General features: G+C 40.7%; 1 protein-coding gene and 2 long non-coding RNA genes across 15 annotated transcripts; 2 read left to right on the top strand and 1 right to left on the bottom strand.

Annotated features, from left to right (window-relative positions):
* Positions 1-43,005: 43,005 nt before the first annotated feature.
* EPB41L2 (erythrocyte membrane protein band 4.1 like 2) lies at positions 43,006-121,149 on the bottom strand. Of its 13 annotated transcripts, XM_053381908.1 has the most exons (23): positions 121,013-121,118; positions 101,922-102,004; positions 98,789-99,240; positions 96,609-96,812; positions 84,283-84,387; positions 81,824-81,866; positions 79,089-79,164; positions 78,085-78,303; positions 75,127-75,214; positions 73,038-73,190; positions 71,826-71,923; positions 67,820-67,992; positions 66,944-67,113; positions 60,907-60,969; positions 58,545-58,691; positions 54,688-54,855; positions 53,222-53,275; positions 52,472-53,020; positions 50,420-50,542; positions 49,940-50,032; positions 49,134-49,214; positions 46,051-46,156; positions 43,006-44,183 (listed from the first exon to the last, which is right to left on the bottom strand). In XM_053381908.1, the coding sequence occupies exons 3-22, from the start codon at positions 99,224-99,226 to the stop codon at positions 46,052-46,054; spliced, it is 3,150 nt and encodes a 1,049-aa protein (XP_053237883.1). In that variant the 5' UTR covers positions 99,227-99,240; positions 101,922-102,004; positions 121,013-121,118; the 3' UTR covers positions 43,006-44,183; position 46,051. The 13 variants fall into 13 exon arrangements, with proteins under 13 accessions (XP_053237883.1, XP_053237882.1, XP_053237884.1 ...); XM_053381907.1 differs by lacking the exon at positions 101,922-102,004 and having other exon boundaries at positions 121,013-121,112; XM_053381909.1 differs by lacking the exons at positions 60,907-60,969; positions 101,922-102,004; positions 121,013-121,118 and adding an exon at positions 61,170-61,202.
* On the top strand, positions 47,686-52,474 carry LOC128410535 (uncharacterized). The gene is made up of 3 exons (XR_008329534.1): positions 47,686-47,858; positions 49,063-49,258; positions 52,363-52,474. It is a non-coding gene; the product is annotated as an uncharacterized LOC128410535 (long non-coding RNA).
* Positions 121,150-123,897: 2,748 nt separating the features above from the next.
* LOC128411628 (uncharacterized) lies at positions 123,898-126,373 on the top strand. Its single transcript, XR_008329856.1, has 3 exons — positions 123,898-124,084; positions 125,156-125,247; positions 126,285-126,373. It is a non-coding gene; the product is annotated as an uncharacterized LOC128411628 (long non-coding RNA).
* The last annotated feature ends 12,174 nt before the right edge of the window (positions 126,374-138,547 follow it).

Raw genomic sequence — 138,547 nt, forward strand, 5'->3', positions numbered from 1 at the left:
CCCCTTCTATTTGCCAGGAGGTGATAGATTCAAAGCAAAGACAGCAATCCGAAGCACAATTTCTAAGGCTCAAATCCCATTGAGTGTAGCAACACTTAAAGGTAAAGGGTAAAGGGACCCCTTTACCCTTTACCTTTAAGTGTTGCTACACTCAATGGGATTTGAGCCTTAGAAATTGTGCTTCGGATTGCTGTCTTTGCTTTGAATCTATCCTCCCTGTTCCTCATTCATTCTCTCCCCCCTCTTCTCTGGGGCTCATAAAAACATATTTACACACTGGAAAATTTATTATGGAGACATGCCTTCCACCCCCCTCTAGCTATTACACAAACTGACTCCAGTGTATCTTTATAGCTGCACCATGTTTTGACATTTTCAGAGCTTTCTCTGCCATTCTGCATATTATCTGATTCTCCAGGTTACTGCCTGTCAAGTGTGATGGACGGCATAATTAAAATCCAAAGGCAGATATAAACTGACAAGACTTTCCTGCCGATATCTATTCTATCATTTATATTAAATCTGTATCTTGCAGCGTCATATGCAACAAGGAACCTTTTGCTTCAAATGTAGTACAAGGCAAAACTCTACAAAAAGGCTGATGCAAAGGAATTGCTTCGTGACAGAAGCCTGTCACTTGCTCCTGCTTTTACACCATCTTAATCAGCTTGTCTGTCATGACAGGCTACGGATGTTGCAATAAAGTGGGGGTTGTGACTTTCTGCTGTTCAGACATTGGCTGGAAAAGTTATGCTGCGGCCCTGATCTAGAAATGTTTGCAGCAGTAAACTATGTGCACATATTTCACACACCTGCCAGACAAACAGTTATTGTGGTCAGTTTTTTTTAATGAAACCAGTTCACCAGGGGTGGAAGGAGATATAGATTGTGTCTCCTTACTCCCCAAAGCCATTGATCAGTGCATAGGTATTTTGGAGGGAGGCACAAGGGGTATTTGTCCACCCTAGAGAGGGCTGGTGCTATCATTAGGCCAACAAGGCAGCAGCTGCCTAGGGCGCAGACATATAAAAATATGTATATATGTATGTATGAATCCCAACTCACATAGCAATATACACAGTGTTACCTTAGCACTGCTGCTAAATGAAAACCAATGCTGCACTGTGGGATGAGAAAGGAAGGAGCATGTGGTTAGCTAGAAATATGTATCTTATTAAAAATTGGCTCATGCCTTTTGCCTGCCACATTGCAATACTTGTGGAATTGATAAAATGAGCATCCATCTCATCAGAATGCATGCTATTCCAGACACGCAGGCAGTGCTCCTTTGGTCCTGTCAGTTTAAGCTAGAATAAAATAACAATAATAAAATAACAGTAATAATAGCAATTTATTATTTATACCCCACCCATCTGGCTGGGTTTCCCCAGCCACTCTGGGCGACTTCCAACAAAATATTAAAAATACAATAAAACATCAGACACTCCCTGTTTAGGGAAGCTTTTAATGTTTGATAGACTATTGTAATTATTTCCCTAAGCAGGGCTGCCTTCGGATGTCTTCTAAAAGTCAGATAGTTGTTTATTTTCTTGACATCTGATGGGAGGGCATTGCACAGGGTAGTAGCAGCATTGCTGCAACCCACCTGGTGTGATCTTGTGACGCAGCTGTGGGTCCATATCCACTGGGTGAAGACCTATGCATTAGCCTCCTGAAATCCACAAGCTCAAATATGCCTAGCTCAGGGCTGCATAGTTCAGTTATTACACAGTATATAATATCTCTTATTAAAGGAAAAGGTCTAGACCTATTCTTTAATTCATGGAAATATTAATGAAATTATTTTTCAGTCAAAACTAATCAATATCTCAAACATCCAGTGTCACAGGAGAGAGCTGTTTTCTCCCCCTTATGAAATTGTAACTCGTGTATCTAATGAATGCATTTCAAACTAGGAAAGGAAAGAGGTACTTCATAATTACATGAATGCTAAATTACACTTCTAGGAAAAATAATAATTCACTATTCAGAACTGGAACCATAAGCAAGGCATTATCATGGATGGCATAATTATTGTACCAGTCCTATGATCCTTCAACATTATTAAATTCAAAAAGTGAAAGAAAGCCTAGACATTAGCAAATGCCACAAAATATGCATGATTAACTAGATACAAAGAATAAGATGTCTCTGTTTTAATTAACAAGAGGTGATTAAGTGAAAGATGCGTCATAAGAGACATTTGTTATTTACAGAATGGGAGAAACTGGTGTAAAGAAGGTTTATCAACAGGTAGCAACTCTCAGTTGATGGAATGGCTCAGCAACGTGTTTTTAGGAAATGCACTGGTAACTATCTGGGGTTTCTTATTAAATAACCAGACCACATTTTCCCCATCAGACAACTTAGCTCAGGGGTAGGGAATTTTGCCTGGTCAGAGGGTCATCTTAATCTCCTTAACCCAGGCAGGCCAAATTTGACAAGTGGGCATGTCAATCACCTGATGCCTTAGTGATATCAGATGATGCTGTGCTTTAAAGCCTCCAGATCTGGAGGCTTAAAGAGCCTCATGGGGATGCTTGGGAAAGGACTTTCAAACAAGCCTGTGCTCCTTTTTGAAACTCTGGTTTATGGAAGTTCAAAGAGCTGCACTAAGAAGGCAAAGTGGTTTCCTTTGAATTTAACTCTGCTCTCCCCACCTTGACCAAAGAATGCTCCCACTGCCCACCAGCTGACAGGCGGGTCAGCATGCACCTTGCTCCAGCAAAGGAACAATCTGGACCTCTTGATGGTTCCTCAAATGGCCTTGAGGGCCAAATGGGCAGGTCTGGCAGGTCATGTTTGGCAGGTCATGATCTGGTCAACATGATCTGGCAGGTCATGTTTGGTCATCAGGCCAGAGGCTTTGCATCCCTGATCTAGTCTAGCACTTTGGTCCACCTGATCCTATACTCTGGGTGGACTCCAACTAAGAGTAGATTCATTGAAATTAATGGACCTATGTCCATTAATTTCACTGGATCTACTCGGAGTACAACTAACTGGATACAGGCCTGGGTTTCCAACTCCATTTCCCAATAGGGTGACCACTTACACATTGATGATGTATATCCTTTTTTGGCAAACAGAAGACACTGGTTTGCATAAAGTTTGCATAGGCTGATTTCTATTTATAGATGCACATATGGAAAAATTACTATAACTTAATCAGAGATACAGTACAATAGAGGGGAACAGTGTGATCAGTTGACTTGTGTATTTGCTGAGCCTGGTGTCAAGGTACCATCACTGGGCAACTTCAGGGCTCCTGATTTCCCTTCCTAGGGGTGTGCATCTTCCAGACTCTGTCTTTCAAACAGAAGACACCTTCAAGTAAAGGACTCTCCTCTATAATGCATGGCGATGCTAGCACCCAGAAGTCACAAAGTATGAAGATGACAGCCAACTCCAGTTTTCCTACTACACAGTTTCTGTTACTTGAAAGTATATGGTTTTTCTGCATGCATTTTTCCATGTGTTCACCCTATGGTGCTAGCATAACTTCTAAGACTTGCAACCATGTGGTTGCATCTGATCTTATGGTTCTTTCTTAGCACCCTTACCAGGAAGGACAGTGCAGATTTTGTGTGAAAGGTCCTAGGCAGCTGTGCTTGTCCATATGGTTTGGGGCCTCTAAAAGTTATACTACCTTTCCTTGAGCCCATAGAAAATGGTCTCTTCCTATAGGGCTAAGGTAATAGTTGAAGGATCTCCTATCACATTTAACACAACTAATGCAATATGCTTGTTTTCTTTTATTCCAGAAGATAAAACAGGGTAAAAAGTGGGGGAAATGGATGAGGAAATTCACTTACAGTGTTTATAATGTTGTTATTCTGTTAATGGGGAGTGAGGGAATAAATAACATGGATAAGCATTAAAAGAAAGGCATTAGGTAACATCAGACTTACAGAACATTTTTGCAGTCCCATGCAGGCATAACAAAGCTAGAGGTTCAGTGCTTTGTGGGTGTCAAATCTGTCCCCCTTTCAAAAACATGCGTGTTCCAGTTTAAATCAGTGTCCCTTGGCAGTACTTTGTAGTTTAAAGAAAGACAGTTGGGAGATCCCTCTTGGCTCTCCTGCCACAATTAATAGCTCAGCTCCAAGCATTAGAGTAACAAGGGAGAGGAAACCTAAAACCTTTTAGCGCTATTCCTTACATTGTGAATAAATCGCACTTGCCATCCCACTGCCCTACAAAGCGACCCACATTTTCGCAAGTAATGATATACCACACACCTCCATCAAACTAGGCTGTTCTGATTTATTCCAGCTGACTCTCAGTTTCTACATTAAAACTGTGGGTTGGTTTTGTTTTGTTTGTTATATTTTGGATTTAACTTCAGTCTCAAAGGATTTGCCACAAAGGATTTCTAGTCTTACACCAGTTTTGATTTGCACAGTCTGTGAATTATTTCGCATTTCTCCTCTCTGATATATCACTAGATAATTATGAAAGTAAAAAGGAAATTATGCCAAGAATGACAGGTGTTTTCAAATACAAAATGAAGCATTTATTATAAAGCTTTTTCAGGCTATGCTATTCAGTTACCCATGTTTCTGATTTTAGTGTGATGAACTTCTGGTGTTTACATGGGTAACAGCAGTGGAGACCACATACCACATCTATGTAACTTTTCAGGGATTTATTAGAATGTATGTAGCTTAAGAACAGTAACATTATTTCAGGTTTTCCTTCTATGCTCACTGCAAAAAAGGGAGGGGGGCTGAAATCCGAGAAGTAGTGAGTTCTGATCCTATGCAGACCTGGGGGAAAAGTCTGTGTCTCAACATAGTTCAGTCTCAGATTATTGACCTCCACTGCATTCAGGCACTTGTTCAGGGCAGTAATGATCTTTCCTGATTCAGATGTAACAACAGAGAAATACAGCTTGATGTCATCAACATACTGCTGATAGTGCATGGCAGATCTTCAAATGGCTTCTCCCAAAATCTTCATGTAGATTTGGAATAGCAGTGGAGACAAAATTTTAGGGGCCACAGGTGAGAGCTGAGTGCAGGCTGGGGACCAAAGGTGGACAAATTACCCCAGAGGTACTGCTTCTCCTCTAACACCAGATGGGGTTCATCAACCTGAGAAGGTAGCCTATCTAGGAGACGTGCTAATGCACTCCATTTCTCAGGACAGATGTCTCACCACTCATAATAGCTCTGTTGAACAGCTACTTGAAGATGCAACACAAGCCACAAAGTAAACCTTCTTCATCACCATGCAGTAGATGTGACTGTGCACTCTAAACACATGTCTGGTTGGCTTCACATTAAGTCTTATGGCAGTTGTATTTTAGCCACCATCTAACCTGTTTCATAGCTCCATTCCTGGAGAACCAGGAAGCACTCTGTGCTTCACAGTGTCAGAGAGGATACTTAGGAGCTATCATGCCAATGTGATTGTAGTTTCATAGTGAGACTGTATTTATTTGGCAGATTCCTTTCTCATACCATCTCCAAAGTAAAATCTAGATAAGTTCGTCTGTGACTTGAATTTTGGATCAAGTACTTTATGCAACAAATCTCAGACCAGAAACAAATCATTCTAAGGCAACTGAGGCTGCAGTCCTATACATATCTTCCTGGGAGTAAGCCCCACAGAACCCAATGCGGCTCACTTCCAATGAACCATGGGTATGATTCACTCTTAATCACTAATATTTCTCCAGCTCAGAAAAGTATTGTTGCAGTTTTCCAGTACCAAATGTCAAGGTGCTTAATCTAGGTAAAAATAAAAGAGCTTTTCAAAAGGCAGCAGATTTATATTAATGTTGATTTAGTGACATTTCTAGTTCAGAATTTCATTACTCCTCTTTCATCTCTAGTTTTAAAATTGCCTTTCCAACTTTTTGGCGAGACACAATGTACATTCCAATCTCTGAAAAAATAACATCTTTCAGATAAAATACTTCACTCTAAATGTACATTTTACTTCCAAGCATTATCCATTCTAGACATTGCATTTGAAAGATATCAGTATGATTGCTTTCTGCATAATATAAATTCAGCCTATCCTTCTTAAAACAGGAAAATACTAAATCTAGGAACCAATGATAAATCAACCATCACTCTATTCCAGGGATGGGGAAGAAATCTGATTCCGTTCAGTATTTAAAGCCAAATCTTATCAAATTCGCACTTTCTGAAACAATACAAGAACTGAAACACAGCCATCCTTTGAAATTCACACTTATTTGAATTTGTGATTCCCAACCCAACAATGCTTACAACTGCATAAAAATGCATAAAAACGAATGTATTACGGATCATACAGAAATGCATTCTATTAGGAGGAGAAATTGCTTGCAAAAATGTGAACGTTGCATTCAAAAATGTATTTGTTAGGAGAAATTTGCACTAAAAGGTTAAATAATTTTCATGAGGACTTTAAAAAATTATAAATTCACAAATTGCTGCAGGAATGTCGAGAACTGAATTTAAGACTGGGAAAACAAGAAAGTGACAGAATTGAGATTGGCAGTTCCTTCTATCCTCCTCAGGTACATACCTTAGTTGCAAACTAAGATACACTGCAGGAGCACTGCCTGTGGCTCTACTAATGGCAAAAGCAGCAGAAATATGAAGTATTCTAGAACAAAAATAAGGAGTCTAGCTAAGACAGAATCAGGCCATTCCTCTAGACCTGCCTCTACCACACTGTGCTTCTGCCTGCTTCCTGGTAAGGTGAAAACGTCCATCAGAGTAGGAATAAGCCCACACTATGCTTGGCTCCTGAAATGCTTACAAAACATGGCTGGCCACATAGGAGTGCCCCTCCAGTGAAGGTGAATAGCAGAGAAAGGTTCCCAGCATTCTACAACTAATCATTCTGCAGCTTATAAAAATAGCACCTGTTGAGCTAATAATTTGAAATTTGGCATATGAGAGCTACCTGCTGAGGTCTACAAATGTGCACATGTAAAAATTTTATATATTTTTTATCATGAGTTGAATAGCTGCCTTTGGGGGGGGGACTGAAGAACATAACACTTGCCACGGCAATGCAATTTGCATTAAGTGAATGTGTTCAAGAGGACTTTCAGAAGAGGAGGGCACACCTAAGACTTTTGTCAACAGACTTTCAAAGAAGACTTGACCAACACAGTTAAAATAAAATCCCTCAGTTTATGAAATAGCTGTATGAAATGCAAACAGATGATATTTATAGTATTTTCAGAGGAAAGAGGCTTGGATTCTTGAAAGAATAACAAATTAGGGTTTTTTTCCAAGGAAAATCTCCCCTCTGGCCCTGGGGGTGGGAGAAGTACCAATGGATAGCTGTCCTGACTGTCTGGAGCATTAGGGGAGAGTTTGTTTCATCATTACCTCTACTAGGCAAGTCTGGTGGCTGCTGATGTTTCTCAGTTCCCTCCATTTTCTGTGAACCAAAACCAATTCATTCTATGTGGCTCAAGTGTTTGAGACATGTGCCTTGTTAAAATTACCAAATTAAAATGCTCAGCAATTGGGAGATGCCTATCTCTTTCCATCAAAGTAATCCCTTTTAAGTGGAAGTGCAATTTGTGCAGAACATAAGGTCTCAAACTGTATATTAGTGAACCTCTCAGACTATTTTGACCTTAGGCATTTTCAGACCAGAAAAAAAAATATTCCAGGCAGTGCTCCTGTTATGGACCTTATTGTCTCCTCTTTTTAAAAAATGAGTCACAGAAACAGAGGTGAACACCTGGGAAATTAAATCCTTTCTAGAACCTTCACATCATGGTAGAAGTAGACAAAGCTCAAATGGCCCCAAAGTTACCCATTTCTAATGTCTGAAAGCAAGGGAATCTAAGATATCTAGCAACAGATGGGAATCAGTTCTTTTTTTCAAAAGATTTGATGAAATCATGTCTGGAGTGTTGACAAAGATATATAAAGAGAATCAAAATTATATAAAGAGAATTCAAAGTTAATTTTGGTACAGGAACACTCTTCTTTACGTTCCTTCCAATGTTTATCTTTGAAATTTTATTTTTTATTTTAGAATTTATATCTTGCCCATCACCATTATATGATGCCAGGACAGTTCACAATGTATGCATTACATAAAGACCAACTTATCACATTTAAATACATTTAACATTCCGATTTAAAAGCTAATGCGCATGCTCCTGTACCTGTCACCATCCTAATAAATTAAAGCTTATTTTCAAAAGCCTTGCAGAAAATAAGTGTTGTCAATGGGAAGTAAAACTTATCAGAAGTATTTCATGCGCTGTGTCAAGAGCTGCAGTGCTTTTGACCCGAGTGCTCCAATATTACAAAATCTCGTGTCTTTAGCCATTTTCTTTCCAATTCCCAGTCCTGAATAAATTAAAATGAGAAAGTAATAGCAGATAGGTCCTTGGGCAAGGAGAAAAGAAAACTGTTTGAGTATGCATGAGAGTAGCTGACATTTTAAAGACTACGTTGGTTGTGATGTGATTGCAACAGGTTCGGTTTCCAAGATTGTTATGTACTGAGTTGAATAGGATCCAAACTGCAGCAGTCTGATTGGTCCTAGAACAATAGGATCCAAAAGGCAGCAGTCTGATTGGTCCTAGAACAATAGGATTCAGAATGCAGCAGTCTGATTGGTCCTAGAACAATGCAGCAGTATGATTGGTTGGAAGGAACCACCCAATCATGCTCCAGATAGAAGTGAATCCACAACCTGATTGGCTTACAGTAGAATTCCGGAATTAGCCAGTCATGTGCAGCCCATTGTGTAAATAATGTATATAAAGCAGATGCTTTGAGGGGACTTTCATTCATTCCTCTTCACCACTACGAGCTGAATAAAGAGCATGAAATCACTTTGCGACTCTGAGTATATTTCAAAGATTAAGGTCAGCTGCGAGGCTCCAACTATCACTTGGAAGCTACTTAATGTATAATTTAGCACCCACCAGAATGCAAGCGGCATTCCTTCAGGAAGCTGCAAGAAGCCACTTATTCTCTTCCAAGTCTAGGGAAACACATTTTCCTGAAGAATGTCTAGTGGAATGGGGAGATATGATGCAGTTTCATGTCTGAAGGTCAGGAGTTTCAGACAGGTGCTCTGCCAGCAGCCTCCACCCACTGCCTCCTTCACTTGCCTGAAAGATAAAACTATGTTTGACAACACTGAAACTGTAATGGATACAAAGCACCATCTCCCACACCAGTTCCTTAGCAACCCCAACTGCCAGCTTCAAAGATCTGCAAGCCTAGTACTTGATAGCAGTAGTTGTTTTCTATCTAATGGGAGACACTAGTATGATCTAATGCAGTCCCTCAGACGCTGTACAGATTTATCCCTAGCAACTTTGTGGAGGTGCAAATTTGCGATCTCATCCGCCTACCTGCGCACCAGCATATTCAAGTACGGTGAATTAACTGTTCACCGTCCCTTCAGTATGCTGGCAGACTTTCACCCCTTGGACTAGAATAAATTATATAGCAGCAAGCCTGTGTTAAGAGAGCCCCTGCCAGTAAGTTGTATATAACCCCTCTTTAATAAATCTCTGCAGAGCCTGAATGAGTAATCCAAGTTCAACTGGCAATACTATGAAGGCTTCAGCTACATTGCCCTGAAAATTTAGGATAGCTGACTTTTTAGTTACAAGTCTCTTGAGAAAGCCTCCTTTTAGAAATAAGGCTGTTCTTGTTCTATATTTGAGACAGGGGGATTCTCTCTACCAAGCTATCTCCAGTGTTGTAAGGAAGCAGCATGACTTTTCTTGCGGGTAAGCAAGTTGTGAAAGTGCATTTCTGTGCTTGAAGGGTTTTCAGAAAGGGAAATGATCCTGCTTTTTAATTAACATCTGCCTCCCTAGATAGTTGTGCTTTCTCCGTCAATGTCTTTTTAATGTGCCTTGGAGTTAGCATTTGTAAGATGCACGAAGCAATCACACATCTCTTTTGCTGAGCTAAAGGCTCAGTGTTGCTATAGGGCTTATTTGAGCTGTGAAATAACTGAAATTAATTATAGGGGAAGTAGTATCATTCTTGTTAACTTAAACCAATCAAATTTGAAGACAAATCTGGCAGATTTAATGAATGCATATAATGATGATGACCAGAAACGACTAGGAAAAGGGGGAGTGGGGAATAGCTAGTAGGTTATTGACCCAATGGTGTCTGCCTGACCCAAGCTTGACTTCACAAGCCTTGCAAAGACACACTGTATTAACTGCCAGTCTTGCCTCCTCCCTATGATTCAAGTGGGCTGGCAACCTTTTTATTTATGGTACACATGCATCTTTATCCATATATATCCATACAATATTTTTTCTTCGGTAAATGTGTGGGCCTGGGTGAATAGAAGCAAACCACAGTTGTCCATTCTAGAGTGCCTGTATTTAGAAATCCTCTACCTTCACACTCAAAAACACAAAAGGCTTCACAGGAACTTGCACACTTAGGGATGCTAATACACTGTGCATGCATGTCCCTGCTTCCATCTTCCAGCTTGTGCATCCAAGTAAATTCCTGAGCAGGGCTCTTGCTGAACCAGAATCTATTAGCTTCACAAGACATGGTAAAATGAAGGCGGTTTCTCTGTGCAAATCTCCAGTGATTTTGGTTTAACGATTGCTCAGTTAATCGTTTCATAGCTATAAACCATCTTGTGTTGAAATCAGTTCTCTGGTTTCTACAATCAAGCAGCAAGTCTCATTTCATGTGGCAAATGCTTGATAAAAAAGCAGCATGCTGTGGAAGCCATTCGTATCTCTAAGTGAGCAGATTATTATTTTTTAAGTGAATGTCAAGTGTTACAAAGGTTTCCAGTGGAAAATATTTTGACATGCAGGATGCCATGAAACATCTGTTTAAATAACTAGCTGCCTCTGTTTAAAGTGTGTCTGCTGTTTAACTGGTTCTGATTATTGTGCACAGTTTGGGTGAGGACCATAATATTTGGAGATGTGCCGTCCATTTTTATTTGTACTAAGGAGGGTTGCAGCTGTCTATTAATTGTTCTCACATTTCCTGGTGCATAAATTTCCAGCTTATTTTTCAAAACAAAATTAACTGTGGAAGAGGAACTGTGGCCTAGTTTGGGCTATAATTCAGTTCCAGTGATGTACATTGGACATGCCAAGATTTGAAACATGGTTGCCTTTAAACGTTTGGCTTTTTCAACCTGATGCTTATTGCTGATTGTAATTTAAAATGACAGCAGTTCAAAAACTGGTCCCCTTAACATTTTATGAAGCCAGACATACTGAGACAGCATCAGAAGCTCAAGGTTTCCCCCCGCCCCCCATCTAAGGAGCTCACATATCAAAATAATTATTTACTTTGCTGGACCTTTATTTTCTAATGACTAATGTTCAATATTCACCAATTAATACTTTCATAATACAATACTTTATCTGTGTTAGGTTCAAGGAGAGTCTGCTACCCAGCTGATGCTGCACATAAAGTTAATTCTCATTGTTCTCCATTCAAGTTCAGGAGCAGCTTATGGTACAATGTTATATACAACGGAGGAGAAACCATACTTTTGTGTTCACCCCTTGAAAAAATACTTATGTTGTTTCCTGCAGCAAGCCTTCTTTGTTGTACTCTGTTTTACTACAGATGAACCCAATGAAACTTTTTAACAGCTGTCACAAAGGACTAGTCACCTTGTGCAAATGCAATTTCAGCTGGACTTTTACTTGTCTTGCACACCTATATACCAACAATTCAACAGTTTCCATTTTCAAAGGAACGTAGATCTTATCTTACATTATTCATTAAGACATCCATAGTTCATCTTGTTTTTTAAAGTTTAAAAATGTATTTAAAAGTGTGTGTGTGTGTGTGTGTGTGTGTGTGTTGCACAAGACAACAGCAGCCCTGCTGTGAAACTCAGGGACAAGGGGCAGCTCTTGTCATATGACTGACCCAGGTGACCCCCATTCAAACATACACTCCCCCCAACTGCAGGACTGTTGTTGCTGTTGTTTTCCCCAAAACCTTGGCAGGGGACAGAAATGGGATTGAATGTGGCGAGGGCACCCACTGTTCTACAAATGCTACAGCCATCTCCAACCACAGATCTTCTTCTGAACTATAATGTATCTGGACTTGGGCATTTTTCCTCTTTGCAAGTTTTCCTTTGGATGTTGCAGTGGAAACACAAGTCACTCACAGACTGAGGGGAGATCCTTGAGCCACAACTTTCCAAGGAATACAGAAGCCCTGTGAAAAAACAGAAGGACTATAACAGGGTTTGTTGTGGAGGAGTTGTTGTTTATGCAGAGGCCTTTACAGAGTAATTTGCATAACATGTACAATTAAAAGAAATGTACACAAATGCAAAAGAAAGATTCAAGAGCCCACTGTCTGGGACTGTGATAAGATTACTATACATTATATACACTGCAAAAAACCCCAAAAGGTGGAATAAGAACTGCTGGAAAGAGAAAATGATGATAGTAGGAGCTTTCAGACTGTATATTTATTGAGAATTCATTCTAATACATCTGTATGGAGGTTATATGACATTCCCAGCTGTTGGGTTGCTACCCTGCACTTATCACTGAAGTTCCCCATCACTTTTCTTAGATAAACAAGGTGATAATTGCACTAGAAAGTGCAGGATGACAACCAAGTTTTGTGCAAATAAACAGACTGTCTGGAAGTGCCCAGAATTTACTGGAAAAGCATTGCACTGGTTTTAAATGTAAGCTATCTGTATTTTTATAGGCTGCTGCATTTTTTTAGCAAAAGCAGCAGATATGCGCAATATAGCTCAATTTCCGAGGAGACTTATATCCTTATGGGTTTCCTGAAAAGACAAATCAATGTATGTGAGCATTGAACAGATGGCATAGCAGATGCATAAGGGTTTGTCTTCCAGCCTTTGGCTGAATTGGGAACAATTAACAACAAAATATTCTTGGAGTTTCTTCATCCATTGAAGGACAGAATGATCAGAAAAAATACAATCCATTCGTCCTAGAAATTGTTTCCTTCACTGATGGGATGAGGGAGAAATATAGCTCACTCTGCATTTTAATGTGAACCTATTTCATTCACTTTTCCCAAAACAATATTTGAAACAAAACACGGTTATCTTTCCAAATTCAGATTTCTCCAAATTTTGCAGTGCAATTCTCCAAGCCCCCAAGAAGCATTCAGAATGTATATTTTAGCGGGAAGTGTTTGTAAGAATGCCAATATTGCCTATATTAGTGAAAATGCATGTCCGGGAAATTGCTTGAACAAATGTCTATATTAGTAGAAATGCAAACAAAAATGCTGATAAAATTTCAGGAAAATGTTTTTTTTTAAAAAAAAAAAAACCAGACTGGTGCAAAAATGCGACAAGAGTGAAAGTATGAGAAATGAGAAAAATGGAAATTGACAGATTCACCCTCTCTGTTTATCACTGTCAGTGTACCCAGTGAGCGAGTGAGTGTGTGCGTCTAATTTCCTTAATAAGACCCAGCATCCTAACAGACACTCTCTGAGGTTGAAACTGTCATTTTAAAATTGTGCAGGCAGTTAGCTGAAGCAGCTGAAAGTGGCAAGAATACAGCCATAAATAGGAAAATGTGCTATCAATCTTCATTCTCAGCGTTAGGAGGAAAATAAGCTAGGCTGAACTGATCAACACTGATTGTCTATACTACTTGTCTCAATGTAGTTTGTGTAACTCTTAGTGCCACCAAGTGGCAAACACAAACAACAGTAATTTAAATAATATTTTGAGTGCCAATGTTGAATAGATTGAAGAGGGAAAAGCAGGTCCCTCTTGGAGTGTAATGCTGTAAACCCCCTCAGATTGTATAATTGTGTAAATAAACCATATATCTTAAAGACACTGCAGTTTCCACTATCCCTCATTCCAAGCAAACCAAACCCTGAGCAAGTACCTGGAACCCCTGGAATCTCGTAGACTGGGAAGGGGTGCAAAAATATTATCAGAACACTTTCCCACATTACTTTGCCAATTTATGATTTAAGAAGATTGCCAGCTTAAGCTCTTTTAATAATCATTCCCTTCAGCCAAGGTTCCTGGGAACTGTAGTTTTAAGGACTATGGATCTGTAACGAAAATGGCCTTGGCCCAATATACCTGAAGAAGCATTTCCACCCCGGACACTGAGGTCCAGCTCCGAGGGTCTTCTGGAGGTTCCCTCCCAGCCAGAAGTGAGATTACAGGGAACCAGGCAGAGGTCCTTCTCGGTGGTGGCGCCTGCCCTGTGGAATGCCCTCCCATCAGATGTCAAGGAAAGAAACAACTACCTGACTTTTAGAAGACATCTGAAGGCAGCCCTGTTTAGGGAAGGTTTTAATGACTGGTGTGCTTTTATTTTATTGTGCTTTTAATTCTGTTGGGAGCCACCCAGAGTGGCTGGGGAAACCCAGCCATATGGACAGGGTATAAAAATTATTATTATTATTATTATTATTATTATTATTATTATTATTTTATTATTTTAACAGAAGTGCTCCTAAACTAGAATTCCCTGGATTCCTCCAGGACACCGTGACAATTAGACTGCAACCACATAGACACCCACATTTGGGGGGAAGAACTGTAGTACAGTGGCCTTTCATTCAGACATTCCCAGGTTCAATACAGTGGTACCTCTGGTTACAAACTAAATTCGTTCCAGAGGTCCGTTCTTAACCAGAAACCGTTCTTTACCTGAAGCACCACTTTAGCTAATGGGGCCTCCAGCTGCCGCCACACCACCGCCGTGCGATTCCTGTTCTCATCCTGAGGTAAAATTCTTAACCTGGGGTACTACTTCCGGGTTAGCGGAGTCTGTAACCCGAAGTGTTTGTAACCCGAGGTACCACTGTATCTGGTATCAGCAGGTAGGGCTAGGAATGGCCCCCATCTGAAACCCTGAGAGCTGTAGTATTGTCAGTATAGACAATACTGAGCTAGATGGACCCAACAGTCTGACTCAGGATAAGGCAGCTTCCTATGTACCTGTAAATCCCATGGAGTATGGTTGGACTTCTTGTTAGACTAAGATTAGTATAAGCTTGCAGTGTTAAAAACATGCATAAGACAATGTGGATGTGTAGTGAATATCAGAATTAGAGATGTGAATAAAAATTGGGGGGAAGGTGAATGGGGGGAATGTTCCTAAATTTTTCCATTTTCACACACACACACACACACACACACCCAATATAAATCTGGGTCTTCAGAATATCTAGTAAAATGAGTCTAAATCAGCCTTCTCCAACCCAGCACCCCCCAGTTGTTTTGGGCGAAAATGAATTTAATATAGCAAGGGGGAAAACAGCTATGGCTGAGAAAAGTTTGACTGTTTCCATGGAAACATATATAAGGTAACTAACACGCACACGTGTCACATCACAGTCTCTTCTGCAGTGTAACCACAAGACTGAAGAGAACGATGTTTTATAATTGTCAGAACTGGGAGCCTCTACCAGAAACTTTGTTGTTTATAAGGATTGATCATGCCGCTTTTGATTAAGTGTGGTGAAGTAGGAAGTGCTGCTTTGAAACAGAGCCTTTCTTCTTCTTGGATTCAAACAATAGAAGCCAAATCCTTGGGGAAATTGCGTTTTCCCTCTGCCTGGGAGCCTGATTATCTTGCAGTTTCTCCAAGGCCTTTCATATGCTGGTTGTTCAGGTTTGTCACGATGCCCACACATTATTTAGACACTGAATTTGCTGGTTGGAAGCGAGCACCTCAGCAGCAGGAAAACACTTAAAACCAGGATGAGGCTTCTTTTGACCCTTTTAGGGTTGCCACAAATCCGGAATTTCCCAGACATATATGGAGCACGGCAGTCGGCAGCAGTGTCCTGGCAGAAATCAGGAAAAAATGTCTGGGGAAATCCGGACATATGTCAGCTCATGTCGCAGTGTCATTGTTTTTCCTTTAAAAAAAAAAGTTCAAAAATGGCAATTATGTTTGTGATTTCGCCAAAAAACTCAACAACTTTTCTGTCCGGATTTTCACTGTTTGAAATACAACAACCTAAACTAAATGCAGATGTAGGACACACTGGTGCTTAACGTAATTTTGGTATATTTTTATAAAAAGCACTGAACATACAGCATCTCTCCCTCTGTTCTCCTGCTGTGTGCCCCATAAATGTGTTCTACGAGTTCCCCCAACCCTATGGAGCAGATTTGGAGAAGGTGTGGGGTGGGGAGGGGAGGAAAGCCCCATTGCGCAAGTGGAAATCCTTGCACCAACAGGACTTGTTACTGGAATACTGCACAATACCTGCTGAAGGGGGCCAAGGAGAGGTTTGGTTCTTTAGAGAGCCCAGCCACACCTTGGCGACTTATCTATAAGTCTAGTAAGTTGTGATTTATCGTGCTGCTTTTGATATAAAGGTAAAGGTAAAGGGACCCCTGACCATTAGGTCCAGTCATGGCCGACTCTGGGGTTGCGGCGCTCATCTCGCTTTATTGGCCGAGGGAGCTGGCGTACAGCTTCCGGGTCATATGGCCAGCATGACTAAGCTGCTACTGGCGAACCAGAGCAGCGCATGGAAACGCCATTTACCTTCCCACAGGAGCGATACCTATTTATCTACTTGCACTTTGACATGCTTTTGAACTGCTAGGTTGGCAGGAGCAGGGACCGAGCAATGGGAGCTCACCCAATCGTGGGGATTCAAACTGCCGACCTTCTGATCAGCAAGTCCTAGGCTCTGTGGTTTAACCCACAGCACCACCCACGTCCCTTGCTTTTGATATAGGCTCCTGTTTGTGATCAGCTTATTAGTTAAACAAAATGTTGCACATTCTAAATAATAATAATAATAATTAATAATAATTAATAATAATAATAATAATAATAATAGTAATAATAGTAATATTTTATTTATACCCCGCCCATCTGGCTGGGCCTCCCCAGCCACTCTGGGCGGCTTCCATAGAAACCAAAAATACAGTAAAATATCACACGTTAAAAACTTCCCTGAACAGGGCTGCCTTAAGATGTCTTCTAAATGTCAGGTAGTTGTTTATCGCTTTGACGTCTGCTGGAAGGGCGTTCCACAGGGCGGGCGTCACTACCAAAAAGGCCCTCTGCCTGGTTCCCTGTAGCTTTGCTTCTCGCAATGAGGGAACCGCCAGAAGGCCCTCGGCGCTGGACCTCAGCGTCCGGGCAGAACGATGGGGGTGGAGACGCTCCTTCAGGTATACTGGACCGAGGCCGTTTAGGGCTTTAAAGGTCAGCACCAACACTTTGAATTGTGCTCGGAAACATACTGGGAGCCAATGTAGGTCTTTCAAGACCGGTGTTATATGGTCTCGGCGGCCGCCCCCAGTCACTAGTCTAGCTGCTGCATTCTGGATTAGTTGTAGTTTCCGAGTCACCTTCAAAGGTAGCCCCACGTAGAGTGCATTGCAGTAGTCCAAGCGGGAGATAACCAGAGCATGCACCACTCTGGTGAGACAGTTCGCAGGCAGATAGGGTCTCAGCCTACGTACCAGATGGAGCTGGTAAACAGCTGCCCTGGACACAGATTTGACCTGTGCCTCCATGGACAGCTGTGAGTCCAAAATGACTCCCAGGCTGCGCACCTGGTCCTTCAGGGGCACAGTTACCCCATTCAGGACCAGGGAATCCTCCACACCTGCCCACCTCCTGTCCCCCAAAAACAGTACTTGTCAGGATTCAACCTCAATCTGTTAGCTGCCATCCATCCTCCAACCGCCTTCAGACACTCACACAGGACCTTCACCGCCTTCACTGGTTCTGATTTAAAAGAGAGGTAGAGCTGGGTATCATCCGCATACTGATGAACACCCAGCCCAAACCTCCTGATGATCTCTCCCAGCGGCTGCATGTAAATGTTGAAAAGCATGGGGGAGAGGACAGAACCCTGAGGCACCCCACAAGTGAGAGCCCAGGGGTCTGAGCACTCATCCCCCACCACCACTTTCTGAACACGGCCCAGGAGGAAGGAGCGGAACCACTGTATGACAGTGCCCTCAGCTCCCAGCCCCTCAAGATGGTCCAGAAGGATGTTATGGTTGATGGTATCAAATGCCGCTGAGAGATCCAGCAGAACTAGGAAACAGCTCTCACCTTTGTCCCTAGCCCGCCAGAGATCATCAACCAGTGCGACCAAGGCAGTTTCAGTCCTATGATGAGGCCTGAATCCCGACTGGAAGGAATCCAAATGGTCCGCTTCTTCCAGGCGTGCCTGGAGTTGTTCAGCAACCGCTCGCTCAGTCACCTTGCCCAAGAATGGAAGATTTGAGACTGGGCGCCATCGTGGCCGCATCTAAAGATGGTTTTTTAAGAAGTGGTTTAATAACCGCCTCTTTCAGCGGGTCTGGGAAGGCTCCCTCATGGAGGGAAGCATTCACCACCCCACAAAGCCCATCGCCCAGTCCTTCCCGGCTAGCTTTTATAAGCCAGGATGGGCAAGGATCCAGGAGACAGGTGGTTGGTTTCACTCGTCCAAGCAGCCTGTCCACATCCTCGGAGGTAACAGATTGGAAGAAAAGAAATAAAACATTTATTTTAGTGGTTTTGGGAAAAGACTAATGTTTATCTAGATGTTTCTGTTTAAACATTCTTTGCTGGAATGCTTTGGCTCCCAGAAATCTAATTTTGAACCTGTGGCTCTCCAGGTCTTGTTGGACTCCATTGCCCATCATCCTTGACTCTTGGCCATCCTGGCTGGTACTGATGGGCACTGAAGTGCTACAACATCTGGTGGGCCACAGGTTCCTCATGCCTGTTGCAAATGCATGGCCACGGAGGGTGGCAGTATGTGTTTATTTTGTAAGTTGGAGCTTTGCTTTCCTAATTGTATTCTTTTGAAAAACTCAACACTAACAAAGAAGAGGGCAAATGATGCTTGCAACTGCGCATTGGGAAAACACCACTGAGCAAATATTTAATTAGAGTACCCTATTGATTATTGTGATGGTACATTGTGCTCCCCTGTGCAAGCCACGTACATCTCAACTTTTCCTTATTACTGAAAGAAAAGGATAGGGGCATAGGGCTAATTCTCCAAAAATCCAAAGCTAGCCACAGCATCTGTCTGCAATGACTTCTGTTGTATTATCTCCCAGTAAATGACTAGTCTACTGAAGCTCATGGGGAAAGTGTTCTTAACAAGGAAGAGATAATTTGCAGAATCTGTGAGAATTATAAAAAAGCACAGTGGTACCTCAGGTTACAGATGCTTCTGGTTACAGACACTTTAGGTTACAGACTCCACTAACCCAGAAATAGTACCTCAGGTTAAGAACTTTGCTTCAGGATGAGAACAGAAATCGCGTGGTGGTGGCATGGCAGCAGTGGGAGGCCCCATTAGCTAAAGTGGTACCTCGGGTTAAGAACGGTTTCAGGTTAAGAATGGACCTCTGGAACGAATTACGGTAAGTTCTTAACCCGAGGTACCACTGTACTTTGCATAAATGCTGCTTTGCTTGGGGGGGGGGTGTCTTTGAGGGAGAGGAATTGAAGTAAAACTTGTTCAGATAATTTCTGGATGACCAGAAGGATTTACTAATCTCTCTTATTCCCATGTCTTTGTTAATTGGTCTGCTTGTGATGCAAGGGAGAACTATGTTAGCTCATTAGGAAAAATGAAGCCATTATTACAATAATGCAGTAGTCACCTCAACTCAAAATGCTTAGCTCCTATCAGGGTATTAACAAGTAGCATGTTCACAGTCTGTGAGCAACTCATCTGCTCTGATGTCTTAGTGGGGCTTGGAAGTTGGAGGTTCATCCTTCCTCTGGCTGCTATTGATTTAGTAGTCTGGTTCTTGTTATATGCCACCCCAATCTTCACAGCAGTATGAGATTCCAGGTCCTTACCCAAGGTTTGTGTTTCCTTTGCAAATGAGGCACAGTGAAAACTGTGGTATCTTTAGGATATATGGGTTATTTACAAACATACACAGCATATATGCACATTTATTACAGCAAAACTGTAATCCTAGACCTCTTCTACCACTGGCCCTTGTCTCTGCTAACTAATGCAGAGCTCAGAGAGGAAGGGTCCTACCCCTCTGCCATCTTTGCTAGTGGTGCATCGGCCTGCCTTTGTTCCAGCAGATACTCTGGTGTCTTTTGGATATATGGCTTAATTTACCAAATAAATTGTTCTCTCGCACAAAGCCACTTCCTTGGTTACCCCAACAACCCATATTTATGGGGCCATTAACTCACCAAAAAGCTGGCCTGGCTTTTCCAACAATTGAATCCTTGCTGTATCCAGGAATCAGAAGGGACTCAAGCACACCATTTAATGCCACTCCCAAACTCACAATACTACATTGTCTTAATCGTGCCTATCTGATGAAAATCTTAGTTCAGGAATAGCTAATGCGGCACCCTCCAGATACTGCTCTGGACTACAGTTCCCATCATTCCTGACTATTGGCCATGCTAGCTGACACTGGTGGGAATTGTACAACAACATCTGACTGGTACTACTTTGGCTACCCTTGGGCTACTTAAAAAGTCTGACCCCGGAGTTTTGGCTTTTGTCCAAATAGGTCCAAAGTCTGCCAGAAAGGTTTGCTTCTACTTGGCCATTACTTGAGAGAGACAGGAAGTGTTTTTGTGCACATCAGATCAAGTTGCTATTTTCAGAACATGAGGCAACAACAAAACAAGATTCCCCTTTCTTCACCTCCAGAGCACAACACAAGATTCATCTCTTCACTGGAGCACTACTGCTAATGGATTGGGGAGGTCATTCTGACACCTCTTAATAGAATTACTCTGGAAGAGCAAGGTTCTGGAAAGGGAGAGGAAGCTGTTTGCCTGGGCTCAGTAGCCACACACAAGGTCCTAGAGATTTTACCAAATGGGCTTCCTAAAACACCAAGGAAATACGATTCATAACTGCTGCCTTACATTATCCAGCATGTTGGAAACTAACATCTCAGGTCTAATGAACACAGGGATTTAAAACAGTGAGGATCAAAACTACCTGTGATGCTCAGCCTCATGAATGTTTCTCAAAGTTTTTTTTTGCCAACTGTTTTGTTTGTTTGTTTGCCCTGTGCAAGCTAGATGAAGTGCAGTCTGGATTAGAGGTTTGAGGCATGATAGGGAAAGAAGGTTCATTATCTCTTTCTTTCGAGCACATTTTTCTGATTAAAACTTTCCTTCTGAGCTGCTTTCTTGCCCCATGAGGGAAGAAGATGTAAATACATTTTCTTTTTTCCCCTTTAGGGGTCAGTTGGCAATCTCTCTGAGACCATGGCCATATTCATAAACCAGAGCTGTCACAGGCATCTCTCTCTCTCTCTCACTCTCACTCACACACACACCCCAAAGCACACATTTCAACCTAATATATTGGCTACAATAGAATGCTTATTTGAAATCTAATTTCTGGGCAGGGGGCATACAAAAGGGTCCCTGTGGGGCCAAGGAAGGTCTGTGCTGGTGCTTGCTTCTACGACAAAAAAGGCAGCTGGAGGAGGACTTGATTTTCAAATCAAATCCCACAGGAAAGGAGAAAACACCCTATATGTGAGCTTTTAGATTTTAGTTTCTTTGTGGGAACACAATCATGGGGGAAATGTTTTTTGTGACTGGATTCATATAATGATAGACCCTTCATATAGGAAAACATTTATCTGTGCAATGTTAAGTTCCAATCATCAGTTTCTGTGCTGTCCCTCACCTAACCCCTCATTTTAAAATAAGACCTCAGATCAAAGAACAGAGGGATTTGCCTTTTGGGTGTTCAGGTAGAACTCCCTGAAGGACCGACATGCTAATTTCTGTCCTTTTAGTAGAACAGATCTCTGCAAACCTCAGTTGATCGGCTTAAGCATTAAATAGCCTTCAGGAAATCAAAGGGAATATTTAGCATAAAGCTGCTGCCTTATCAAAACTTATTAACCACCTGAAATCCCTTTGTAAAGCTACCTTTAGCCCTTGTCTACTTAATTGTGTGTGAACAACCTTGCTTGATCCAAAGTATGTGCTAGGAAGTAAGATACGCTATAAGAACAAATCCCAACAGCCTCATTTAAAGAAGTTCTATTAAGTGATTTTTGAAAAGAAACTTGATGAAACACAGTTCTGTGGGTACTAGTCTAAACCTTGTTAAATCAAGAAATGCACATTGGGGGTTGTTGACTGATGATCCAGTTAGGTCTGTTAAGCCCACAAAGAAAGCAGCTTTTTTCCAATGAAATCAAAAGAGAGAGCCTCATAACACATTTCTGAATCTTAACCTAAGTTGTGTTTTCAAAAGCAGGGATACAAACTGCATCACATGAATAAAAAAACGCCTTTGCTACACCACTACAGACTTAAACATCGAGCACAAAGCATTTTCTACCTTCAGATCTACTACCCATCTCTTCACCTGGGTGCAAACAATAAAATATATTTTACTATATTCCCCCCATCTGTGTTCAGACATGCACTGGTTTAGATCCCTGCACACAGCTACTTATGGCTCTTCAAATGATGCCTGCCTCTGCCTCTGCAGTATCTGTTTAGCTCATCCATTTTGCCTCTTCCCTCAGGTGAGTGGGCTGCCAGCCTTAAGTTTATTCATTTAAGTCCCATTTGTACAATTATGTAAAAATAAAAATAAACAAAAACAATAGTTTAAAACAAGCAGCAGAAGAAGGTGCTATGTTAATAAAACATCGCCATGACCTTATGAATATGATTTCTATTTAAGAATGAAGTTAAGGAGGGAGGTTTAGAGGGAGAAGGAATCGACAAATGAATGTAAAAGTGTGTGTTTTACGCCAGTTTCACAGAGTGCCTCGGACCATCTAACTTACATTCTTATATGAGTAAGAATTAGTTTGGTGTCACCATAACAAATGGGGTGCCAAAGATCTAGGACTATTTATATATACACCAGATTGAAAAGCTGTTTACTCACAAGGCCTATTGCTATCTTCGTCTTTAACTTCCATCAGCATGCATGGTATGAAAGTGAGGAACAGAAAGTCCATGGAATATGACATTTGGAGGATGTGTTCTCCCTCCCCCCTCATGACAGGATTCTGTAAATGTGGTGCTCTTGAGTGAAACAGAGTGGTTGGAGGATGAGATGCCATCTATCTAAATGAATGAAGCCTTGACCTGAGAGGTCTCAGCACAATTCTTACCAGAAAGCCAGGCAGAACCCCAGTTTCATTTTACAGCAGCTGGCTGAGCCTTACAGCTCTTGATCAGATGAAAAATGGGGAACTGTGAAGATGCACCTAAGTTTTCTGGAAACAGAAACTGAATGAATATGAGAGGTGCTCACTCACGGCTACATACATATTTCATTGTCATCTCCTGATATTCATGGCTTTTTCTCTGAGCTTCCCCATGTCCAACTCTGCAGGGTAGAGCACATTATAACACAAAACAAATTGCCTGCAAAGCCGCCGACAATCACGTCCTGGAGGGTTTTCATTTTCTCCAATGTTTCCATTTCTCTAAAGAGTGATAGCCCTGAAATTTATCTAACGGATAAGTTGCAGCAGTCACAAGGCACAGAATCTACCAAGTCGATGCGAAGCTGGTATAAAAACCTGCAAGCCCACAGCTGCTTAGCTTCCAGCACAAAACCCTAGAACTGCAGCTGAACGCTGGTGCATAAGAAGAGCCCTTTGGATCAGGCCAATCTAGTCCAGCAACCCTGTTCTCACAGTGGCCAACCAAATCCCTATGAGAAGCCCCAAAGCACAAAAGCACTCTGCCCACCTGCAATTCCTTGCAACTGGTCTTCCGAGGCATTCTGCCTCAGGCTGTGGAGGGAGAACCTAGCCATCACAGCTAGTGGCTGTTGACAGCCTTATCTTCCATGGATTTGTCTAATCCTCTTCGAAAGCCTTCAGGTCTGGCTTTTCATGTAAACAGGATGTACAAATAAAACATTGCAGGAGTCTGCAGCAACAGCCACTATCGTCACAGGGACAGAGGTTCTCTCATTAGGGAACAACACCTCTCTACTGAGCACACTATTTCTCAGGGATGACACTAGACAAAGAGTAGATACAAAGGGCATCAATTTATCATGATGGGCAATGTTATGAATTTTATCACTGAAACGCTAAACTTCTGGCATGTGTGCTTTAAAAAGTTGGGGCTACAAATTGATAGTTTTGGGTGGTACTGCCATCAACCATTTGAGCTAGCCCAACAAGGAGGGAAGCTAATTCTATCAGTTCTGTCTATATCAGTCTATACTGGTACCAGGGATGTCCAACCGGTTGACTGCAATCAACAGGTCAATCCCCGGGTGATTGTAATAGATTGTGGTGGATCACTGACTCATTTCCCTCCACGGTGGAAAAAGAGCATCCGCGTGTGTGCCATCCTGACCTGGCGTGAGTCGGTCGTTGCTGAGCTGCTGGCACCCTGGTACACTGGTGTTTAGGAAGCCCTGCTGGCTTCACTTCATCAGGAGGCTTCTTGGATCCCCAACCGTGCCGGTCTACCCATGGTATCAGCCATCATTAGACTGTTCTTGGAGTCCATCCTTTGCTTCCCTGCAATGGCCCCAGTGGAGCTGATCACGTAGTGGGAGTCTCGTTGGGGACAAAGCCATGTCGTAGGTGAGAGCTGCAGAGCGTCTATTGGTTTGTGAGCGATTTATGGCAGCACCCCCAACAGCAGAAGAACTATGTTGCTCCCCCCTAAAATAAAAGCTCAACAGCTTCGGCCTGCCCCCCTAAAAAAGACTCAACAACTTTGGATCCCCCCCCAAAAAATGGGTAGATCACTGCCAGTTTTTTATTCCAGGAGTAGATCGCAGTCTCTTGGGAGTTGAACATCCCTGTGGTAGACAACAGACAACTCATTCCTTGGAACACCATTTTTAGACACTGGAAGAAGCGGGTGGGATGACTGGCTCCAGCATCTTCCCCATTAACTCCCATGATGACCATCGTTAGTTTTGTCGCCCAGATAAATATGATGTAGATTAGAATGTACTGTGCTAGATGGATCTACAAACTGAGAATTTCCTTCAGTACTATTTCAAGCAACATCCTGGTTCATTGTTATGAACATTCTGTGCAGCTAATGAGGTTCAGAGAAAAAAGTGGAGCATAAAATTATTTTGAAGCATGGGCTGGTTTTTAAATGGGGAGGAGGGGCAGGGAAGTAAGCCCCGAGTTCATCTGGTCAGCCATAGCAAACTCACTGAAGGTTGCTCAGAAATACACAATTTGAAAATGGCACATTAAGCAGTGAAATCTACCAGTGTATACCAGAAAGGCTAAAAGCTATCAAAAATAATAGATGCAGCATGTCTCAATGGGCTTGCTAACAGAAACTTATGTTTCTAATATCTCTGTTTTTTAATAGCATACTTCTCTATAATATGTGAGAAGCATCACAGGTTTTCCACAGGGAAAATGTAGAAAATGTGTGCCAATGATATAAACTTGAAGTGGAACAGAGCCACAATTATAATGAACAACAGAGGGTTGCAACCCCAAGGCCTGATACATATTTAATGTATGAATTTTAACTTCATAACTTTGTGATGTATTCTGATGCTGTCACAGATTACACTTACATAAAATGGTTACATAAAATAAACACACTTAACTATTTTGTTTGATAGAGGCTTCTTAAACACTGTACTTGCAAACGCTGTGGGCTGCTGGAGATGGACCATTCCTGATCTCCTATCTATGGAAGGTTATATGCTGCTCTCTCAACCTCCCCCTTTCCCTTTTATGTGCAAAATCCTCTCCAATGCCTTTCTGGAATTAAGCATGATGACAAAGCATCACATCAGCACCAAGATTAACACTAACCTTCGTCTACTTCAATCCAAAATTTGCATTCAGAATTTGAGGTGGACCGGCAAACCCTGGTATCTCGCCCTTCCTCTTTATGAGCTAACCATGGTACAGTATTGCTACAAGTCTGGTGGAGCGGGGAATAGACTGTATGCCGAGACCCTTCCAGCCCCGGGATCCAGCAAGTATTAAAATATAAGCTATGCTAGCTTCCTGATGAGGTGGCCACCTGGGTGATGGGCCATTAAGGGGAGCTAAAGAAAGGTGCTCTGTGCGAGATGGAGAATGGGAGAGGCCCCTCCCTCAACCTGCGGATAGTTAGAAGGACAACGCCAGCGTTGATAGTAGAAAGTTGCAGCGTTGTGGGCCAGAAGAAAAACAGCAAGCTGGAGAGAGAGTCGGAGCAATGTTTGATTTCTGTTTGAAATCCTAAATATACCACAGTCTCCATTGTTCCTCATTCCTAAAGGAAACACAAAGAGCCTGGAACCCCTGGAATTTTACACCATGCAACAATACTATCTCTGCAACTTTCATGGTTAACTCTAGAAAGAGAAGGGGTGGGCTTATTTGTTTGCATGAGAGGTGAGGAACCCATGAGTTTACATTACACTCCCAGTCTGTTAATGATGGATAGGAGTTTGTTTTTTAATGCTTCCAGAAATATATTTTATTTATTCATTTAATTGCTAACATTTATGTGCCACTGGCAGGGCTCTCGCAAGCAGCTTACAGTAATGAGAAAGTTTAAAGAATGTGCTATGTAGAAACTATAAAACCCTGACACATGCTGTGGTTTTGCAGAATGCTATTTTTGTATGAATAAAAAAAATAATAAGGGGGTGGGGATAAGACCTGAATTAAATGTTGGAGCACTCTATGCTTTGGTGATTATTTGCATTTCATTAAGGACAGCCATATGCCCTGCCGGAAGCCCCATATGTGAGGCAATAACTTTCTCAGCAGATGGCATTACAGAGACAAAATAAATATTATGAGGAGAAGCGTAATGACTACACAGCCAGTGAAAAATGGAGAGGAAAATAAATAGTGCGTGGCTCGTTTCCGCTTTGTTTTCAGCTGTGACATACTTCCGTAATGCCCACAAGCACTAGTTCAGTAGGATTAAGAAACTGATGTAGCCCTTTGTGGCCAAGATTCATTAGATGCCTGGGAAAATGTTTACCTGTTATATTTAAACACTATGTATTTTTGTGCAATATGACAAACACCCACACACCAACTTCTGTAGAGAGTTTTCAGGGGACGGTGGTCAGATCCTAACCATTATTTTGATCCTTGTTAGCAAGCAACACCTTTGTTTCCTGCATCCAACACAAAGGTGACAAAAACCAGGTATAATTTGCCCGCCCCATACAGTAAATTGACTCCAGTCACACTCAGCAGAGGTAAACCAGGTCATCTCCCCATATTGCTTGAGGACTCAGTAAGCTTGGGCTCCAAATTGGTGGGTTCTGGGAACTGGGGAACTGGGAAAAATGGAGCCACTGATAAACAAGAAGGAGAAGGATGCTCAGAGGAACTTCCTTGCTATTCAGAGGAGCTGAGGGCGGTGACATGATTGTGATTGCAGATAGAGTGCCAATGTCACAAGACTTACAGGTGACAGCTCATTTTCAGTCCTACGCTTTGGGCAGTGATGGCAGCAAAAATAACTTGCTTCTGTATCAACAATGCATCTGTGCAATGTCAAAGGCCTTTTTCCAGTTGTTGAAAGGTCTGGGTGGGGGCAATAGGTCAAACTCTTGGGGAACCTGCTGTGAGCAGTTTGCCTTACAATTGCTGGCTAATTCACTCGCATCTGTGCCAGCTTGGATGGAATAGTTATTATAGAGTCCAGCAATGTCATTTTTTCATACTTTTCAACTTGTGCAGCTTGAGGATGTGGATGAGCTACTTGGAACGTTAAAGAATTCACTGGGGGAGGAGTGGAATCTATGCCAAATACGCTGTAGTGGAAATATTTAATCTCCAAAATCTAAATAAATCATAAACCTTTGGAGCCCATCCTATGACTGAGTAATTTCAGGACTGCATTTCTTTTTAAAAAGAAACAGAAGTGAGAACACACAGATGCGACACAGGAGACCAATTGCCAGGAGATCTATTTTAGTTTCAGAATTAAAGATTTTATCAAAGTGGTCTCATAGATTAACGTGTGTGTGCGTGAGAGAGAGAGAGAGAGAGAGAGAGAGAGAGAGAGAGAGAGAGAGAGCTGGAATTGGGATGAGATTATGGCAAAACAAAGTCACTATTTCCAGATGCATCTCTAGACCCCATTTACTTGTGCCATCTTTTGATTGTGTCCTGTGGGTTGGTGGGGAATCTCACTGCTCCACTGTATTTTGTTAACACTTGATTTGTGTAACCCTGTCAAGCTTAGTGTGGCACCTCAAGTCCTTGGTGTGGCTGTAAAGTGTGGAAATGAGATACGTCTCTGAAGGCACAGTGGACACATGCCAGGGAGAAGGCATCCAATCAGAACTCCCTAGCAAATGTCCACAAGTGCTGGGGGGGGGAGGGCATGCCTCTTCTACACAATTATCCCCTTGGCTTCTGCGAAGTAGCTGCAATACAGCCTGCTGCTCTGGAATTCTTCCCAGATTGCTCCCTCATCCCCTAGTTGGAAGACCTGCGTTAAAGAAACTGAGCCATTTCGTTCAGGAAAAAAAGATCAGTGAAACAGCAAAAGCACAACAGTAAGGAGGAAGAAATTCCTCCTTAAGCTCTCATTAAGCCTCACCATATGCACAGTACAGCAAAGAGCTCTTTGGTGCTACTCGGAATAAAGAGAAAACAGCAGCAGCAGCAGCGAAAAGGAAGTTTCAAAGCCTTTCTCTGCACCAACTGCTTTCAGAATATATTAAGGATAACACAGTTGCACATTCAGTTACAATTACTAATTCTCTGAGTAAATAAGGAGAATAAAAATAGGATTGAACAATAAAAGTTCTGAAACTGTATTGATGAAAGAAATTGTACGGAAGAACTAGCTGTCTCCTGGCATGACAAGATTCTTGCAAACGGATTTCAACTCTCTGGGTGCCTCTTGGCCTCTCTCCACCCATCCTCCTCCTTCAGTTTCTGCCTCTGATTTTGGATTTCTCTCTGCCACAGTCTCTCCCTGCTCACTAAGCCCTGTTACCCCTTCAACTTCCGACACCACCTCATCCTAGTCTTCTCCCTCTTCTCCCTCTGGCCACTCATCGTTGTCCCACCACCAGTTCCCGGGCTCTGAGCCCTCTTCCCTTGGTGGTTCTCCAGCTGCTTCCTCCCACTATTCCTCTGCGTCCAGCCAGTTCATGACACCTGATTGATCTCAATGGACTGTATTGTTCAGTTTCCCTGAGCTGTCAGGCTGTTGCTCACGTCTGCTGAACCTCCATAGGACCTTCATGAGAGCAGGCAGCTCTGAACCCATCTACTTCCTCTCCTTGCTTCTCTTACCTTGTTCCCCTTGTCTCTTCTCAATATTTCTAGTTTTCTTCAGGCTACTCAGGAACCTTAAGGAAACATAAGCCTTGACAAAATCTCTCTCTTTGGGGGGGACCACTGAAATTCTTGATTGTACATCAGAATATTTGTATAATGGTGATGTACTGGATGAAGCCCAGTCAACTGCAGCCTGCACACACAGAAAGCCAGACTGTGGAAGCATCCATAGATTTGTGCTTCATCCTCTCCAGTAACTTGATGTACAGCTATGACCCCACGCCCCTGGGTCACATTAAGGTTCGAGAAATCTCTTTCCTCCTACCTTTCCTGGAACAGGTATTTATTAGCATTCCACCCCATTCTCCTGTCTTCTCCATCACCTCCATTTTAAACATCTGTATCTTTCTGCCTTCATGTGGCCCAGGCCCAAGTCATTTGCATTCGTTTGTGTCTAGGCCTTAATTGCAGCCCAGTCAATAACTGGCATCAGTCTGCACTCCTTATTTGACAGCAGGAAACTTTCCTCTACCTCTGCCTATGTCTGTGGTAGAACAGTTAAGCTGTTAGTTCAGGCAATGCAGGTCTGGGTAGCCTGTGTACAATTTTGCTGTAACCAACCTTTTTACTCTTCCCCAAACATTGCATCATAGCAGCTGAAACACCAAAACGCTTTTATTTCGTTTTGGCACTTGTAATAGACGTCTTTCTCTTGAAAACCAAATTGGTAGAATCATAGAATCATAGAGTTGGAAGAGACCACAAGGGCCATCGAGTCCAACCCCCTGCCAAGCAGGAAACACCATCAGAGCACTCCTGACATATGATTGTCAAGCCTCTGCTTAAAGACCTCCAAAGAAGGAGACTGCACCACACTTCTTGGCAGCAAATTCCACTGTCAAACAGCTCTTACTGTCAGGAAGTTCTTCCTAATGTTTAGGTAGAATCTTCTTTCTTGTAGTTTGGATCCATTGCTCCGTGTCCGCTTCTCTGGAGCAGCAGAAAACAACCTTTCTCCCTCCTCTATGTGACATCCTTTTATATATTTGAACATGGCTATCATATCACCCCTTAACCTCCTCTTCTCCAGGCTAAACATGCCCAGCTCCCTTAGCCATTCCTCATAAGGCATCGTTTCCAGGCCTTTGACCATTTTGGTTGCCCTCCTCTGGACACGTTCCAGTTTGTCAGTGTCCTTCTTGAACTCTGTGGTTTTTACTAATTCTCCCAGAGTAATTAAGGATATGGTTCAACCTTGCTTTTGGAGCATCGTGATTAAGGACACATGTAGACTTGGTAACAAAGGAGCCCTGACAGTTAAGTCCAGTTGCAGACGACTCTGGGGTTGCAGCGCTCATCTCGCTCGAGGTTGAGGGAGCCAGCGTTTGTCCACAGTCAGTTTTTCCGGGTCATGTGGCCAGCATGACTAAGCCACTTATGGCGCAATGAAACACCAAAACCAGAGCAGTGCACAGAAACGCTGTTTACCTTCCCACCGGAGCAGTACCTATTTATCTACTTGCACTTTTGGGGGGGGCATGCTTTGGAACTGCTAGGTTGGCAGGAGCTGGGACTGAGCAACGGGAGCTCACCCCATCATGGGGATTTGAACTGCCAACCTTCTGATCGGCAAGCCCAAGAGGCTCAGTGGCTTAGACCACAGCGCCACCCGCGTCGCTCTTTACGAACTGCCAAAACCACCTAATCCTTACTAAATGTGCTGGACACTCTGCACCACTTGGCCAGCTTGTGGTATGCATGCTACACCTAGGAATGACATAGTTCCAGGTTACACTTCATTGCAGCCAGGTCAGATGTATCCAAAAATGATGCCCCAAAAGTTCCAGTATTTACTTGTTAAATACTTTGCTCTCTGGAGTGTTTCATGCATTAGGGAAATGTTGATCCTCTGGCATGCTCGCAGGCCATCCATCCGCATTACCATGTGGGGAAATTATAAATGATAGGTTGCCTCTGAAAACCGTTCGAACTTGTTCTTAATGTGAGAAGAGAACTGGATGGAAAGGGGAGAAAGCTATCTCACCTTTTGACAAAACCGTTGCACAGCATCTTGAACTCCTCGTTAGGAAGAAGAGAAAGCGAAATCTACCTCTCAGGAGTGTTGCAACTGAATCGGCTCAGAAAGGGGTATGCTGAAAGGCTTAATTTAGAAATGTGCTTTGTAAAGCGAACAGAGGCTGCAAAGATCCATGATATGGCCATTATACATCACTTTGCTTTTGAAAGCACAAGCAAGGCCAGCAACATGTTGCCAAATGCAGCTTTCTTGTGAAATTGCAGCCTATTAGCGCTGATCCCCCAAGCAGAGCTTCCCTCTGATGTTCTGTTGCTAGCATCTCCAATGCGATGCGAATGTGTGCGTAGCGTCAGGGAGCAGGGGATCAGCAGGCTGCGCTCATACACAAGGCTCTCAAAAAGGAAATCCAGGAAGAACTCTAACAAAGAAAGAAGGTGAAAAACAAAAGACTGGTACATGCCCCTTAACATCCAAGCCTATGAATCATCACATCGCTACCAGTGATCAGTTCCTCAGACTATTTTCCTTAGTAAGAAATTCCAAATTTGCTGTGGAAATGTCACTTTTCATACAGTAAGGTGGCAATTCTCATCAAAATCACATTCTGGGCTTAGCTAGAGTAGTCTTCAACCTTTTCAGACATTCATTTGGGGACACACACACACACACTTAGTGCTGCTATTTTGGCAGTAGATGTCACAATGCTGCTACTTTGGAGGCAAGTATGCTTCTGAATACCAGTTGCTGGAAAAAAACAGGAAAATAGAGTGCTCTTGTGTTCGGGTCCTGCTTGTGGGTTTCCCATGGGCATCTGGTTGGCAACCATGAGAACAGGATATAGATCTGAATGGGCCATTGGCCTGATCCAGCAGGCTCTTCTTAATTTCTTCTATGATCTACCCTAGGTGAGGCTGCAAACTCTCAATATATCCTTAATAAATACTAGACTGTTGAAATGTCAAAACCCAGCATAGGCTGCATATACCTATAACTAGGGATGGACGAATATGTTAATTTTGGTTTCTCACAGTTCCTCATATTTCTCATGTCAGATCTCCACATTTTCACATCAATTTGCAAATTCTTTTTTAAAAAGTCCTCGTAAACAATTGTCCCAATATACACATTTTTGCAATGTAATGCTTTTTTGCATGCTATTTTCAATACTGTGTGCATTCTTATGCAAACTTTACATAGTATGTGGATTTTGCATACATTGTTTGGTTGCAGAACTATGCCGCATAATTCAGTGAAGCGCACTTTTCAAAGGATGAATGCATTTTGGTTCATACATGGTTTCAGGAAGTTTGAATTAAGTAGGTTCGCTTTTTCATGCAAAGTGAACTGAATTTTTCTCCCATTCTTACCCACAACACAAGAGCAAACCAGGAAAGTAGAAAGACACAACCTAGAAGAGCAGAGTGTTAAGCACTGATACCTGGGAAAGAGAAAGCATGAGCCAAACCTCCGAAAGAAGCTTTCATATGAGAGACAGAAAGAAGCACTAGAAGCCTCAAGTCCCGAAGAAAATGAGCAACAATAAAATCGGGATTCTCCATCGTCTGCCCACTGAAATGTTACAAGGTGGCTTGTTACCAGATTGATAAGCAAAGCAGGAAAATGGAAGTGATGCCTAAGGCTTTGGTAGACACCTGCTCTCACCATGTGTGTGTCAACAGAAGCCTATTGATATCAAAACAAGTCAAAGGGGTGGTTATTAAAAAAAAAATTAGGAGGGCATGAGTCATCCATAGTCAAACAACTTGGAAGCGCCTGAAGCTCCAGAGACTGTGAGGAAGAAGCAAAATGAGATGCCACAGCCGACCCACAGAGCACCATCAGGCTAGATTCCCTAAGCAGGGAGCTTTTGCCTCTAAGCAGTTTTCATTTTGATCCCTTCTTGCCTGATCTGTGGGCATTTGCTGTTCCATTCAGAAGCACCACATTGCACAGATCTATTCTGCTCCACCAGCACACCAGCCTTATTATAATGCATCTTGTTTCCAGGCTGCTTGCTAGCGTGTCCAGTTTTAATTAAATTTTGATTACATTTGCCTGACTATTTAAAGGCTTGCACACTGCATGCATCAGTCCATGCTTCATTTACAGTCTCCGCTCTCTCCAAACTCTGTTGGTTAATTTCTTTTTTTCCTTTTGCCCTGCTGACTTATAAGATGATGTTGGTGGGTCAGACCAGGGGAAGCTGCGGCCCTCCTGATGTTTCTGATGCATCAATCCAAGTCAGCATTGCTGGCCAATGATCAGTAATGATGGGAGCTATAATCCAACAATATCTAGGGTGCCACTGTTTCCCTATCTGTGGCTTGGAAGGTTGTGTGAATTCGACAAATCAGTGGCTTAACATTTGTATCCTACTTTTGTTGAATTTTGACTGAATCTCCAAAAAAACCCCAACATTTTGGAACCAACCCAGAGGTAAAACTTTCGTTTTTATAATATGTTTGGGAATTGCCTAAGGAATATGTCGAAGACATATTTGGGATGCAGTATTCCTCTGGCAGAATTACAGTTTCCACCCAGTGTAAGCTCAAAATCTGGACTGCAGATCACAAGAAGAAAAGCAGGCTGCAGTTGGGCATTCATTAATGCCAAGGTTACTGCGGAGGAGGAAGGTCCCCATAACGATGGTGGCATGGAACTCAAAGTGCATCTTTCCTGCCAGGTTAAGAACTGCGCTGAGCAGGCAGATGGCTGAACCTCATTATGATGCAGAATTGCAGCACAAAAGGGTGAAATAGTGGTAAATTAAATTAGCATTCACGAGGAATGAATGGCAGGCTATGATGAATGCCAAATGCCATTTTTATTTCATGCCACATTATACCTGGAAAGGATAAGTGCCAAAAAGCATTTTCCTCACTGAGACTAACAAGATGAGCCAAGTCTTGGACATATGCAAACAGTCGCCTCTCATTGCTTTGCAGACACAGAAAGGAGGATTTGAAAGTTACAGTTACATGAGCAAAGAGAAAATGTAGAGTGCCCCCCCTCAATTTGCACAATCCACACTTGGACACCCTATCCAGAAACTGCCCAAGACAGTTTTGGCACCTGAGGCAGAAAATCCAAATGCTAGCCTTTTTAGGAGGATAAAACAAAACAAAAAAAGTAACAGAATAACAGTCCCTGTAATGGGACTCAGAAAGCTGCCCCCCGAGATGGACCATGTCATCCTGCCTAACAATAAAGACAGTCTTGAGCAAAATCCTGTTTGCGTGGTACTCATAACCTCAAAAACTATTTGAGTTTGCTGCAGAGACACATTCTTGATGCATTCTACTTCCTTTCCCAGATGAAACAAAACTGTTTGCTCGCTAGCTGTCCAAGAAGTTCTATAAGGACAAACAACTATAAGGATGAAAGACTGCCCCAAAAGTGGAAGGGTCCACTTAGCAAGCTATAGAAGACTAATAAATAAATTAATAATAATAATAATACTTTCATTACTTATACCCTGCCCATCTGGCTGGGTTGCCCCGGCCACTCTGGGCAGCTTCCAACAAATATAAAAACATAATATAACATAAAACATTAAAAACTTCTCAATACAATAATAATAATTTTTGGAGTCCTATGTGGAAACAGCCTCCCATTGCACTCAGGCAAGGTTCTTCAGTGCCTCAGATACAAATAAGCTATCCAGCACACACTTTACTTCTGCTTAGACCTCCTGGAAAGCCACAGGTAAGTTTCAGAGTCTGAAAGGGTAAGGAAACCCACAGAATGCCATGAACTGGCAGGACAACAGAGGAAAGGGAAGAGGATTCTGGTGAGGGATGTAGCCGTGATTGGTACACATTGGGAGAAGCTGGAGACAGAGAAGGGGAGGTTGGGGACTTAGGAGGTACTCACAGGACATCAGAGAATGTTGCACAAGAAGCTAACTGTTCAGGGCAGCTAGGGAAGGGTGACACATCACCAGAAGCAGAGGTGTCTCCATGGACATGCCGGGCTCTGAGGTGTTGGAAACAGCAGGAAGAGCACTCCAGCAGAATAAGGCAGGCAAGGGAAAACAACCCAGCTCACTAGTGGACCAGGTGGAGATCATGAGGCTCATTAGGTCAGAGAAGAATTTTGTGGTCACTCAGCTGGATGAGGCTCAGGGCAGGGGAAGATCACATGCTTCCTCAAGTGGAGAGACACAGCTGCTCAGCTGGAGCAAACTCAGGTGCAGCAATCAAGACTGGGAAGGGTAAAATGGAAGCAAATCAGAAGCTCTGTGTCTGCTTAGCTTTTTCTGGTGATGGACCTCAGTTTGGTTGCCTTGGGATGACCACTGGACTGGGACTTTGAGACTGACCCCCAGGTGTTCCAGCTCTGGATCTTCTGCCAAGGCCGGAACCTGACCCTCAGAATTGACTTCAGACCTTGCTTGTTTTGGACCTGGACTGGTGTTTGACCATTTGGATAGTCTGACTACTCTCTAGTGTTGTCCTTGGGACTGTGGACTATCAGGACTTACTTCCAGGTACACCAGAAGGATGGTGTACTATACTTCATATCTCCTACAAAGGCTGCTGAAACTGATAAAAAGCAAACTCAGGTTTAGCATTAGCTATTTCCTTGGAGCATTTTTTTTTTTACTCTGGTGTTCTGTCAGGGGAAAAAAGACTCCCGGTAATGAGACACTGCTTATGGCTGAAAGGCATGACACCCAAGGAAAAGGAGCAGGGAGGGAAGAGGGGCGAAGCAAACTCAAGCACTACTTCTTAGTTACAGGGTTCTTAAAACCATCAGCTGGAATGAAAAGTGTTCCAAGAGGAGAGGAACCAACAGTTGCTGGTCTCTGAGCTGGGCCATTAGAGAGTCTCCTGTAGTCCCCCTTTCTCCCGCTAACCTCGGGTCCAGAGGCCAAATGCAGGCCTCCTAAGGCCACACCTCACCCCCCGGCACCTCTGCCCTGCTTCACATGCTTGAGCATCTTTGCCTGCTTGGAATGTGTCCTTGGAGTCTGATGGTTACGCTTGCTTGCCTGGAGGATAATGAGGTTATGTGTTTAAGAATTTGCTGTGCAAAGGTGAACTGTATATTCACCGTTCACCCATTTTTGCTCCTGGCCCCACCCACCAGGGGCATATGCCCCAGAAGGTTGCTCAGAAGGGAATGCAAACCTCAGGCTGAACCAGGTGTTGTTTTGTACGGCATCCACAGGTCAGAACATATAGCTCAGATCCTTTGGCAGTTCTGTTTCCTTCCATTCCCAATTCAAAGTGCTGATTTTGGCCTTTAAAGCCTGAAATTACCAAAGGCTAGTTTGCTTTAATGATTACCTACTGCCATATAAGTATGCCTGCTTTATTTACTATGTAATTTTAGAACTTGCCACTGACCCGTCTCACTGTGCTAATGTATTATTTGTTTGTAGTGTTAAATTGCTTGTTGGTACTGAATTATTTTTCTGGTGCTGCTGTGTGCATTTACTACTGTATGCTAAGATAACAAACTGGCAGCGGGGAAGCTCCCATATGGACACAACCCTAGATAACAACAACAGACAACACTTGTCCTAAAAGTTATCAAAGCCCTAAACACAGCATGCTTTCTTAATGATTCTTTGAAAGTGAAGGGCAGTCATTTTTAGTTTCGACCAATACGGAGTTGTTTATCGGATTTGGGGTGGATAAAATACTACACTATCCAAAAATAAAATCAATGTTATTGCCAAATCAGAAGGCCAAAGTAAACAGGAGAAATCTGTTTCATAGCACGGACTATCTGCACCAAGCAATGGAAGAATGTCAGATCATCTGTTATATGGCTGACTCAAACACACCAGCTTTTCACACTAATGGGGTGCTGTATTTTGTTGATGACCCACATTCCTTTCCTGCCAACTGGTATCACTCTCTTGTTTACTCAGTCTCAGTCTCAGGAAACCAATAATGGATTACCCCACACAGTTGTGGATTGAAATGTGAGGAGGTTTCATGCCTTACCCAAACTCCACTGCAAAATCTAAAATTATTCTGAGCCCTGCAAACACCATCATTTCTGCAAACACCCGCTTTTCTTATATCACACACATCTTAGAGAGGCCACTGAGGAAATGGTTGGATGCTCAGTTTTTCTTCATTTCATTTTTTTTTTAAGCCTGAAATTTCTGTTGGCGGAACAATGTACTCTGAACATGTGCAGAGGTACTCTCAGTGTACGATTGGTCCACTGGTCCATAGTTGAACCCTGGCTTTTGAGAGTGCTGAGCGCTGACTGAACATTATGCAGTACCAGATCTAAGGGTGGGGGGTGTTTCCCCTGTACAGGGCACCGAGCTAAATGGGGCTCATAATTATAATATTTATATGAGTGCCTGCTGAGAAGATTCATAAAAGCAACTGTATTAAAAGGAATTATTGTGAAAATAAGAATTTATGAGGGGAGGGAAGGGAATTTTGTCCTTGCTCAGGGAGCCATATTACCTAAGTCCACCCGTGCTTTATGTTCATGCAACTGAAATTCAGAGGGTTGCATCCAATGCTCTGTGTGTGTTCCGCTCCCCTGGCGCAATAGCACTTCTGTTTCCTCTTCTTCCCCTGCCCATCCCCTCATACTGCTCCAAAGGGTCCCTAATCCTCCAGAGCTGATTTTGGAAGCATTCACAGGGCTGGAAGGGGAGAAGCAGTTCTGTTGTGGGTGCAGAAGTCCATTGTGACAGCCAAGCTGCAGTGTTGGATACCACCCACAATATCCAAACTTTCTTATTAAAATCTCATAAAAAGGAAGGACAAATGCTTCCCCACAGTTTGTTAATCTTTCCTGTTCACTGTTAGTATTGTTCCTTGCACCCATGTTGCCATTTGATGACACTCATTTATTTTCTGGCCTTGTCTCCTCTGCCACCACCATTTTCATGATCCAACACTTTTGCTACATACTTCTGAGCATTGTTCACTCAGTCGAGGATGCAACAACAATGTTGTTGTTGTTTAGTCGTTTAGTTGTGTCCAACTCTTCGTGACCCCATGGAACAGAGCAGGCCAGGCACTCCTGTCTTCTACTGCCTCCCGCAGTTTGGTCAGACTCATGTTTGTAGCTTCGAGGACACTGTCCAACCATCTCGTCCTCTGTCGTCCCCTTCTCCTTGTGCCCTCCATCTTTCCCAACATCAGGGTCTTTTCCAGGGAGTCTTCTCTTCTCATGAGGTGGCCAAAGTATTGGAGTCTCAGCTTCAGGATCTGTCCTTCCAGTGAGCACTCAGGGCTGATTTCCTTAAGAATGGATAGGTTTGATCTTCTTGCAGTCCATGGGACTCTCAAGAGTCTCCTCCAGCACCATAATTCAAAAGCATCAATTCTTCGGCGATCAGCCTTCTTTATGGTCCAGCTCTCACTTCCATACATCACTACTGGGAAAACCATAGCTTTAACTATACGGACCGTTGTTGGCAAGGTGATGTCTCTGCTTTTTAAGATGCTGTCTAGGTTTGTCACTGCTTTTCTCCCAAGAAGCAGGTGTCTTTTAACCTCGTGGCTGCTGTCACCATCTGCAGTGATCATGGAGCCCAAGAAACAACAATAGAAGAAGCCAAATAGACTATTATCCACAGAGTACTTTACAGAGTAATTTAAGAAAGCAGGGTGCTGCTCACTCAGAAAGCGTAAGTTATACGTAGATCACTGTATATATATGTGCATATGTTTGTTCAGTCCTAGCCCTCTTTATTAATATTCCCTCTGCAGCTTCCAGTGCCACCTTCTGTGTTGTTCCAGGGCTTCCCCAACCTGCCAGAGATTTTTCTTTTTTGGGTGGGTGTGGGTTATTGCTTCTGTCTGCAGGTTTTCACAGCTGGATCAGAGCCATCTGCAGATGGAAGGAGCCCTTCTGTTAGCCGGAGGCAAAGTCTAGACAGAGTTGAGTGCGAGGGTAGGAAGAGACAAATGCAGCAGCAGCAGCAGAGAGAGGGATAACAAGATGAACATGAGTAAATACAGTGGTGTATCCTCAGGCTTCATTTAGGTTGCAGGTGAGGCTTGAGTATCACAGAAAGCAGGTTTTAAGAAATGCTTTGAATAAAGGAGGATTCAGGAGTGTTCAGGAAAGAGGATTTTGTGTATAGAGGAGTAGCTTGCCAGCAACATTCATACACATGAGAATTCAGGTCCAATGCATCAAATCTATCACTTCTAAGTCTTCTATACATTCATTTGTGTGATCAGGAAGGGCATTATTCCTGACATGGCCAGATTGTTTTGTATTCTACAGTTTGAGAATTGGCAAAGAATTGATCTCAGCTTAGTAAGCAGGAGCAGGATTGATGTGATGATTTTTAATAGTTGCTCAGTGGAGAAAATGCACATTACAAAATACAGACAGCAGCTTGCATCATTTCTCATTGGCAAAGAGCCTTCAAGAAGGAGACTAGAGGAATTTAGAGGATGGGACACAAGAGATTTCATCCTGTTGTTGCTGGACTCCAACTCCCTAAGCATTGGCTGGAGACCAGCACCAAACCTTAAACTCACATCCTTGATAATATTCTAGGGCTGCAAGATCCCCACACTTCTGGAACCATGGGAGAGACAGACATCAGTACTTTCCCCACTTTCCTGTGCATCATGCAAAGCAAATTTAACACAACGCAAGTGCGGAAGAATAAAACAGAAATGCCTGAAATGCTTTATATATCATCTCTTAGCCTCCTGGCATGCAGGTATTTCAAATAAAGAGTTGACTAGAAAAATGATAAAAGCCCCTCTTATTCTCAGTTTAGCTGCAGTCAAGGCCGTTATGTGCCATTTCAATCTGCCCTTCTAAACTTTGCAGCCGAGTTAGCTCTGCTAACGTGGTGGCCCTCACATTAGAAATCACAGGCTTGTGCAAACAAAGCAAAGTCCAGAAGGAAAAGAAGTTAATATGGGCCGAGCAAAGGCCATGCAGCAGGAGCAACAAAATACAGAGAACAAGGTACACAGCTACACAAAGCCTACTTGCGATGGGTCAGGCTGTGGTGTACACCCTGACAGCTTTTGTCAGGGAGCTGCCTGGATGGCTTCTCTTCATGGGAATTTTCCTGCCAGTGATTCTGCTCCTGCTCCTGCTCATTGCCTACCTGAGGGTTATGCTACGACAGGGTGAGTCAGCCACTACAGGGCTCTGAAAGGTGGGCAGGTAGGCAGAACTAATAACAAAGCAGAACGCTCTGAATTTAACCTATACAGTAATTAGAACTAGATGTTCCTTCGAAACAACACCTAATCTCCTGCTGAACTGTACGAAACTGATATTATCCTCAGTGCACTTCCCCAGGCAAAGGCCAGTAAATATATTTGATTTCCTACTGATAATGTATGGCGTAGATTGCCAGTATTGAAAGGGTACTGGTGGGTGGGATACAGCACTGCTTCAGAACCAGTCCCCCCCCCCCAAAAAAAACCCCAAATAGAGCTGAACAGATCTGAGCATCAAGCAGTAAGACAATGGCAAGTAATAGCTCTGTGTGCGTGAGTGTGTGTGTTTAAGCAAGGTAGAGGATTTCTATGTCTTGGGTCTCCCACTCAGCCTGGCTTGATTTTGTCCAGCTCTATTTCAAGTTTGGCAAACAATTTTATCGATGCATTTGAAATGAAATTGCTTTGGGAAAGTCCATAAAGCAGCACCAAAAGCTATCCGGCTCTTGCCCAATTTCACTGTTGCATTTAGATATGGTTATTTCTTTCTTTCTTGTACTTACATATTGCTCCTCAGGAGACCCCCACAAAGTGGTTCCCCGAAGGTTATGACAACAATAAGCATCCAGTTTTTTTAATTACAGAAGAATGTAAAAGGCAGCTTGCTTAGACAAACCTGTTACTCTTTCTTGTTCCCTCAGCGCAAGATGGTCCTTCAGAGGGCCTTGGGGGTGGCAGTTGGGGGAGGGCCATTCTGGGAGCTGTATGGTGACAGTTTCTCCTTAGAGCACAGTGATCAAGGTCTTTGTCCTAGGCAGTGAATCCTGTGAGTTTGCAAAGTTGGGATTTATTTATTTATATGCCCTGATTTCTTATCACTTGACGCTTGCTTAGATTGAATTTCATTTGCCGTTTTAGTATCTAGTCACCCAGCATGGAAAGATCTCTTACAAGAGCTCCTTACAATTCCCTTTTGTTTCTGCCATTCTGATAAATTGTGTGTCATCAGCAAGCTTGGTTACTTCACTGCTCACCCTTAACTCCAGGCCACTGATGAAGTTAAAAAGCAGCTTCTGTTGGTTCAAATGGCATCACTGCCGTTGGCTTACTGCAACACATTATACATAGGGTTGCCTCTGAAGACAGTTCAGAAACTTCAGCTGGTGTAGAATTTGGCAGCCTGGTTGCTCACCAGCCAAGACTGTTTGAGCCATGGGGGCTCAAACCTACCATGGGGGTAGGCAGGATTTGGGGGGGGGGCAGGACCAATGTGACTGGTCAGCTGGTTAAGTATTTCTATTGTTTTACTGGCCCCCCCCCCCCGGCTACATCCATGCATATAACACCAATCCTGGCCAAAGTGCACTGGCTGCCAATTAGTTTCCGGGCCCAATTCAAAGTGCTGGTGCTCAGGACCACAGTACCTCAAGAACTAGCGTATTAACTGACTGAGACCCCTGCGGTTATTATCTCAGGCCCTTCTTTGTGTGCCTCCTCCATGAGAACGCCAGAGGGCGGGGTATAAATAAATTTATAATAGTATGAATTTTATTTTTCATTTGTGTATAAAAAAAATGAACACAAGCATGAAGCTCTACTGCTGAGAGGAAAATTTTATCTTGCTGGTCGCCTTTCAGCAGCTGCTGCAAACTAACACAGTGTGCTTATCCTTTTCAGTGGACCAGGAGCTCTACATAATGCATAATCCCCCTGATGCTGCTGCCATTGAAGCCTATGCCAAATACTACAAACGGGGAAACGGTAAAAGGAAACCAAGATCATCCTAAGAAATTGGTAACTTCCAGATACATAGTTTAACATTGGCTATTTACTCCAGAAGTTTAATAGCTGTTTAATGTTATGCAAAAACTGGGGGTAGATGTGCGAGGGAAGTTGAAACAATTTGTTCTTTTAAAAAGGTATAAATGAATGGGCTTGTTATCTAAAAATTGGATTTTAACTTTATATTAGGAATCAAAATAATTAACAGCAGAAAATGTTTTCATGCAAAAATAATTGTGCACAAAATGGAAAACTGGACTTTTCTTCCATTTCTCTACCACTTAAAAAAAATCTCTCTGCAGTCACAAATGTTGGAAATACAGTGAAATGTTGTTCTTGTACAAGAGAGTATAATACTGCTTGTACCTGATGACATTATTTAGACCTAATGCATTTCTTAGGGCTTGTATAGGGTTTTGTGTTTGTTTTGGAAATTGCAGATTTGCAACACTTTCAACTAAAGCAAAGAGGTTTGGTAGGAACCTTGTACTCAAAATGAACTGAAATTTGCTGGTGAAAGACAGTTCCTCTTGCTACTGAGATTTCGTCTATGATGTGATTATGGCATTGCTGCATTGAAGAACACTTGTTAATGGCATTACAGTAGCAAGATTGTTCTACGATTCTCTGTTAGGGACGCTGTAGTAGTGGAGTTTCAGGGAGCAGTTGGGGAGTTGGGCAACTTGACCTCTAGGAGGACATTCAGTTAACAGCATGACTCTTCCCCACTGGGCTGGATAGGCAGGGGGAACAAAACCAGGGTGCCTCTTGCTATAGGAATGTTATTAGGTTACATAAAATCAAGTTTTGTTTTAAAGACATCCCACCCTCCTGAAATGCTTTCAACCATGTTGAGAAAGAGGCTCAAAACTGATTTATTTATTTTTTGAGGTGTCAAAATACAAATGTGCTGAAACATTTAGAGAATAAACAAACTTTATTTTTATAACAGTATTACAGAAAGCAAAATATCACTTAATACAACTTCAAGCTGCTATAAATTTAATATGGCATCTTAACTATACACAAGGTGAACAGTGAAGTATGTGGGAAAGAGACAGTTAGCAGGTTTTCATATAGACCTCCTCAGTGACTAGCAGCCTCACTCAGCAGTTGGTTCCCATACTACTTACAATGGGTCCTTGGCTGCCCCCCAGACCCTCAATGTCCTGAAAACCTGTACATCAGGCGAACTACTTAAAGACAACTGCTCAACAGACGTGTCAGTTATAACAGGTAGACAATGAGTTATGTAATGCAAGCATCCTGCACATGTATTCATATAATCAAAGTGTTTGACATTTAACATGTTAAGAGAAAAGCACTAAGGTTTTAAGCTGCCTGGATTATCTTTGCCAGAAGGGAAGAGAGCAAAGTCCTTCCTATCCTGTCTGGAATGTTGCAGACCAAAGTGTCCACGAAGAAATTGAACAATGGCACTGAAGTGCAGAGAAGTTACTAAAACAGTGCTCAGTCAGTAGAAACATCTTTATAACTATCTCTTCTATAGTATACCAGCACCAGTTCCCTTCAGAAAGTGGGAGATCCTCAGAACAGACTATAAGGAGTTTGTACAACATCCATACAAATCTTAATTTATTTTCCCCACCAGGTCATAGGAAAGCTTTGTGTTTTCTTTTAATACAAGATAATGTATTTCTTATATTATTTGATGTTTTACTTACCTGAATAATCTGAAAAAAGCTGTTATCCCATTAAGAGGCTTTATTTGGAAACATTTTGAAAAGATTTAGTGAAAGATTCTTTCCTTCCTGCACTTGCTAAAGTGAAAAGTGCTTACTAAATATTTTTGTTCACTTTCATGCAATCAAGAAATCAGTTATATAAAATGTCAGGGAAACGTGGAAAAAATAATAAATCTCTAAACCTCATAAAAAGCCAAGAATGTTAAGAAGTGGTTATAAAAATAAAAGACATATATGGTAAAGGACCAGAGAAGATAAGTTTTGGTGTCGGCAGTTTGTTCTGGAAATGTCTGGTCATTGTCACCAGGCTTGGTGAAGTCAGTGAAGTAGCGGTGGGGACACCGACTTGAATGATCAAAGTTCTTCGGTCACAAATCAGTCTTCAGAATTCTAAAGAAAGGCAAGCAGTTTAATGTCATTCTTTACATTTAGTCACAGATTTTGAATACTATTAAAAACACTCTCAACCATATTACAGCTTTCTTCAAGTAATGTTCCTTTTTCAAGTCAGTCACATGCTACATTTTTCTTATTTTAAGTGGCATCAGACCTCCCTCTTCAGAAGAGCAGTTTTCCTTCATTTTTCAAGGAGGTAGCTAAGGATCTCTCTCTCTCTCTCTCTCTCTCTCTCTCTCTCTCTCTCTCTCTCTCTCATAATGCAAATAGCTCGTAATGCATCACCATTAGCATTCAAAAGGCCTACAGTCTCAACCATGCCTTTCTGCTTTCCCTTTGTGCTCTTCTTCCGAACAAAACTCCAAACTGGAAGGTCCAAAACATTATACCCTAGATCTGATTCCAGACTGAATCACAAAAGATGCATTTATTTGTAGTAAAGAACATTCAAATAGGGGTTCCAGGTGCTTGGTAGCAGCAGCCAGGGCAGTCTTATAATGGCTGTGCTCTTTCCTTTCAGGTCGGGGACAGAGGGTGGCGCTAGGGAAGGAATTGTCGTCGCGGAACCCCTTGGGTCTGTGGAGTGCCACAGGGTACAATCCTCTCCCCGATGCTTTTTAATATCTCTCTGCGCCCGCTTGCCCAACTTGTTCAGAGCTTCGGGCTGGGCTGTCATCGATACGCTGACGACACCCAACTTTATCTGCTGATGGATGGCCATTCTGACTCAGCCCCAGACACACTGACCAGATGTTTGGATGCGGTGGCTGGATGGCTGCGTGGGAGCCAGTTGAAGTTAAATCCTTCGAAGACAGAGGTCCTCTGGTTGGGTTGGGACGACATGGGGTTGGAGCGCCAACTCCCATCCCTTGCAGGGGCGCAATTAGTACCAGCACCTTCAGTCAAGAGTCTGGGCGTAACCTTCGACGCCTCCCTCTCCATGGAGGCACAGGTCGCAGCTACAGCAAAAGTGGTATTTTTCCATCTCTGCCGTGCCAAGCAGTTGGTCCCTTACTTTTTCTGCTCTGATCTTGCCACTGTGAGCATGTGATATTACCTCCAGGCTCAATTATTGTAATTCACTTTATGCAGGCTGGCCCAGAAACTCCAGCGGGTGCAGAATGCCACGGCGAGGCTCCGTACTGGGTCCTCGCCATGGGATCCCATTCATCCAGTGCTACACCAGCTGTACTGGCTCCCAGTGGACTATAGGGCCAGGTTTAAGGTGCCGGTTTTAACCTTTAAAGCCATATACGGCCTAGGACCCTCGTACCTACAGGACCGCCTCTCCTGGTATGTCCTGTGGAGGACCTTACGGTCCACAAATAACACCTTGGCAGTCCCAGGCCTCAAGGAGGTTAGGCTGGCCTCGACCAGGGCAAGGGCCTTTTCGGCCCTGCCCCAGTCTGGTGGAACGCTCTGCCGCAAGGGACCAGGGCCCTGCGGGATTTGACATCTTTCTGCAGGGCCTGAAAGATGGAGCTGTTCCACCAGGTCTTTGGCCCAGATCCAGTCTGGGACCTTTTTTTCAAGACCTTGCATGTAAAGGGCCCCTCTAACCCTTCTCACTGGCTCATATGATCAGCACAAATAGCTGGGCCTGGTGAACACTTAATGTTCCCAACCCCATAGTTATAGTTTTAATTTGTGGGTTGCCATCTCATTTTATTCAGATTGTAATCTGATTTTAAGCTGTATTTCAACCGATTGTTTGATCTTATGTTTTAATGTATTATATATTTGATGTTAGCCGCCCTGAGCCCAGTCTTGGCCAGGGAGGGCGGGATATAAATAAAATTTATTATTATTATTAACCTGGGAGGATAATAGTTTTGTATCAGGTCTTGTCTCAGGCTCTTACCTTATTCTCCTCCTTCCGGAAGATCTGTTTCCTTATGCACCACAACTCGTGTTACAGACATGTCAGGATGCTGTTCTTTGGCTTCTTTAATGGCTTGTGCCAATGCCTACGTAAGTATTAAAAAGGACCCATTAAATAAAAATTATGAGGTAGTTTGGCCAGTAATGACTACACTTCCTGGACTGATTTTGTTCAGAAGTGACAACTGAACAGAGGAAGAATGCTGCTCCTCCATTACTGAGACAGCCAAATAAAAAGCCTAGAGAGGCTACTGGGTATTTTAAGTTATGAGTAGTAAACTACGTTTTGGTATCTTACATATTTATCTAAAGCATTTAGATCCTCCTTTTCTGGCAAACCTCACAAAGCAGTTTTTCACCAAAACATTAAGAAAGCACTAATAATAAAAACTCCAGAAAAGGTAAGAAACAGAAAAACTTTTTAAAGCACACCACATCTTTATATTGATCCACATAGTGAGCTATTTGGATCAATAAAATATCTAGACAGGAATGTTTTATTGCTGCAATGACATACAAACATTAGGACGTAAGAGGAGTCCGTCTAGATCAGACCAAAAGACCATCTATTTCAGTATCCTGTTCTCACAGTAGCTAATCAGATGTCTATGGGAAGCCCATAAGCAGGACATTAGCGCAACAACGTTCTCCACCACAACAACTGGAATACTGCTTCCAATACTAGAGGAGGTATTCAACACCCATCTCACTTAGCTATGTCTTAACTTCATTAGATTCATTAATTTCAATGTATCTGTTATGAGTAAAACTTAGCTGAATACAACCCTGGAGAAGGTTCATAATCATCATGGCTAGTAGCCACTGACAAGTCTTCTCTAACCCTCTTTCAAAGCCATCCAAGTTGGTGGCCATTACTACATCCTGTGGTACTGTGACAATTTAACAATGTGTCGTATGTATCACTTCCTTCTGTTTATCCCAAATCTTCCAACATTCAGCTTCATTAAATAACCCCAAGTTCTAGTATTATGAGAAAGGGACAGGAACTTATCTCTATTTATCTTTTCTGCCCTATACATAATTTTATCCCCCACTATCATGTTTTATTTTCAAACCCTTTCCTAATTCCCCTCAACATGGAATCTGACTTTTCTTCACAGCTGCCACACACTAGGTTGACATTTTCATCAAGTTGCCCACCACAACGCCAAGACCTCTTTCCTGGTGGGCTGCCACTGGTGCAGTCGCAATCAGAGTAAGCGTGGAATTAGGTTTTTGTGTGTGTGTGCAACACTTTACACATGCTTTTATTTTAGCCTTGTGTTGATGCAGTGACAGGAGGCTCATTTGTGGGCACAGGTCCTTTGATATTTGGCATATATCTTGCACACAATGTTGGAAGATACCAATTCAGGTAAGAAAACCAGCTGCAAGACACTGACCAGTATCAAACCTAATTGCCAAGAACAGTAGCTTATGTATTCACCGGTGACTGAGTACATAAGACCACAGCAACACTAATGTAGGGTGGAGAGGGTGAAATTTGCTGAGGGGAATCAGTGGGCAAAGAGGATGGTGCTTAATGTTTCCCTCATTCATCAATTCTGCTTTCAAATGCCCTAACTGGCTTTTAAAATCCCCTCCTTCCCACAGAAAACCAGCTGGACTCAGAAAAGAAACCCAAACCAAGCGAAAATGACCAAGGATGGAGAAAACAATCAGTGGGCACCAGGTTCCCCATCAAGTCTCCTTGACAACTGATTCTCACCCCCACCACTACCACAGTTGCTACAGCAATTGTAGGATTGGGAATATATGTTTCGCAAGGTAATGGATAGTTCTGCCAGGAGGCACCTGTCAGCTTCCTTCCACACCTTGTTGATGTGGGATGTGGAAAGTGTAAGCACTGGGCAATTAGCAACTTTTCCCTAAAGATCTTTTCAAAACACACTTCAGAGGTAAACAAAATGAGTGGTGATTTTGCCTTGACAGATGCACACTGGAAACTCAAGACATAAACCAAAATAAATAGCGATCAGTTTTTAAATATATAACCTTTAGGGCTTAACAATAAATGGCTAAGTATATACATACACTATTTTGCTTTCCCTATACTTTATTTAGTACTTGAGCATGGAAGAGTTATTCTTCAGAGTACAGAGAAATAAAATTGAAAACAAGATTGGATAGGCAAGAAAAAAACTGGTTTTAAGAAATAATGCTTTCAAGGTTCCTAGATACGGTTTCAGCTTTGACAAATACTTTATTTCTAAGCTGTATTGAACATCATTTAGATTATATAATGAAGAATGACATATCAGGGTTGTTCATATTGAATAATTCAGGGGTTCAAATATGAAAAATAAAAATATTTTATTCTTATCAAGTGTATTCTCCATTTTAAAGGGTTACTACAGATCCTATTTTTACTGAAATAATGCTGGAATTTACATCTGAATACGAGCACATGTTTTACATAAATTTAAAACTCAGACATTTACAAATCTGAACAAGATCTTGTGTTACAAACAGATGCATACAATCTATCTCTAAAAAGTTTACTTTAAGGCTTTATAATATTTATCCTAAGTGGAATATACTGAGATATGAATTTTATTAAAGCAATTCTGTTGTCTGACCTTTCCAGATTCCCCAGCTGTATGTTTTTTGTTTTTTATTTTAGCATGTGCTGGGACAGACATCCCTCATGCCTAATGCTAAACAGCTCTGTCATTTAATTTCAGGCTTCAAGGAGAGATTGAACTTGTCACAAGCCACTTGCTACAGGCACATCAAAATCTGAAATTAAATTTACTCAGAGTCCTTGGTACATTACAATTAAGAAATGAAAATTAAATCCCTGTTCTGTTAAATTGTGAACCTACCATCAATTAAGAATCAGTGCAGCACCACATAGTAAAAACGGCAGATTATAATTACAGTAATTCAGTGATGGTTAGCGATTTGCATCATGAGGTGGCTGAGTTTTAAAAATATTGTTCGTGTTCTTATAATAGAACATTTTTGACAGGGGAAAAACCTCAACTGCCTCATGAGGGGCAAAATATTGGAAAGCAGAATATGATGTGTTCTGTCTCTCACCTGGTCGTGGTCAAGGTCCGCATCGCCAGTGATAACAATCCGCTTTTCAATTCTGGTTTCTGACACACCACCTTTTACTGTCTAAAGATTTCAAGAACAAAAAATGTTTTACTTAATCCTCCAATGTAAGTAGCAGCTTGTAACTGAACACAGGAAAGGCAGAAAACCTTTTTCTAGTTATTCTAATGTTTACAGTTTAGTAACAATTCTTAAGATAAAAAAACACAGCACATTAAGGCCTTAAGACTTATTTCTATACTTTGATTATTCAAATGTGTAACAGAAAAACCACACCTGCAGCACAAAACTCAACGTTCTTCTTCACCATCTGGAAATTCCAGTACCACTCAATCAAATGTGGGTCACAATTTAAACTCATTAAAATACAAATATGATCAACAATACTAAAAGAATATATAAAAGCCCCACCAGCACAAAATAATCAGCAGCATAAATCCACTATGCACTGCAACCTAGAGTAGCATCGAAAGACAAGGGGGGAGAAGGTTGAACAGACAGTACTAAATGGTAACGGTGTCCATGCCTTCATTTAGGATAGTCATAACTGCTCTAAACATACTTAAAATAAGTCATCCTAGGTTAAATATAATGAAAGTTCAAGGTTCCAGAAAATAAGCGAGTCACAAAATCTTGAATTCTGAATGTTTCATTAGTACATGTATAATGTGCCCAGAAACTTGGAATAATTTAACATTTCACAGCCGATTTTGATTAAGAGCAGTCTACTTCTGTCCTGTTTTGTTAAAACAGGTGAGAACAGCAAACCTCACTGTTTTTCTTTTTACCTTTGTGATGTGTGTGGTTGTGGTTGTAGAAAGAGATTCTGAAGTGATCGTCTGTGCACTCAACAGCACACCAGCATCACCACTGCCATCAAACTGCATCATCAAAAAGAAAGAGCAATAGTCAATTTTGACAAAACTAGCAGCCTTCTTTTAAACAAAAGTTGCCTGTTTTAGAAATGAAGACGTCTAGATTATGTTTTTCATGCCACTCAAGTGCAGTAGACAATTCTGGAACACACAATGTACTAAATGTCATTTAACATGATTCAGTCATTATTAACCCCTTCTCAGGCAGGTGAGGTCAAGATGGCATCTCAATGATGTTCTCAGATAAAGAAGTCCATTGGTTCATTGTCCTAGTATAAGCAGTGCATGTGTACAGATATCATTTCCACAAGGAGATATGGCAACCTGTCCTCTCCCAACAAGCTTACAATATTGTATCCCAAAAAGGCATTCTAAATTATACAACACCTGTACCTGGGGAGATTCATATGTGATCGTTTTAGTTTCTGTCTGAACAATTGGTACTTCCTTGGTGGATATTTCAGTTCTCTGTGAAGCATCTGAAATGGTCACCATCTCAGTTTTAACCACTGGAGGCTAGTGTTTAGAAAGACACAGAAAAGTATGAATTTTGAAGTACATGGTATACAGCAGTCTATGAACTGGCTTCAGGCAACAAGATCCCAGATTCACTTTTTAAACATTCCTTAGAAGAACTTCTAAACCCAAGTCTGAAAATCATGAACACACAAGAAATGTTAAGTGTTCTGTCTACTAAATATAAGAAAGCACTTGAAAATCACCATAGTATATTTCCTATGCTAGATATGAATATAAATTTAAATCAGTAGTATATATAAAAATGGTTAATAAATTAACATACAATCAGATTGGTAAGATTTTAAGCTTTTAAAATATCAGGGTATACGAGAGATCTATACAGTGGTGAGCCCATGGCCAATCACAGCTTTCCATTGTTTGAACCCACAGCTTACATCTGATTTAAAAGCTGGCTTTTTTTAACTTCATGCACATAATATATACTCACTGTAGGTGAGTCACAAATGGCCACAGCATTTATGTGTTTCTGTCTTGTACACCATGTTAACAAGATATGTAACTACTTCAAACTTTATGGTTTGAGCAAGTACATCATAAAATTCTTCTGAAACAGCCCTTACGAACAGTTTGAATCATTATTTATTAAGCTTGTCAATATATGTTCAATTATCTCATTGGTATGACCTACCCTATAGAGCCAATAGATGTCACCCCCAAACCAACTCCATACACTACTTCCTGAGTGTCACAAACTTGCTACAACTCCTTATATGGCAATGTTTAATAAAATGCATAAATGCATTTTGAGACAGTTTAAAACTTGACAAATCCTGCCAATGGGGACAAGATTGACCTAGCCATGGCCCTGACCATCATTACAAATCTTCTGTTTCCATATTTAATAACCTTGGGGGTGGAAATGCCCTCAGCCACTCCAGTATAACTATGGTGCTCCACACACATTTCTCTAGCTGGATGAGGAATTGCACATGCAAGTGGCTCTGGGAATCCTCCAGTCCAGCTGCTAAGTGCACCATTCTGGTCTTTTTGAAACACACACACAACGACGACGACAGCAGCAGCAGCAGCAGCAGCAGCAGCACAGATCAGCTTTGGGGGGGATGGATGGATGGAGGCGGAATGGGTTTAGTCTTTCCCTCCTGAAATATCAGCTGATTAACACAGTTGCTGTGCTCCCAAGTTGCTGTTTGCCAGGACCACACACACACACACACACACACACACACACACGGATTGGAACCTTTAACCTGTGCTTCATTTACCATCTCTCAGGCTCTTCATTATGCTGCATGTTCTTAGAGAAAATAAATTTGATTTAGCATCTACTGAGTAAGTTCATGCCTCTCGAGGACTACAAGTGGCTAGCATAAAATAATAACTGTATCTGCAAAGGACTTTGGTTAAGAGTAGTAAATATGGTATGTGTGTCTCATGGTGATTTATAGAATGCACCAACTGTGCGTTCCTACAAATTCTGGCTATTTGTGTTTTAGTATTTAGATAGGAGGTTTCATAAAATAGGTAGGGTTTTTCCAATTAAAAAATACTTGGGTTTTAAGACTATTACATCAAATGCATAAAATGCGTTTTCATCTCATGCCCAAGAAAGGTAACATCACAATTCCAATTAAAACTTATTGAAGGATAATAAAAATCAAACTAGACAGGACAAGACTCAAACAAATTAACACATGCAAAACAAACAGAACATGAGAAAGTAAAAAGATGGCATAATCCCAGGTAAGTTCGCTCTTCTGGGTAACCAAACTAGTAAAAAATTCAGAAGCCTTAACCAAAGGCAGAATTTGACTGCACATCCATTTTCCACTTTCCAGATCTGAATCTTTATGAAAACCTGAAGAGGACAGAGAAGAAGAAAGGCAGAGATATTGAACCCTAGGACGATGTGCCTGATAAAGGATCCCTTACTCTTCTACCATTTACCTCGGAGCAACAAATTATTTGCTGTGAAACATCAATGTCACTATGCGATGCCTCTCCATTTACTTTGAGCTGCTCTTCCACCCTCTCTTCTTTCAGGGCTTGCTTATCCAGTTTTGCCGGGTGTCCCTCTCCGGGTGTCTTGGTGGATACTTCATTCGCCTGGACCAATGTTTCTGTCACTGGTATGTGCGTAACTGTTACTTGAACTGGACTGGCTTCTTGTGAAATTTCTGCACACACTGTTGCCTGTGCATTGTGTTCTCCCTCCTCTATGATAACTTCATTTTCTTCTATTTCTTCTTTTATGGCACCCTGAGTCATCCGTTGGTGTGGCTGATATTCTCCTACTTCATCTTCACTCTCACTACTGCTGCTACTCGATGACAGTGATGAAGAATCCTTCTTTGATAGGTGCTCCATCTTCTGAGTTTGCCCACCACCAGAGACAAGTTGTGTTTTGCCTCTGTTGGTATCGGCAGTGACTACTGTCTCTTCTATCCCAACCTCTGCCTGCTTCTTCTCCACTACGTTCAGAGTCTCATGCGAACTCTGCACAAAACAAATGGATGAGGAAAAACAAAAAGTAGAAAACATGAATAAATCAAATAGTGAACATAAAACTATGTGATGGGTGGTTCAGGTCACATGAAGAACAAAGATGACTGTAATGGTTAAATGAAAAAAGGAAGGAAGGAAGAATGAAGATTCTGAAATGTCAAAGCTCAATGGACTATGGCAAAATAGTAGAACCTTAATCGTCCTGCTGGCTCCAATGGAAGGCTCTTCTGTTTGGGGAGTAAATTTCTGTGAAACAAGAAGCAACCAGAAGACAAACATAAATACAAGTTTCAACATCTCTTGACACAAACGTCTGATTTTATCATTTCACAAACAGCACAGAGGGACTGATTGCACGCTCACACATGTACAGCACAATTTGTTAAATTAGCACAGATCAAGTGCACAGCAATAAGCACACTGAAAATATGCAATATTTTTTAGTCCAGAGTGCTGTAAAACTTTCTACTTATGAAAGCTCCAAAGTTGGCATTTGGTAAATCTGGATTCTTTAGGGGTTTTTATTTCACTTGATTTCTCTGAACAGGATACACCTCTATTTGAAACTTGCACTCTCTTGGCTTGGGACAGTTTAAACTCTGAAATAAATATTCTACTTTGGTAACTATCATCATCATCATCATTACATTTGTAAAACAATGTTATGAAGTGCCAAACAAGGCTAACATTAACTGGCCAGCTATGTTCATGTACATGCAGATTTTTCTAACAAACCTAATGTATATCAGCGAATATTGACACCCTTGAAAGGGCTGCTACAAGTTCTGCCAGATGTTCCTATTTCACAGATATTAAATATCTGAACTCACATACATTTCCTTGTTTTGACTCTTGATTAGCTGGGCACCTTCGAGGATATATGAAATTTGCCTGTTCATATGTAATATCTCAAATAGAGAAATATGTTTGGCATACAAGCATGTAAGGAACAGCATTTTAAAAGTCCATACTGTCATATGATCCTCAAGGAAACAGTACTGTGCCACTTGTTATGACCTAGAGTCAGGACAAACTGATGTATGTAGATCTTAAAAGCTAAGAGATGACACACATACACATACACACAGGGGACAGTACAAAAAGGTGAAAGGAAAAATGTAATAGTACCATTACTATAATAATTAATCCTATGACAGCAGCTGTGATTTAATTTTGGTTTCAAATTAAAGTTTAAGGCTAGATTCATCTATGGCTGCCAGATAATTTCAAATATAAATAGAACAGAAAAACAATATATAGTACTATTTATTTTGAAGATCTATGTCTACAAAACATTTAGAATGGGCAAGATAGCTTTTAGCTTGCGCTTGCCTTTCATTTTTTCATTCAAAATAATTTTACTTCTAACTTTTAAAAAAGCACAATGGTGCAATATGTATTTACATTCTAACTGTCTGTTCCCACTTCCTGCATGGAGTTGACACTTCTACATGCAAGTCACTTGTAAAACCAATTCATGCAGGCGTTTTGCATACACACCAGCCATTTCAAATAGCTTTATTTTAGGCTCTGCATTTTTCTCTATCCTAATTTCATCTTACAATCTTTTAATCACTGGGACACAATTTCATCTGACATGAAACCCCACTGTCTTCATATATAGTTTTATGGTGGAAAAAGTAAATGTGGAAAAGCACCTCAGGCAGCTGAGAGAAGGGCGAGGCAGAAAGCTTTTCAGAAGGTACATTATCTTTCACAACAGTGCCCTCTGCTGTCCACAAGGTAGCTGAAGTGAAGGCAGATTTCATGCTAGTGGAAAAACCCTCTTTACTAAATAAAATTGATGCTATCTCCTCTTCTAGGCTCTAGACAAGTTAGAAAATGGAAAGTAACGAATTAAACAGCAGAAGACAAAACAGCAGTGACCTACAAAATAAAGGAAAGCATCAGGCAAGAAAAGAAAAGGGACAGGAAAGGGAAAAAAGCACACAAGAAAATAAAAACACAAGAAAGAGTACATTCAAATGTGTTTCCCTACAAGGTACAGCTCCATCTATTTTCATAATATTCTTTTTTTAACCCATTATGGATAGGATTTGAAGATGATTAAGGGGTTTCCCTGGCTTCCCACCCCCCCCATACTGCAGATCATGGCATCTTCCTAAATCCATTCCTGTAGGGCAACAGACCCTCTCAAAATGTGTGTGATGAAGCAGGTGGGGTGGCTAGAGTAGGATAAGAAATTCGAGGATTTCAGCAGAGCTGCCTTGGATAATTGGAAGGGCTTTCTGGCTCACACAAGACATCTCTGGATCTAACCCATCCATCGAGAAAATTGTGCAACTCTGTTCTCACAATCTTGCTCCTTCCTGAAACGTCCATTATTAAGTTGAAACCTACATGTACCCTCATGTGCAAACCTATTATGTATTGTGGCCATTAAAACTAGCTTATATTTCAAACTTTTATTTTCAGGCTTTTGTGCAATCCATTTTTTTCTTAATTAATATTCCATTTTCCCTAGGACATTAATTATGAAAGGAAGGTTAGGCAAGATAGCACATTTAAAGCTGAACTATAAAATGTGTGCAATAAACCCAAATTATAACCCAAATGTGGTCTAAATGATTTTGCGAGCTTATTTGGAGGAATTGTTGATTGTCAAAGCACATGGCTGTGAAGGCAAACACTCATTTTATAATATAAATTTATGCTGGAGTAAAATTTGGCACACAGGAATGTTGAAAAGAGGGGAAGTGCCCTCCACTTTTCAGTATCAATTGCTGCCTATAAAGCTACTTTTGTAGAAAACTCCCACCCACCCCAATCTATGTAGAGTGTCATACAGTCCAAAAAAGTTGGAATTTAATACAGTCCAAAAGTCAGTAACAGTTGATCCCACAAGGCACCATGATTTTCTATTCTGGCTGTTAAAACCCAGCCTCTTCCAATGAGTAATATACACAATAGTTACTGATAATGGTTTGTATTTAAAGCAGTGCTAGTGAAGTTCTGCTGGTGTCATGGCACCTCTGTTTCCTTCCCTTGCATGCTCACAAAATCTTCTTTATAGGGTCTTTCTGCCCTCCAGAGCTGATTCTGAGTACACATGGGGGGCTGCAGGGGTGAGAATGGGAAAGTTCCATTCCACTAGTGCAAGTCTCGTGGATAGCGGCCAATATTTGCCCAGCCTAAATATTTTATTTGTCTCCTACTACTGTGCCCCTGCAACAGTGAAGAACTTAAGGAAACAATTTATTAGTACTACTATTATGTCAAAACATAGCACTATTCTTAAATAGGCTGCTAGCTCTAACATGTTCAGAATGAGTACAAAAAAATTGATGGGGAAAAGAAGGGGAAAAGCAAGACAGTGATGCATACTTAAACCTGTAGCATAGTCCTGAATCTGAAGGGAACTAAGACAACCTTTCAAGAAATGACTAATTTCACTGATAAAATTTAAACTCTCTACAACACAGGTATTATATAAATTGGCAAGGGCACTGCAACTATAATGACACTACTGTTATTCTCACTAATTTGAAGTGGATTATCAATTTCTTGCTCAGCTTGGCAAGTATTTTGCTTATACAGTACCAACTATTGGAAACTTAAAACTGTGGCGTATTTCTTATTCTATTAACTCGTTATTATATTGACAAGATGTCTTTGGACAAAGACATGCAACACATTAACAAATGTGAAACTGGCTCCCTATGCTGTGCTAGGGAACAGTGGTATGAAAACTTAACTGAAGGTAACGCCAAAGGAAGCACATCCCTCTTTGAGGCTGAATTTGGAGAAAAGTCAAGCTCTATTCAAAAAGCACAAATCTGCCACTGCACAGGGTATATGACAGATACACCTTGAACTGGCACCTGAGCTTATAATACTCGATATGCGTATCAGGCAGCATCATTTAAAGCCTCATTTCTTAATACACAAAAAAGAATACAGCCTTATCAACAGCTAAATACCCTTTGGAACAAGAGAAGGCTCTATTTAGGAGGATCCCATTCTTTGACATTACTGATCTGCAGAACAGTTTTAATTGATGTCAATATACATTCAGAGAAATATAGTTGAGTCTTCATTTTCAAATAGCTTGAGTGTGGCACATTCGCTAGCTAATCCATTTTGTATTTTACTTTATATTTTACTGATGTTGGCTATGCTGAGCACATTTGATGAAAAGGCAGAATACAAATTTAATAAACTGCAGAAGAGATAACAGCCACAGTAAACAGCGAACACAACAAGCAGAATGCTAAAAGAAACAAATACATCCACGCAGTGCTTTTTATGCTAGGACAACTGGCATAAAAACAGGCAGAGAATTCCTGTGTCACTGGCATAATCAACAATGCTTTCTACACAGACATCTGGTATACACTATCATGCAAGGAGTACTCTCTGAATTATCTCTCCCCAAGTACACAGGATGGGAAATGCTACAGGTTCAGCTCTTCAGTGGACCCATGTCTATCTACTGGGTATTATTTGTGCTAAACAGAGATTAAAAACCACACATATGGTTGGGTCATTAAATACTGAAAAGCCCAAAAGTTGTTTTATTTTTAAGGCAAAAGCATTTTATGATGGAGTCTAGTCATGTCAGTGAGTTACTCTGGAGACACTGATTTCAGAATCTGCCTCAATACAGATAATAAACCACAAATAAATGTTCTGAAGTAAATACCTGGCCTACTGGCTCATTCTGGATTTCTGTAATTATTTGTGTTGTTTGTATGGAAATGGTTCACAAAGCAACCTAAGAGGTAAACTTCAAAAGTGCTGAACAAAAAGTGCATTTCATTCCTGAAAGCATGCCATACATTGGCACATCTATGGCATTTGGTTTTCTTTTTTTTAAAGGACACACACATTGAAAACTGTAAATAGAAGACTGGAGCTTACTGATACTGGAATTTAAATCCTATTAGCATTCTCAATACTATATAAATACATTTGAATGTCATTTTAGCATTATACATTTTATGATAACGGCCAAGTTGAATTTTCTGAATCTGCTTTTTAGTTGCCTGACAGAGGTTCACTCAAAATGCATTAGGCATAACACCACTAAATTGGAGTGCATTCAAGAACAACTTTTTCTGTAGTACCTTTTTTGGAGGGAGGGTTGTGAATTGTTTTTCCCTTACCCCTTTTCCTCCTGTTGAAGTACTTCCGCCTCCAAATTACTGTAAATGGTGAGGCAATGAAACGACTTAGGGACTTGGAGTGAATATACTTGGAGCTGCACTGTAAACTGACATTCCACACTCTTTATCTAAAACTCTCAAATTATATTATTAATAACTACTTCATTCTTGCTTTATCAACCTAAAAAGTAATGTAGTTACTTTGAAATTTTTGCAAACAGAAAGCAACAGATGCACACAATGTTAATGTGTTAGCAGCAAACAAATATCACATTAGCAACAAAGAAACACCCCATATCTTCCTTGTTAATACTGAAACACAATGTATAGTTTAACTATTTTCTTAATTTTGTGGCTATGCATGCTGACAAGGGTCTTCAGTGACATACCCCTTGTGTCTGTAGAGACAGAGGTGTGATACGCCGCTTTTCCCATTCATTAGGGCGTGGCTCAGGAGTGGATTCCATAAAATTGCGCTTGAGTTCACTAATGCTAGCCTGATGCTTCAGTAATTCATCCTGGGTCTTATCCAGGTCCTAAGCAACGTGTAATGTAAAAAAGGTAGGACAACATGTGACAAACATAAACCATTTTTTAAAAACACACACCATGAAAAGTGCCTGGGATATCCAGATTGAGTAATTTACTTATTTAAAGTATTCTCTTTTCTTACTATGATATTATGTGCTTTTTCTTTTCTTAATCTTTACAGTATTATCAAATTGAGCTACAAGGCAGTTTCTGAGATGTAGAACACTTAGTCACAGAGCAAATGTTTATTTTTGTCACTATAAGGGCAAAATACCCATAATTATGACACACTCCCTAAAAGTGAAGACCAGGCCACCCAGTCTCTAGATGAAAAGCAGGGTTTGCCTTCACCCCAATAATATCCAGGATAAACACGGCATCTTTTGCCCACAAAAGTACATGGCACTATTGACTGTGAGAGGATGGGGATCAAGCATTCTATTAATGTAGACTTAGCTTTGAGAGCATAGTTTGCCCCCTCCCCGCCACCATGGACACCAGTGATTCTCATGTGAGAAGATGGTAGGTAAAGAATTGTGGCTTCAACTGTTTCTGTGTTGCAAAGTACAGCAACCATGAGCTTACCCACTCTGTAGGGAAAAGCAGTACAACACACAGGAAATGCTGCGTGACCAGAAATTATTTAGGCATCTTGCTTTATAATTTATTTAAACAAACATAGTGAAAGCTTGCACTTTCCAATTCTCCAGCTACAATTCTCTGAAGTTCCTTTGAGGCAGTATGTCATTCTTAAGACATGGGTGTGGGTCTCTCTCTCTCCCTCTCCCTCTCTCTCTCTCTGTGTGTGTCTGTGTGTGCTGGGGCTAGAATCCACGCTGCAACTAATTTTCAAACCACATCTGAAGGCACCATAAAATAATATGCCATTATGCCCAATGACATAATTCAATCATGCTGAAAGCTGGCTTTCAGATATAACCTTGTACTAGAGGGGCAATAAGATAGCATGCATATCAAGAAGAGGGAAGGAAGAAAAAGAGTGTCTGGAATATTGGGTTGGGAAGCAGGCTCTGGGATAGAAGAAACAGTGGCAGGGGGAGAGAGAGAAGTGACAAGGACAGCATGGAGGAAGGACATTTTTCCATAGTCTGTTGGGGGAGGAGGACAACTGGAGGTTTTTCGTGTTGGCATTTAATTAGCCAAAATATTGCCCTCCAGACTTCCATGTGTATGGCACTATGAGCTTTGAAGGTGTAAAAGCAGCAAAAACTTCCAAGGGGTACAACTAGTACCTTTAGTAACAATCTAAGTAACAAAAAAACAACAACCAATTGGTAGAGATTTATCACAGTTTGAGTCAATAGAGTATTTTCAAAAAGAATGTTGGGTTGAGACCAGGCACATTTCTTGGATTTGTTCAATGCAACGTTATGCAGTACACTTTACAGTGTTTTAGTAAAATTATACAAAGTATGTATTTAGTTATCGGAAGCTGCCAAAAAGCAACATAACATATTAGTAAGGTTACTGTAAATCTGAAGATTTTAATGTAATGTTTTTGCATGTATACAAATAATTGACATCATCTAAATCTAACAGTGCAAATAGCCCAATTTGGATGACAAAGCTTGCACTTCTGGATCCAGAGTTTTGTTACTTTGAATGACTATTTGGATGTAATAGATAAACAATATTTACTCAATATGGCTGCCAAAAGAATCTACCATTCATAATTTCATTCCAAAGGCAATATAGTGCCTCCTGGTATCACAACAAATAAAGCACGAATTACTTCACGGTGTAAGTATTATTTTACTATAGAATTAGATTCAGCTCTCTAGGATTCCAGGAAGAGAACAAAGAACTTCCTGGTTCTAATTTTACTGCATCATTTTTTAATAGCATTCATTGCCTCACATTTCCAGTTATGCATAGGAAAATGTAAACGGAAACATGCATTTGAATTCTAGATGGTGCATCCTCATCCATTTTGGCAAGTCTTTAAAAAACAGATTTCCTCCAAATATTAACATCTAAACAGGGCTATAAGTTCTACTTGCCATTCCAATATGTATTAACAGCTGCATACTTAAATTCATTCATTTACAGTGACTAAGATTGGTTTTCAACATGCATGTCCAAGTCAAACACCCCCATGCATTTCATGCACTGTGCCTAGAACAGCCTGCAAGTGACCTCCAATCTCATGCAGCCTGGCAGCCCATGAGGACAGAAAAGTACTCCTTAGATTATACAAACCTCCAACATTAAATTGCTATGTCTGACATAAATATTTTCCCCATCTATTCTCAAGGAAAAGGTCTGTAAAATTAAAGCACACACAAAAGAAGACACGGAAAAACAACAACCCATGATCATCAACACAACAAAAAAGTGTTTAAAAGTTCAATAAATGGGGCTTTTAAAATAAAACAGGGGTAGCCACTATGCAAACATAATCGACAGCAGCCTCAAGCACTGATAATAGCAGGCAACAACCAGGTGTAATTGAAAATATCCACCTCCTTGCGAATTTCCTCCTCTTCTATTTGTGCCTATGTAGAGGAACCACCCAGAGGTCAGCAAAAGAAAACACTCATTAGTGTAGACACTGAAGTAGCACATGGTCTTTTGTTTAGAAATACTACAAACAATGTGCTCTATTTACAAACCTTTATTGTTTTTGCCTCGGATGCTGCTCAAGTTATTAAACCACTGCAGTCTTCCACCTACAACACTGTAGAAATGGCTGAAGTAATTTTTGGTATAGGTGAAATGGAAAATGGAAGATTTGTCTGTCTCTCTACAACCATCGTGCTTGCTTATTTTTCTCCACAGTTTGAAATATTTTTTTAAAAATCTGAAGGTGAAGAGATCAGCTTGAATTCTGAACACTGAAGAAGAGTGATTGCAATACCAACACAGAATATATCTATAGTACGTTTACTGTTAAAAACTATACAGGGGAAATTACATTTGTATTGTTAAATGCTGAGAGATGGTTGAATGGTATTTGAATGGTTTGTTTTGTGCTTTTGGGGATTTCACATAAAAATATATATTGCAGACTTCAGGTATAACATTAAACCATCATTTTGGGCTCTGTGAATGAGCCAAATGCTTGTGCACTCCCTTCTCCTCCCCACGCACTCCAGTTTAATAACTTGCTCTTTAGTTCAAACTGAAGTTTGCTGTTACTTACAAACCACCAGGATTATAAATCACAGTTTGTAGCTGAATGCCAGTTCTTGTTTGGAGGGAAAGCACAAACCACAGTTCAGTGCTCTGGATGCAACAGAAAATTATGGTTTGCACTAAAGAGGAAGTAACAAACCAAAGTGAAACATGAGATGAGAAGAGGAAATGCAGTACATGAGCAGAAGCTTTGTTCATGTAGTATCAAATTATGGCTTGGTGTTATAGGTTAGCTAACTAAGAGTGACTTGCAAGAGGCACCTGGAATACAATTTTAATCAAAGTAATTAAGTCCCCACAAAATAAAAATGAATCAATATATGAATTGCCAGATATTAAACCAACCTCTATTAGTTTAAGGTCATTGCTTTAACAACTATTTTACTTTTATCACACACATCTCTTACTAGTAACTATATGAAAGGGAAAGTATAGTGTGTACCAAACACATTATCAGGATATATTTATCCCAGTCCCACCTTTATCTGAGGTTTTTGGAATTCTTGCTGCAATGTAGTATCAAAAGTGTTTAATCGATTAAATGAGCAAATAGTCACCATAATACACAAATTGGCATATTAGATTACACTGAAATTAGGGATACAAGTATCACACTGAACACAGCTGTATATAGCTGTCCTATGTAGAGTTGGACCACTGGTTTAACTGGCTCAGTCCTGTCTGTGTCTGGTTGGCAACAGGTCTCCAGGTTCTCAGTGCAGTTATGCACACTATTTTGGGGTTTCTATAAATGTTTCCCATCTTGCTGTCTGACTTTCTTCAGAAACTGTACAATCATTTCTGTCTGATATATATTTATAATTCTGGCATTATCAACCACAGGCAGCTAGCTCACCGGAAGGATTTCCCTGCTTGAGAGGCTACAATTTTCTGCTTTAAATCTTCATAGTATGCTTTTTTAAAACACTGCAATTGCATTTGCCCTATGGAATGCAGACAGTGTTACCCAGTCAAAGCATATGGACATAGTCAAGAGGTTTAACTTATCAACATTAACATTAAAGTATAGCTTTTTTAAAAATCCATGCATATATAAATTGCATTCAAAGTAATCCTGACAATTTTAGCCAAGTAGGAGTATGCTAGACTAAGGTAGATTAAGATAATTTTGTACCTGACAATGTTAAAATTGTACTGGTTAAAATTCAACACCCTCGTTAAAAACTAAAAAAAAAAACTTCTCTCTCCACCCTCTCTACCTACTACCCAAAAAGCTAAACTGAATTTCAGAACTGACACATGGTCAAGTTCAGATATGATGAGAAACAATGATTTTATTGAACGTATATAAGCCTTTGGCTTCCTATTCTCTCAATTAACCACAATTTATCATTATGCCCAAACCCTAAACTATTATTAACCCTAACTCAGACCTTGGAGCCGAAATTGCATCCCTGATGCACTTTTCTGCTGCAGATTTTATGCAGAACTGAACACACTAGTAAGCAACGGCCCCAAATTTCAATCACTTAATTTTTTCCCAACTATATCATTTACAGGTTTCTTTCAGTACATGCATGCACTGAAAAGGTACCACAAAGAGTTTATTGATTGAGCTATGTACTTTTTTCACCCACAAATCTTAAAATATTGGGGCACTTTCCTCCCTTCCCATTAAAATCTGATCCAGTGATGCAGATAAAAGTACCCCCAAAGTTTCATTTTTAAAAAATAATCATTGGGGCAAAAAAATGCTTTTTTTGTTCCAGCTTATGTTAATACATTGGAAAAAAATTTAAATCTCATTTAAAGAGAAAAAAACTGACCCAGGGAAAGACATTTTTTTACATCAGAACTTTTGGCTGTGGAATATTTTACTTCATTGGAATGTAGGTTGGAGTATAAAAGGCACCACTTAAAACATTTTGTTAAGTTTTATTATACATCTGGGTTACTAGTTCATGGAAATCAGCCAGCAAACCATGGTTTGAAGTTCATTTGCTTCTTTTCTACTATAGTTTACTAACTTGGTTTGGATGTACCACCACTTAATCGTAGCTACCAAAAAATGGAAATGAATGCTTCCAATATCTCTGTGGGTGTAGCAAATGACAAGCACACAAGTTCAAGGCTCACATACTTATTCTCAAAATGATAAACAGTTGCTGAACTTGTTCCTTGAACAAGGAATTTCAAGTACTTGTCAGTGCTAGAGAAGAACTAAAAAGTAGGAGAAGAATATGGATTATGGGAAGGCAATTAAGAAATCATTTTCTTCCCCTCAATAAATGCTAAGCTGTGCTGCAAAGTACTGTGTCTAACAGTTAGCTAATATTTTTGGCAGATCCCATGTGAGCGTACCTATCCAGGAGTGTACCTAAGGGTTAATGTTGGCCCATGCCAACCGTGTAGGCTGAGGCTTAGAATCTGTCTGCCCATCTGCATGCTCCCTGAGCCATTCCTCCACTGCTCTGGGCGGCCAAGCAAACACACGGGCTCCTCTGACAAGGGCACAAGGTACAGCGGGGGTGGGGTATACTTCTCCTTGCTATGGGGGGAAAGGAGCCTGAGATTGCCTCTGATCATATCCAGAAATGTGTGGACTCAGTGGGTTCTGACAGACATTTTGTAAGGAACATCACCTCCATATGAGGGATGTACACAGGGCTGTTGTGAGATCGCTGTATCCCTTTTTCAGAATGGCTGCAGTGAAACTGTACACAGTTCTTCGCAAAGATAGTACACTGGAACCTTGGTTCCCGAATGGCTTAGTTGCGGATCAAATCTGCTCCCAAATGCCACAAACCCAGAAATAACTGTTCTGGTTTGCGAACGTTTTTTTGGAAGCCGAACATCCGATGCTGCTTCCGCTTGAGTGCAGGATTTTTGAACGGTTTCGGGAGTCAAATGGACTCCCGGAACAGATTAAGTTCAAGAACCTAGGTACCGCTGTATACAGCACCTAACTATGGTCTCTCAATACCACTGGGATATAAGCAGTATATGTATGAGAAGGTCCTTAAAAGGACCGTTTGAAGTGAAAAAATTGTGAATGCTTTTTAAAAACACTAGATTTTATGAAGATAGATGCGTAAATATCTGCAGAAAGAATTCTTTTTTTCAAAAAAAAAAGGGGGGGGGAGTCTGCAGCCTCACACTGAAAGGATGAAGGTTGAACTGCTCTCTTAGTACACCCAAACAAATCTACAGGCAAGTGGCAATTTAGACAACAAAGTTACACACCTCCTCTTCCTCAGCTTTGTCTTTTAGAGCAGTGTCATTAGAGGTGGTCAGAGAAATTGCCTTAGGCTCCAGGTAGCAGAGGGACAGAGCAACAGGAAGGGACAATGTGAGTGAGAAAGGAATAGAGTGGATGGTACAGAGAAGCAGCACAAAGATGAGGAAGAAGGAGGGAATGAATGAGGGAGAAGTAATGGGAATATAATGCTGAATATAAGGTGGGAGGAACGAGATGCAAACTTCTGGAAGGCTAGGAAAGCTAATGTAACCATTCTCATCAAGCAGAGAAGGGAAATTGAAAGGAAAAGGTTTGCTTGCACTAACTGGAAAATGAGACACAGAATCTTCATGATCAGTATTTTTATGAGCAGCTCTCTCTATAGCAAGAGGGAGACAATGGTCAGCCACCAAAATATCCATAAGTTCCAAGTGATTAGTTGGGAACTTCGGTTCATTTATACCATGAACTGGTGTTTCTTTCACAGGGCTGCAGACTATGGTATCTGAGGGTGTATACATGAGTTTACCAAGATGATCATCCTCTGAAATGTCTGAAAATATATCCATTTCAGGGATAGCAGGTAGGTTTTGGGAACAAAATGAATAAGAATGATTGGGAAGTGAAAGCTGATGCGTGTATGTTGACTGGAGGAGGGGGAGAGTCCAGTCCCAGATGCAGATGAGAGACCATGATATAAATGCACATTTGAGGGGCAGAAGGAATGCACAAAAGAGGGAGGAGGGAAGAAACTTGTTAGTGAGAACGTTTATTCAGAAGTAGGGACAGCACTACCATTACAATATGGATGCCACAAACATTCATTAGCCCCAATTGTATTCAAATACAACAACATATAATCCAAATACCTGGATTATATCATCTCCAAAAAAATTTATTTTTATTTTTGCCACCTTGTAAGGCTGTGAAGAATTCTGTAGTTTGTAACTGTAGTAGTGCAGTCACAATAGATGAAAGCAGACAGACATTCAAAGCTTCTACAGAAAGTGGGCAGGGGAGAGACATCAGCATGAGGACAATGTTTCCAACTACAGGTTTTCCTTTGAAAGTGCTAAATTTAAAAGTGTAACCGTCAAAATACAAATATTCCACAGATAATTCAGTGGATTACAACCTTAAAAAAAAAAAGACTGAATCAAATCTCAAAGTATTCTTAGTAAGGTGATTCCACGCTGTGTGTGCCAGAAAAAGCTCAAATTAATGCATGTTTCTAACCTGTCAATATGGAAAGGAAAATAAAGTTTAAATGTCCATATCTCACATTGATTCCCCTCACATTATAAAATAAATTTCCTAGTATTGTGCTTCAAGCACACAAATGATAAAAGCTAGTATAAAACATGTGTGTTACACTTAATTATGTTTTCTTCTGCAGAGTTATTCATAGAAGATGGCAGCTGTGGTTGAGTAATGTAACTATAGGTAGCACAAGTATGAATAAATCATAAAATGAATTATATATGCAAATTGATTTCACTTTCACACAACTGAATGGAGCTAGTTGCAGGGAGTTCTGAAGCAAATATATTAGCTCTGCTCCAGAGCAGCTTATTACCAAATAAGACGCCCTTGGGCAAGATTGCAGGACTTTACCTGCTCTTTCCACAACTAGGAGGTGATGAACACAGTCCCTCTCTTTTTGTTGCCAGGTACACTAACCTAGGGAAGAGTAACTGCCTTCTAGAAAAACTGCTCTTTAGCAGCTTTCACCAGTTTATATGGGTACCTAAGGCCTGCCTCTATATAGGTGGGTCATCCTGTGCAAAAAACCCAGCCACAAAATTATTAGCTGAAGTGCAGCTCCACTAATGCAGCAGTTGGTTTTAATACATTTCCAAAATCAATTATTTCCACAAAGCTGAAAAACATCAGCAATCTTACCTTTCCATCTCCTAATTGTGGCATTTTACTTATGCCTCCATCCTCATCTCTACCTTCCCCATCTTTTGATTTGAACTGTCCGGAAGCTTCAAAGATCCTATCACCAGCAGGCCCCATAGCTGTAGCAGAAAAGTCCTTAAGCAGGCTCTGGTCTGCAATACCCACTGGAGCTACAAAAAAATAGGTTTAGTTAATTCAACTATGTTTGAGAGAAATACTCCACAGTACCTTGCTCTTTATGAGACAAGTATTGTCTATTGTTTAAGTTTCCAGTGTATTCTGTTTTTACTCAGAAAATCAACAGAAAAAGAAACTGGGTTCGTGATACGCCAGTAAACAATTTGGGTGAAAAAAACTTTGGAACATTTTTAAATATAGCGACTAAATGTTGAAGAAAGTGATTTGTTTGTTTGTTTGTTATAGAAAGTTGTGAGGTGCTAATGGTCAGCTCCAAAGGTATATTGGCAAATGATAACATCAAACAAATATCACTGAACAATTTTCATACATTCAGGAATGAGGAGATAAATCAAAAGATCACGCATAATGTTAATGCTATATTGACAATATTTAGTATCCACCAGGAGGAGGGGCTCTAAGACAAAGCAACTGTGGTGTTGTAAAAATGAGACACATTCTGATAACTCAGGTCTATGAATGTGTTTCGATACAAAAATGTTTCAATATCTTAAATTCCATCCTGGTACATAAACATAATGGTTTTATACCCTCTGTAAGTGCTGGCCCTAAATGCTTTACTAAGCACTATACACTAAGTTCAAACAAGAAGTTTATCTGAATATTCAGTTTTAATTTCTCTGAAGAACCTATGTGTGGCACATATTAGGAGTTTACTAGTTTTGGTTAGACTCTTACCACCATCAAGACTCCTGGAAACACGTTTGCTTGAGGTCCGTTCAAAGTACGGAGCAGGTCTGTCTATGAGAGTGCTAGCCTGCCGTGTCTGTGCTTGAGTACGCCCACTGTAGCGGAACTTGGAACCTAGTGTCAGGAACTTGGCCTTGGCAGGCTGCTCTGGAGATACAAGTCTATAACCCCCAAAAGAAAAAGGAAACAAGTAACCATATTCAAAGGTATTTCAAAACTATAAAAAATCCATATTCCAAAAGCATGTCAGATACCTGCTCAGGCATTGTTGCTCTTAGAGCAATGTGGGAGCAGGGCCAAATAAGCAGCCTTGCACCTTACATTGCATATGCAAAGTAGTCCTTTACTCAGTGTCCACACATGGGCTCATGAGCCAAACTGGACTGCCTGGCAGGCCAAGAATGGCTAGTGGGCCAGAGTTCCTCCACCCCTGTCTAATAAACATGGGGTTAAAACATGGAGGTGGCCTTCAAGAAGTGGTAGCTACAGCCATGCACTCGTCTGAGGTTAACCTTCTTGCAGGCCCACATAGGGCTAGTGGGAATAGCCAATCCCAGTATATAAAAAAAGGACCAAAGTTGTCCATGATTTTTGACTTTTGATCCTGTTGAAGACATTAATTAAGAATACTTTTCTTTTTAAAAAATGGGTTGAAGAGCATTTTAAAAAATGTTTCTTTTAGTACTGCATGGTTACATGCCACATGCACAGTGGAAAAATGTGAATCATTTTTCATTTACAGACATAGCTCTCCTCTTGCTATAGCAATAATTTCTGTTTTTAATTCTCTACCCTGCTGAGATAAACTTTTAATCTCTTAATAAGAGAAAAACCTAATTACTTCCTTATTTGGGATATTTTCAAGGATGCTTTAATTTACCAATCTTGGTTATACAAAGAACTGAAAAGTATGGGTACAAAATATTCTCCAAATCACACAGAATATTAGGTATCTCAGACATTAAAAACAATCACCAAGAAACACTATATAAAAGTAAATTAAAAACTTTCATAAAAATCTTATAGTACAACCCTTACAGACCAGTACTGTTTTAGAATACAAATGAAAGACTGCATGTTTCCCAAGTCACACTACTTCCTGCAAAGGGAGATAACATATAAGAAAGAACATTTGAACCTAGTCTTCTCTTCCTAACAAGCTATCTGTAAATCTGAAATGCAAGTTTTGCATTAGATCTATGTTATTATTGACACCCTGTCTTCAGATGGCAAGCAAAAGGAAATGGATATGTAATATATATTTAATCATCTCTATTTACCCTAAAAATAGTGTATGCATACAAGCATCCAGCACATTCCCCAAACAAGAACAAAAAAGTTGGGTGCATACATACTAACCTCAAATTCTGTGCTCCAACATCTGAAGCCAAACACAAGTACTAACCACAGGCCCAGCTTAAGCAGAAAAATATAGCATCCGTCAGCTTTCCCCATCAACATGCCCTGTTAGACCCCATGCCTATTTTCTCCAGGTAAAGGAGGAAAACCACAGGGTTCTGTAGATTCCATGAAACAGTTCCACCCAAGATTTCCCAGGCTAGGCAATCTTAACTGGCCCAATGAAGGTTAGTCAACTGCTACTACTAATAAGCTACTCCACTATGGGAACCTTCTGGTCTGAATCTCCTCCTACAATGGTAACAATGGCAGCTAAAACTGCTGCATTCTTTTGCCAATCAACTCCTTAGAGTCAGCTGGCAAAGCCATTACTATGGGGAGATGACTAACTAAAAGCAATGGGAAGATAAGCCCCTGACAGTGATGCTACCGAGCATCCATTTATTCAAAAGGGATCTGCATGGAACCCCTGCCCAGTATTTCCAGTGAATTGAATGGCAGTGATAGAACAGTATTTGTCCTATCCCCATACCTCATCTAAGAGTGGGGGTTGTGTATGGGTGTAATAAATACAACCTTTCTTAAAAAACAGCTTTAACTATTAGAATTACACTTGCTGCAACAGTTATATTGCTCGTGTTTATGTGAATAGTCTTTCAAAGTCTTGCTGGCATAGCTTTTTTCTTGGAACACACAGAAGCCAGATTATTTTTAAATCAGGATGATTTAAATCTGCGGATTTTCTGCATGGTGACCATCAGTAGGAACAGGATTTGATACATGCAGTACATTCTCCCTCCTTACCCAAACAGCTATTTCTGATTGGAATAGAATCCAATTAAATTGTATTCTATGAAAATGTCACAGAATAAATCTGTAATTTGAAATGGTCTAAAAAGTGGCTGACCGGTCAGCAAATATTATTATTTTCCTGTTTAGAGAGTGTTTTAAAAGTCAGATCATACTGTATTCATTTATTTAGAAGTAAAATGGAAATATATTCCTGAATAAATCTGTTTAGGATTACAGCAAAATCCATCGAAAGAATACAAAATCATCCTTCCCACTGCCAGCTATGAAAGGAGAACCACCACCTTGAAGGACTGCAGAGCCTCTTCTGCTACAGTCAGTAGCTGGAGGCTTTTGATTCATGACCAAAACATTAATCTAGCCTTTGGAAACCCAAAGAGTATTTCACCAACTTTGGTTGATGCACTAGCAGGACCCCTTCCTGAATAACAAGTAAGTCCTATTCTGAGCATATTCATTGGGATTACTAAAATGTGCTGCATGTGGGACTGCCTTTTAAAAGCGTCAGATACGTCAGTTCAAAATACTGCAGTGAGATTACCGAGTTGTTGCAAAACCAGAATCATATACATGTTTAAACTACAGTGGCTTCCAGTCTGTTTCTGGACAGCATTCATACTGCTGGCATAACCTAAAAAATCCTAAATGGCTTCTGATCAGGGCATCTGAAGAATGGTTTTCACCTGGATTAACCTGGCAGTCTATGGAGAACATAAGCCCAATAAGTCTGACTATTAGTGGTTGAGTGGATGACTACTGGAGACAGAGCTTCTTGTTGTGACATTTTAATATAGAATACTTTTCAAAGATGTGGGTTGGCAACTGTGTTGCTTTCCTTCATGGACCAGGTAAAAACCTGGTCTATGTGTTTTCTATTCAGTTTGAGTTTTAATACTGTTACTTTTATTGCTTCTACTGTATGAGCTTTAAATTATGTTAAAGTTTGCTGTTTTAATTACTCTTTTTAAATGAAGATAAGCAAATCAAGCAAATGAACGACCAAATTGCCATTATCAGTACAAAATGGCCTTTATCATCTAGGTATTGCTCCTGGTCCACTCAACTTCCTGGACATGCATTAAATGCATTATTTATGTTTATTAATGAAGATACTTTCATCTTATTATGATATACATCCATAATCTGAGTGATGACCCTGCTGCAGAATCATTTTTATTTAAAACGTATATCCTGCCTTTAGTTCACAAAACACTTTCTTATGACTTCTTTCTCAACATCCCAATTTTCCCCCCTTAAGCATCACACTCGGAGGAAATCCATTACTCTTGTTTGCAGGTGAAGAGTTATGCACAACACTGATGATGACATGTACAAACTACATATAAAGATGTCATAGGTACATACAATCAATCTGAAATACTGTAGTTTCATATATGCCAGTTTGAGCTCTCTGAAAATACTACAGCAGTAACATGGTTCATGGTTAAAGAGATCATATAATCTCAACACTGTTGCAAGAAAACAAATATTCTAAGACAGAAGTGAGAAAAAAATACTCTAAAAGTTTTTGTGTTTTTTAGTAATAGTGGAAAATTTGCAGAGTTGATTTTACTCAACAAAGATAGTTAGAAATTTGATGGTTCATGTATTAGGATGCAGGATATTACCAAGGCAAAATAAAACAGAATGTGGGACTTCCTAACATTTGTTTGCTTTTAACAGATTGCAAATTTCATTGAAACAGTGGCAGGGGAAGGGTGTCCTCAACCCACAGGCCATTTTCAATCAAAACTGCCCTCTCAAAGCTGCTATTCTCCCCAGAGGATATGGTGACCCCATAACTAAGGAACATTTTAAAAATTACCTATAAAATGTATGATGCTCCACACAAACCTTCCATAATTTCTTCGCAGCCCGATGGTTTGGCAGCTTAAACCCAATAGTACTCTCAAACTGTTCCAACTATAAAGATTACAAACACCAAAATTAGCACAAATTCTAGAAATAACTGTTGTCTAGTCTTACAATTTAAGAGTGCAGTTATTTCAACTACAGCATATCTCCCTTCTCAAGATTAGAAACACTCCGGAGTTTTCATATTTCTAACATAACAGCACTGCTTGAATTGCATACAGTAATAACTACACTTTTTCCCCAAAAAGAGAATGAATACATTCACAAGCAACTCTATAGGTAGTAGCCATATTTTTCCAAGATCCAAAAAAAGGCAAGCTCTTTCTAAACTAAAGCTTGTTTGCTGTGACAGCAGAAATTGTTGCATGTGTGCTTTGGCTGTGTCTCCGTGCATATATAACATGCTAGTATCATGGTCTATTATAGTAAATTTCCATCAAAAACATGCAAATTGTTTTACTTGCAATATAAAATGCTGCTTACATAGGAATTAATGAAAAGCATGGCACTAGCACAAAGATTTAATTAAAAACCAGAGTAAATGAATGAAAAGCAAGACTAGTTAAATATCAGACTAGATAGTAGGATTGTAATTTCCTTCAAGTATTGTCCAGAGTTTCTCAGTTTTGTACATAGTTCAAGCAGGCTTGAAACTACCATGCTATTTTTAAAACTAAATGTTTACACATTTCTCAATGTTAGTTCCAAACGGAACTGACATTTGTTTTTGAAATCAGTAGCAGTTAACTCTCAGAAGCTGAACTGCATGTTATGGGAAAAACCTACTCAAATGGTAGAGTGTTCTTAAACCACATCATGAACTTCCCTAAATATAATTCAAACCACTCCAGTGAGACCAAGTCACATAAACTAAGAGCTGCATAATGGCAGATGAGAGAACATGGCAACCATCCATTACAGTAAGGAAATTTACAGGGCAGGAGTGTGTCCAATCATCAGAAAGCACACTGCGGACATACTGAAGCCTTAATTATCTATGCTACCAGGGATGAAACTGTATTTGCTAAAACACTATACCAAATGGACATATTCCTACATTATTCAAAATGCAAATCGCTGTAAGATTGGACCTATTTTCAAAGAACTTCTGAGCTGAAAGTTATAACAACAGAGTGGCAAATTATGCCAGTCCAATGCTTACCTCAGTTGGTCGGACTTTAATATAGAAGTTACTGCGTTTGTAAGAAATCTTCAGTATTTTGGGCCAGGCAAAACGATTGATTCGGAGTCTGTCCTTGTAAATAAGAAGCCCATTGGCGCATACCCCTAACATGATGTCAACGCCTTCAGAATCCTATCAAGACAATTGTAAAAGTAATTTCTATTGGAATATTGAAGGAACATGGAAAGAAGAAGACAAAAGAGCAGGAAGGTATGCTAAGCCCATCCAAATAACACTTGGAAAATCAAGGAGCACTGTATCGTAGGCAGAAAAAAGTCTTAAATAAAGGCTTAAGAAATAGAAGTTTAAAAACCAGAAAAAGTATAATATTGAACTAATAAATTTTGTGGTTATGAGCTGAAAAATAACTTATTCTGGAAATATAGAGATAAATAACAATATTTTATGAGAGGCTGGATACAAGAAATAAAAGCAGGTTTATCAAAGACTATTATTATTATTATTATTATTATTATTATTATTATTATATTTAAATACTGCCTTTAATCCAAAGATCACAGGGCAGTGATCTTTGACAGAGCCCTTAAGACTAATGGAGTAGCAAAGACAAATTGTAACCTTTTAAAGAGTCAGCAGGAAATGATGAGAGACTGAAGGTAAGAAAAAAAGAGTGATAGAAAAATCTAAACTTTCTAAAGAATGAATCATTGGTTTTCAACCAGTATGCCATGGCACCCTGGGGTGCCTTGAATGATGATTAGGGGTGCTGTGAGCAATACTGGCCTTTTCCCCCTCTTTCCTTCCCTCCCTTCTCTGATGCCTTCTCGCATCTCTGCCTCCCCAAGGCTTGCACAGCTGTTTGTTGCAGCAGCCCTGGCTATAAGCTTCTCAGGCAAATGGTGCCTCTGGGGCTGGCCAGGGGGTGCTTCCAGGCCCCTGTAGGGCAGTGTGAGAAGGAATCTTTCTTTGGGGCAGGAGGGGCAGCTCAAAGGCCAGGGTAGCAGCAGTGGCTGCCTAGAGGACTCCCAAGAAGAAGGGAGAAGAGGCTGAGGGAACACTACAAAAGGGAGGGTGTTCGAAAAGGGATAAAGGGCTGCCGGTTCTGCAGGCAAGGGGTGACATAATTGGGCCTCTGAGCCCCACAGGGGTGCCGCAGAAAAAATGTTGTTGCTCCAGGAAACCGTGGACTCAGAAAGGCTGTAAAACTCTAGAATAAACAGAGGCTAGATGGATACTATCAGCATTAAATGCAAAAGAGAACAGAAACCTTAATAGTTCAACAGAAATCACATTAAGGCATTGAGTTGTAGCACAACCCTATGTATGTTTAATCCTTGAGTGTCATGTTTTCCCTCCTGTGGCTTAGCCTGCCTTTAACACATTCTAGAATCAGTTCTGGTTCTGGCTTCATCTCAAGTGCATTATTCTGGGCACTGTATGATTCACAGAAGGGAAGAGAGGAGATGTAGAGATTAGGTTTGTATGCAGACAACACAGAAATGACCAGGAGAAAGAAGGAAGCAAAAGTAAAACTGCAGTCTGAAAACTACAGCATGTTGTAGAGGTATGTGCACATGCATGGCAGAAAAGAAGAGAGGATGCTCAGAGACCAGGGGAGGAAAAAGAGTGATTGAGATGGGGATAGAAAAAGTAAAGAGAGATATAAACTGTCAGGAGTTTAAGCCCTATTTTCTAAAATACAAGCTGGGGGAAAGTCTGTATGGAGCATCTGTTTACTTAAGAGGATTTTTAAAAAGAAAAAAAAGAAAAGAGAAAGGCTTATTTTTAAAATGCAATGCAATTGGTTCAATGCAAATGATTTTGTGTGAGGCATGTGCAACAGAAAGAAAATGAATGGTTGAATATGGTACATACTTGCATGTAGATGTATGAAAGGGCGTGAATAGGTGGAGTACGTGTGGATAGCTGGGTATAAATGGGATGAGTATGCTGCTTTGGCCCTGCACAATTTTGGCTTTGGTCCCACCAACTGATGGCATGTGGCTTCAGAAAGTTATTCAGCCTGAATGCCGCATTCCCTTGTGGATAAGGTTCAACACCCCTGTGTTCTAAATGAAATGTCATCTATAGAAATGCTGGCCAATACCTTAGCATGATGTAAATCCACTCCGTACATGGAAAGTCTCTTGGCATTTTCTAAGAATTGGGAATCTGCCTGTGCTGGAGTCAAGCCTCTGGAATGATTGATAGAAGAAAATTCACGGCAAAAATGAGTATCAAGAACAACATAAACCTTCCTGCATCAGATCCATGTCCCTACAACAGCCTGTTTCTAGCAGTAGCCTTCTGAGGGTTTAACTGTGATTAGTTATTCCATTTATCCCAAGCATCTGGCCCTCAACAGCATCTTGTTTCAGCTACACATTCAATCCTAGCAGTCACTGACCCTCGCATCTGTAGAAAAGCACTGAAACTAAATGACAGGATACTAGTTAAATGGCATGGCAGATATTATTTAAACACTGCACCAAGTCTCTCATAAACATTTTGGTTAAAAAAATCAATGGCAGCAGCTCAAACTATGCAAGCCAAGATCTTAGCAAGTCTGCCAAGTCTCCAAGTAAGTTAAGGAAGCAACAGAACCTGAATCTTCAAACAGTACTCTCTCATGTTTGGGTAAGTAATCAGGGAGTTATCCTCACCTGGCATCTATCGCCTATGGAAAAGGCTACAAAGGTGTAACATGTTATAGAAAAGGAGATTTGGTTTGTTGGAGATTGCTTTTAGAACCATTTTTAGCAGGGGGAAACCAGGGATTTTCTTAACACAGATGTCCTGTTCTGGGGAGAATGGGTGGGGGGAATTTGGGAATCTTTGGGTTTCCCCCTCTCACCATTATGTGACAGCAGCTCCATACTCTTTGGCCAAAACCATCTGTAAAATTTACTAGCTGCTGTTGAACTACCTGAAAGGTACTGGTGGAGTGGTTGGGCCAACATAACTTAGACCAGCATTTATCAGCCTTGAATCCCTAGACAACAATTCCCATCATTCCTATCCAGCATAGCTAGTAGTCAGAGATGATGGGAATTGTTGTTCAAGAATATCTGGGACCCAAGGTTGGGAAAGGCTGGTCTGGGCCAATGCAGTTCCTTCAGCATATACTTCAAGCCCGACCACTATTCACCCCGCAACACTCCTGCCCACACTTCAGCAGAGCCCTTCACAGACCCCACCTTCTACTAATGGAAGGTGTAAACCTGAACACTCACCCTCTTTACCAGGGAACCCCCTAAATGCAGGATTCTTTTTTAAAAAAAATTTGGCTTAGAATGAACCTTATTGAAAGAATTGTCCAGCCTCCTTTCCAACATGAACCTTACAGAACAAAAGGGGCAACTTCTGCACACATGCGTATCTCAACTGCTTGCAGGAGCATTACACAATAAAGAAGAAAACAAATAAGAAATTCTTTGAAGAACAGAGTATCGGGAAATTTGATCTAAACTTGTTGCTATTGCAGTGATATCGTTGCCTCTGTCAACAAAGAAATCTAGGTCATAAGCATTTGCTTGTGACATTCTTAAATGTTAAGCCAACAGTAGGAAACTCTTGCCCCAACTGTTACTCTCCTTCTTTTAGAACAAAGGTATATTACCCATAAGCGCTAAGGCTGGAACACATCTAATATCTGATATTTTTTATATTGCAATTTTAATGTTGTGAACGACCCTGAGATCTACGGGCATAGGACAGTATAATAATTTTGGCTACAACTGTTACACAGTAGTTCACTGTTGCCTAAAACAGTAACATTTTGCCCAATCATGGCTTTCTCTATCTAGCAGTGCAAATGGCCAACTGGACAGATTTAAGTTTCCTTGCTGAGATTATGGATCGTATTGAAACATATCTGTTTATGTTCTAATCACCATGGGTTTGTGGGTGGGGAGAGGAGCAAAACAACTTGAATGCAAGTAAATCACAGAGAGGGGAAGTCTTTTTAAAACACATATACACAAGGTTCCAATTACTTGCAAAATGTATGAGTCTGACTAATTATATTTTGTAGATTTCTTCTGTGAAACTTTCCTCTTCCCTCATGTGATACAAAATGTTCAGTTCCTCACAAAGCTAACTACATGAAGTACCCAATGATTTCAGCAAAACACACACTTTGCTGGGGGCACAGTCAAGTTAAAATTACGTGCTTTAGTCCTACTAATTTCAATGACAAGTGAAGCGTATGCTACCCATCACTAGTCAGAACATAAATTGCTTGGTTTTGGCTGGATGATGTCCGGTGTTCAACAACGCAACCTTAAAATATGGATGACAAGAGTAAGCCTGTGCTGTTGCCACTGAGTGCAGTGGCGGAAGAGGATAAAGAAGTTATCCCCTGTCACAGCAGTATTATACCACATACTAGCAGTAATAAAATGGAGAGATAACCACAGAAGTTGCCTGCTCATGAATGGGGCCGCACACCTGAGTGGCGCAGCTCTAGCATTATATAATCTCACAAAACATTTTTTTGCTGGATTGGAAAAATAATAAAAGTAATTTATGAGTGAAAAAACCTGATGATTTTTTTCTCTACATGATTAAGCCTACACTGAAAACAATCTACCTCTCCCCACTACATCATTATTGTACACAATCTCTGGGGAATATTGAGGATTTATTAGTTCAAAAAATGTTACCATACTATTCAAATATACTTGGATATTAACTCCAGAACAAGGGAAAAACAAAAACGAAAGTAGCTCAGATATGAAGCGCTGTAGTCATAACTGCAAAAGTTCATGATGAGGACAGATGATCATCAACTGTGGTTTCAATTTACAAATGTAATTTCAATCTGATTTTTTCCATCAGAAGAGATTGTTACTGTTTTTACTGGCTAAGTCAATGGACACACCTTTGGCTGATTTTCCAAATCTTTAAGAACAAAAAACTCTTAAGCTTGAGCTTGCTTGTGATATTCCAAATTAAGGTTATAAAGAAATACAAAGGCATTCTAGGTATTAGGATTCTGCATGAAATCCAATTCTACCCACTACTAGGAAAGGGAACAGAACTCAAAGGTTCAGAAATGACCCACCTGTGTGTTTTGTGCAACTCTACTACTTTCTCCTCCATCTCTTTTGTCTGGTTAGGTGCAAACTGAAATTCCCCTATGTAATCACTGTTGTGTTCCTCTGGATCATAGTCACCTAGTTCTGCTTGTAGAGTATATGAACCAAGGAGAGCATGGGTCACAAAAGAACATGGTAGGCGGCCAGAAGCAATATCCTGACGAAGCTGCAAACATAGGAAGTACCTGAACAGGGAAAATGTCATCAGACAAATATTTCTTATTTATTTTGACATGTTAAGAAAACTGAAAAGATAAATATCTTTATTAAAGCAAAGTGTTTTTGTTTTTTTAAAAAAATGCCACAAAAATACCTTTTAAAGGACATAGGATTCCAAGTGCAACCTGTTCTTCATATATATCCACCACTAAATGTATGTGTGTAAATTGATATCCATTAACAGATACACACTTGTGAAATCCTAGCACCAATATTCTGATTTCTAGTACAAATGGATTATAGTTAAAATTCACTGCAAAGATATTTTAGTTCACAATCAAAACATCCTTACTGAAACTTACTCGGATTACTCGGTACTTACTTACCCAATTACTCGGATGTTTGAATATTTCTTACTGATTCACTGCTAATTTTGTTCCTGTCTCATTGGCCCATATACCCTATAGCTCTCTCTCTATAACAGAAAGCTTCAGGTTATGCCAGTCCCTGCTCCCCAAAATTCATCTAAAGGAATCTATAAGCCATATACATTTTCACTTGTTATCTTAACTTTTACACTATCAGAGATCCAAGAGAAATATTTCAGAATCCGGATTCAGGATAAGTTGCTAGCAGCAGGCAGGTGCAAGATGTCTCCAGACATCACAGAGCTCTGAGCCAGAAACTATTTGTTGTCTTTTCTATCTTGGTCATGTTCTCCTAAGCTTACAGACTTAAACTTTACATAGCATTCCAAGGAAATATGAAAAACACAGGATTCAAAGTCAGGTAGTAATGCTTCATGGCATACCTGGTGATGTCTTCTGTTAACTGTGAAGGATCCGGGGGATAAAACTTCACATTAAATGTAAATAGCCAGGGCAAATCTAAATTGGAAATTCCAAAAGGCCGGGAAATGTATTGGTGGGAGGATAAGAAGACAAAAGCACGTACACTGAAGTCTACTACATATACATTTGGGGAATAGTGTACACTAAAACTAGACCATGATACTTTCAAAGCACTTTTAAAAGTTGAACATATTTTACATATTCTTCAGTTCTCTTGCAAAGCTACTACTGTAACTCCTTGGGATCTTAACCATTTCTATTTTGTCCCTCATGCTATTTAACATCTCATGAAACCACTGTACAAAGTCAAGTCATCCAAAGATTTGAGGTGAGATGCCATCAACATATACATGAGGAACCGCTTGGCCCTCCAGAAGATGTTGGACTACACTTTTGATATATGCATTCATGCAAACTTTTTTTTATTGGAGAATGGCATTGCAGAACTCAGATAAGAGTGAATTTCAAAGGGTAACTGCATTTTGGAAGTGAGAATTAGGTAGGCTCACATCAAAATGTGAACCAAATTGAATTACTCTCCCATCCCTAAGCACAACTAAACCACTGCATTCAGCACAAAAGGGCAAGGCAGCAGACAGTTGATATTAGGAACAGAACTCAGCATCCTGGGAAATCTCAGCTCATTCTCTTCCATCTCCTTTTTTATAAAGCTTACTTCTAGTCCCCTAGCTGTGAATATTGTCTTTAGCTTGTGTGGACAATGAAATTAATAAAATATCAGAAGCCAAGGGTGGTGCAGCCAAGTAATATTTCCATTGGCTAGTGGCGTGACACTTTCTGCACCTTTCATGATAAACAAGAATATATACACAACAAGTATATGCAAATTTGTGCAGCTATAGAATTTGGCTATTATGCTGACATAGAAGCCTGATTTAAAAAGAAAAAGAAATGCAAAACATGTTTATAAGTTACATGCATCTATTTTAAGAAATATGAGATTTAATCAACGTACATAGAACCTTACCATTATAATTAGTGTTATTTAATTAAGCTTACTGTCTACATTTTAAAATTGAAACTGTTAGTCCTACTTTTTTTTTTAATTATCAATTGAAACCATAAATAAGGTTGACTGTTTCTTCATTAGATCCTAAATTGCAGTGCAATCCCAGGCATGTTAACTCCCAAGTAAATTTCAGATATCTTGTAAAAGAGAGATAATGTGTATGTAACCCTGAACGTACAAATAGTTGAAACATTTGATGAGCTCTTGCAAAGTGTACTATTGTCAAGTAGGTAGAAAATAATCTAGATTTCTTGTATGACTGCAAAAATAAGTTTAGCTTTAGTTATGATCTGGAATCCAGCATTGTAGGCTGCACAGTAACCTTTATAGGCATTCTTCACTCTATTCATGAATCTGTGTATGTATAGGCTGCAAATCTGACCTTTCACGACTGTAGGTTGCATGCCAAATGAATAATTGTTTAGTGTAAAGTGCAAATCTCTGCAATGTTGCACTTCAGACTCAAACGTTACTGTTCTTTGAAGGAATATTCTGGCTATCATGAACACAAGCCACCAATAAATTTTCAGAAGCTAACATAATGCTACTGAATAAAAATCAGAATCAGAATCATAAAATTGTATGGTACTGATATTTGTGGTACCATACTGAAGCAAAGGACTTCACAAAACTTAGAATGTAGCCTGAGAATGTCCTCGTGTATCAAATTACTAAGAAGCTACTTCCCAATTTTAGTGAGCATTTCTCATCAGAAATACTTCATTGTCTCTCATCCACTGATCCTCCTCCCGCCCCACTTCCCTGTTTTTCTCTGTACAAATGAAAGGTGACACCCTGAGCACAATGAGGAAGTACTTGGTAGAACTGTTTTCCAGCTTCTATTTAAGCTAACTCACCAAGGCCCTTAACCATGTGTAGGGTAGAAAGAAAAAAAGGGGGGGGAGCATTTAATAGAGTATAGAGAAGAGGATTACCTATCTATCAAGGGTGTTATACAATAACATGCCCTTTCAGGGCCATGAAAACCTTCCTCTAACGATCCTTCCTGTAATGATTATATACTGTTTGGCCATACAAATGTACGAAGAGATGTGTTTTACCATACCTGACACTGTTCAAAATCTCTTGCTACTGATACTAAAGTCAAACAAAAAGAACAAGCATATTTGCAAATGCCAAAGAAGGGAAGCAAGGCTACTCAATCTGCTATGCTCAAAAAACTAACTGTCTCTCTGAACTGTTTCCATCCCAGCTGGTTGTTATAATAACTTAGAAACTTTAAAACTACTGTCCAGGTTTGTCATTTTCCTCCTCCCAGCCTATCCTTTTACTTTTTATGTTGGGTATTTTAAATTGCAAGTTTTGTGAGGGCAGAAATCTAAGTGCATTTTGGGGAGCCTTTCCAGCAGAAAAATGGGATGGTGGTGATTAAAATGAATAAAAGTTGCACATTGCTTGGTGGCAAAGGTTACTCCTAAAAACAGCAGTGTGTGAGAAAATTTCTGAAGTGGAAATACATAGTCTTAGACACTAAAGAGATAGTTCTTCCTGCAGTTGACAGGTCTTCAACCTTCTTGGGCTTCAGTCTGATGCAGACAAATGCATTGCAATTAGTTTCTGAAATACTAACTAAATGAAACTCAAGAACCAACAGAAATTTACTGCTCAGTTGTGAAATAATTTTAAAACCTGCTTAATACTTACTGCGAATTTGCCTCTTTATTTCCTTTGAAGGATCAAGCCAATTCTAAAAAAGAAAAGAAAAAAGGAATAATAAGGAATTGCACAAGATTGATGCAGTTGGAAGAAAAGCACGGGATACTTAAAGACACATTTTATATACAGCTCTGTGAAACTGTAAGTTATTGCTATTCTTTCAAAATCAGCCTACAGTTTCTTTGACAGCAAGTCTACTTCAGAGATCAAGCTATAGTGATTTTCTTCCTTCTCTTTGCATATATTTGCACCTGACAGGAAGATGACAACTTTAGTAAAAATAGATAATAATAACAATAATATAATAAATGCTTTTGAAAAACTATCCCGGGCCATCTATCTCATTCACCTGCATTTAAAGAAGGCAAAGATCAGCATGGATTGCAATATCTCTCATTATATATTTACCTACCACTCAAGAAAAGGCTACTGGATATGCAAAATACCTTTGTCTTATTCCACACAAGAGACAGACTGTCTCTTCATTATACAGCAGTTGTAAATGATACAAAAAAAGGAATCTAATCAGAAAGCTGAACATATTTTACATCTTATCCTCAGTGTGATTTTGTGATTTTGGTCTGATGTTTCAAAACAGAGAGGACTAAACCGTCTACAAGGATATGTAAGGTGCTTCCCCACAAATATTTAGATGCTTTAATGTTGGAATCAGAGAGGCATTACTTGCCACAACTCATAATGCAATCAGAGTAGAATGGTGCAAATAAATCACTTGTGCATTTATGATAGCATGTAAACTTTTCAACAAAATATTTTTGTGCTGTCTGTAAATATCATTAAGTTGTCAAAAATTGTGTAGACTTATGCCACAGTTAACTACCTAGATTTCCTTTCCAAAGTACCTTGGAGCTTCATTAGGGACCACATTTAAATCTCTGCTGAGAAGAAAGAGCCTGGCATTCAGATTCTACATTCTGCAGCTGCAGTCTAGTACAACAGCTGGCTCATAAATGGGTGACTATGATGAGTGTACAAGAATAAAAAAACACACATCATTCAGCATTTAGCATTTACTGGGCTGTAGGTCAGAAATTTTTGTGGCATTTTAATCTGAGGGGGCAATGGCCACAGTAGGAAAAAATGAATTAGGTTACATGGGTGCCAAGATGAGAACTATTCCATCTTAAGCTTTTTAAATTTGAGGGATGGCAGAGGTAATAGTAGCAAAACTCAGTTGATAAAATCTGTGAGAGGCTTCAGTAATGTGTATTCCTTATTATAAGATTCAAAAAACAACATGGCAAGGTAAAGAGAAACAATATAAACAAATATGATTTCTGTGTCCACATGTGTCACCATTAAAAGCTGTCATTTTATATATTTATCATTTTCTTTGGTGAAATAGCTTTTTAAAACTGTTGTTGAATGTCTTTAGCATAATGTCAAAATTAAGTTCAATTATTGACATTTTGCCTCAGAGCCTAGCTGCTGATAAACGGCTACATAAAATATCCAGGAGTTCTCAAGCCAACACCCTGGTTAGCAGAATTCTTCTTGATTTGATGTCATATTCCATGAGCTTGGTATGGCTTTGCTCTTTCCTATCTCTTTGTTTTTGTCTTTCATGTAAATGCAGACAAGACCCTCCTCAGAAAAAGAGAAAGACTGTGTCTTGTCAACAGATGATCCTTATTAGTCCCCAATGCAAAAATTATTGCTCTGTTTCTCTCCTTAGTAAACAGGAAAACAATAAAGCGGGGTGATGTTTGAGCTGAAACGCCAAATGCAGGAGAAGTCCTCATAGCTTTAAATCAAGTCTTGCTGCAGTGTTGTAGGCTATCATGGGGAAAACACCAATGGGTGTTGTATTTTTGGGTTATCATGACGGAGCCATCCCCTTGCTGTTGATGTTTTACCTGGCATTGTTGTAATTTTTCCTAGGTTTTGTAACTTTTAGGCATTGTTGAGAAAATTGTTTTACATGCAGATTTGTCCACTAGGAACAGAAGAGCAGGAAGGACAAGAGTGAGCATGGCTTGTGTGCTGAATCTCATGACAGTGAGATTGGCCATAGAGAATCACCCTAACCATGACAGCAAGCCTCAGGCATGAGTGTTCCATCATACATTTCTCGCCTCCTTCACATTCAAGGGGAGATTATGATTTGCTGCTAAGTAGCTTCTAATCTTCTCCCCTCACATGGAAGGACAATGAAGAAGAGAAGGACTGCACATGAATCTGAGGTTACCCACTGCTCATTTCAAATCCTTCAGGAGAATTATCTGAATGAACCTAGGGAATGGAGCCAATGCTACTGGCACTGATATTCTTCCTTAATTTGAAATATGTTACTTGTTAAAAGTTTACCACCAACTAGGACCAAACATGCTAGTCATAAGAGCTCTCTGAAGTTTGAGGCTCTGAAGTAGGATGGAAAAGACTGAAAACATTAAACAAATGTTATTAATGCAAAATTTAGTACTTGCCTTCTGATCAGCATGGTCTTGAAACAGTAAACCAAAGTAGTCCTTTTCCAGTAAGTTAAGCTGTCCACACACCTTATCAAATAGCACATGGCCTTTAGCCTTTTTCTAAGGAGAAAGAACACTACTGTCAAGTAACAGGATAGAATATTAAAACATTTATTTCAAACTATAAAAATGTTAAAACTTTTTAAGGCGTCTCACTTCAACATACTAACAAAGAAAAAATGTTCAATATTAGTTCCTCCTTATTTTCCTTTATTTATTAGAAGAAAGAACCCAACAGCTGTACTTGAGCCTGCAACTGGTAAATAGGAAACCCCTGTTAAGAAATGAGGTCCCCCCACCCTGGTATTTAAGTAATTGAAATATATTCTTAAACAGAACAAAAAGTTACATAAAATTCCTAATAGTAAGCTTGAAGTCTTCCACACAAAAACATCAAAGAGTAAGCAATGTAATTTAAGATTTGCATCCTTTAATTCAAGAACATATAGGTTTTAAAAGAGGAATCTGTTTGAATTTAGTAAGATGGTTCCACAACAGAAATGTCAATCTGGAACATAGATTCATTGGGTTGTGTCCATTACTAGTCCTACTCAGAGGAGACCCATTGAAATAAATTAACATGACAAATTTAATTCCATTAATTTTAGTGGGTCTACCCTGAGTAGGACTAGCACTGAATGCAACCAGTCTTTGCTAGACAGCCACATAATACTTGGAATCACTGTTAGTCTTTTACCAAAATGCCAGGCCCAGGGGATGGGGACAAGTGACTCCAGCACCAACACATAGTAATGTTAAGGTCCAAAGAGTGTTTTATGCGTTCCACTTCACCAGAACCTAGGGAAGTTCCACTCCAGGTTTACAAAAGAAGTTGCAAGGCACACAACAACTATTACTGGCCCAAAGGAAATACATGGTCCAGCATGTCAAGAAAGAAAATGAAAGAAATAATGCCTTTCTCTTCTCTTCTCTTCCCCTCCCCTTCCCTCAACCCTTAGCATAATTATGCTATTTTCTTAATTCTATTAGCTTTTAATGAGGGTGAACTGTTACAGGAAATGTGCTCCCCATTTTTTTGCCATCCCTATCTTCCCCATCAATTTAAAAACTAGTATAAGTAAAATAATTAAACAACACCCCCCTTTTTTTATACAAACAAGAGACTCACAATGTGTCCAGTGTAGCTCTCTCACATAAATAGTGGGTGGGGAGGGGATTAGAATTAAACAACAAAGCTGATCAGGGACGTTGGGCCCTAAGCTTTGCTTCTGCGTAGGTGTGGCCTTAAAGCAAACAGCTCTGAGCATGCTCAGAACAGATGTACTGGCTTCTGGGTCATTCAGAACTGCAGACCTGCAAATGTGGCTGGATTGCCAACATGCCAACAGAAAAGAGGGGCAAACTGTACAACCAGGGCTAAAAGTACTGGAAGTTCCATTAACATACAAATTTACTATCACAATGTTTTTCGTTATGGAGACAGATGGGTAGGACCTCCTGGCCATAGCAATACTTTTGGACTGAGATTGGCTGTGTGGTGCAGAGAGCTGGCCAGAGAATGGAAGATTGACAGATCAGTCTCCCCAAGTTTCTCAAATGGATTGGGACTGTGGAAGGATGTATGGCTTTGAGATTTTAGGGAATTTTTTGCATTTTACTTGGTAGGGATAAGCACTGGATGGTAAAGGACCAGCCTCCGCTGACTTTAATCAGGAAGTAGGAGGAATGAAAAGCAGAAACAGCAACAGCTAATCACCATCATCAACAACAACATCAGCAATGGCAATCCATTGTTTGTAGTCACGTTTCAAAAGGATCTTCTCAGATAACAATATATGCTAATAATTTGGGGGGCCCTCTGTCACATAGGGCCCTAATTCTGTGCATACTGTGCAGACCTATCAATTTGCCACTGACTACACTTGGTTCAGCTGAGGCCATTCTGCTGTGCTCCTCTCTCCCATCAAGCAGATGAATTAGTGCACCATCCTGTTCCTTCTAGCACAGGTGGAGCCTCAAGGTAAATGCCCACACATGGTCTCATCAGGAGTCACTGCCTGGCGGTAGAGACTGGAGCTCACTTAAACTGCAAGGTGTTAGCAAAGGACCCAAAAGCCCCTGAGGCTCATCACACTGATATTTGGAAATTCTTTCAGAAACTGCAATTTCTCTTTGGCACAATTGGAGAGGATCAGCATGCTGCCTTATACTTCAAGCAAGTCCCACATCCTTACTCTGCTATTTATGGCATTTGGTAAAGCAGCCATAATATGACATTTTTGAGACCTGGCAGTTGAAAGGCATTTTTGCAATTGCTTATCCTGCAGATTTCACTAGACGCCACTGCAATTCCAAAGGAACTCCATCAACTGCCTATGTGTAGGCTCTTGCGACACTGAAGTTATTGTGCCTAGCAGCCAGAGATAGAAAGCTCAAAACTGAACAAGCCTGCTATGCTCTGTGAGCTATGCACTACACAGTAGTTGTGAGCTATACTGTACAAATACAAAGGACAAGGGGGGAAAGGTATGCAGTGCAACTACCAAGCACAATAAATACATTGTTTGTTTGTTTCAAAAGGAATCAAAGCACATTCATACAGGACTGAACTGCTCAATTTAGATCCCAGTATTTACAGTTTTAGCTAGATCCTTCAATGCAGCATCTCATCCGCTGAAACACAAGGAACAATATGTAGTTAACGTATATCAACAAACACATCAGAGGATAAGCAAGATTATGGGAAAATATATATTCAGGTACAACACACACACATTTCCTAACTTGTGGCTGATATTATGGGAGGCCTTTACTAACTGCCTCCTGCCCAAGGGTAGCTTTAAAAACATCTTAAAAAAACTTTTAACCAAAAAATAAAAAAATACAATTATAATAAGCTCCTTTTACAAACAGCCTGATTTAAAATGAAATTGAAATAAAATACAAACAATTTTCCATTTTATATACTTAACATTTCTTTAGAATGAGTCATGACCATCTATCAAACAGACTGAGTTGAAGAAAGCTTATGTAAAAGAAAAGGACACATGAGGATAGGAATAGCTCATTTCAGTAGTTAAGTACTATAAAAGGACACAAATTGTGTATTGTACTTATTGCTGTGCTTTACTACTGGGCTTAAGGAGTAGTAAATTCTCAAAAGGAGTAAAAACCCTGATGTTATTGAGTATTCTATAAGGTTCATCTATGACGTGACGTCCATGAATGAACCTCTATCTTCAGTGCTCAGATTATGAATAAGCAAGATGTTACTGATCAGATCTGATTGTTTACTAGTTTGCACAGTTATGTCTAATAAAACATTCCTGTCCAATCCTATTAATATTTACTCAGAAGTACTAGTAGACTCTTGGTATAGTAGGGGGGGTCTGGGGAAGTTTTTAGGCTGTGATTTTATTTTATTATAAAACTAATGAAATAAAAATATTTACTCAAAAGTAAATCCCACTCTGTTCAGACTAACTCCCAAGTAAGCATGAACAGTATTCTAACCTTATTTCATTTATAAATTGCTTCCTATGGAGCACCTCTAAGCAATTCCACAATACAATAAAAACATATATAAAAGAACTGAATATATAAAAATAATTTAAAATCCAATTCAGATAACGACTGCAGCCTTAGTTTCAAGTAAGTAATCTCATTTAGCATGTTGATCACAAATCTGCCTCTTGTCTCTAAGCAGTCATTCTGTAGTATACGGTACCTGGGCTACATGACCATTACTCCCATGCTGTATAAAAGCTTATACCAACTGATTATTTGTACCAGTATAATTTCTATACCAGTCTTCATTCAAAAATTACATAGTTTACAATATAAAAAGACAAAAGTACATACAATGCACCCCCCAGCACAATACTATTGGTTGGCATGCACAGCTGTATGGGAAGTATCAATCTTTGTTTTTAGTAATTTACATTATCTACTATGTATCTTAGAAAGCTGTTTGTCTGTTCACTATGCATTTGGACTTAAGATACTGTAACCTAATTTTGTGTGGCAATTCCTGAGATTAAGGAGAAGGTTTTTGTATATGTTTGGATTCAATCTGATGGCATTTTGAATCAAGATGATGAACTGAAACTTTCCAAAAATGCATTGATTTTAACTATTTCAAAAACGAACTGATTTTTTCGTTTCTAAGGTAACAGCCTGCTAATGATTTATAATCAAATATATCCCTCTACATCCATCCAGCATCATGGCCCAGATATAGCCATCCGTATGTTTCCCTGGGGGGTGGGGAGATGATTTTTAATGAAGAAATTGAAGGAAAGAATTATCAGCTTCGATAACATGCATGCCTTTTACTCACACCAAATCGCAAGAGCTGCGTTTTATAAAAAAAGAAAGTGGGGGAAATTACAACCAATTGGATGTCACATGTAGCTTGTGTCTTTATTTTGTTTTCTGCCATTCTTTGGGAAAGGGTCCAGGGGCCCTCAGTCTAAACTAGACTAGTATAATAAGTTTTGCTTCTAAATTAAGTGTCTGATCAGAAATCAATAGAACAAACATGCAGCTTAGGGAACAAGTCTAAGCTCCCTGCGAGGATGGCTCATTAGCCATTGATGTTGCAGACTTCCCTTCCTGCCAGTTGAGAGGGAGGCCTGAAATCTTGACCAGCTGTGTACACTTGTTAGTGTAGACCAGGCACGTCCAACAGGTAGATCGTGATCTACCGGTAGATCACTGGGCGTCTGTGGTAGATCACTGGCTCCCCCCAAAGAAGCTCAACAACTTTGGCTCCCCTAAAAGAAGCTCTTTTTTGCCATTTTTGCCCTGCACCCCCCCAAAACAGGACTTTCCTTCCTAAAAAGCTCAATAACTTTGACCTGAACCCCCAAAGGGGGGGTAGATCACTGCCAGCTTTTAACTCTGTGAGTAGATCACAGTCTCTTGGGAGTTGGCCACCCCTGGTGTAGACTATACTGAGATAGGTGGGCCAATGGTCTGGCTCAGTGTAAATCAGCTTTGTATGAGGTCCACCACAAGATGCCTCCTCAGTGTGGTGGTGGGAAGTGCCATTGTTAGTGCTCTGACAGAGGTGGGAAAATAAATGGGGAATCTTAGGGTTATTGTCAGGGGTGGACTAGGGACAGCATAACATTTGCAGGATCCAGTGCCTTTTGATTTCCCCAACATGGGGGAAAGCTTATGCTATTCTGGGAGCTGGTATAGTTCTCTTCCCTCCCTTTAAGCAAATGGGAGGGGGCAAAGTGAACAATGAAGAGGGGGAATGCATCCCACCACATTCCGGCCTAGCAAGCAAAAGTCCAGCAGGATGTAGCAAAGTGGTGGTTTAATTATTTACATTTATATCTCATATTTCTTCTATTAGGGAACCCAAGGCAGCATATACATGGAACACAGACTGTCATTCATCTAGGCACTGACCAGACCTGCTTAGGAAGCCTTCACATGCCTTCTGACCACACCCTGGTACTGCCGCAGGCTGTCCCCCACCCCCATAGCATTAATCTTTGTTATTAATATAATTTTGGAGTGTTTCTTTCAAACAGATAGACAAGATGGACAATATGCACAGCTTTTGTTACAACAACTGATTTAAGTAAATATTGTTCATGGTTCAAAACACACTTTCCTACATTTTAGAAATATCATGAGTTCACTAATAAATCATAGGTCATGTGGTATTTGAAAGTTTAATTCCTCCTATGGTAGCAAGTGCACTCATCTATTTCATCTAAGCAAACTGTACAAAACCATTAAAAACTTATGTCAGCTTCAATATGCTTCAGTTGTTCAGACGTGCATAAAATATGGTCATGCAGTCATCTTTTAAATGCCTTTTGTCATAAAAGTTTAATTAGAACAGCACCCTGCGTAGAAAGTCTCCAATGTAATTCTCATTTGTGCTGTATGAAGAGGAAGTACTAAGCCAGCTTTTTATATCATTTGCATTATTTAGACAAGATAAGTATTCAAACAACAATTAAAGCTGTTAAAATTATTCACAATACAGCTTCTCTCTTTTTCTACACCAGAACTACATCAACTGAAACATATACTTAGATGTTTTAACTAAAGTAGCAGAATGTGTACTTTATATGTGTGTAGTTCAACAAAATATTGTTACTCATTTGGAGAGACTATGCCTAGTATTCCACTGAAATCCAAATGTGAGCAGTGAAACTCTTTTTTATTCTCTTAACATAGTATTTACTCCCCCTTCCATGAGACTGGTGGGAAGACAGCTTTCAGGGAGTGGGGGTGGGAAAAAGCTGTGGATAGAGGGAAGTTAAGGCAAGACTGAGAAAGCACCTGTGCAATCCCTTATCAGTAATGAGATCCTTGCCCATTTCTAATGCACCATCCTCTTATAGCTCTCAGGAGACCACCAGGAGAGTACTTTAAGGTTCCCCTGGCATGAGGAAGAAGAGAAAGATAGTACTCACCTCAAACCCAATAAAACTTGGTAGACGGCAACGCTACACAAGATGGAAAACATAAAAAATGCTACCAAGATGAACCAAGATGAATTATTTCTTTGCTTTCAGTTACACTTTTCAGTTATACTTTTCAGCATTCACAGAAGATATCCTGAGTATCATATTCTAAAGGCATTTTAAGACGTTATATAACAGCAGTAGGTCAGACTTAAAACTATACATAACTACTTGATGCACTTCACTATGTGAAGTTCAAATGCAAAGAAATAAATAAATAAAATCAAACTTTGGCACTATGGCCAACAGAAACTGGTTTTGAAATGAAGCGATTTTAGCTGTTGCTATTGTCAAACAGCAAAATCTACGAGCCTACTGCAATTCATTGAGAGATCTACCAGTAGGTCCCAATCTGCCTTTGATCTACATAATTTAGTAAAATGTTTCTGTTCATAAATGGATAAACTTTTGACCGTTCTATGCAAACAGAACAATGCCAAACAGGATTTAGGAAGCCAGCTTCAAAACATCAATATTTTAAGTAGAACGTTTAGAGTCTTAAAACAAATTCTAAAATAAGATTGTGTGCATACTGCAATCAAGCTACATTAACATAGTTACAACTGTTTAATAATTTATATGACTGCATCAAACTACCTTCTACTATTGCTATTTCTCCTGTTAATTTTCATGGGAAACAGTTATTTTTGCAAGCAAAGTCCTGTCATGATATACAGCACATCAAATTCTGTTCTCATAGTAGCTATTTTATATAAACACAGCCTCTGACAAATTTGAGGTAAGATTACTTTTGACTCCATTGCTTTGTTTAATGAATACAGTGTGTAACATTGTACACTCTCAATGTAACAGCTACTGTTGAAGACCATCAAGATAGGTCACTTAACATATTTGGCAGCACATAGTAGCATAACTAGCACAAGCCTCATGATATGTATCCATCCAGCAAGTCCAGTCTCCATAAGATAATACAATCCATATTTCTTAGTTTGTTCAACTTTTAAACCACCCTTCATGCAGGATCCCGTGGCTATTTACAAAATACAAATTAAGACACCAACCATAAAAGCAAGTTAAACATGATACAATATTAAAATAATCAAAAAAATTAAATCAGTACACGGTATAAATACAGCAGCACTGGGACCTTGAACCATTAATTTCCTCCAATTGTCACAGTGACATCAGAAGCCCAGTAAATCAGCACCCATCTCGCTTCAGGCCAAGGGAGCCGGCGTTTGTCTGCAGACAGCTATCTGGGTCATGTGGCCAACATGACTAAACTGCTTCTGGCACAATGGAACACCGTGATGGAAACCAGAGCGCACAGAAACGCTGCTTACCTTCCCGCCACAGCGGTACCTATTTATCTACTTGCACTGATATGCTTTCAAACTGCTAGGTTAGCAGAAACCGGGAAAGAGCAGTGGGAGCTCACCCCATGGCGCAGATTCAAACTGCTCCGATCAGAAAGCCCAAGAAGCTCAGTGGTTTAGACCACAGCGCCATGCAGCTAGTAGTTGTGTCTGAATCTAAAGACATCTTACCTTTAGATAGAAAGGTAACTGGGATGTGCTACTAATTCTCTGACACCATAAAATTTCCTCAGCCAACATGAGGTTGGCATTTGTCTGATTCAGGAGACAATGGAGGAATGTGCCTTTGGGGTTGAGGTCAAACTGCTGGAAGGTTGCAGCACCTACTGTGGCTGTAGAGACCGATGCAGGAGTAACATGTTTTGTTGCAGTTGGGGCATATGAATGCATCCAACATGAATTATATTCTTTGTAAGCAACAACTCAACTGCTAATACACAGCTTTACTTCAGACCTTGGGTTTCAAACTTCTCCTCAGTGCTTATTATAAAGTATACGTTTTGACACCCAAACAGCACAATCCTATGCATGTATATTCAGAACCCCAAGGAACCATAACTTGAAGAACTATACTATGTTGGAGAACAGTGTATATTATAGTAATCAGAATAATTTCTCTATCTACAAAGCTGCACAGAAAAAAATGTTGCGTAGTACAGAGTATTATTTTCTTCCATTCATTCATAAACCCACCTCCTCAGGCCTTTTTTTCTACACACCAACCATTCATTGATGAGCATTGGCTCAACCTAGAAACACTAAAAGCTTTTCTGACTGCAAAAGGGTATATATTGACAATAATGTCCCTGAGCTCTGGCAGAGAACAGTGCTAGTCCACCTAGTATTCAACCAGAACACACTCCAAATTCAGCCACTCTATTTTTGCAAAATTTTAAGCAGTATAGTTACAGTATGCCCTGTTCTAAAAAAAATCATAACTAAACCATTTAAAATCTGTGTAATAAAAAAAAGGACAGGGAGGAATTACAGCTGTTTTAATCCAGAGTACATCACTTCTAATCTCTTAGCCACAGTTAAGGGCTTGGGAGCCAGCTTAGAGCTACACAATCCCTTCATCTCCCAGTTTCCCCATTCCTCCTATGATCTTCCCACCAGTCTTATGTGTAATGTAAGTGTTGCATCAGCACTGTGGTTAACAATGGGTAGCATCAACTACCGTATTTTTCCCTCTATAACACGCAGATTTTTTCTCCTAAAAAGGAAGGGGAAATGTCTGTGCGTGTTATTGAGCGAATGTGTGGTCCCTGGAGCCGAAAAATCAGGCAAAAATCCACTCGCGGGCATCAGGGAGGAGGGAGCTCCGTGAGAGAGGAAGCTGTTGCTTTCCTGCATTCTGCCTCAGGGTCTTACTGCCCACCCTCCTCTGTTTCGTTGCTGTGTTTGCTGAAACGGAACAAAGAGCAGGGAAAGCCCCTCCCCTCCAGGCAAGCAGAGGGGAAAGCTAATTCCTCTCTGTGCTCCGGTGCTGCTCCGGTGCTGGGGGAGAGGGAGAGAGAGGGGGGGAGGGAGAGAGGGGGGGAAGGGAGAGAGGGGGGAGGGAGAGAGAGAGGGGGGAGGGGGAGAGAGGGAGAGGGAGAGAGAGAGAGAGAGAGAGAGAGAGAGAGAGAGAGAGAGAGATGGCTGGCTGGCTGGCTGGCTTGGGTGGGGGGAAACTTTTGCCTTTCTTTCCTCCCTCCCGTTAAATCCCTCTCCTGCATTCTTAGCCAGCTGCTTCTCTGCACACCCCCTCATGTCCCTTCTTTGTTTTTCCTTCGCTCCCCACTTAAAATGTGGTTACAAAGCATAGATCCACATGGATCCTCAGGATCTTTGCATTGGGTCACCCCAAATTGACCATCAGATCACATAGCATGTCCATGGCTACAGCCTGCACCAAAAAAATCACGCACCCACTGTTGCCTGGGGTTGCAATGGTGCAAAAATGTGGTTACAAAGCATGGATCCACAGGGATTCTCAGGATCTTTGCATTGGGTCACCCCAAATTCACCATCAGATCACATAGCATGTCCATGGCTACAGCCTGCACCCAAAAAACCACACACCCACTGTTGCCTGGGGCTGCAATGGTGCATAAATGTGGTTACAAAGCATGGATCTACAGGGATTCTCAGGATCTTTGCATTGGGTCACCCCAAATTCACCATCAGATCACATAGCATGTCCATGGCTACAGCCTGCACCAGAAAAATCACGCACCCACTGTTGCCTGGGGCTGCAATGGTGCAAAAACGTGGTTACAAAGCATGGATCCACAGGAATTCTCAGGATTTTTGCATTGGGTCACCCCAAATTCACCATCAGATCACATGTCTGTGGCCACAGCATGAAGCACAAAAATGATACATCCACTGTTTCATTCAGAATGTTTTTTCCCTTGTTTTCCTCCTCTAAAAACGATGTGCGTGTTATGGTCAGGTGCGTGTTATAGAGCGAAAAATACGGTAGTCAGTGCAAATCAATATTGGGTGTGAATGAATTTCCCACTATTACAGATAACACTACTTTTTCTTCAAGTACAATGCTATTGGAGGATAATTTTGAAGAGGAACAGCTACAAGGGGACAACGTAGCAGTCTATTTACTTCTTAACATTAACACTTCTCTGTTGTATTTGCAGAAAGCTGGTCCCATCTATCTCGAGAAGGTACAATGCTGGCAAAAAACATATCTAGACAATGTGGGAGGTGTCAAGGATTAAAGCAGAGAAAATATAGAAAAAAATGAAAAGATATGATCCACTCAAGTCAGTGAAAAAACTGGCCTAAAACTGCCATTCCCTAGCAGATGAGAGCTACCTTGGCATATGTCCTGAATTAGGAAAAATGTAAAAATCAGGCTGACCCTGGCTCTGTTATTTGATCACCAGATGGCATCTATGATCAAGAGTACTTCTTCCAACTTTAGTTGGTTCACCAGCTGCCCAGCCTTTTCTAAAGATGATCTGGTGACAGGTGTACAAGTAGTTCTAAGCTGGACTATTAAGGTCAGTATGTGGAACTGACCTTGAGAACATTTTGAAACTAGTATTAACATTTTCTAGGCACATCAGGGGTAGCTAACTGGCACTCTATAAGCAGTATCTGTCCCTCCCCCAAAAGATCCCTTCAAAATGTGTGGGACCCATTTTGAGAGTCAATGTTTTTAGTGTTTTAAAAAGATTGACTCTCAAAATGGGTCCTACACTGTGATGCCATGATGTCAAAATCTGAGCCACCCCGCAATCCATTTTAATATTTTAAAAAAAATTTCCTGACTGCTCCCATAGATACTACACTATGATTTAGTAATAGCAAGGGATTTTTATTAGCCCCCTAAAATTCTCCAAAATTTGTACTTAAACAAAAAACAAAAAAACTTAAACATCAGCCACACACACTTTAACCATGCCTACTTTGACATGGATCCCCAGGAAGTTTAGTAATTGCTCAATGGGGCCCGTGATTACCCACCCTTACTAAAGTCTTGGGTCACTGAAGAACTGTCTCCTCCCATACAAACAGCCCAGATGCCTAATGGCCATCAGGGAACCCTGCTCCAGATACCTGGTTCTGCAAAACTCTGCATCTTGTTTCTGAATTCCAAATAGTGATGACTAACAGGAAAATGGTATTCTCATGTGCCCAGCTTCCTAGAGACATTTCATTACATTCCTCCAGAAGCTCATGCTTTTCATGCATCAGTTTTGTCCTGCTCACAACCCTTTGATGTGTGAGGACTAGCCCATGGTCACCCAATAAGCTTCACCAGCATCTCCTCCCTCCTATCACTGTGCTCCTGGCTCCCATCACTCACTGCCCTCAACTTACCAAGCACAGGCAATAAGAGTTTCCATTTTTTATTTTTGCTTAGAGAACAGCTGAGAGCACCACAAAGTAGAGCACCAGAGGAACTATCTTAAATTTCCATAAATTTTCCACTATCTTAAATTTTCCATAATTTTCTCTGGGCAAATTCAGGTGACTTGGGTCTCACCAGCATTGCAAGTGGTAGTGTCCCCAGCTTCCCTTAAAGCAGAGTTTTAAAAATATTAAACGATTTAGGAACCAGAATAAAAGACCTGGGACTTGGGACATTGGATCAGTTCCACACAATGCAGTTGTACTGCTACTGAGAGGGGCCTATATCAGACTAAGTGGAGAGGGTGCATTGTGAGACTCATGAACCCATGCATAAAACAGCTTCAATAGTGAACTTTATTTATGATCTGTAAACCAAGGGTTAAAACAGAAGATAATACAATTGCACTGCAGTTTTGATAGTTATAGTAAAGTTCACAGTACACTTTAGGGATGTGTTGTAATAAGCTAAAGGCATGGCTCATTACTACCCATTAGCCATAGTGATGTGAATACCATAAAGAACACATTAGATTCATAAAAATGTGTTCATTAGCTTCCATTTCAATAAAAGCATACTGCACTCACTGCTTTCTTTCAACAGAAAAGGTCTTAAGGCTCACCGGCTTACCTCAAGGTCACAGCTGTATTCTGTCCCATCCAAAAGAACCACTTTACATTGGACAGTTCTGGTCCTCTTAGGAGTTTTTGGAAGAACTCTCTCAATTCTTATTTCACCTGTCTGCACCTCTTTGGACTCCCTTTGGCCTTCCTCTAAATCTTGTTTGTCTTCTTTTACTTCAAAAACAATTTCTTTACTGTCTTCTTTAGCAGGCTGCACAAGAAAGTTGAAAATGGATATTAATGAACATCAAGGCAATTTTAATGCAATGCAAAGTAATAAAATGTGATATATTACAATAAAGGATTATCATCACCTACCCCATAAATTTAGAAGAAAAACCAATATATTCTTGTGAATCAATACCCATTTAAGGAATCTAGTAGAAAGCCACTTAGCCCTCTCATCAGATGTCAAGGAAATAAACAACTATCCAACTTTTAGAAGACATCTGAAGGCAGCCCTGTTTAGGGAAGTTTTTAATGACTGATGTTTTAATGTATTTTTAATATTTTGTTGGCAGCCACCCAGAGTGGCTGGGAAAACCCAGCCAGATGGGCAGGATGATGATATTATTATTATTATTATTATTATTATTATTATTATTATTATTATTATTATTATTTCTACTACTACTACAGGTCGGTAATTGATATCTTAAGATTCAGCTTATATTTTTGAGACTCTTTGGGTTGATGGCTAGGCACTCTATGCACATCTGCTCATTACATGGATCATTATCAGCAGAGAAGAAGACCTGCCCATCAGTTATTGAAATTAATTTAATTAGGTGCTTTATATTAGTCTTAAAGTGACTTACAACAATAAAACTCATACAAATACAACTTTTAAAATCAGTAACACAGCAAAAGTGATAATCCACAAATAAAAATTAATAAACCAAGACACATTTTCCCCCATGTAACACAGTGAATTTTTTTTAAGTATTCATTTGGTTCCTTGAAGATGTCAGTGTTAGTGACAGCTACACTTCTCTGGGGAGAGCATTCAACTAATCGGGTGGAACTTGCACTAAAAAATCTAAGTTGCTCACTGCCACCTTCCCAGCTTCTCCTGAAGTGGGCACACAGAGAGGGACCTTTGATGACAAACTTAGGGTCTTTGTAGGCTTACACGGGGAAAGGTAAGCTGTGTGGGCTTACACTGGGGTCCTTAGAAGTTAGAATCAGCACTTTGGGTTAGGCTTAACAATGGATGAATACAGAATGGCGGGGTAGCTTCTATGAATTCACAGTAAGTGGGCTTTTTCTAGACAAGAAAATGAATGGATATATGAATGTCAGAAAAGCAAACATCTGTCACCTTCTTGTCTCTCCTCTCTTCTCTAAATTGCCCCCAGACAACTAGCGAAACTAACCTACAGCCTCCAATTTACTCTAGCAGGAGTATAGTCTTTAAAACAAATGAACTGCGCATTATTTACTACAGGGCAAATCCTTGTACAGCATTTCCCAATAGCATACTGCTTTATTTTACAAATGAGATTTTTCCATTTCTTTCTCTCACACTGTACTGGAAGCAAGAGTAGATCTGCTCTTAGCTGCTTTAATGTTGTTTACTTGCCAGAAGATTGAATCACTCACTGTGAAAGCCCTACATTAACTGCCCTTCTAAACGAAGAAGCTGCTGCTAGGAAGAAACTGGAATTTTGTGTACAGCTAATCCTAGAGTTTGAGCAGCCAGAGGGGGGAATACCTTTCTGTGCTTCAGGTGCTAGTCTAGTAGTGTGTGTTTTTTTTGTGAACTTGTTCACAAGGAAAGGTTTTCTATGTAAATTGTAACATTTTGTAGATTATTGTTTTTTGGTAGGTATAGCGGCCCTCCAGGTTTCACTGGGCTACAGTGGTCCTCATCCCTAACCAATGGTCGTATTGGCCTGGGTTGACAGTAGCTATAGCCGAACAGCATCTGGAGGTCCACACATTTCCCATACACTGAAGAATTCTGCTGTAACAAAATGCAAACATATAAAAACAGCATTTTGTGAAAGCAGCAGATGATGTCTGAATGTGGAAAAAATATTAGGCTGGTTTCTGGAGGCATATTTCTTATAAACATATAACAGCCTATTTAACACTTTGTTCTGTGCTGGGTATAGTGTTAAGCAGCTAGGTAATTAACATGCATGGACATTAAAATGTTTCTTTTTCTTCCTTTCAAGAGCATACCTGTGTCTCAGCACTACTAACAGAATGTTTTTCCTCTCTGTCATCTGCTTTAGCTTCTTGCCGAATCTCAGCAATGTCCTCCAGTTTTCCCTTAGTCTGGGCTGTCTCCTCTGGAAGATGGCATTCACCCTCCTCTGCTCCCATTTCTTCTGCTGCTGCTGACGGCTGTTTTTTCTTTGTTTCATCTTTGGGTTCTTCCAAGCTGTATGATTTTTGTTTCTTAAGCCAGGGGGGGATGAAGCGAGAAATTCCCTTTCCTCCGGAGCGACTGGGGCTACTTTGACTAGCTGGCACCTGTGAAGTAGGAGAACTCTCTTTCATTTCAGATGTCTGCTCTTTTTGACTATCTGATGCATCCCCAGCATCTTCCTTTGCTGTATTTGATCCCAGGTTCTCCGATTCCTTTACTTCCGTGTCTGAACCAACTTCAGTCGTCATGGTCACAGGATGCACTAGAAATAAGATACATATATTTGCTTTTAGAACGTACTTTTTAGACTGCTTGTGGACCTACCTAACTCCTAACACAAGGTCTTATGCTTTAGCAACCACTGAAGTTGAAACTATTTGGTTTACTAAACTTACACTGTAGACATATTATTCAAAGTGACCAACAAAATTTTCAAATCCAAGCAGCCAACACAGCACAGAGCTAGAAAATATATCAAATTAATCAAATCTCTATAAGTCTATGTGGTCATAGACTTTCTCAGGTGTAATTAAAAGAAGTAACTTCATCCTTTCAATTGGACATACTATAGTGACTTTCTAATTCCATCAGTGCTGCAGTGAAGTCTGGAAGACAGACACTTATAAACCAATTTGCATTAACCATCTTGCTTTCAGGTCTGAGAGTTTGGGTGGCATAAAACTAGACTTCAATGCTTGGTTTCTACTGAACAAGTATAATAAATTTATATAGCAATATATATCTTACAATAATAATTACTGAATAGTAAATTCAACACCCTGTTTTGAGTCCAGAATAAGATTTTGGAATACCATATAAAAATAATTTCCTAATTTATTAGGATATGCTTCAATAATGTATCAAGTTCTATAAAACACTAACAAAAATATTTGCTTAATCTTAAAATAATTGGATGGTTTAAAGCAAATATTTAATTATTAAATTATGTTAGGTCAGCATTTAAGCTGCTACAAGTCAAGTCAAATTTTACTAATGATTCCTATTTTTGAAACAGGAAAGAATAATTTAAGGAGACTAAATCAGCCATTGTGGGATTCTTTCAAAAGTGGTGTTAGTGGAAGAGGTTTGTTCTCAAATTATAGCAATCCTGGAGTAGTCATTGCTCAAGCACATAACTTTATTTCATGTTTTCTGTTCAGTAAAATTTCTCTGCCAAAGAGGCAATCAGTCCCAAAGTATAGGTTTGTCTCTTCAGGAATGGGGGCTGCTGCAAAGACAGCTTTAACAGAAAGTCTAGCTATGCACACAATAACCTTACGTGTAACGGAAATTACTTCTTTGTATAACAGTCTATATGAACTAAAGAATTAGAACCGAGTGCCTAGGAATCAACAGTGTAGCGTCAACAGGACAAGCATTAATGCCTGTTTTGCTCGCCAGACTGAACAATCTCTCCTCCCCTCTCCCCCTCCATACAGTGTTCTGGAAGTTTGCCAAATTGCAGGTGAGGGCTCAGAGTGCAAATGGGGTGGAGGGGGGAAGAGGTGAGGAGAGAAATGCCTGTTGCACTGGCTCCCACTAGCACAACTATTTAGTTGTGTGAGTGGTAACTGTAGTATCCCTACTCCCAAAAAAATCAATGCTTAAATGTCAGGTTGTAAAGTTTTTGAGAGGGGTATTTCCATACAGGTTACTGTCATGAAAAAAATACTCTTTAATCATGCATTCTGCTATTGCTCTTGGAAACCTATAATAGTAATACAACTGAATAGTTATGTCATCCCAAAATTTTCAAATTCCTGATAAATTATGTCAAATTATTATGCTTGATTCAGCATTTAAATCTGTAACCATGACAATGGTACTCTTTTCTTTCCGCCAACAGAAAATATACAGAACAAGTACATAGGCTACTTAGTAACTTAGCTATCTGACTTTGATCAGTAAATAACATTTCTAAAACTCTATCATTCTTCAAAAGCAGAAATGCTACATTAACCAATACTCTTTAAGCTGTAGTACTTTTACAGCTCAGTCTTATGCAGAATTAGATGCACGCAAGCCTACTGAAATCAATGGATAAGATATAAATCATTCAGCACTGAACTGCAGCCTTAGTTTTAGAAAGTAATAAATAACAACATACTATCCAGATGGTGACAGCATTTTACAGAGCATTAGTATTCAACTAGTGAGTAATGCTCTAAGGAGAGTCACAACAGCAGCAACACCATAGAAATGTATAGTAAAAGAAAATAAGTAGGTACCAAACTACTGTTACAAGAGACAAGACTAATACAATATTAGATAAAATGGCTATATGAACAATCTAGATATTTCCAGATACAATGTTCTGTCAAATGCACTCACCATTAGCACCTGTAACTGGAGATTTTCCATTTTTATAACACAAATCAAATATTTTCCACTACTAATATCAGTAGTATAAATTTTGTAACCCTACAGAAGAGGCGCAAAAGAACATACACTGCTTTACAACGCCTGAAAGTTTAAATACAGTTACAGAATGAAAGCACCACAAAAATTGTCTAACAGGTACAAAATAATACTCCTTGTTTAAAGGGAAATTAGATACCGTTATTGGGATAAAAAAATATAGCCACCAAAGTATTGCAGTGAAAAGATCCAGACAATCTCCTAAAAGCATTTCAACCAATACAACAAAATAGCAATGCCATCTACTTGAATGTTCACAGCTACATACACCCACAAAATTGCCTAGTGTTATTCTTGCAGTATTAAAGTAAAGAGCATCCCATTTCAGAGTTAAAAGTCCTTTTTATTATCGCACTTTTCTGAACTACTTGCTTCAGTATTCACTCACAGACCAACTAACGTGATTGTCATTTAGTACTTGGTGCCACTCATATACTGACACCAGATTGCGATCAAACTGTCCACATATTTTTCTACACACACATGTACTTGTTTTTATTTTCTAATAAACCGAAATCAACTCACCCTTTTCACTTGCTTGTCTAAGGCAACTTGAATCTCATTTGCTTTTGCATATCATACTTTGCATATTGATGAGCAATTAAGGTCTACAACAGCAATTAAAGAGAAGTTACATGCATATAATTTTTGTTAGGCATATCAAACCAAAGCTATGCAGCCAGCTTATAAAAATCTAACAGGCTCTTTGTGCAGCTTAACGAATAAGTCTCGCCCCACCCAAGTCCCAACTCTGCTGGAGAAAGGCATGCCTAGTGGAAAAATTGAACTTGGTTCCAACTCACTTCATTTTTGCAGCCAGAAAATGCAAATGAGTCAAAGAGACAGCTCTGTTTTCCTGTTATCGCTCCTACAAAGTAAGAGATGCATTTTAAAAGCTCTACTAGGTTAGCATGAGACATCTGCCACAGCTAGGATAGGACTTTTATTTGAACTTATTGATAAAGGTACTATAATTTGTTCCGAGCAACTCAGAATATTAATACCACTTACATAGCTGGTTAGTCTTAGCTGTGGGTTCAGGGAGACCATATTTCACCATTAAAAGATAATGCTCATTTTATAGGAGATTGCTCTAACAGAACAGTTTCACCAAAACAAACAAAACAGATCAGTACAGCTACAAAAAAATACAAAGGGGGAGGTGGTAAAAACTATATAGAAAAGGAATCTTAACATGGTTTGAGTAAAGTTTTTAAGGGAAATTGTCTTTATAGACAATAAATGCTGTTAATCTCCTCAGCCTTTCAATGCTCATGGCTGGGGGGGGGGAATGTTACTTTAAAATTTTCTGGCACACCTTCCTGCCAAATTGGTCTTAAGTGCTTTCACATTATTTCAAACACAAGACAAAAAGATCACAACAAACAACAAAATCAGTCAGAAATACCTAACACTGCAGTAATAAATATCTATCAAAATGGAGAAGTGTACCCCTAGTTTCTGATTGAGCCTCCAGGAAACAAGGCAAAACATCTGGTACCTACATAATAATAATAGCATGCATGAAGAATATTTGCAACAGGTGGGCATCACAACAGAGGCATCTGGAGCAAAGCCATAGTTTACTCCCTCCACGAATTGCCAGATTCATGTAGGATGAGGTGCTCCTTCACATACCCTGGCCATTTACAGCTTTATGGGTTAACACAGGGCCACCAACAAGAGGTACAGGGGATACAAATGTGCCAGGCCTCGTGCCAACAAGGGTCCCACATTATTAGTTTTCATTTTTTTAAAAAAGTCTATTGGACATTTCTTAAGAAAGTCATAACAGAAATCTTGAGGACTAAGGCTTCAGCACTCAATGCGCAATGCTATTGCTAAGAAAGCTTAATCACTGTTGCTAACAAAGTCTGCTGTCTTTACAGAATAATGCACCATTAACTGGCTTTGGTATGGCACACCCAGAAGTAACTCCCCTGAAATCAAGGTAGTTTCCTTCCTACTGAGAAAAAATGTTGATACACCCAGGTCCCATTTAATGAACACAATGCATTCCCTGGAAATCATTCGTTAGGCAAGCGTTCACATAATGAGTCCATGATTTCCATTATTTCCTAGCGAAATATTTCTAATGTGGGATTTGTCCAATAACTTCCCCCTCTTTCTCCATGGTTTCTTTCTGGTCATGTCAAAATCATACACAACTGCAAGAAAGCAGAACAAGTAGGCTGAAACAGCATATTTCCTATGAATGCCAATAGAAGGGCACATGTGTAGTGCATCCCCACTCTAAAATTCATCTGCATCCACTGCTTAGCCCTGAAAATGCAGCAGTAAATCTAAACCAAACTACATCAAGTAGTGTCTCTGACAGAAAAACTGAACACACAGAGCAAATTGAAGAGAGTTCAAGGTCAGAAAGTGGGAAATGACTAACAGACTCCATTTGGTTTTGGTATTTCCCTCCTACTCAGTTCTACAAGGTTTTTTCATGAGACAAAGCTAACCTTCCAAGTACTGTATGTTATTTCCAATTCAGTTTTGTCATGACAGACAAATGAGACTTAATTTTTAGATGTTCCTCAGTAAATGTTGTTATGGTGTCCAGAATTTACTACATTTGTTAACTGCCCTTCAAGGTAATTTGCATCTTATGCTTATACACACTCGCAGCTTTACATGCGTCTCCAAAAAATAATTTAAAATGACACAAAAATGGTGAACACAGGGGAAACGGGGGCAGGAAACCAGGAAAAAACCAGCCAGTAATCCCAGCAGCCGTCATGAGTGTGGGTGGAGAAGAGGCAGTTGGAAAGGGTGATCAGAGGCCAGAGAGACTTGCAGATGGTTTGAAAAGACAACAGCATTCTGTTTGAAAAAATGCTGGAAGCAGGTACCCATCTCTGCTGCTCCTCCCCACCATACTGCCATCTTTTTCTTTGTACCTTCAGAAAGAAGCTATGGGGCTGAAATTGGAAATATGTATGCCTTTTCTAAACTTTTATATGTATAAACTTTTCTAAACCTTTTCAATAACACAATGAAACTGGGAGCAGTGAGTGTACCTTTTTTCAACTGCAGATTGGCCTGTGTGTCTAAAAGGCAGAAAGAATAAGCTTTCTGCATTTTGGAAAGGAACGCACAGTGCTCTTTACAATAATGACTTAGTAGTTCCTCAGGATTTTTTAAAGGGTTATGAGTACACAATGCACAGTTTTATCCCTTTAACCAAGGTGATTTTTTTCCTAGTTGCCTGGAAGCATTTCTTTCTTGCCACAGTTGACAAGACAAGTAGTAGATTCTAATCCTTGTGGGGGCTTTATGTAAAGTGGGGGACAGGGTATGGAAAAAACAATAAAGAATCCACTATGGCAGAAGGTACAGAAGCAAGCAAGAATGAAGTGAGCAAGGTTTAATGGTGTTTTTCTTTTCTTTTAAGGATTTGCATGTTAAAAATGCAGATGACTTCCATAATATTGTTAAATTCTGAATATTACTTTCTCAGCTGAATTTACTATAGCAACAAGTATGCTATGTGTATTTAGCTGCTGCATCATCAATTGAAAATTGAGTCATTTATGATACAAAACAAGAGGGTATACTGACTAAAATGGTGATGCTGAAAGACAGCTTCTCTGTATATTGTAATGGGTTCGAGGTGTTTTTATGCGTGGGTAGGCAAACTAAGGCCCGAGGGCTGGATCCGACCCAATCGCCTTCTAAATCTGGCCCGCAGACGGTCCAGGAATCAGCGTGTTTTTACATGAGTAGAATGTGTCCTTTTATTTAAAATGCATCTCTGAGTTATTTGTGGGGCATAGGAATTCATTCATTTTTTCCCCTTCAAAATATAGTCTGGCCCCCCACATGGTCTGAGGGACAGTGGACCGGCCCCCTGCTGAAAATGTTTGCTGACCCCTTTTTTTTGCAATGTGTTCAGTACTGGACTTTTTATTTAGTGTGCTCTCCACTTATCTTAAAGCATAAAAAATGTTAATAGCCATATATGAACAGCAATGGAGGTAGATCGTTTCAATCGTTTCTGCCTCCATTACATGTTTACTGAATTCCTGAAAAGGACTACATTCAATCATATATCTAGGTTTCTTAAATGATGTAACAACCTGTGAACCGCCCTGAGACCCCCAGGTATAGGGCGGTATATAAATTATATAAATAATAAATAATAATAACCCACATCACATATTTGTTCTGTTCAGATGCACCACTATCTCACGGCTTCAAGCTTCATGGACAAATCTCAGATCCATGAATTTCCTCCTCTTATGAAATGCAATCTTCTTTCTCCATCCCTGCTTTGTTATGTGAACTGGCAAATGACGAATTACATTTGCCCTGTAGATCAGTGCAGCAAATAATCCAAAATTTGCAGGGCAAGCCCAAATGATACTTTTCCAGTTAAGAGTATACTGCAATGACAAAATTGGAAAGAAGGGAACAAGTGCAGAAACTTAAAGCTCATTCCAGGTTCATTCATGTAGCATGAAACAAGTTTGATATTACAGCCGTCACTGTCACAATAGTAGTGTGTCAATCATAGTCAGAACTATCAGAACTGTTTCAATCAAACTTATGTAAACTATAAATTCCTGCCTCCAGAGAAAACAAGTTCTGTTATAACAAGTAAAACAAGTTTTGTTATAACACAAGTGGGGGACAACAGGTTTTGTTTGGTCTTGGTAGCCAAAAAAAAAAGTTTGTGGTCACCTGGATCCTACTATTCCCTTAAGGTAGAGTCCTGTCCCTGTGCTCCAAAGCTCAATATAAAGTCAAGGATAAGCCCTGCTCCTTTCCCCAGACTGGGTCTGGGAGGGGAGATATTGCTCGCATACAGATTGCGAAGAAGAATTTATTTGTAGTTCTTCTGCCAAACAAGTCTTAGGAAGTCTGCACTTAAACAGAAGATCAAGTCTGACCCACTAATTAAATTCATATGGACTTTAATCACAACGTGCAAGATTCTATATCAGTTCCCCATAAAAGCCACAGGAGTGCCTTTTGCATCTCCCAACATCAAACTAAAAACTCAGTTTTTGAATCCTTCCAGATCCAATGTGCCACAAAGCCCCATATTTCCTTTTCAGGGAATATCTGTGGATATAAAGCAGACTTCTACATTTTCATTCATCACAGCAAGTGTAATCAGCACCTAGACTTCCTCACACCTTTGAATTGTCAGAGGTGGGTGAAAATCATACCAACAGCTGCCCTGTGATCTCCAACTCTAAGGATGAGAGGAAGTCTAAGGGTTGCTTATGTGCATGGGATCTGCCTCGGCCCATACCTGAAGGAGTGTCTCCACCCCCATCATTCTGCCCAGACACTGAGGTCCAGTGGAACCAGGCAGGCCTTCTCGGTAGTGGTGCCCGCCCTGGGGAATGCCCTCCCATCAGATGTCAAGGAAATAAACAACTACCTGACTTTTAGAAGACATCTGGAGGCAGCCCTATTTAGGGAAGTTTTTAATGTTTGAAGTTTCACTCTGTTTTTAATGTTCTGTTGAAAGCCGTCCAGAGTGGCTGGAGAAACCCAGCCAGATGGGTGGGGTATAAATAAATTATTTTATTATTATTTATTATTATTATTATTTATTATTATTTCCTCCAAGCAGTCAAACTATTAAGCAATCTGGCTTCCTTCCTTTGAGCGGTGACCATGCAACTTCCTTGGTTGCTTGGAAGTGAGACACATTTAGGAAGGCTACATCTTCTTGTTTTTGAGGTTGAAAGAATTTGAAGCTAATCTTGAGCATGACACTACTACCCAGATCCTCAGTTCTCTTGTATTATACACAATATAAACGCAGCATGAATTAAGTTATATTAAACAGAAGATTAATTCCAGGACAGCTGTTACCTATGGTCACATTCTAAAATCCTAGGGTTACAGAACTCAAAAGAATAATCAGCATTGTAGCTTGATGGAATCTGAACAGATAATCCATTCTGAAAACACAGTAACAGAAAGAACAGACCAAATAAAAAACCCCACTACAAAAATACTGGAGCAGCGATTCATTCTTCTCTAACTGATCAGGAGCAAAGCAATAACAATTTAATTGCAACATTCAGAAAAAAAGAGATAAACAGATTTATAGATCTAGGTAAAAATAAACAAGTTGCTACTAACCAGCAAAACTTTGCTACTGTATTGTTAATAATTAGCATATTGCTTGATTGCCCTTTTCCATAGTCAAAGAGATGCAAGCTAACACATGACATCTGGAAAAATTACACAGGATGAAACAGTTTGGCTATTACTACTTAAAGATATCTGCAGAAATGAGGATGAGGAATGCCATGACGTCTGATGGTACAACTAGAGGAGAATAAAGGTCTATTTCAGGTATCATTCAAAAGGTTGCATTCAGACACATTAAACCAGTTTAGCGCTATGTAAATAAGCCTCAAGCCCTCACAAAACTCCTTTTCCATTTGCCCCCCATCAATAGTTTTATTTAATTAATAATTTGTTACATTAGAGTGATACACTGAAGTTCACATTTACAATAACTTTACAATAAATACAAAGCGTCATATGATTGTACATGGACTAGGCATTTGTTATTCCAAAATATTAGGAAAATAGTCAAATAGTTTTAGGGGAAAGTTTTCTGATTATTTAGTAAACAGGAGTGGAAAATATTTGTACCCTGAAGAACAGCAAACAGACACATTTCCTCCTCTCGCCATAACCCCATCAGTACACAAGGATGAGGAGGTGAAGCTTCCCTTCCTAATGCATTCTTTCTTCTCCCCTCTTACTGGCACTAGGAACAGCTAAGAACATGACCATTTGATTGTAAAAAGGTCAGGGAGTTACTTTCCTACAGTACATATAAACAAGACAACTTAGAATCCAATGACAAAGCAGCTCTCTTCCTACAGAGAATTTCAGAATAAGACCTTGTGACTAATGAGGAATCCAAGCAATTTACAGACTTGCTCTTTAATTTTAAATTTAGAAACTGCTGATATCTTGGTACATTATGTCAAGTCATAACCATCACATGAGGAATGGTTAGAAACTACACTTAAGATTCTGAATATTAATTATCTTTATTGTAAAGCTTTGCTTTCAAGATATTGAGGAAGGAGAGTAAGTCTTTAGAAAATGTCCCTCTCCTTCCACAATACAATGAAATCCAGAATCTAGATAGTCATTGATCAACAGTAATGCCTTGCTTGTGTGTGACAGGACAGGAATTCAAGCAAAAGCAGTAACATTTCTTTAAATCAGACAACCTTGAGTTGCAATGGGAACTGTTAATTTAAGAAGGCATAGCATTTTAGTATGAAGTACTGAAGATTGAGCTAATATTTTTTAAAAAATTATTAAATGTATATCCCACCATTTCCCCCCAAAAAACACTGCATGGGACTCCTCAAAAGTACCTGCTTATCCATACTTGCTTGCAAAAAGCTTACATGAAGGTTAAACTATGGACAGTCTTTACTGAAAATTCATTGTGTTTTGTTTTGGGGCAGTTATATGACAATGAACATTCATCCTAATTTGTATACAAGGTGCTTGTATATCACAGAACCATAGAGTTGGAAAGGACCCAAGGGTCATCTAGTCCAACCCCCTGCAATGTAGGAATCTCAGCTAAAGCAACCATGACAGACAGATGGATCTTTCCACTATTCATTTGTTCACCCTACACATTTCAGTGCATTACCCTGTTACTTTCCTAATTGCAAGGAGTCAAAATTTTAAAGTGGATTGGTTGTGTGAGGATGATAGAAAAGAAAAATGTAGCTGGCTGCTGCAGGAGGACTGCAGCAGGAGGACACAAGCTTGTAAAAAATTCTGCAGGCTAGTAATTTTTATAAACCTACCCACAAGGCCGTTTTACTGACTTGCAGTTTGGCTGCATCTTCCTAACATTACTACTATCAACAGAAAAGCCTCAAATGAAGGCTGAGAGTCAGACTTTAGAGCCAAACAAATATATTTTTCAAAAACAGTGCTAAAGTAATGTGAAATCCAAACAAAAGGCTAGGAGACAAAATCCAACATAGGGAAACATGGGGAAACAGGCTGTAAATGAGAATTCTTCAAGTAGACTATTGATATAAAGCATATAACCTGCTTGTCTAGTATGGTGTGACAGATTTCATTTTAAGTTCTTAAGCTTCTTTAGGAGCTCTATGAAGACAGCATGAGTTTTTCGAAGTATATTTTGTACCCAAGGCTAGCCTTCTACCGCTTACATTTTAAATCAAGAACATAAGAACATACCAAAAACATAAGAGTTTAAGATCAGTCCAATGGTCTGTCCCGCACCCTGTTCTCACAGTGGCCAACAAGATGCTTGTGGAAAGACTGCAAGCTGCCCCACCTGCGATTCCCAGCAACTGATATATGAGACATGACGCCTCAAACAGTGGATGCAGAATATAGCACTAATCAATGACTACTAGCCACAATGGCTAGATCCAGGGGTCAGCAAATTTGTTTATCAGGTGTCCGGTCCACTGTCCCTCAGACCTTGTGGGGGGGCCGGACTATATTTTGAAAAATATAAATACCGTGGAAGCCGGTCCCGCAGCTGCCTACGGACCTGGAGGAGGAACACACTCTGCATGCGCTCAGGAGCGCGTCTCGGCACCGCCCACTCACTGGCGTTGTTGACGAGCAGCAGCTGCTCCATCGGCCTATCCCCAGCGGTGCGCACTATGCGCTGCAGCCCGTCATCCGAGGTCTGGTCAGCAGGCAGGCCGCACACACGGAGCGCTGGGCAGGCGGCATGCAGATTGCCCTCCAACTGCTCCAGCGTTGCCGTCGAGCACATCACCAGCAGCAGCGCCAAGCTGGGCGCCATGCTGCGTCCCACACTCGCCGCCCGCCCGCCTCTCCATCCATGGCTGCGCCAAGTTTACCGCAGCACACAGGCAGTGAGGAACTTCCTGCAGCCAATCTGAAGTAGTGCCAGCGTCGTGGAAGTCAGTCTCCGCACAGCGAGGCATCCACGGCTTCTTTTCAAGGAAACGCTGTGGCAGTTTAGCTCAATGTGGGGACTGAACCGAGTGGGCGGCAGGATCTGTGGGCCGGATTTATGAGCCTGGTGGGCCGCATCCGGTCCCTGGACCATAGTTTGCCGACCCCTGGCTAGGTCAAAAGTTTAAATTACCGTATTTTTCGCTCTATAAGACGCACCTAGTTTTTGGAGGAGGAAAACAAGAAAAAAAATATTCTGAATCTCAGAAGCCAGAACAACAAGAGGGATCGCTGTGCAGCGATCACTCTTGCTGTTCTGGCTTCTGGGATAGCTGCGCAGTCTGCATTCACTCCATAAGATGCACACACATTTCCCCTTACTTTTTAGGAGGGAAAAAGTGAGTCTTATAGAGCAAAAAACACGGTATGTTTCAATTGTAGCTTAAAATGAACTTAAGTATGCTCCAGTATTTTCAGAAGCGGTATTAAGGGGTGATACGAGGTCGTTTGACCACATGTCCATGTTTTCATATGTCTTCCCCGAGTAAAGTTCCAGTCCTTGGAATTTTGCTCTGTTGAGCTGCTGTTTTTTAATAGCTCTTTGTCCAAGATCTGTCCAAAGCAGCACTGGACAGCCTTTGGCCTTTCAGATCATATTGTTGGATTCCAACTCTCATTAGCCCCTATTAGCATGGCCATTGATCAATGACATAGCACAGCTACATGTGGAGGGCCACAGATTTCCTACCCTTGATCCAAGGGAAGCAAAAGTGACCACAGTGTTAGAAATTCCATCAACAAAATACGAACATGTCCCCATGAGTTCTGAAAGGAGTGAAGGTGTTTTAAGTAAAAACGGTTAACTCCTGATTTAACTCCAGCATTTTGCCTTTATGGTGGAAGAGGCTCAGCACACCATACAGATTAACATCCATAGTATTTTCAACACTGGGCTCCCGCAAAATGAAACCACACATTAGTAGTTACTCTAAAGCTCTCATATATAATTCAATATCTATCTAGCCATTTTCAAGACTTTTCCATGCATTTTATAATATATTACACCTTTGAAATGAGATGAACCAAAACTGTTTCCATCTAAGAATCAAGCATTTTTCTCCTCAAATATTTAGAACACAATCTCTTGCAAACCTATGAGAAAATATATCACTCCTGCAATTCAAAATCTTGCAATGTATCCTTATTTTTGCATATCAAAATGCAAATTCATCAGTAAGTTGTTTATTTAGATGCACTCAGACTTGCACATACACTGTCCAACATGCATTGTTACTTCCAACACTTACTGAACAGTAAAAATAAATAAAAAAATAATCATGATGCATTAACAACATTTCTCAAGTGTTTGAGAAAAAACTACTTACGCAAGTAAAAGGAAACGAAAAAACTATTGACAGGAAACAAGAGAACAGTATACTGATCATACAGCACTATGCTGACAACTGTCTGATGCTGCAGTTTAGATAACACATGAAGAGTCAAAAGGTTGAATTGCAAACCCAGTGCTTTGTTTCCTGAAGCAACATGCTTTATCCTTGCATTCAGAGTCTATCTGCTTCACAGCCATGGGGAGGGATTAAAATTACACTCTCCGTTTATCACAATGGTACATACAGAATGGGAAAGGATCATGCAAAAACTTGTAGTATAGCATATATACCTACTAGATTTGGAGTTGAGAGACCAAAGTTCAGATTCCCTACACAAACATGAAACACACTGGGTGACATTAGTCTACTCACTCTCAACCTAATCCACCCCAGGTGGTGGTGGTTTTTTTAAGCTACCTAAAAGAGTGTTCAGTGGAACTTGCTCCGGACTAAGTCTGAATAGGGCTGCAGCCTAAGTTACAACAAGTACACTTTTAGCAGATTCCCCCCCCCCTTCTGAAGAGAACACGTTAAATAAAATTACAGTGGTACCTCAGGTTACATACGCTTCAGATTACATACGCTTCAGGTTACATGCTCTGCTAACCCAGAAATATTACCTCGGGTTAAGAACTTTGCTTCAGGATGAGAACAGAAATCGTGCAGCAGAGGCACAGCGGCAGCAGGAGGCCCCATTAGCTAAAGTGGTGCTTCAGGTTAAGATCAGTTTCTGGTTAAGAACAGACCTCCAGAACGAATTACCGTATTTTTCGCTCTATAACACGCACCCGACCATAACACGCACATAGTTTTTAGAGGAGGAAAATCCGTAGGCATCCCACCCGTAGGCATTCCCTCCATAACACGCACAGACATTTCCCCTTACTTTCTAGGAGGAAAAAAGTGAGTGTTATGGTGCAAAAAATATGGTAAGTTCTTAACCCGAGGTACCACTGTACTAAGGTGATTTAAATGTTATCATATCTACTGAAACTATGTAGGAAAATCCTATTTTATTACATTTACACAACATCACATTTACTCTGCTACAAACTACTTCAACAAAGCACAGAACCTGAATACCAATATTCCTTACTACTTGCTTTCTATTTTAGAAATCTAAAAAAAACACCAAAAACTTCTAAACTGCCACTTTACTTAACTGCAAAAGAAAGGGAGTGCTGAGAAAGTAAAGGTTGGGTGAGAATTTATTTAATAATGATTTTTTCTTTCAAGCTGCTTCTCATACATATCAGGAGGTATACACAAATCTCTTATAGCATTCATTCATTAAATTTATAAAGAAATTATTAAAGCAATTCCAAACAGCTATATACAAAACTGCTACATATATAATTTTACATGGTATGTGAGTTGCAGGACAATTTTATATATACCCCAATTTCCAGCAAAACCACCTAATGCCTGCACTACTAGGAGGTCTGATCCAGCTAAGCAACTTGAAGTCTTAAAGTGAGGACCATTTAGTACAGATTAACTAAAATTGATTGCAATCAGTGGGCATCTACCCCCAAAGTAGATCCTGAAAAATTGAAATCAGTCTGCTAGTGTGAGGCACTCTAAAAGTATTGACTTTACTAATGCTGCATTAGCCAAAACACAAAGAAATAAGGCTACCCCCGCATAAACAGCAAAGTGATTTTAATACTGCTCCCTAAGCATAAAGCTTTCACTAGGAAGATAGCAGCATTGAAGTCTACAAAACATAAACCACTTTAAACATTACCTGGAGCACATGAAAACATAAAGGTAAAAAATCACAAGCACAGAAGCCTTTTTCTCTTCCCAAAGCTCATGAGAAATATCCAGAGAGACGATAATAACATCAAGTCATGCAAAAATATGAAGTGGCTTTTATTAAAAGGATTTATTTAAGGGTAAAACAACCTATTGTGACTAAATTTCCACAGTAGCAAAACAGAAAACAATGGGTGTGCCACATTTTTTAACTAAAAAAGAAGCATTTTTTTATATTCCATATGCACACTTTGAGACTTCCTAACAAACGTATATAGACTCAGATTGTATATTCATCTGTCATTTTAACCAATTTAAATCAGTTTTACTATTTTTTTTCTCAAAGCAGCAAAACAGAAAAAATGCCAAAGTATCCCTTCATTCTACTCAGTATCTAACGCAAAAGATCTGCAGAGAAAAAATAACTCATTTTTATTAAATAACATATTTTCAACACTGAAACATGAGTTTTTACCAATTAAATAGCAAAGCGGCATTTTCATTTGAAACAGTAATCCAAATGGTAGAGATTCATCGAATCATAGAATTGGAATGAACCCAATGGTTATCTATTCCAACCCCCTGCAATGCAAGAATAACAGCTAAACAATCCCCAAGAGATGACCATCCAGCTGTTTAAAAACTTCCTGCTTCCAAGGCAGTCTGTTCCACTGTCAAACAGCTCTTACTGTCAGAAGTTTCCTAATGTTTAGTAAGAAACTCCTTTCTTGTAATTTGAATCCATTGGTTTGGGTGCTACCCTCTGGAGCAGCAGAAAACAAGCCTGCTCCATTTTCCATGTGACATCACTTCAGATATTTGAAGACTGATAACCTAGCAGTTCGAAAGCACGTCAAAGTGCAAGTAGATAAATAGGTACCGCTCCGGTGGGAAAATAAACGGCGTTTCCGTGTGCTGCTCTGGTTTTGCCAGAAGCAGGTTAGTCATGCTGGCCACATGACCCGGAAAAACTGTCTGCGGACAAACGCTGGCTCCCTCGGCCAGTAAAGCGAGATGAGCACCACAACCCCAGAGTCATTCACGACTGGACTTAACTGTCAGGGGTCCTTTATCTTTAACATATCACCTCTATCTTCTCTTCCCCAAGCTAAGCCCACCCAGCTCCCTCAACTGTTCCTCATAAAGCTTGGTTTCCAGACCCTTAATCATCTTGGTTGCCCTCTTCTGCACACATTCTAGCTTGTCGATATCCTTTTTAAGCTGTGGTGCTCAGAGCTTGACACAGTACTCCAGGTGGGGTCCAACCAAGGCAGATTAGTTTGGTACTATTACTTTCCTGGATATGGGCACTGCGCTTTTGCTGCTGCATCCTGGAATTGACTTAGCCTCTTTTTTTTTCTTTTTTTTTTCTTGCTGCTGCATAACACTGTAGCCTCATGTTAGGCTTATGGTCTACTAAGAGCCTTAGATCCTTTTCACATGTACTGTGTTAAGCCAGGTGTCTCCTATCCTATATTTGTGCATCTGATTATTCCTGCCTAAGTGCAGAACCTTACGTTTGTCCCAGGAAATATGATTAAATATTCACTTTAAACAAACTGAAGTACAACAAAGCTACTTAACTGAAAAAAATGTATTTATTACAATGCAGGCCTCAAGTAGAAAGATATTTCAAGTCTCTTTGTTTTTTAAGGAGTGGGGGAAACTACATCGCACTGCAGTCTAAATCATTGCGTTCTGATATTTCTGTGTTCAAATACCATCTGAGCATGTAATGCACAAGAAGTTAATGTTTTAGGCTTCAAAGAAATCACAGCCTAAATTACAGCTAGAAATTTAGTGCCTCTGAAACTGAGCCACTAGGTCACATTCAATTGGTCACATTCCAGAAGCACTACACTGCCACGTATGCAGCATGTCTTATGTTCAATAACTCTTATTGTAAACAGAGTCAGCAGCTGGATAATTTTATAGTAAATTTGATGCTTCATGGCACTTGTTGCCTAGGGAATGTGCTTAAATATAAAGACTGTAAATAGATTTATTTTATTATGCATGGAAACCACGGGTATGTCAGAATTAGACATACTAATAAATGGCTTTTTAAAAAACAAAACAAAACTCAATGACCCATAATCCAATAAACACATTGAAACTGTTTCACTTTTAGTAAATGTAGTGGGGGGTGTTTGAATTTGCAAAAGGGCACAGGAACAACTTCAAAAAAGAGGGGGGGAAATTGTGCTATGAAAAAAAAAAAGACAAAACTTCCTAGTTTTTCCTGGGATGTGCTGGCTTTAAAATCTGTTTTTGCTCATGGTTTTGCTAAACAAGAGAACAATCTTAAGAATTCAGTGACTGACACAAAAATTTACAGAAGCTAAATCTCAAAGTATAGTCCAAAGTGAGTGACTCTGGACTCCCCTCTTCCAGGTTATCCACGTGTGAATGTGCACACTCTCCCTACTTTGAGGCAATGTCTTTTTTGCTAAAAAAAAGTGTTTAGGGTACAGTGGTACCTCGGGTTAAGTAATTAGTTCCGGAGGTGCGTTCTTAACCTGAAACTGTTCTTAACCTGAAGCACCACTTTAGCTAATGGGGCCTCCTGCTGCCGCAGCGCAACTGGAGCACGATTTCTGTTCTCATCCTGAAGCACAGTTCTTAACCTGAAGCACTATTTCTGGGTTAGCGGAGTCTGTTACCTGAAGAGCATGTAACCTGAAGCATATGTAACCCAAGGTACCACTGTACTCTCATTTTCCTACTCATATTGAAATGCTGCCCTTTAACGAGGCCAAACTTAGATTCACAAAATGTTTAGGGGTATGCGGACCCCTAGAAAAAAGCAATGCTTTGAGGTATGTGCAAAGCACAGAACTTGGGGAAAGGGGGAGTAGTAACGTTTATGGTGGTTCATTTGTGACCTAGCAGTCCCATTTGTTTATTTACGTACTTCTTGGTCCACATTTTTACATTAAACATCTTTGAAGATGTTTACCATAGAACTCTAATACCATAGAAGTTAGTTCAAAGTCACAATCAGAAACTCAATTTCCTTTCTATGATACATATTAACACACAATTTATCATTAGCACATGGGCGCGTGCGCACACACACACACACATGTACTACTCTTATGAATGCAGTCAATAACTTTTAAAATAATTAGGGACATAATTGTAAAACTGTCATTCTCTGAACTACACATCCCTTTTTCTGTTCCACATATTCTCTGGTCACACTAGTTTTGCAGGTTTCTACAGTGCTCCAAGATATACCTGAAAAAGGGCAAAACAGCTCCTAGCAATGTGAACAGCAATGCTGCAATGCATGTGTACATTTTGGTACGACTGTCATGACCATCCACTGAATAATGCCCCTGACAATTAACAACTTTTCCAGACCCACCCAAAGCAATTTTGGAAATGTTTATGCTAAGACTTCGACCTTTTTTCCAGTGCATACCAATTCATTCCAGAAGATATTACCTACACTGATCAAACTCAAAAACTGCAAAGTGAAAACACACAGATGAACAAGACCAAGCAAAGGCAAATATAGTTTATTCTGTACTTTTTTAATGTGTGAGCAATAAGAACATGGACACAAAACAACTACTATTACCCAGAAATGCATGGTGACTAATGATCAATAGATCTAGGCCAGGCCAATGCCTGGATGGATGACCAGATGGGAACAACATGTAAGCTGCCTTGCGTTCCATGACAGAAGGGAGGTGGTATACATGTGTAAATGAAATGAAATGAAAAAACTAAAATAATATAATATGGCACAGTAACTGAAGTGTGGTATTGCTGACACTAGGAAGCTAGGGAAACAGGCTATCTCCTATCAAGCCTTATCTATATTGATTTATAAGAGAACTTAATTTTTTCAAGATCAGAAAATGTAGCTTAATTTCTGGCAGGGAAAGCCAATGTGGTATCTTCAGGTTTGTGCCTTACAACACCCTTCATCCATGAGCATGGGAATGCTGGCTGGGAATGGTGGAAGTTGTAGTACAAAATTATTTGGAGAGCCTGATTTATGGTATCCATCTTTGAACACATAATGCCTATATACATAATGCCTATATACTAGGCACCCACAACAGAAACTTCAGGCTCTTATAAGCAAGAGTGACTATTCCACAGAGCATGAACCAGCAGATAAATGTGGGGTAGAAAACTGTGATGGAAAGGGGGTGGGACACTAGTTCTGTCCATGGTTCTCACAAGCCCACCTTCTGAAATGAAATACCATTCGCTCCTCCTGGGCAAAAGCCTCACCTCTTAACTGCAGTGCACTTTGCCCACAGAAATTCTTTAAAATCATCTTTTCTACAGTCCCCTCTCACAGCCCACCCAACTCCTTCCATGGAGTTGACTGGAATAGCAGGCTTCATATGCCTGTCAAATATCTAAAGCACCAGCACTGTGATGTCTGGCAGTCATCTCTATCCCACTTCTCACCTTCTAGCAGGAAATGAGTGTTAGTCACCTCCAGCATCCTTGTCTAAGTCCCTCCTTCCTTAGTCTAGCTGTTAATCATTATCAACACAAGCAAACTGCATAAAAAGTGATATTATTCCCACATACATTCTTCTTTGCCTTCCCACCAACTTCAGAGGTTACCCAGGGCAAAGATGACCATAAGAATAAGTTTTGCTATGTTAGGTTTTCCTAATACAGTATAGGATTAGATACAAAAATATTATTTAGTGTTTTCCTTTTGATTTCACCTACTTATGGTTCCTCCTCCGGCTTTTAATAAACACACTGCTCAATTTGATTTCTGTACTGCTTCCCAAACACACCCAAAGGCTGTTAGTTACACACACACACCATTGCTTGAACCACTTGAGCTACACTACTGGGCTAAACTGCGTGAGAAACTAGGAGAGGGATTAAATAGAAATGTCAAGCAGCAGACTTTAACTAGCAGTTTCCTACTCCAAGTAGACTTCATAAGTCAGTGGGAATCACTCAGTTTCTGATCTAGGTAATAAGCAGGTGATGGCAAGAAAGAGAACAGTGCAGTCCTTGCCAGTAGGTTACATTCATTTTCCCACCATCCTCTCTAGAAGGTGGCACTAGCCTCTTTAGAACTGCCTCACTTTCGTTGTCAAGCTCCAAACAAAGCTTCTTACTTACAGATCATACTATTCAGATCACCAGCAAAGCTACAAGTTTAACAAATCCACATGCAACTCTTATCTCAAACTCTTTATCCAAAACTACCCCTCACATGTTGGAGCATCCTAGCCTCAAAGACCTAACAAAACAAAACATCAAAATCACATCCATATTTTTTAGCTTATCATGACCAATATTTTTTTAAGAGAGAATATGGCTATGCTAGGCAGACACTTAAGACAAGTGGAAATGAATTATTTCCATAGTTGCCATATCATATTCTAAAAAGCACGTGGGCACTTGAGTTATGGTGTTCAGAAGTTAATAGTATTTTCTAAACAGCCTTTTAGCATTTCCAATTTGTGGGAGATGAAGTGGACTTCTTCCTCAAATGTACAACAGAGAAGACTTTACCACTCCACCTCTAGAATTAGATGGAAACTTACTATTACTTAATGGAATGGTATTGTTTACATGAATAAGTATTGTCACAGCCCTATTGTAAAAGCCCTATTACAGCTTTTGGATTTGTCATAATGGGCCAACACAATATGTGTATGTGTGTTTTGAGGAATACCAAATTTAGCCATCCAGCAATCTTAAAACTGAAGGAGGTGTGAAGAGTGTTTCTACCATATAAAGATAATAGTTGAGGGGGGGCATAGACCCCAACTCCACCCTATTTTGCTTCAGGTGGTCAATGAGCATACTCAGCACACCTTAAAATTAGAGCATGCAGAGTGTATAACATAGGGAGTGCAATGCCTGTCTGCTGTCTTTAGAACAGCTTTGAGTAACCATGACATTTGTGGTGTTTTCAAAAGGGAATGGGGGTAAACGGGCCTCAATGCAGGCATGTCTAAAGTCCATTTCGGGGGGTTCGCAGGTCGGTTTAATCCAGCCCCTGTAGCAGTTTATTTCCTGGGGTAAAAAACTCAACAACTTCAACCCTAAGAAAAGCTCAGCAACTTTGGTTGGCCCTCACTTCATTAAATCTGGCCCTCTTTGAAAAAAGTTTGGACACCACTGCTTTAATGCAACCCATTTGCAACCTACCACATTCTAATCTAATTAAGTCTGCATAATACCCTGCGTCCATTTTAAGCTTTTTCATCATGTCCACTTTCCCCACCCGACCTCGCTACTTCGCTTCACATCCAGTTTGCTCTGAATAACATTTCTCAGTATACGAAAATCAGTACGCTGCGACTTTTTGGTTGGTGCCGATAAAGCTATCACCCATTGGCAAGAGCTTTATATCTTTCCACTAAATGGTCCAGGGCTCCCCGCCCACCAATCACCGCAAACACGGGAGACGAGGCTACACATAAACGCACGGCGTTACGACGCAGGTCACAACAGTCCCGGCGGCCTGCAGGGGGCTTCCAGGACAGCGAATACGTCGGGACGCTCGGCCAGGAATCGGCATCCCAGAGCCTGGCGCTCATTCCCGCCCCCACGCGGATCACATTCCCGCGTCGTGGCGCGCGCGTGGGAGGGGATGTAAACGAGGGAAATTTGAACAAAAGGTGGGGATTGACGGCTTCCCGGGGGAGGGGTGCAGCTCAGCTGAACCCTCCGCAGGAAGGAGAAAGCCGCTGCTGGGATTAAAAACCTGCGGAGGGAAAGAGGGCTGCACACCCAAACCCCGCTAGGCAGGATGCCACACGCTGCACACACCCCACGCTTTGGAGAGGGGCAGGAACACGCGGTGCAGCGCCGTCTCCCTGCTCTGCTTTTGCATCCTCCTCCCTCCTCAGCGCCACAGTCCCTTCCCCTCGCGCTGAGGGAGGGCAGCGGATTTCCCGAGGAGGAAGGCGGCGGCGGCAGCCCCAGCGGACGTGCATCTTCGCCTCAGAGCTGCTCTTCCCCCCACCCGCGCTGTCGTCGTCTTCGCCGCCGCCTCTCCTCCCTACCGGGGCTGCAGGCAGAGGAGGCTTGAACCCCCCCCCAAAAAAAATCCCCTCCCACCTACTCAAGCCGCGAGGCGACTCCAGCTGGAGCCCCACATCACCAGGGGCTGAGAGGAGGCGGCGGAGCGGGAAGAGCAGGAACCCGCGCCGTCGTCGCCGCCTCCCTGCCGTCCGCCCCCAGGGGAGCAACTCCGCCGGAACTGAAAGCCAAACGGCGGCCGGGAGAAGGGCGGCTCGGGGGTGGGGGGCAGAGCAAAAGCCAGGCCGAGTGTCTATGAGGAGAAAACGGGGGAAGGGGGACCCGGCTCCGTCAAGAGAGCGGCTGCTGCGCTTCGCCTACTTCCCCCTCAGGCTCACTCCGCGTCCCTTTCACTCGCTCGCAGCCGAGGAGAGGAAGGGAAGCGGCGGCGGAGGCTCCCCAGCGCCGCCTCACTCGCTCTCGGTTACGACAGCGAAGCCCGCCAAAAACAACCCAGCGCTGCTACGTCCCGCACTAACTTTGCCGGCGGCGCCTGTAGGGCTTTCCTACCTCCTCGGCTGGCTTCCTCCTCCTCCTGCCTCTCGCTTCCCCGTCTGGCCGCTGCGCCACCGCCTCCCTCAGCCTCATTCGAAATTGAAATTCCCTGGCCAAGGCCGTCAGCGCGGCTCCAGCCCCCCTCCCCGCGTCCCGGCCTCCGCCTGCAGCCCCGCCCCCGGTTTTGACCCTCGGCCAATCGCAGGCTCCAGAACGACGGCCAGCCCCACCTATTCCCTCTTGGGTGTTGTGTTTCCCTCCCCTCTCGCGCTCTGCCCATCAATCGGCGGCCTCTGTTTCTCTTGCTCAGCCACCCTCCCTTCGTCCCGCTCTTTCTAGCCACGCCCACAATGGTCTTCAGGCTGCTTGTAGTTCCGAGCTGCCCCGCCTTCGCGCTCCTTCGCTCGCGGTCCCCCTTTTTTTTTGCTGTTGCATAGACGAGGCTGGCCCAGGAAAAGAAATGAAAAGAAAAGAAAAACAACTGTGCGGAGCTGATATGGGCAGGGATTGGTTTGGTGCATGTGAAATCAGTGCATTTTTAGCGGTGCTAGAAATACGTTTCGCATTCAAGAAAAGCCTCAGACGGAGATTTGGATGGAAGTAAAAGGCTTCTTGTGTCGTTTATGTGATCCATCATGTTACAGGTTAAGGATTTCTTGCTTGCCTGGCATTTTGAAGGAGCTGCCTTTTGTTGACCTGCAGTTTTTATTCTTTTATGATCGCTACTCTTCACTTTTTGGTTTTACGATGGTTTGTGTTTTGCTTTTATTTTGATTATTGTACATCTCTCTGAGGTCTGTTTGCTGGACTTACTTTTATGTAAGCCTGCAATCTTATATACATATTTAAGGCTAATTAAATTTAGTAGAGCTGCTGAGTGAACAGCAGTGCCTAGGATTTAAGGCTGGAATCCAGTCCTACATGAGGACAAACAATCAAAAGTGCTGTGGTTGAGCAGGGGATGTTTAAGATTCTATTTTAATAGAGTGTTGTTTTATATAACATTAGCAGCCCAAACATTCAGTGGTGCCACAGGTTAAAACAACTTCATCATGCAAGTCATCACGTATTCACGTCAATCCAAAAGATGGAGGGATAGCTTCATTGGTGACCTCCAGAATCCCAACCAGGAGGTCAGGGAATAATGAAATACAATTTAATATTAACTGTTTTTAAGCACTACATTCTATTCAAAGGTGATAATATTTCAGACAGCCCCTGCCTTCCAATTCACAGTCTAAATCAGATGAGTGTTATGGGAAAGGGAAGGGAGATTAAAAACAGGATGTGATATGCTGAGTCCAAAAGAACAGATATCAGCTAGGAAAAGCTTGAGAAAAGTTCTATCTGGGAAGCAGGAATGCAACTTTTAACAATTCTTGGTCCTCTGGACTCGCTATCACCAGGTTGCTTTCCCTTCACTTTTGCAGTCACAGAGCATTTTATAGTTGTAGAATTCACACTGCAGACAGTGGAAGCTCCAAGAACAGTTTATCCTCTGGCTGATAATCAGGAACAGGTTGTCTTTCCCCATGTTTCTCTGTAGTTTCAAGAACCTTGCTCGTATTTCGCTTTGTCATTACCTACTCCATGAAATATAACCATACCTTACCTTAAAGGTAAAGGGACCCCTGACCGTTAAGTCCAGTCGCGGACGAGTCTGGGGTTACGGCACTCATCTCGCTTTACCGGCCAAGGGAACTGTTTGTCCGCAGACAGTTTACTGGTTTACTGGATGATGTTTGTCCGTAGACAGTTTTTCTGGGTCATGTGGCCAGCATGACTAAGCCGCTTCTGATGAAACCGGAGCAGCGCACAGAAACGCCGTTTATGTTCCCGCCAGAGCAGTACCTATTTATCTACTTGCACTCTGATGTGCTTTCGAACTTCCTTACCTTACTTGTCAGCAAACACCTTTGCTGAACCAAGTTAATGTTTTAGCTGAAACTATAGATTAGGGCACACTGCTTAATGCCAATTTACTTCTCTGAGATTATAACCTCAGCAAAACATGAAAACTTATCTTTTTCACCTGGAGCAAAAGTTTGTTCTGTCATCATTTCACTAATGGGCAGGCTAATCCTAGGAAAAAGACGGCTGGGCTAATAGGATGCTCATGCTGTTGGTTCCTGAAGGGGACCATCAGTAGCCTCAAGGAACTGTTCGGACAGCACTGCCCCTTTTAAGGAAATGCAGAAGATTTAGAAGATAAAGTATTTATTCACGTAGCGCATAGTTTAACTATAAAACCTGCTCCCACAGGAGGCAATGATGGCCACCAACTTGGATGGCTTTAAAAAAGGGGACTGGAAAAATGAATGGAGGATAAGGCTATCAATGGTTGCTAGCCATGATGGATATGCTATGCCTTCATGATTGGAGGCAGGTACATTCCAAGGAACAGCCCATAGTATTGCCCAATGAGTGCAAGGTCTCCCGTGGGCAAGGAGATCAACAAATGATGCCTATAGGTACAAGCTCTGGAGCATCACCCAGATTCTCCAGTCTTCTGGTAGATAAAGCAGCAGAAACCTATAAGCAGCCCCTGTTTGCCAGGGAAATGTCTGATCCAGAATGGGAAGAAAGGACTGCAGTTCTACTCGCAAGCAGCGCCAAAAGAACATAAGAAGAGCCCTACTGGATCTGACTACAGGTACATGCATGAGTGGTGACCAGCCCATGAGAAGCCCGCAAGCAGAGCCTGAGTGCAACAACCTTCCGTTTCATCTTACCCGTGGCTGATGGGATATCATGGTGTACCCTCCAAAGCTACGTGTCGTTTCTCACAGTTGGCCTTGAAACTGAATTAACTGCTGTGCTCTGCACATTAATCCTACTTTGAGCACAACTGTGTCTTGAATTGAAGAAGAGTAAAGTGATTACTTCTGAATGGGCCGCCTACAGTAATACTTGGCACAGTTTGCACTTGTGGTTGCGTCAACACAGCCTATGTGTTTTGTCTCCACATTTCTGTTTTCCCCAGAGCTTGAAGAAGCTCAGGAAAAATGGCAGGAATGTTCTACAGCTCTGGCCCTGATTGTCTCCAGAAGCAGCTCTTTCTCCTTCAGTGATCATGAACTTTTGAAGGTATGAAAGGAGAAAAGTCCCACCCTGATCTTTTCCTCTTATAGCTGCTTTGCTGCGCTGTGCTGCTGCAGCTGCTGATGTTTTTAACAGCATCAGCCTGAGCAAGTTTAATTGGCGTAGGGTTATAAACAACTGGAGCTGGGGGACCCTTCTTTCAATTAAATCTCCCAAGCATAGTGACAAAAGCAAGATGTTTTTCCTGGATTAGGCAAGGCCAGAAAGAAAAGGAAGCATCTTTACAATTCTCTTCCCTCTCTTTCCTCAACCAACTGTCCTCTTTAACAGCGTGCAAAGAGTCCTGGGCTTCAACTGTGCCTTCTACATCCAACAGCCGATTTTTACTCGCTTTCCTTGTGTTTTTTAGGCTGTTTGGCTAGGCTGCGACTGTGACCCCTGGCTTATGTAAAGGGAAAAAAGAACCACAGCAGAAAAGTAAACAGTCTAGCTGCCAGCGTTGTTGGTTTAAATGACAATGCTGTCTCCATTCTCTTCCACAGGTCTCATTTATGCTTCAAAAATGAGGAATTTATGAGCTGTAAAGGGAGTTTCTGGTGAATGCTCTTGCCTCACACCACAAGAAAACATTTAAGCTGTAGCTCTATGAAATTGTTATCTGGACACATTTTGTTTGAATCCAGTGTGACTTTGTTCTTGAGTTTTCAGGGTGGACAAAATGGGAATAATAATTCCAAACATCCTTGAGCTATGAAATTCTATTATTTTTGGAAACTATTGGGTTTTTAATTGATTTTTTTAAAAAAAACCTTAACGGTGGTGTTCAACTAAATGGAGGGTAGACCCACTGAAATTCATGAACGTCACTAACTTAGATTCATTAATTTCAATAGGTATACTATGAGTAAAACTTGGTTGAATACAGCCCTATATTTATACCTCTGGGTTTTGTTTTAAATTTTCTTAAGCAGCTGGATTGTATGCTGTGCTTTATCCTTCGCTAACCTAGTACCCTCCCAACGTTTTGGACTACCAATTCCCATCAGCTTTCATCCAGCAACAACCTATTTAATGTTTCCGAAAAGATCCGATTCCTTATTTTGTTTCTTATACTAGGTCAAGCAACCTCTGCCTGGGCTTAGATAGGCATTGGCATCAGAGAACCGATACCCTCCATTAACCAACCATGCAGGCTGGAGATATGAAGGGTGAGCAGACAAGTACTATTTTACCAGACGAATGCAAGAGCCTCAGTGTGGCTTTTCCCAGCTCCGCCAGTTGTTCTGTGGCTTTCCCCCTGTGGGGTTCACCAGGGTGAAGTTCCCTCCAGTTCCAGAGGGGGGTTTTATTTCTTTTTCAGCCCAATAGCTGGGTGTGGGGGGTGGGATTTTCATCTGGATCATGATCCCTCTCTGTGTGCTGGCAATATACACCCACTCTTAAATAAATAAATAAATACAGCTGCAGTTGCATACTACACGTTTAGCATTACACATTTTGGCCCTCCCTCTCCTTTTGAGCATCCGCCTCTCTTACTATGTCATGGTGACCTGTACTCTTGCACCCTGGGCTTCACCAGCCAGGGGCTGACATCCCATCAACTATAGCTGAGCAAGGTGAATTACTTCTTGATACGGAGTCTAGCCCAGCCGTTCCCATGGCTCCCAGCTACAATTTGACTCTATTGTCATATACGGTTCTATCTCAGCCATGCAGCCTACTCTTCCGTTTTTCTCTCAGGCCTCGGAAAACTTTTGGGCAACCCTGGGTCAAATGTAACTGTCTTTATGGGACGCCTTCCCATTTCCACACAGCTAATTATTATTAATAGCTGTACTCATATTATGACAGCAACAAATGAGCTTTTGCAGCTATTAAGCATTGCTCATGGCAGTGCTGGATGCTAGTAAATTGTGCACGAGAAGTTCAAGGTGCTGTTTTGACTTGTAAAGCCTGTGTAAGTGGTTTTTAAAACGGGTCATATGATACAGTGCTTTCTCCCAGCAAAGCTTAAAAGAGCCGATTTGTGGAGAGAGGGTTTTTTCTTAAAAGAGAAACAGATGGCAGGGTGTCTTGATGTTAGAAATTCCATCCTATTCTTACCCATGTATTGAAGTCCAAGTTGTTAACCGTCATAATATTCCACAGGATTGGAGGGAGCGTATGGAAATCAAAGGCATTTAAAAAGGAAAAAAAAATGTCCATTTTTGTCCTGTTTTAAGAGTTTGCTTTTTTTCTTTTACAGACACCCAGAATAGTCACCAAATCAAAAATTGCAATAAAATGGTGGACCACAACTTAAAGCAGTTCTGTCAACAAGGCTCATAAAACAATACCACAAAATAAAAATTAACAATTAAATACTGTATTTTTTCGTGCCACTGCATGCGGGAAGCACTCCCTGGATCATTTCCTGTGCACAGCAGTATGGGAGAGGCTCAACAAGTTTGGGCCATCTCCCCTCATTTTCTTAAAATTGAGTCTCCCAAAATAGGGGGGTGTCTTACATATGGGGGTGTCTAATAGACAGAAAAGTACAGTACTTCACTCTGTTTGCAGCACCACATTGCCAACCCTGTAGCTCCCTGCAACCAACATTTTGAAGAGCTTCCAGCTACCATATTAGCTTACCTACTCTTTAAAATCTTCAATAGATGCCGATTTCTCTGCCCCTCCCCACCTGCTGCAAGGTTAGATGAACAAAGATGGTCTCCCCAAAACCTGCACATTTTGGAATCGTTTCCCAGAAGTCAATTGTTTGATGCCTACTTTGTTAACTTTTAGGCATCACATAAAACCAGTCCTATTTTCCTGAGTTATTGTTATTGCTAGTTAATGTTTGTATGGATATTACTGCTATTACTCCTTTTATTCTTGTTGGTTCTTTATTGCTGCTTTACGGCAGCAAGGTTTTGTTATCTAATTTGATAGCTGTTAATGTTAAAAGTTTTTATTGAAAGGCTTTATTCTGAAAGTTGGGGTTTAGGTCCAAAGTTTCAATATTTTCATACCCAGGACTCAAATTGACCCCAAACATGCACCTGGGGACCCATTTCTTAATTTCTTACCATATATTTATATGTGGTTGTCCCACTTGAAGACCCAATGCTTTAGGGTTGCTGTTTTACAAAAACCAGGCTTCCTTACCTTTTTTACAGCAAATGATTTGAAATTGCTGTGTGAAATACACCACAGTCCTGCAAGTATTTTTTCCCCTAACATAACAGCTGTATGTACTTATTATATGTACTTATAACACTCAACAAGATAGCTCAGTCGGTAGAGCATGAGACTCTTAAACTTAAGTTCATGAGTTCAAGCCCCACGTTGGGCAAAAGGATTCCTGCTTTGCAAGGGGTTAGCCTCAATGACCTTCTAACTCTATTATTCTACGACTATGATCCCTTCTAACTCTTATTATTCTAATACTATATAATATATAATTATATACAGCGGTACCTCGGATTTTGAACATCTCCGTTGATGAACATTTCGGAACTCAAAAGCCGAAAATCCAGAAGTAAATGCTTCCGTTTTTGCACCTCAGAACAGCTTCCACTGAGTGTTTCACAACTTTCTCAATTACATTTGCAGACCACCCTTTGTGCCTTGGTTTTTGAACATTTCGGAACTCAAACGGTCTTCAGGAACAGATTCCACTCAAAAACCAAGGTACCACTGTATATCATAACTAATACAGAATCAAAGGTATGTGACACTTCAAGTGCTATGAGTAAATAGTTACTCGTTTTAAGCATGGTGAATGGTTGTACGTGACCTCATATGTACTTCATAATATGTCATAAGGAGATCAGTATGATTTACTCTCAGGTAAGTGTGTAAAGGACTGCAGCCATTTGCTGACAGCCATTTTTCAACTAATAGTTCAGAATCCAGATCGGCCATTTTTCCCACCGTCCTACAACACACACAAACACTGGTTGTTTTGAAAAGGATTGTTTATTTGGAAAACCTCATTTTCTTTTCTTTTTTTTAAATTTCCCCCTTCCATTTTGAGCCCCATTATAATTGGATGGAAGGAAAGTATAGGCTATTGTTGAAAATAGTCTCTGTCCCTAACTGTGGAGGAAAAACGAAGGAACACCGAGGCGTCATCGCATTACATCATATGCAGACTTTTATTTTAGGGGAAATAGTTTGCAGCATTTGAATGTTCATTCCCCCCCCCCCCCGCGCATGTACACAGATCAGGAAGGCTAAGAGTAGTAACATTAACATCATGATTCTATATATGTCTACTCAGATGTGAACCCATTTGAGTTCAATGGGACTTACTCTCAGGTAAGCGAAGAAAGGATACACACACACACACCTAACACTTAAAGAGGTTTCCTGATTCTGTAACTGCACATATTATTCTGAGCAGCTTGTATGACGGAAAGTACAGCACAGGCTTAGAAGCTGCTTGTCCTTTGGTGCCTGCATTAACACCATTATCTGCTTCCCAATCGATGCTGCGCACATTAGCTTGGCTTAGGGGTCTGTTTACACTGCTACATATTTAAATAACTTCACTAAATCAGGCTGGAATGACTGGGTCAGTTGCTGTGAAGAACGATGGCTGATATTTTATATGTAAGGCAGCTCGCCTCGCTTTAAGAAGAGAAGTGCAAAACCGGGAGCATATGTCAAACCAGGGGGCTCACAGCTGCTTTTCCTTCGGAGTTAAAGAGGCCAGTTTAAGCATGCATTTTTGAAAGCATGAACGTAACATGTAGCTTGGCCCTAAGAACGGGTGAGTGAGCCAAGCGATGATGGCTTCAACATAACATTCAGCAAGATAGGGAAGTTTAGCTTGCAGTTCACAAAAGGCTGCCTTGCAGTTCCAGCTATGGCAAGCCAGAGAGACAGGATGCATGCCACCCCAAAGGCCATATAACTACTACGAACCGACATGCTGGCTACTTAGGCCAAAGCATTCACAATCATCCTATCCGGTGCTTTGGATTTGCAGATTTTCTAGGAGTTGTTTCTTGGCAGCTGCTCTGGGCAGTCGCAGCAGCATTACTGGACTCTAGATATGTCTCAGGTTTTCAGGGACAGGGCAGAGAAGAATATTGTACCAAGCCTAACAGGTTTGCTGGCTGCATCCTCTTAGAGGGGGACGGGAAAGGGCAAACATCATTTGACGAAATCCATTATTCTTGCTCTATTTTGGATTGTAGTCTTGTTTTGCACAATGCTTTTGCACACTCTTCCATCTAGTTTGGTGCCTGAGGAAAATTCTAGCATTCACCATAAAATGGTTACTTGAATACAGTTCCATTGACTCCAGTGTGGTTTTTATTCAGGTTTGGCGCTTTGCTATGCAAGTTAGTAAGATGTCATAATAAATAGCGTTATGGAGTCTCAGAGCAAATAGGTGAGACCAGGGTGTAAAAAGCCGCCTCGGTTGGTTGTATTTTTAATGCTGTTTGTCTGACATCCTTTACACATTGCAAGCGATGTTGCAGCCCTACTGAGGCAGTGTCATGCCTGACCTCACCTGCACTAGCCAGGATCTTGCATCCTAATCCCCAAAACGTCACTTAATCCTCACAAGGGATTCCCTGCATTACTATGGATTAGCCTGCAAAGTTTTACTATACATGTGTTACGAATCTCGCAGGCTTGATAACTGGGGACTGTTGACAAAAGGATGTTTAATGTTTCTGGCTGTAAACTTTATGACGATAGCTGCCTTCAGCACAATAAACGGAAACATACTGGGGGGCGTTGTGGACCCCAGTAAACATTTCCTTGGGCGGAAATTTGGTTTGAGCCACGCTCAGGATCCAACCGATCTTTATATGATGTCATTAATTTGGTTTGGTTGTCAGTTGTTTTGGATTGCCTTGAGCAAGATAAAGTGACTAACAAATTTAATAAATTATAATAATTAATTTTCCTGAATGTATTCTAATCAAAACTGCAAACATGAAAACTAGCTATCTGCATAAAATAATAGGAGAGACTTCAGTGGTACCTTGGTTCTCAAACTTAATCTGTTCTCGAAGTCCGTTCCAAAACCAAAGCGTTCCAAAACCAAGGTGTGCTTTCCCATAGAAAGTAATGCAAAACAGATTAATCCATTCCAGATTTTTAAAAACAACTCCTAAAACAGCAATTTAACATTAATTTTACTATCTAATGAGGCCATTGATCCATAAAACGAAAGCAATAAGCAATGTACACAATCAGTCAGTAGCTGAAATGGGTTCCACACAGTCACAAAAACAAAAGAAGCAAAAATGCAAAACAAATAGCAAAAACAGACAGACCCCAGTGTAACACTCAAAACGGAAGTGTGTCACTCAAAATGGAGCACATTCGGCTTCCAAAAAAGGTTTGCAAACCAGAACACTTACTTCTGGGTTTGCAGTGTTTGGGTTTCAAGTTGTTTGAGTACCAAGGCATTTGAGAACCAATTACCACTGTATATTAAGTAAAATAAGCACGTGAGTTTGGCTCTCTTATTTTTCCCCTTTCTCTCTCTCTAATGAACTAGTTGGAATCATGTCCTAATTGCCTGCATTCATTGATTCTTTTATTGCTCTGTTCAAGAAAGCACAGCTGTCTTTGTCTGGTATCTTTATTATGTATGCTCATGCCACTGGCAAAGCTTGGCCCGTTTGCCTTTGATGTCTCTAATGCAACCCCTTAAAATATTTAATACGCAACTATCACCAGTCTTGTTAATTTAACTTTGCCACTAACCTCATACTTTGAAGTGAGCAGCACGGAAGAGCACAAAGGATGTTCCCATTGATCTGTACCAAATCACTTTGATCCTATGTCTGCTCATATTTAACCTGTGTGTCCCATTCTTTCACTGGGTGCTCTCTTGATTTCTGTATTTCAGAAGAAGCAGTTGCTCTTCATCTTCAGTATGAAAAGAAAATAGTATACTGGAAAGTGAACATCATACCCATTTAGAAAATTATGGGAATTGTATGAGTAGTAAGTAGTTCAATGGAGTAGGGGGGGCGGGTTTGTTCTTAGGCTGCAATCCTACACCTAATTACCTGGGGGTAAGTCCCACTGAACTCATGGAAACTTCATTCTAAGTACTGTAGACCTTACTAGGATTGCACATTTATTCAAATAGCCCAGAAACACACTGAAATCTGTTTTCTCGTGAGTGTTCTTCAAACTTACTTCTCACAACTTCCTTAAAATTAGGGACTTGGACTAATGACACATCAGTTGTATTTCACTCCTTATTTGAAAGTAGATTAATATTAATTGTTCCCAAAGTATGCATCATGTGAGGTCTACTATACTCATGTGAGATCAAAATTGTGTAACCACGCTAAAATATGTTTCGCTAAGTCAGGGAAACTTGCTGTATGTTTAACAAATTAAAATGGGGAAAATGATATTTTCCATACTGTTCTGACTCTCCTATATAATTTGACCTGCTTGCTTTTTTGTTTTTTTAAAAAAGATGAAGTCCTATATATCTCAAAGCTTGACCACAACGCTACATATATTGTTTGGGTCTATTTACAGTATTATTCTACTATTGCTGTGATTTTTATTAAATGTTGTTTATTTTCTGTGGTATAAGGATTAAAATCTTGCACAATGGATTCCATTTCTCATTACTTTAATTACTTCAAATTATGCTCCTGATTTTGTGCAGTCCCCTGGAAATGTAAAGAAGAAAACCCAGCCAGATGAGCAATTATTATTATTATTATTATTATTATTATTATTATTATTATTTCTGGGTCATGTGCAGTACATACTGGCTGAAAACCCTTCTCCATCTTTCTGAGAACGTGCCCCAAAGCTGTGCCACAACTTGAAGTTAAATACTTATCATGAGGATTCTTCCTGGACTTTAGTGTAAGTCTAGAGAGCAGACACAGTTGAGCAGTGTTCAGTTACAAGTGTAAAAGTCCCTAATTGACTGGGCTAGAATCTCACAATTAGCAACACTGGTTACTATAGCGACAGGATTGCAGAAAATAAACTGCGTCCCTACTTGCAATTTGTATAATTGGATAAAATAATTCAAAACGGGTCAGTTTTGATGTATGGATGCTGAGCCTTTTATATTTTACATAATATATAAATAATTTAACAGAGCCCTCTGCCACTAAGAAAGCATGTGCAGAGGCATTGTTTTCCCATCTGTTTCAAATGTAAAGCAGTCCACAATAGTTTAATTACAGATTATTGCTGAATCAAAGGCCACACTCATAGGACTCATTAGCATGTTTAGCCTGCTTAACATATCTAAGTACCCATTAGTGCTGTATTTGTCACTTCAATTACATGGCAGGGCTGGTGTGCAATAAAAGAACTCTTTACAGACCTCCAGCATTGGTGGGGTGGGGTGGGGGTGGATCTATGGTTAAATATATTCTCCATGAATATTGAATATTGTTTTGGTTGGACATAAAAATATCCCTGACTGCATGAGGTAAAGTAGTTAAAATGAGAGACATTGGGGGTCAAATCTGCCTAGAAGCTGCCCCCTGGAAATATTGCTCCTGCTCCCACATGTACAACAGATACTTCTGATCACTAAACAATGAAGGAATGACACTCCACACATACATGCATTTTTAGAAGTGGTTACCACGGCTTAGGCCCAGTATACCTGAAGGAGCGTCTACAGCCCCATCGTTCAGCCCGGACACTGAGGTCCAGCTCCAAGGGCCTTCTGGCGGTTCCCTCACTGTGAGAAGTGAAGTTACAGGGAACCAGGCAGAGGGCTTTCTTGGTAGTGGCGCCTGCCCTGTGGAATGTCCTCCCATCAGATGTCAAGGAAATAAACAATTATATGACATTTAGAAGACATCTGAAGGCAGCCCTGCATCAGGAAGCTTTTAATGTCTGATGTTTTGGTGTATTCTTTACACTTTGTTGGAAGCCGCCCAGAGTGACTGGGGCAACCCAGTCAGATGGGCAGGAATTAGTAATAATAATAATAATAACAATAATAATATGTAATTACATTTATTAACCCTTAAAGGGGGGTGGCCCCAATAGCTCAGAGGTTATTTTGGAGAGAGATCCAGTTATTCACTCTTCCATTTGCAGAGTCTATTTATGTTTCCTCCTAAATATGTATGGTGAGGTATGCAGGAAACTGTAGCATTTACAAACTCAGGTTTAGTTTTAATTGTGTTCCCTTGTGGTTTTTATTCCATTGAATTACTACATTTACCTTTGTATCTCAGAAAAGTGAAAAAATAATCTTTTTTTAAAAAAAAGAAAGATTAAATGTTGAACCCTGGCATGGTTTACAGGTTCATGAACTAAGCCCTAGTCAGGCCTGGCTGTTTTGTTGTGACATTAGCCTTCTTATGAAATCTGCTGAGGAGAGTGAACGACTGTTATTGAGAAATTCACAATGCCAAGCTTAAATGCCAACCCAATGATGTCTTCTGCACATGGGGTCAGGACTTAAGGGTACAGCAGGCTCTTGATTCCAGATCCTAGGGACTATCAAGCTCCAACCAGGAAACATAAGGAAAAAACTCAATCAATCAGTAAAGTTAATTCATAGCAATGTGCCAGAGAAGGTCTTGGTATGGCCTGACCCCTATAAAATATCACAGGCTAGGTTGATTTAGCAAGAAGAGGACCGTGTTCCCTGTGGGAGACTACCTTTAGCTTCCATTCACCATTCAACGCAACGAGGTGGATGTGAACAAATAAAGGCGGTGCTTTCTTGTCCTGAACTGCTTTCCAATTAACTTCACTGGAGAGAGGCAAATCACTCATACAGCAGGAATACATACGTGGACCAGCTTTTCTAGTGAAATGCATGAAGATGACAACACACAAATGCACGAGGCCAGAGAACAGATGGCATTCAGGAGTGGGGTGGATGCATGCAGTCCACCGGGCTCTATTTACAGTGCAGCAGCCTTCATGTCAACAAGCATGTATATATGCTTTCCTAAGTCACAAACACCCATTAGCATATCTGACTAATCTGATTAAGTGGGGAAAGCGCTGAAAAGACACCGAGAATTAAAAACCAACCACTCAACAAAACATCAAGACGGTAATTTTGCTCCAGAGGTCCTCTTCTTTGTACTGCTGTTTAATTATGCACATCTCTCTCCCTAGGCACTTTCTTTGTAAATCTGTCAACTTTGCTGTCACACCGAAAAATCATCACAATTCTCTCTGTACTAATAGCAATCTCAGTTCTCTCTGAGTGCCAGTCCTGCTGTAGCCAAAATAAAGTTAGAGAAGGGAAACCTTCTCAAGGGCCTGGTGGAAACCCCCAAGTGATCTAATAAAGGCGTCCGATGGAGATGGAACGCTGACTTGTGAGGGGGGGTCCTTGCATTTGGAAATGGAGAGACTCCTGCCCTCATCACAAAATGACTCTTATCGCCCTGCTTTCTTCTTTGTGGTTTAAATCAACCTGTCCTGTAAGCCATGTTGACAAGGTAATAGAAAAGGGGGGGGGAATCCAAAGTGTCATTAAAAACAAATCAGGAAGAGCAAGGGGGCTCAGGAATGGAGTATCCTGAACAGGAGCATGCCACATGATAGCATGTTGGTGCCAGTTTCACTCATTCCCATTATCTCTGCTGTTCAGGTAGGGAGTGCTGTAGCTTTTGTAGCCAAGCACCAGCCACACACAAGAGGGTTAGGGAAACTGAAATATACTCAGAGTCAAGTGTGAATTTCATCCTCTTTATTCAGCTCATAGTAGCAATGAAAGAAACTTTCCCCCAAATGTCTTGCTATATATACATTATTTACACAATGGGCCCTGTGTGATTGGCTATTTTTGGGCTCCTCCTGTAGGCCAATCAGGTTGCAGATTCACTTCCTCCAGAAGCCTGATTGGCTGCTCCTGCAGGCCAATCAGGTCGCTGATTCACTTCCACCTGGAGCTGGATTGGGTGGCTTCTGCGGACCAATTGGACTGCTGCATTCTGGATCCTATTATTCTAGGATTCAGCTCAGTACATAACAGGAATGCTGAGGGGGGTTTTTTTGGGTTTTTTTTAAAAATTTTATTGGTTTTTCAACATATAATATAAGACAATACAAACAACAAACACCAACAAACAAACATATAAACATGTATAATTTCATAAATTTTTTCGTATACCCAATTTCAACGACTTCCCCATGCCTCCCTTTTCTGCATCCCTGTTCTAAATTTTTTTCAGCAACCCCTGGTCTGAATTACTTATTAATTCCTTTCTTTAACCCTTTTCTTTCCTCTTGTCCAATCATTTATCGCTGCAAATCTGCTATGCTTTACCCATGACATTTTAACACTCAATAATTTTACAAGAATTTTTAAGATAAAGTTTAAATTTCTTCCAGTCTTCCTCCACCGTCTCTTTCCCTTGGTCACGGATTCTGCTCGTCATCTCTGCTAGTCCCATGTAGTCGATCACCTTCGTCTGCCACTCTTCCAGTGTGGGTAGTTCTTGTGTCTTCCAATACTTTAGGAATGCTGAGGTTTGCAGGGGTTGTTGTTGTTTCAGAAGCATAACCTAAAAGGGGAAAGCAACCTGCTGAACAACACATTCAGCATGTGCAGTGGTTACAGAATCAGACTGATAGAGGACCCGGAGGGTGGATGGGTGGAAGCTGGAACGGAGTAGCTGCTGAATCCTGAATTGGGAGCAGTGTGCCACGCTTCAGGTTCAACTTGTTTGATTGAATCCAGGACAACAATTGCATCATAGTAATTAACTCCTGCACATTTAGACTTTCTTCCTGGTCAAAACAGAAGGGGAATCCCCTCTTCCTTTCAAGAGTTGTCTAGTTTGGGAAGGAAGGGGAGAGAATTTTAGCTAATGTGTACATATGGAAATATATTCCAGTGGCATTTGCAGTGTGTTGCTCTGTGTGTGTGTGTGTGTGCGCGCGCGCGCGCGCGCTGTGTGTATCTTCAAATCTCAAAGCACTACTGCAGAGAGTTTCTAAGTGATTAGTGCAGAGCATTACTGCTCCCCACCATCTGGCTGACTGATATAGAAACAACATTAAAGAAATCAAATGAGCTATAGACATCTCTGTGTGGTAGACAGGGCACCCTGTCGTGCAGTCACAAAATGAAAGCGAAGCCCAGGCCACCTCACAATGTGAAATATTTTGAAATGTAGCTTGCAAGCAAATGTTCTCTCTCCCCATTTCCAGTTTAATGACTTGAACGCTTATTATTGCCATATACATCACTCTTGATACATCTCAGTATTCAAAGGCAGCCTGCATATTCAGCATGCTAGGAGACCAAAGTGTTAACTCTGCTTTTAACCAGGGCTGCTCCGTGTCTGACCTCACTGCAGCTAGTTCATGTCTCTAGTGGATTTCTGAACACGGAGCTATCCTTGTTTTGAAGCCTTTTTTTTTCAATTTTCGGATGAAAGCGAAATGAAAGAAGCGTCACAAATGCAAAATATGACAGCTTTGCATTCTGCTCCATCCATTCACTTGCAAATGGTATGCTGTATATATCCTTGTGAGTAAAATATCCCTTTATAAGCAAGAACAAAAGATACGCTTCTCCGCTCTAGTAATGTGACCCAGAATAAAGAGCCTCAGAAAGCCTCCAGACCACAGAATACAAGCTTGTGTTGGCAGAGAAGAGTGAAAGTCTATCCACTTTCCTCCATATGTCTTGTGCGGATGCCGTGCCAGGGAAGGCAATCAGGAGTTACACTCAAATATCTGCACAAGGGAAAGCAAAAGTGTGCTCCTTTTGCCCAGAGTGAGCTTGACCAACTTGAAAGAAAGGAGAAGAGCTCTGTGGTGTGATGTGTTTCTCCTGCCAAGATTCCTCATCACTGCGAGTAGGAAACTGTAACAACGAAGCCTTGGGTATCATCATTATTATCATCATATTTTATTTTCAAAACGCAATCTTGCGTCTAGACCATTGGTTTTCCCCTCAGAAGCCTCTGAGATGACTCACAGCAATGCAAAATGGTGAATTGTGCCACTGCAGCTTGAAGTCACATCATATCACTGGGAAGGACACAGAACCGTGGAGTTCTGCTCTGTCACAATTTCCGTCCTAAATGACTTAGTAAGGACTCTCAAAACAATGCCTAAAACTCCTTACTATGAAAATCCACAGGGCGGAGGTGTCATATTGGATTAGTCATGTTTTGTATCATGCTGTTAAATGTTAACGCTTGGTTCAGTTTGTGCCTTTATGGGCCTCAGTTAGTAAGGGGCCCGATGGCATATTGTTACTTTTTGCTGTTAATTGTCGTCCACAGATAACAGGCATTTGTCCAATGCTCCCAGTTATGCCAACTGCCGCCACTGAATTCCCCCCTCTCACTTAAGCCCCTTGTTCCTCAGCACAAGATTTTCCAGTTTCCCAACCCCTTTACTAAAAGTTTATTGGGGCAGAGTAGGAAGGGGGGGGGTTGACGCTAGGATGGGGAACCTGTGGCTCTCCAGATGCTGTTTGGCTTCCACTCCTGTCAATCTCAGCCAGTGTGGCCAATGGGCAGGGGTGACGGAAACTGTAGTCCAACATCTTGAGGGCCACATGTTCTTCACCTCTGCTTTCCAGCAATATCTACTTCATAGTCTGAGAACTCTGGTCCTAATCAAAACTCAGGTCTGTGGGGAATTCTGGGGGCCTTTTGGCAGGTTAACACTTAAAATATACATATCCTCCAAGTGATTCAAATGCACTTGTGGCTAGGATTGATTCAAATATCATTTGCTTAATAGGCAAGTTGTTGTGAATTTCACCCAACATGTAGGATTTTTTCCCTGGCCAATTTAGCCTCAAATATCACACGGCTCAGCAATGCAAAGGATGAAAGATCTATACTGTAAGATGTCAGAGGACATCACAATGGCTCCCACCTACAATTTGATTGTTGTTTATGTGCTCCAAGGCATTTAACTTTCTGTGCCTACTTTTTGTCGTTGTCATTCATTTGTCTTGAGAGATAACAGAGTGCGCCTTCAGGTGTGAAACCAAACCACTGCATTAGCAGTACCAAAGTAACCTCCTCGAGGCACAAGCCTGGGCAGCGTGCATGGAGGTCCTGGGCTTCCCAGAGGACAAGACTCTCTTCCTCAGCCTCGCTGATATGGTCCAAAGGAAAGCAGAGCAATACGTTTTGAACCAGCTTGGCTACAGGAGTTGCTGGAAGGAGGTGTACAAGGTGTCGTCCAACCATCTTAGGGACTCCACTCCAGATTTGTGTAGGGTTTACTCCTTAGCCTTTTATTCTCCTGAAGATGTCCTGCAAGGCAGCAGAGGCTTAGGATCAGAGTTTTCCTTCCCCTAGATGGCTACTTTCCCAGGTTGATGAGCTCCATCTTCCCCTCACTTTGGCATGTGCAGAAATTGCCATCTTGCCTGTTGGACCCACAATTGGTCTCATCCACTCAATCTGCCTGCTGCAGCCTGTCTTTGCATGTAGGGAAAGTCCCTACCTCTCTGAGGGTTTGATAACCATGGGCTAGCCTCACCTGGCTTAACCATCCAGTTGAAGTCATTCCCAGGGTGCGGCCGCTGTTGCATGCTGACAGCTTCTA

Source organism: Podarcis raffonei, chromosome 3 (genome assembly GCF_027172205.1).
Source record: "Podarcis raffonei isolate rPodRaf1 chromosome 3, rPodRaf1.pri, whole genome shotgun sequence".
Taxonomy (NCBI): domain Eukaryota; kingdom Metazoa; phylum Chordata; class Lepidosauria; order Squamata; family Lacertidae; genus Podarcis; species Podarcis raffonei.

Coding starts and splice junctions, on each gene's coding strand:
- EPB41L2 (XM_053381908.1), bottom strand. CDS start 99,226: ATGACGACTGAAGTTGGTTCAGACACGGAAGTAAAGGAATCGGAGAAC. Junction 67,114..67,819: donor TTCCAGGAGTCTTGATGGTG/GTAAGAGTCTAA, acceptor ATTTTTTTGTAG/CTCCAGTGGGTATTGCAGAC. Junction 54,856..58,544: donor TGTCTCTACAGACACAAGGG/GTATGTCACTGA, acceptor TAACTTGTCTAG/AGCCTAGAAGAGGAGATAGC.